This window comes from Bos mutus, chromosome 27 (genome assembly GCF_027580195.1).
Source record: "Bos mutus isolate GX-2022 chromosome 27, NWIPB_WYAK_1.1, whole genome shotgun sequence".
Lineage (NCBI taxonomy): Eukaryota > Metazoa > Chordata > Mammalia > Artiodactyla > Bovidae > Bos > Bos mutus.
Genome location: NC_091643.1, coordinates 38365428 through 38509606, shown reverse-complemented (window position 1 = coordinate 38509606; position 144179 = coordinate 38365428). Strand labels below are relative to the sequence as shown.

The following is a 144179-nucleotide window of genomic DNA, read 5'->3' as shown; positions in this document are numbered from 1 at the left end:
TTTGTTCCTAGCTTTCTAAGGAATCTCCATACCATCTTCCATAGTGGCTGTATCAATTTACATTCCCACCAGCAGTGCAAGAGCGTTCCCTTTTCTCCACACCCTCTCCAGCATTTATTGTTTGCAGACTTTTTGATGATGGCCATTCTGACTGGTGTGAGGTGATATCTCACTGTAGATTTGATTTGCATTTCTCTAATAATGAGTGATGTTGAGCATCTTTTCATGTGTTTGTTAGCCATCTGTATGTCTTCTTTGGAGAAATGTCTGTTTAAGTGTTTTTCCCACTTTTTGATTGGGTTGTTTGTTTTTCTGCATTGAGTTGTATGAACTGCTCGTATATTTTGGAAATTAATCCTTTGTCAGTTGTTGCATTTGCTATTGTTTTCTCCCATTCTGAGGGTTGTCTTCTCACCTTGCTTATAGTTTCCTTTGCTGTGCAAAAACTTTTAAGTTTAGTTAGGTCCCACTTGTTTACTTTTGTTTTTATTTCCGTTACTTTAGGAGGTGGGTCATAGAGGATTTTGCTTTGATTTATGTCATTGAGTGTTCTGCCTATGTTTTCCTCTAAGAGTTTTATAGTTTCTGGTTTTAGCTTTGGCTCTTTAATCCATTTTGAGTTTATATTTGTGTATGGGGTTAGGAAGTGTTCTAATTTCATTCTTTTACATGTAGCTGTCCAGTTTTCCCAGCACTATTTATTGACGAGGTCATCTTTGCCCCATTGTATATTCTTGCCTCCTTTGTCAAAAATAACGTACCCATAGGTGCATGGGTTTATTTCTGGGCTTTCTATCTTGTTCCATTGGTCTATATTTCTGTTTTTGTGCCAGTACCATACTGTCTTGATGACTGTAGCTTTGTAGTATAACCTTAAGTCAAGAAGGTTGATTCCTCCAGCTCCATTCTTTCGCAGGACTACTTTGGCTATTCGGGGTCTTTTATGTTTCCATATGAATTGTGAAATTTTTTTTCTAGTTCTGTGAAAAATGCCATTGGTAATTTGATAGGGATCGCATTGAATCTGTAGATTGCATTTGGTAGTATTTTCACAATATTGATTCTTTCTACCCAGGAACATGGAATATCTCTCCATCTGTTTATGTCATCTTTGATTTCTTTCATTAGTGTCTTATAATTTTCTGCGTACAGTTCTTTTGTCTCCTTAGGTAAGTTTATTCCTAGATATTTAATTCTTTTTGTTGCAATGGTGAATAGAATTGATTCATTAATTTCTCTGATTTTTCATTGTTTATGTATAAAAATGCAAGTGATTTCTGTGTATTTATTTTGTATCCTGCAACTTTGCTAAATTCACAGATTAGCTCTAGTAATTTTCTGATACTATCTTTAGGGTTTTCTATGTACAGTAGCATGTCATCTGCAAACAGTGAGAGCTTTACTTCTTTTCCAGTCTGGATTCCTTTTATTTCCTTTTCTTCTGATTGCCACAGCTAGGACTTCCAGAACTATGTTGAATAATAGTGGTGAAACACCCTTGTCTTGTTCCTGATCTTAGGGGTAATGCTTTCAGTTTTTCACCATTGAGAATAATGTTTGCTGTAGGATTATCATGTATGACCTTTACTATGTTGAGGTAGGTTCCTTCTATACTCATTTTTTAAAGCGTTTTAATCATCAATGGGTGCTGAACTTTGTCAAAGGCTTTTTCTGCATCTATTGAGATGATCATATGGTTTTTATCTTTCAATTTGTTAATATAGTGTGTCATATTGATTGATTTATGTATATTGAAGAATCCTTGCATTCCTGGAATAAACCCAACTTGATCATGGTGTATGAGCTTTTTGATGTGTTGCTGAATTCTGTTTGCTAAAATTTTGTTGAGGATTTTTGCATCTATGTTCATCAGTGACATTGGCATGTAGTTTTCTTTTTTGTGTTGTCTTTGTCTGGTTTTGGTATCAGGGTGATGGTGGCCTTGTAGGATGAGTTTGGAAGTGTTCCTTCCGCTGCAATTTTTTGAAAGAGTTTTAGAAGGATGGCTAGGCATTAGCTCTTCTCTAAATGTTTGATAGAATTCTCCTGGGAAGCCATCTGGTCCTTGGCTTTTGTTTTTTGGGGGATTTTTTATCACAGCTTCAATTTCAGTGCTTGTAATTTGGTTGTTCATAATTTCTATTTCTTCCTGGTTCAGTCTTGGAAGATTGAACTTTTCTAAGAATCTGTCCATTTCTTCCAGGTTATCCGTTTTATTGCCATATGCTTTTTCATAGTAGTCTCTTATAATCCTTTGTATTTCTGCCTCCACAGGCATTTCCCATCACAGTCTCCTCCCTCACGTCCCCTCGATCCGTCTCTCCACAGCCCTCACCCTGGGATCATGCCACGCTCCCCAAACTCCAGCTCCCAGCTGCTGCACCTTCCAGGCGACCCTTGTCCCCGTCCAGGGTATGTATGGCTGTGGCAAGGACTGTCTGATTCTCATCCCATTTAGGCTGCCACAGATCAGCTGCTTCACTCTCAGCCTTAAATGTTTCTCCTCTGACCCGATGTGGGGATGGGACCCCTGCTTCAGTTCCCCCACCCGCCGAGGGCAGGTCCAGGCCTGCTGACACTCCTGTTTTCCCCCATAGTTCCTTCGTCCTACCAAGTTTTACGTGGGTCTATATATTCTTTTCCTCTGGTCAGGTACTCCTGTCCACTCTCAGCTGGTGTTCTGCCTGCACTTCTGTGTCTGAAGGTGTATTCCTGATGTATCCATGGAGAAAGATGTACTCCACGTCCACCTACTCCTCCACCATCTTGTTCTTTATACTTTTTAATTAAACATAAAAATTAATAGACAATTTTTAGTTTTAGATTTACAAAAAATAGTGAGCGAAAAGTAGAGTGTCCCTCAGAAACCAGCCATTCCCCTCTGCTTCTAACATCTTAGCTAGTGGTGTGCCCTTGCTACCACTATTGATGAACCAACCTGAACAGTAACTAAAGACCATAGTTTACATGAGAGTTCACTTTTTGTGTTGTATGTTTTATGGGTTTTGACAAATGCATAGACATGTACCCATCATTATACTATCATACAGAATAATAATTTTACTCTCCTACAAGTTCCTGGTTCTGTATGTATTCATCCCTTCCTCCCTCCAACCGTGCGCAAGCACTGATTTTTTTTTTTATCATCTCCATAGTTTCACCTTTTCCAAAATGTCATATAGTTGGAATCATACAGTATGTAACCTTTTTCAGATTAGTTTCTTTTACTTTATAATATGCATTTAAGGTTCTTTTTATAGACTGATGGCTCATTTCTTTTTACAACTGAATAATATTCTGTTGCCTGCATGTAGCATAGTGTATTTATCCTTTTTCTAACCGAAGTACATCTTGGTAGCTTGCAGATTTTGCAATTATAAAACAAAACTGCTGTAAACATCCATGTGCAGGTTCCTCTGTGGACTTAAGTTTTCAGCTCCTTTGGGTAAATATCAAGGAGCGTCATTGCTGGATCACGTGGTAAGAGTATGCTTAGTGCAGTACGAAACTGCCATTGTCTTCTCAAGTGACTACCATTTTGTATTCTCACCAGCAGTGAATGAGAGTCCCGACTGCCCCCAACCTCCCCAGCGTTTGGTGTTGTCAGCGTTCCAGATGCTGGCCCTCCTAATAGGCGTGCGGTGGCACCTCCTTGTTGGAACTTGCATTTCCCCGCTGACATGTGATGTGGTACATCTTTTCTCAGGCTTGTCATCTGTACATCTCCTTTGGCAAAGCGTCTATTAAGGTCTTTGGTCCATTTCTTTAAATGGGTTATTTGTTTTCTCACCTTTGGGATTTAAGAGTTCTTTGTATATTTTGGCTAACCATTCTTTATCAGATGTGTCTTTTGCAAATATTTTCTCTTGGTCTGTTTCCGATCTTCTGATTTTCTTGATAGTAGCTTTCACAGAGCAGAAGGTTTAAATTTTCATGAAGGCAGTTTGTCTGTCATGCCTTTCATGGATTGTGTCTTCAGTGTTCTATCCAAAAAGGCATCACCGCACCCCAGGTCTTAAGCAAGATTTGGTAGCTGTGTCTTTCAAATAACTGGCCCATTTAATCTAAACTGTTGGATTTATGAGGCTAGAGTTCTTCATGGTGTTCCTCTGCTCTTTCAGTGTTTATGGGATCAGTACTGGATCTCATCTTCCATTCCTTGATATGGTAAGCTGCATAGTCTCTCATGTTTTTCTTGGTCAGCCTAGTTGGTAGTTTATTAATTTTACTGATCTTTTCAAAGAACTAGTTTGGGGTCAAATTTCTCCATTTCTGTTTTGAACTTTATTTATTTCTGCTATTTTTGTGATTTTAAACTTTCTTCCCTCTGGGTTTAATTTAATCTTTTTTTTTCCTTTCTTTTATATTCCGCAAATACGCTATATTGAACTTTCATTTTTATGCAGTTCAAACATTGTAATTACCCTAGAAACTTCCTCTTTGCCTCATTGGCTATTTAGAAGTAATTTTTTTTTGCACTTTAAATTCTTATTTTGTATTGGAATATGGCCCATTAACAATGTTGTGATGGTTTCAGGTGTACAGCAGGGGCTCTGCCATACATATATACACATATCCATTCTCCTCTAAACTCCCCTCCCATCCAGGCTGCCACAAAACATTGAGCAGAATTCCATGCGATATATAATAAGTCCCTGTTGGTTATCCATTTTAAATATAACAGTGTGTAAAGTACACCATCTAATTTACAAATATTTGGGGATTTTTCACTTACTGATTTCTAATTTAATTAAATCAGACTTAAATTGAAGAAAGTAGGGATAACCACTAGACCATTCATGTATGACCTAAATCAAATCCCTTAGGATTATACAGTGGAAGTGAGAAATAGATTCAAGGGATTAGATCTGATAGAGTTCCTGAAGAACTATGGATGGAAGTCCATGACATTGTAAAGGAGGTAGTTATCAAAACCATCCCCAAGAAAAAGAAATGCAAAATGGCAAAATGGTTGTCTGAGGAGGCCTTACAAATAGCTGAGAAAAGAAAAATGAAAAGCAAAGAAGAAAAGGAAAGATATACCCATCTGAATGCAGAGTTCCAAAGAATAGGAAGGAGAGATAAGAAAGCTTTCCTCAGTGATCAGTGCAAAGAAATAGAGGAAAACAATAGAATGGGAAAGACTAGAGATCTCTTCAAGAAAATTAGAGACACCAAGGGAACATTTCATGCAAACATGGGCACAGTAAAGGACAGAAATAATATGGACCTAACAGAAGCAGAAGATATTAAGAAGAGGTGGCAAGAATACATAGAAGAACTATACAAAAAATATCTTAACAACCCAAATAAACAGAATGGTGTGATCACTCACCTAGAGCCCGACATCTTGGAGTGTGAAGTTAAGTGGGCCTTAGGAAGCATCACTATGAACAAAGCTAGTGGAGGTGATGGAATTCCAGTCGAGCTATTTCAAATCATAAAAAATGATGCTATTAAAGTGTTGCACTCAATATGCCAGCAAATTTGGAAAACTCAGCAGTGGCCACAGGTCTAGAAAAGGTCAGTTTTCATTCCAATCTCAAGGAAGGGCAGTGCCAAAGAATGTTCAAACTACCATACAATTGCACTAATTTCACATGCTAGCAAAGTAATGCTCAAAATTCTCCAAGCCAGGCTTCAACAGTACATGAACTGTGAACTTTCAGATGTTCAAGCTGGATTTAGAAAAGGCAGAACCAGAGATCAAATTGCCAACATCCGTTGGATCATAGAAAAAGCAAGAGAATTCCAATAAAACATCTACTTCTGCTTCATTTACTATGCTAAAGCCTTTGACTGTGTGGATCACAGCAAACTGTGCAAAATTCTTAAATTTTGTGAGAATTCCAGACCACCTTGCCTGCCTCCTGAGAAGCCTGTATGCAGGTCAAGAAGCAACAGTTAGAATTGGACATGGAACAACGGACTGGTTCCAAATTGGGAAAGGAGTATGTCAAGGCTGCATATTGTCACTCTGCCTTTTAACTTATATGCAGAGTACATCATGTGAAATACAGGCTGGATGAAGCACAAGCTGGAATCAAGATTACTGGGAGAAATGTCAGTTACCTCAGATATACAGATGACACCGCCCTTATGGCAGAAAGCAAAGAGGAACTAAAGAGTCTCTTGATGAAGTTGAAAGAGGAGAGTGAAAAAGCTGGCTTAAAATTCAGCATTCAAAAAATAAAGATCATGGCATCTGGTCCCATCACTTCATGGCAAATAGATGGGGAAATAATGGAAACAGCAACAGAGTATATTTTCTTGGCCTTCAAAATCACTTCAGATGGTGACTTCAGCCATGAAATCAAAAGACATTCGCTTCTTGGAGGGCTTCCCTGGTAGCTCAGATGGTAAAAGAGTCTGCCTGCAGCGCAGGACACCTGGCTTCCATCCCTGGGTTGGGAAGATCCCCTGGAGGAGGGCATGGCAACCCACTCCAGTAGTCTTCCTTGGAGTATCCCCATGGACAGAGGAACCTGGCAGACTACAGTCCATGAGGTCACAAAGAGTCAGATATGACTGAGCAACTAAGCACATTTGCTCCTTGGAAGAAAAGCTATGACAAACCTGGACAATGTATTGAAAAGAAGAGACATTACTTTGCCAACAAAGGTCCATCCAGTCACAGCTATGGTTTTTCCAGTAGTCAGTATGGATGTGTGAGTTGGACCATGGGAGATGGTGAAGGACAGGGAAGCCTGGCATGCTGCAGTCCATGGGATTGCCAAGAGTTGGACACAACTGAGCGACTGAACAACAACAAAATTTAATTTCAGTATGGTCAGAGAAAACAATTGGAATAATTTCCATTTATGCTTTTAAATTTGTTATGGATATTTTATGGCCCAGAATATGGTTTATCTTGGTAAATGTTTCCTATGCACTTGAAAAGAATATGTATCCTATTTTTGAAGTGTTTGAAAAATACTAATTTCATCAAATTGTCTGGTAATGTTTCTCAGGTCTTCTACATCCTTGCTGACTTTTGGTTTGTTTGTTCTATTAGCTACCAGGAGAGATGTCTTCAGGTCTCTGCAAAGAATGCAGATTTATCTCTTTTAAATTCTCTCATATTGAAGTGGCTAAGACTCCACGGTCCTGATGCAGGGGGCCTGGGTTCGATCCCTGGTCAGGGAACTAGATCCAAATGCTGCAACTAAAGATCCCAAGTGTCACAACTAAAACCCAGCACAGCCAAATAAAGAAATTGGTTGAAAGTTTTAAATGGTTTAATGTGGTAACAATACAGATCATAAAGTCTCTGATTTTAATTACTTGTAGGTGTACAATTTAGAAGCATTAAAACCATTCACAACATTATCCAAATGTCACGACCATCCATTTCCAGAACTCTCTCATCACTGCAACAGAAACCCTTAACCCACTAAACACTAAATCCCCAGAGCCCCCTCCCCATCGTCCCTGGTAACCTCTGTTCTACTTTCTGTCTCTAGGGAATTGCTTGTTCTGCATACTTCATAGTAATGGAATTATACAATATTTGTCATTTTGTGTCTGGCTTATTTCACTTAGCCTGATGTTTCCAAGTTTATCTATGTTGCAGCATATATCAAAACTTCATTCCTTTTTAAGGATGAGTAATAGTCTAGTGTATGTATGTGGTCCATTTTAAAAAAATCTCTTCACCCATTGATGGACATCTGGGTTGCTTCTACCTTCTGGCTATTGTGCATAACGCTGCTGTGAACACTGGTGTACAGAATGTGAGTCCCTGCTTTCAATTCCTTTGAATATACGCCTAGCAGTAGAATTGCTGGATCATGTGGTAATTCTGTTTAAGTTTTTGAGGAAGCAAACAGTTTCTCCACAGTGGTTGCTGCACATTTCATATTTCCACTGGTAATACCCAGTGGAATACTGTGGGGTTTGATACACACAGTGCTGTGATTTCTCACCAATACTTTTTTTTTCTTTTTTTAAAATAGCCATCCTCTTACGGGTGAGTTGGTACCTCATTGTGGTTCTGATTTGCATTTTCATAATGATTGTGATGCTGGGCACCTTTTCACATGTTTTTTAGCCATTTGTATGTGTTCTTCCAAGAAATGTCTTTTTAAGTCTTTCACCTATTTCTGAATTGTGTTGATTTTTGCTGCTGAGTTGTGGGGAGTTCTTTATATATTCTAAATTAATTTTTTAATCAAATATATAATTTGAAAATATTTTCTCCCATTCTGTGTCCATCTTTTCACTTTCTTGATAGTGTCCTTTGGTGAATAAAAGTTTAGGTTTTGATAAATTTCTATTTATCTATTTTATGTATTTTTTTTTCTATTCCCAGATTTTGAGAGGGATTTCATCAGACCTGTAAATCATTTTGGGCAATTTGTCATGTTAGCAATATTAAATCTTCCAATCTATGAACATGGGCTATCTCTTCATTTATTTATGTCTTTCAGCAATTTTTTTGTCTCCTTGGTTAAATTCATCCCTAAGTATTTTGCTCTGATTGTATCATAAATGAACTTTTTTCTCTTAATTTCCTTTTTGGATTGTCTAGTGTATAAAAATGAAACCCATTTTGTGTTAATTTTTTTATCCTGGAACTTTGCTGAATTATTAGCTCTAAAATGTCTGTTGGTTTTGAAACTTTAATTCTATCAGAATTTGCTCCATATCTTTGGATATCCTGTAGTCAAGGGCATTCGTGTTTAAGGCTGTTGTATCTTCTTAATGAACTGATCCCTTTTTCATTATATATTTTGTTTTTATTTGTGGTAATTTTCTCTGAAATCTACTCTTTTCTCATATTAATATGTCTACCTCAGCTTTCTTTGGATTAGTAATTAGATATTACATCTCCCATAGCTTTACTTCTAACCTGTCACTAGATATAAAGTGGGCTTCTTGTAATAATGAGTCTTATTTTTATCTAATATGAAAACCTGTCGTATACTGGCTATTTACACTATTTACATTTAATGTTATTAATGTGTCTGAATTTAGGCTAATACTTTGTTTTCTGTTTGTCTTGGTTTTTCTTGTTCATCCTATCCTTTTTCTTGCCCTTTTGGAATGTATTGTTTGAATATTTATTACTTTTCCATTTAAATTTATCTCTTAAAAAAAAACTTTCATTGCATTTTTTTTTAACTGGTAGCTCTATTAAAACATGCATACTTTATAGTCCTCCTCCAATGCATGAAAGTGAAAAGTGAAAGTGAATTCGCTCAGTCCTGTCCGACTCTTAGCGACCCCATGGACTGCAGCCTACCAGGCTCCTCCGTCCTTGGAATTTTCCCCGAAAGAGTACTGGAGTGGGTTGCCATTGCCTTCTCCACCTTATAGTACAGTTACAGTTAATTTCTCATTTTTAGCAAGATAGAGAAGCCTTATAAGCCTCTCAGTCCCTTTTCCCTTATTCCTTTTATATGATTGTCACATGTATTTGGGATGGCCAAAAAGTTCGTTCAGGTTTCCAACCAACCTTTCTGGCCAACCCAATGTTACAACTACGTACAGTGACCATCTCACTATGCAATGCTAGATTCTTTCCTTCCAATCACACACATTCTAAGCAGCTAAAAGAAAGAAAATACTGTATTGTGTTAACCAGGTATTTATCATTTCTCTTGCTACTCCTTCTTTCTTGAGTTTCAAGTTTCTCTTCACCAGGACAGTTTCCTTTAGCACCTCTTTCACAGCAGAAGGGCTGGCGTCAAGTTCTCTGGCTTTCTTCATTGAAGTGTATTTTGTATTTCCCAAGGACATTTTTAGGACTTATGGAATTCTGTGTTGATATTTTTTTGTTGTTTTCCTTTAGCACTCTAAACATGTTTGACCATCTTCCTGCCATAATGGTTTCAGGTGAGAAATCTTCCGTCATTCATAATTTCCGTCTATATGCAGTGTGCTGTCTTTCTACTATCTACAGCTTTCATCAGTTTTTAACTTATTCTTCCTCTCTCTCCTTCTGCCTCTTTCTGTCCCTCCTCCTCTTTCTGCTCCTTTTCCCCTTCCTCTTCTCTCTTATCTTCCAACTCTATCCCTCCTTCCTTTAGCACTTCGATTAGGATGTGCCTTGGCATGGCTTCCTTCAAGTCTTCCCTGATCGGGTTTCACTGAGGTTTATGTTTTCCCTTCAAATTTGTTAAGTTTTAAGCATGCCAACTTTTTTCTAAACCTCTTTTCCATGCCAATCGTTTTCTCCTGAGACCCCAGTCAATGTTGAACTTTTGATGCTGTCCCACAGGCCCCTGACACTCTGTTAATTTTATTTTAAATCTGTGTTCATTCTATATTTCAGGCTGGATAATTTCAATTAATTGTTTTTTAGTGTGGCTTTTCCTGATGTGTCAGTTCTATTGAGCCTATCCAGTAAAATTTTTAAAATGTGTATTATATTGTATTTTCCAGTCCTAAAACATTCACTTAAAAAAAAAAAGTTTCTATCTCTCTGTTGGGAACTTATTTGTACCTTTTGTTTATCTCAAGCATGATTATAATAACTGCTTAAAGACACTGTCCACTGGTTCCAACATCTGACTCATCTCACTGTTGGCATTTGATTGCCATTTCCCTTGAGAAATGGTCATATTTTCCTAGTTTGTTTTGTATTAAGTAATTCTGCATTATAACTTAGACATGACTGAATATTGTGTTATGAGATTTTGGGTCCTATTTAAGTCCTTTGAGAATGCTGGTTTTGTGCTGTTTGTTTTAGGAGGCAACTGCCTGGTTAGATTGAGATGGAAAGTTCCTTTTTCCCTTCGGTGGGTAGTACTTTCTATCTCAGTTCAGCCTTCCAAGCCTTCCTCTTCTCCGTTGGGTCTGTTCTGTGCATTCATAGCTCTGGATGAGCAGAGGGCTTGTGCAGATTCCTACAGACTCAGGAGATGACCTTCTCAAACTCACCCCTCTCTGGACTTCCCTGACACTGTCTAACTCTTCAGGGCCTCTTCTCTCAGGTCCTCTGACCATAAAGATAGTTTTCTCTTGGGGTTTTAGGTGCCTAACGTGAACAGTTGACTCAATGGAAAAGACCCTGATGCTAGCAAAGATTGAGGGCAGGAAGAGAAGGGAGTGACAGGATGAGATGGTTGGATGGCATCACCGACTCAATGGACATAAGTCTGAACAAACTCCAGGAGATAGTGAAGGACAGGGGAGCCTGGCGTGCTGCAGTCCATGGGGTTGCAAAGAGTCAGACACGACTGAGTGACTGAACAACAATTGCAAAGAAAGTTAGCCTTATGGCTAGGCCGAGAGAGAGAGAAAAAAGAAAGAAAACATCTTTCCCATTCTCTACTCTCTTCAGCACACAGGGCCTCCTTTCCTTAGTTCTCTGGCCAGAAAAGTGGATTTTCTCTTAGAGGTTTTGCTCTCTGCACCCACTATATAAGTTTTGCAATGCAGACTGCCAGGTGCCCTCAGGTGAAAGTCAGGAGATAAAAGGAAAAAACTCCTGGACATTCACTGGTGTTGATCATTTTTCAAGTTTTTACTCCTCCCTCAATCTGCCTGCATGTGATTGTTTACTCTTCAGTCCTCAGGGAGTTGCCATTTGCATTCTTGCTGGAGATGTTATCTACAATCGAGAGAGTTAAGGACTAACAAATGTTTGTTAAATGAAAAAAGTCAGTCTGCTCCATCTCTCTTACTGGGTGGTCAGCTTCATGAAGATGGGCAGTATCTGTCTTCTCCAATGTAATGTTACTGGTGCCTGATCCAATGTGGTACATGATGAGATCAAAGTAGTTTTTGAGTTAAATAACATTTTGCAAAGAAGAATGAATAAGAAAATATTGAAGTGATTAAGAAAAAACAGTTACCCAAGAATATGTATAGAATGTCTAAATGTGAGCTAATGATGTAGGCATGATGGATTTTTTGCTTGAGACATGAGATTGATGATAGAAACTCTGTTGACACACCAGGGTTTTATAAGATGTAAGTAGAGGAGTTTTGCTGTTGTAATATTAAATAATACATAAAGCTCTTGGCACTGAGTCAGATCTGAGAGTAATACATGGTTCAGTAAACAATAGAAATTGGTATGGATTTCCAAAAGAGGAAAAACAGTCATTTAAAACTCTAGGCTTTAGCTTTTGATAAGAAAAACGGTACTAGAGTGTGGTATAGAAAATAAAGGAAGGGAGGAAGCTTTATTGTCCACTCTGAACAATGCATAATGAAAGGGTTGAAAGCCAGAGACAATGAGAGGTGCCCTTTCTAAATGGCCTATGAAATGTCAGTCCTCGTCCAAATTAAGCTTCAGAAAGACACTCAGATCCCGGATAATAAAATGGTCACAGGTCAAGGCAAGTGACCCATATCGAGGGTCATCAGTACAGAAGGAGTAACATTATTTAGGATGGCTGTTGACATCCCCTGGCAGATGACAAGGGGAATTATCACGGGGATTCTTCAGTAGAACACAAGAGTGATGGATGTTTAGTCACAAATAGCTACAGGTCACACAAATGGTCTGCCTCCAGTGGTAGTGTTTCCATTACAGAAATGAAAGGGCAAAAGGAAACATTTCCAAAATGTATCTTTCAACATAGAACAATATGTTTAAATCATGTAAATTATTAGAAGAGTACCATCTTGAGAAATGGTGTGAATTTCTGAAAGTCTTATTTCAGAAATTTTGAAACTATAAGAAAAAACTTTTGAAACATAGTTTAAATGGTTTTCAACCTTAAAGCATGAGGTCTGAAACCCTGAATATACCAGGATGATCGCCATTTCTAGCCAGTGTGAGGAGCTATTATTGGATTATAGACATACAGAAAGAGATGTGTGGGGGAGGTGCGGAGGGAGAAATAGCACTGTGACCCCAGTAATAAACTGAACGATTTCCAGCAATTCATAAGGAAAGCTGGGGAAAAACCTTCCACGCTCTAGTAAACTCTAACCAATGGAGCAATCTTGAAATTTATACTTATTTCTTTGCAAATTAATAATAACCTGTAATCAATCTCTTGATTGGGATTTTTGTCCCATTGAATGTGCTATAATACAATGGAAGCTAAGCTGCAGAGAAAGAAATCAGAGTGGCCACTATAAAGTCCAATTTTATCTGCCAAGATAAACAGAAGCCAAATTTAAATGTGCATGAAGATTCTTGTTGATTTATCGTGTACATAAACACACAAGCCAAGTGCAAATAAAGTACAAGAGTGAGGAGGCACATAGAGCACGGGTGGTGTCGGATAAGCTTAGTCTCACGTCGCTGTGAACTAGCCATGTGACTCGGGCAGGATTTCTCAGGCTCGATTCCCTCACCTTTAAGATAACAGACAAGCTCAACATCCCAGGAGTTCTTCCTGGCTTCTCTCTTTATTGTAAACTTGGATGACTGGGGTGTTTCTCCGTCTTCCATATAAAATAGGAGGATGCATATTCCTGGCCATGTAGATGACACAGCTTAAATCATACTCTTGTTTACTCGCTAAGTCTTGGCCAACTCTTTGTGACCCAATGAACTGTAGCCCTCCAGGCTCCTCTGTCAATGGGATTTCCCAGGCAACGATACTGGAATGGGTTGCCATTTCCTTCTCCAAGGGATCTTCCCTACCCAGGGATCACCCCACTTCTCCTGCATTGGCAGGGGCATTCTTTACCACTGAGCTGTGAGGGAAGCCCATGTCATACACTGCTGCTGCTGCTGCTGCTAAGTTGCTTCAGTCATGTCCGACTCTGTGCGACCCCATAGACGGCAGCCCACCAGGCTCCCCGTCCCTGGGATTCTCCAGGCAAGAACACTGGAGTGGGTTGCCATCTCCTTCTCCAATGCATGAAAGGGAAAAGTGAAAGTGAAGTCACTCAGTCATGTCTGACTCTTTAGCGACCCCATGAACTGCAGCACGCCAGGCTCCTCCGTCCATGGGATTTTCCAGGCAAGAGTACTGGAGTGGGGTGCCATTGCTGTCATACACATAATTGATACCTGGTTTATTTCTAATGGTTGCAGGGCCAGTTATCTATTTGGAATGTCATACACTATGAGATTCCAAATAGATAACCGGCCCTGCAACCATTAGAAATAAAGCCAGGTATCAATTATCCTAAAACAAAGGCTGTCATGTTTAGTAGATACCTCCCAACTTGTAACTGGTATTTAACTAACAATAACATAAAATAAAGCAACTTAATTTGTTATCCAAGGATAAAGAACTAGCACATTCCAGAAAGTATAAGTTACTTTGTTCAAAGATAAACATTCAAAAATGATTATGAAACTGTGTAATTAAAAGCTAATAGAGAAAAATTAGGAAAAATTTGTTAATTAAGAGCAAAACCAAAAAAGAACAGGCAAATCCAATGTGACTCTGGATTGGATTGAGGAGCAGATAAAGAACAATACTGGAAAAATACTGGTGAAATTCAAATAAAGCAACAAGAAAAAAACAACTTGTTACGTACAAAGAAATCCCCACAAGACTATATTTTTAAACAGAAACTGCAGAACAGAAAGAAACAGCACAAGGTCTGTCTAGTCAAAGCTCTGATTTTTTCCAGTAGTCGTGTATGGATGTGAGAGTTGGAACATAAAGAAAGCTGAGCACCAAAGAATTGATGCTTTTGAACTGTGGTGCTGGAGAAGACTCTTGAGAGTCCCTTGGACTGCAAGGAGATCCAACCAGTCCATCCTAAAGGAGATCAGTCCTGGGTGTTCATTGGAAGGACTGATGGTGAAGCTGAAGCTCCAGTGCTTTGGCCACCTGACGCAAAGACTCCTCAGAAATGACCCTGATTCTGGGAAAGATTGAGGGCAGGGAGAGAAGGGATAACAAGATGACATGGTCGGGTGGTATCACCGACTTGATGGACATGAGTTTGAGCAAGCTCCAGGAGTTGGGGTTGGACAGGGAGGCCTGGTATACAGCAGTTCATGGGGCTGCAAAGAGTCAGACACAACTGAGCAACTGAACTGAACTGAACTGACTCAAAGTGCTGAAAAGAAAAAAACTCCCAAACCAAGAATACTCTATCTAGCAAAGTTATTATTTAGAATTGAAAGTGAGAGAGAGTTTTCTTGACAAGCAAAAGTTAAGAGTCATCACCACTAGAATGCCCTTGCAAGAAATGTTAAAGGGAATTCTTTAAAGGAAAAAGTAAAGGCACTAATGAGTAACAAGAAGACATATGGAAGTATAAATCTCACTTGTAAAAGTAAATATATAGTAAATGTAGTGAGTTAATCACCTGTGAAGCTAAAGGCAAAACTCATAAAAATAACTATAACAACAATAATTAGTTAAGGGATACACCAGATAAAAAGATGTACCTTTAATCAGCACTCACAGACTACATACTGTGCTGGTTGGGGCCAAAGGTCAGTGTTACTACACAGTTATTGGAGGGAAGAGCGTGCTGGCCAGTCCATCCCAGTATTGCAAGGAGCCCCTCGGAAGGTTCTCAATACAAAAAGACAGGCTTTGGTACTGAAACTGAAGAACTTGTGTACTCAAGAATCTTCACAGCTTCTATTGGACATGTTTTCTCTTTAGGAATGAAGGAAAATTCTCCCATTTTTGAGTCATTCTTTTATGACTATTCTACAAAATTGCATGTAACTTTATAAATATTTTTAAAAGATACAGTTTTATAAATATATAATATTATGCTTATTTGATTTTGAATTGTAAATGTCAAATATTCTGGTTTTAGGTTTTATATACTTGGTTAAAAAGTAAAAATTGTGCATTTCTAGAATGTTTCTATGAGTAAATTTAATTTACTGAAAATAAAAATTTTTTTAAAAAGATGTAAACTGTGAATCAGAACGTAAAACATTGGAGAAGAAGAGTAAAAATGTGGGCTTTTAAGAGTGCAAACTTAAGTTGTTAGCAACCAAAAAACAGACATACACAAATACATACACACACACACACACACACACACACACATATAGGTTGTTATATGGAAGCCTAATGGTAATCATGAAGCAAAAACCTATAGTAGACATACAGAAGATAATGAGAAAGTAATATAAGAATATCAATAAAGTTTTCAAGCCACAAAAAGAGAGAGCAAGAAAAGAAGGGACAGAGAAAAAACTACAGAAACACCCAAAGATAATAAAATAGCAATAATCATATACCTATCAAAACTTGCTATATAGTATAAGTGGGCTAAATGCTCCAATCAAAGGACAGGTGGCTGAATGGATAAGATACAAAACCTATCTTTGTGCTGCTGACAAGATGCTCAGTGTACACCTGTGGCAGATGCATGTTGATGTATGGTAAAACCAATACAATGTTGTAAAGTATAAAAAATAAATAAATAAATAAAAGAATGCTTCCAAAAAAAAAAAAAAAAAAGGATACACACAGACTGAAAGTGAAGGGATGGAAAAAGGCACTCCACCCATGCAAGGAAATTAAAAAATATCTTGAGACAAATGGAAATGGTAACAAACATTCTGGAATGCAAAAGTAGGAACTCAAGAAACACCTAGAGTAACAGGCAAATTTGGCCTTGGAGTACAAAATGAAGCAGGGCAAGGCTAACAGAGTTCTGCCAAGAGAACGCACTGGTCATAGCAAACACCCTCTTCCAACAACACAAGAGAAGACTCTACACATGGACATCACCAGATGGTCAACACTGAAATCAGATTGGTTATATCCTTTGCAGCCAAAAATGGAGAAGTTCTATACAGTCAGCAAAAACAAGACCAGGAGCGGACTGTGGCCCAGATCATGAACTCCTTATTGGCAAATTCAGACTTAAAATGAAGAAAGTAGGGAAAACCACTAGACCATTCAGGTATGACCTAAATCAAATCTTTTATGACTATACAATCGAAGTAAGAAATAGATTTAAGGGACTAGATCTGATAGACAGAGTGCCTGATGAACTATGGACATTGTACAGGAGACAGGGAGCAAGAGCATCCCCAAGAAAAAAAAATGCAAAATAGCTGTCTGAGGAGGCCTTACAAATAGCTGTGAAAAGAAGAGAAGTAAAAGGCAAAGGAGAAAAGGAAAGATACAAGCATCTGAATGCAGAGTTCCAAAGAATAGTAAGGAGAGATAAGAAAGCCTTCCTCAGAGATCAATGCAAAGAAATAGAGGAAAACAACAGAATGGGAAAGACTAGAGATCTCTTCAAGAAAATTCGAGATACCAAGGGAACATTTCATGCAAAGATGGGCTCAATAAAGGACAGAAATGGCATAGATCTAATAGAAGCAGAAGATATTAAGAAGAGATGGCAAGAATACACAGAAGAACTGTACAAAAAATATCTTCATGTCCCAGATAATCATGATGGTGTGATCACTCCCACTCACCTAGAGATGGACATCCTGGAATGTGAAGTCAGGTGGGCCTTAGAAAACATCACTACGAACAAAGCTAGTGGAGGTGATGCAATTCCAGTTGAGCTATTTCAAATCCTGAAAGATGATGCTGTGAAAATGCTGCACTCAAAATGCCAGCAAATTTGGAAAACTCAGCAATGGCCACAGGACTGGAAAAGGTCAGTTTTCATTCCAATCCCAAAGAAAGGCAATGCCAAAGAATGCTCAAACTACCGCACAATTGCCCTCATCTCACACGCTAGTAAAGTAATGCTCAAAATTCTCCAAGCCAGGCTTCAGCAATATGTGAACCATAAACGTCCAGATGTTCAAGCTGGTTTTAGAAAAGGCAGAGGAACCATAAATCAAATTGCCAACATCCGCTGGATCATCAAAAAAGCAAGAGAGTTCCAGAAAAACATCTATTTCTGCTTTATTGACTATGCCAAAGCCTTTGACTATGTGGATCACAATAAACTGTGGAAGATTCTGAAGAGATGGGAATACCAGACCACCTGACCTGCCTCTTGAGAAACCTATATGCAGGTCAGGAAGCAACAGTTAGAACTGGACATGGAACAACACACTGGTTCCAAATAGGAAAAGGAGTACATCAAGGCTGTATATTGTCACCCTGCTTATTTAACTTATATGTGGAGTACATCATGAGAAATGCTGGGCTGGAGGAAGCACAAGTTGGAATCAAGATTGCCAGGAGAAATATCAATAACCTCAGATATGCAGATGATACCTCCCTTATGGCAGAAAGTGAAGAGGAACTAAAAAGCCTCTTGATGAAGGTGAAAGAGGAGAGTGAAAACATTGGCTTAAAGCTCAACATTCAGAAAACTAAGATCATGGATGGCATCTGGTCCCATCACTTCATGGCAAATAGATGAGGAAACAGTGGAAACAGTGGCTGACTTTATTTTTCTGGGCTCCAAAATCACTGTGGATGGTGATTGCAGTCATGAAATTAAAACATGCTTGCTCTTTGGAAGGAAAGTTATGACCAACCTAGACAGCATATTAAAAAGCAGAGACATTACTTTGTCAGCAAAGGTCCGTCTAGTCAAGGCTATGGTTTTTCCAGTAGTCATGTATGGTTGTGACAGTTGGGCTATAAAGAAAGCTGGGCACAGAAGAATTGATGCTTTTGAACTGTGGTGTTGGAGAAGACTCTTGAGAGTCCCTCGGACTGCAAGGAGATCCAACCAGTCCATTCTAAAGAAGACCAGTTCTGGGTGTTCATTGGAAGGACTGATGTTGAAACTCCAATACTTTGGCCACCTGATGTGGAGAGCTGACTCATTTGAAAAGACCCTGATGCTGGGAAAGATTGAGGGCAGGAGGAGAAGGGGACGACAGAGGATGAGATGGTTGGATGGCATCACCGACACAATGGACATGGGTCTGGGTGGACTCCGGGAGTTGGCGATGGACAGGGAGGCCTGACGTACTGCGGTTCATGGGGTCACAAAGAGTCAGACACGACTGAGCGACTGAATTGAACTGAACTGAACAAACATTCTAAAATGTATGGGATGCAGCAAAAGCCGGGAAGAGGGAAGTTAACCGCAATACAGGTCCGCCTCAAGAAACAACAAAAAAATCTCAAATTATTCTAACTTTACATGTAAAGGAACTGGACAGTGAAGAACAAAGACCAAAATTAGTAGAAGGAAATAATAAAGACCAAAGCAAAAATAAATAAAATAGTGATTAAAAATCAGTAGAAAAGATCAATGAGATTAAGAGCTGGTTCTCTGAAAAGATAAACAAAATAAAATTGACAGACCTTTAAGCCAGACACATCAAGAAAATAAAAGGGCATAAATGAATAAAATCAGAAATAGAAATTACAAGTAATACAGAGATACACAGATCCTAAGAGAATACTGTGAACAACTATATGCCAACAAGTTAGACAACCTGGAACAAGCGGATAATGTCCTATGGCATACAGACTGCAAAGAGTATATCATGAAATGAAATAGAAAATCTGAACAAATCAATTACTAATAAGGAGAGTTAATCAGTAATCAAAAACTTCCCAATAGTCAAAAGTTCAAAACCAGACAGCTTCAATAGTGAATTCTACCAAACATTCAAAAACATCAATCTTTCTCAAACTCTTGCCAAAAAGCAAAAGAGGTGGGAACGGTCCCAGATTAATTTTATGGAGTGAGCATTACCCTGATATGAAAATCATATGCCACAAGAAAAGAAAATTACAAGCCAATATCCCTGGTGAACACAGATGCAAAAATCCTGAACTAAGTTCAAAAATACATTAAAATCATGCACGATTATCAAGTGGGATTTATTCCAGAGATGCAAGGATGGTATAAAATTCACAAACAATCCAATTTGATACACCACATTAAGAAAATTAATGGGGGAAAAACATACGATCATTTCAAAAGATGCATAAAAAGCATTTGAAAAAATACAAAGTCAGTTCATGATAAAAATCCTCGACAAAGTGAGTATAGAGAGAACATACCTTAATACAAGGAAAGCGATTTATGACAAGCTTACAGCTAATATCTTACTCAATGGTGAAAAATATTTTACAGCTTTTCCTGTAAAATGTTCCTTTTCAGGAACAAAACAAGAATACCCAATCCTGCCTCTTATGCAACATGGTATTGGAAGTCCCAATTAGGTAAAGAAAATATGAAAGGAATCCAAATTGGAAAGAAAAAACTAAACTTCATTATTTGCAGATGGCATTATACATTAAAAAGCCAAAGACTCCATCAAAAATTATTAGACCTAACAAATTCAGTAAAGCTGTAAGTTAAAAAATGCACAAGAATCTGTCATTTTTTCTACATACTAATAACAAATATCAGAAATGGAAATTAAGAAAAAAAATCCCATTTATAACTGCCAAAAAGAATAAAATACTTAGAAATAAATTTAACCAAGGAAGTGAATGATCTGTATATCGAAAACTACACAGCATTACTGAAAGAATTCGAAGATGACACAATTATATGTAGACACCCATGTTCATGGAATGGAAGAACCAATATTGTTATAGAATGTCCATACTCCCCAAAGCAATCTACAGATTCAGTGCAGTTCCCATCAAAATTCCAAAGGCATATTTTGCAGAAATAGAGACCTAAAATTTGTATGGAACCACTAAAGCTCCTGAATAGCCAAAGCAATCTTGAGAAAGATGAACAAAACTTGAGCCAACATGCTCCCTGATTTCAAAGTACATTACAAGGCTGTAGTAGGTAAAAGATTTGGTATTGACATAAAACAGACACAGACCAATAAAGAGCTCGGAAATCAATTCACACAAACATGGTCTGGTCAATTCATTTATGACAAAGGAGGCAGAAATACACAACAGGGAGAGAAGAATCTCGTCAGTAAATGATGTTGAGAACATTGGTCAACCACATGAAAAAGAATGAACCTTGACTACCATCTTACACTAGACACAAAAATGAACTCAAAATTGATAAAAGACATAATATAAGACCTGACATCATAAAACTCCTAGAGGAAAACATGGGTGATAAGCTCTTTGGCATACATCTTGGTGATGATTTTCCAAATCTGGCACCCAAAGCAAAAGCAACAAAAGCAAAATAAACAAGCGATAATTCATCTAAACTAAAATAATTCATTCAAACTAAAAAGCTTCTGCACAGCAAGGAAAATCGTCAAGGAGATGCAGTGGCAACCTACCTAACAGGGTAAAATATTTGCAAGTCACATATCTGATTAAGGGCTAATATCCAAAATATATAAAGAACTGATAGAACTTAACAGCAAAAAAATGATCTAAAAATTGGCAGTGGATCTGGACATTTTTTCTAAAGAAGATATAAAGATGGCCAACAGGGACATGAAAAGATGCTCAGTATCACTAATCATCAAGGAAACACAAATCAAAACCACCATGAGATATCGTTTCACATGTCACAATGCTCATTATGAAAAAGACAAAAATGTCACATTTCACATTGTCACAATTCTCATTATGAAAAAGGCAAAACTAGCAAGTGTTGGTGAGGATGTTTAGAAAAGGGAACACTTGTGCTCTATTGGTGGGCATGTATATTGGTACAGCCACTATGGAAAACAGTATGGAAGGCTCTCAAAAAATTAAAGTTAAAACTACCACATGATCCAGTAATTTACGAAGCACAAGCTGGAATCAAGATTGCCAGGAGAAATATCAATAACCTCAGATATGCAAATGACACCACCCTTATGGCAGAAAGTGAAGAGGAACTCAAAAGCCTCTTGATGAAAGTGAAAGTGGAGAGTGAAAAAGTTGGCTTAAAGCTCCACATTCAGAAAACGAAGATCATGGCATCCGGTCCCACCACTTCATGGGAAATAGATGGGGAAACAGTGGAAACAGTGGCAGACTTTATTTTTCTGGGCTCCAAAATCACTGCAGATGGTGACTGCAGCCATGAAATTAAAAGACACTTACTCCTTGGAAGGAAAGTTATGACCAACCTAGATAGCATATTCAAAAGCAGAGACGTTACTTTGCCAACAAAGGTTCGTCTAGTCAAGGCTATGGTTTTTCCTGTGGTCATGCGTGGATGTGAGAATTGGACTGTGAAGAAGGCTGAGCGCCGAAGAATTGATGCTTTTGAACTGTGGTGTTAGAGAAGACTCTTGAGGGTCCCTTGGACTGCAAGGAGATCCAACCAGTCCATTCTGAAGGAGATCAGCCCTGGGATTTCTTTGGAAGGAATGATGCTAAAGCTGAAACTCCAGTACTTTGGCCACCTCATGCGAAGAGTTGACTCATTGGAAAAGACTCTGATGCTGGGAGGGATTGGGGATAGGAGGAGAAGGGGACGACAGAGGGTGAGATGGCTGGATGGCATCACTGACCCGATGGACGTTGAGTCTGGGTGAACTCCGGGAGTTGGTGATGGACAGGGAGGCCTGGCATGCTGCGATTCATGGGGTCACAAAGAGTCAGACACGACTGAGCAACTGAACTGAACTTATCCAAAGAAAATGAAAATACTAACTTTATATATATGCCCCTCCATGTTCACTGCAGTAGTATTTACAGTAGCCAGATATAGAAACAAACTGAGTGTCCATCAATGGATAAAGGAGATGTGGAATATATATGCACACACAGTGGAATATTGTACAGCCATAAAAAGAATAAAATCTTGCCATTTGCAACAATATGGATAGATCTTGAGGACATTATGCTAAGTGAAATAAAGTTAGAGCAAGACAAATATAAAAACTTCTCTTTTACATGTGAAATCTTAAATTTTAAAAAAAATAATTTTTTTTTAACTCATGGATACAGAGAACAGATTGGTTAGTTGCTAGAGGTGGGGATAGGATAATTTTTTTTTTTAGTTTAAATAAATTGGAAAAAATTTAAAAAGCTAATCTATAATGTTAAAAGTTAGGAGATTGGTTATTGGGCGGAGGCAGTAAATGAAAGGGATCGAGTCCTAGTAATTCTGTCTTGTTATTTGGATGTTGATAACTTGGAACTGGCTAGGCTATAGAAACTTACCAGCTGTATGTTTAGGATATGTATACTTTTCTGAATGTGTATTAGAACTCAACAGGATTTTTTTAATGCTGAAAAAATAGCAAGATCTTCTGGTTGGTGAACCTGTGGAAGTGGTGGAGAGGATGGTGGCCCTAGAAATGAAAAAGTTATTCTGACTCCACAGGACTTCCCTGATAACTCAGCTGGTAAAGAGTCCTCTTGCCATGCAGGAGACCTAGGTTTGATCCCTGGGTTGGGAAGATCCCCTGGAGAAGGAAAAGGCTACCCACTCCAGTATTCTGACATGGAGAATTCCATGGACTGTGTAGTCCATGGGGTCACAACAAGTCGGACATGACTGAGCAACTTTCACTTTCTTTTGTCCTGGCTCCACTCTCCTTCCTCCATGGTTTTATGCATCGCTTCCTTATGGCTGCCCCTGAGTCGTATCCTTTGCATTAAGGTGGTCATCCAGGCCAACCAGAGATACAGGAAGTTCAAGATGTCAGAGGCCAGGCCTCCTCCCCTGCCAGGGCAGCCTGGATGCTCAGATACCACGCCCGGGGCCATCAGGGACCTCCTCAGCACTGGAGCACGAATCCAAGAGGAAGCAGAGGGACAAGGGGAAAAAATGCTCTTTCTCAACAGCACAGTTTAAATGCTCTTTGCTGGCAAAGGCAATACTCTTTTTAGAACTTCCTCTCCAATTCTGGTGCCACTGCAAAGGAAAGCTAAAGAACTTCAGAGTCACCTGGTAGAAGTTTGATGATCCACACGTTTACAGGAGAGAAAAAAAAAAAAAAGACTGGTTATGGAGTTGGAAGACAGACCCAACATTGCGTCTACATCCTCACATGGGTGACCACGGGGTACCACTTTCAGATATAATCTTGGACCTGAATAGCATCATCCGGTATCCAAGGAAACAGTTTTAGTTCAAGATGGCAACATAGGACTTCTTGGGTGGTGCAGTGGATAAGAATCGACCTGCCAATGTAGGGCGCACGACTTCAGTCCCTGGTCTGGGGAGCTTCCACATGCTGTGGAGCATCCAGGCCTGTGTGCCACAACTACCCGGGCCCTGCGCCGCGACTGCTGCAGCCACTCACCCAAGAGCCTGTGCCCCGCAATGAGAAGCCATCTCCGTGAGACGCCCTCACACTGCAGCTGGAGAGCAGCCCCTGCTCTCCGCAACTAGAGAAAGCCTTCGTGCAGCAGCAAAGTCCCAGCACAGCCAAAAATAAAGCTGTGTGTACATGTCAAAAAAAAATTTTTTTTTTAAAGTTGGCAATATAGAGGGATAATGAACCCCCTCCTCCCACAGACACTGAATCTATGGCTACATATGAAGAATTTCATATTTTCATAAAAGAAAAGCCTCAAAAGCAGCTGAGTGATGGTTACACATGGAGCAAATGAGAACACAGTCACAATGCATCCAGTAGGAGAGACCAACACAGTGTTGCCACAAACCCACACCTGGGAGGGAACTCACAATCCCAATTTGTGAAGCAAAGGGTTTGGTCTGCACATCAGGCACCCCAACCTTTAAGACTTCTTCCAGAGAAGGAAGCCCCGAGACAGCTAGCTTTGAAAACCAAAGGGACTGCTGTGCTTGAGGCTCACAGGCTGTCTGAGGAATGGCCCTCAAAGGGCTCACCCACTGGGACTCACCTGCCGAAGGGCCCAGCAGGGGAACTGCTCATCACACCAGGACTGCACGTACAAGAGCCTCACGGGCTGAACTTAGAGCACCGGCATCTCACTTGTGGGCTTCCTGGTGGCTCAGTGGTAAAGAATCCGCCTGCAATGCGGGAGACCTGGGTTCCATCCCTGCATTGGGACGATGCCCTGGAGAAGGGAAGGGCTACCCACTCCAGTATTCTGGCCTGGAGAATTCCACACCCTGTGTAGTCCATGGGGCTGCAAAGAGTTGGACACAACTGAGCGACTTTCACTTTCAGATGCCTGCAGGGGTACTCACCTGGGCTGGTGGGGACCACCCACCGCTGCCATCTTTTTTTCCCCAAAACCCAAGTCTTGCCCCCAGCCTACCCCATCTGATGTCCCCCTCTGCCATGCTCCAGCATGCTGTATTTTCTTTGAACTCCAGGTCCTTGTTTTCGCTCCCCCTCACCTTGCCTCAGGCATCAGGCATGTCCGCTCCCTCTTCCCCTGCAGCTCCAGAGAGCAGGGACTTCCCCAGAGGTGGGGGCAGGGGGTGGGGGATACTTTCATGCACATCTGTGGCCCGGTTTTCATGTTGGGTGGGGGTGGTGGTGGTGGCTACAGCTTTTGTGGCTGCCCCTAAGGAGAAACCCCTTGATTGCTGGGGAAGTCAGGGTGCTTTGCATTCCTGGGATCCGCTGGACTGTGATGATCTGAGAGTCCCTGGTGGGCCCCCTGCCCTCAAGGGGCACAGGCAGCAATGGAAACATACCCCTCATCTTTCTGAAAAAGAGGCCCGCTAGTTTGTCCATGAGGTTGTGACCTGGGGTGGATTCTCGGTAGGCACACGTGCAGGGGCCCATGGAGTGGCTCTTGGGAATTGGGGCAAAGGATGCAATCCTCACGCCCTCTCCCTGCCTCGCTGCACCTTCTGGTACTTTCCCAGCACGATTCCTGTGGCTGCCACCAGGGGACACCTGGACATCACCTGCCTCTTGTTTGGGCAAGGTGCGCAGGGCTCACAGGACTGTAAGTGATGGAGAGACTCTTCCCCAGGCACCAGACTCAGGCACGGCAAGAGGAAACAGACCCCGGAGAGCTATCTTGCAGTGGATGAGACAGACCAGTTCATCATTACAGCTGCCACCCGAGGGGTGGCTTCTAACTAAATGCACACCCATGCTGCTGGTGACCCTATGGCAAGATCCCAGGGGTGGCCCTGTCTCTGCACCCTCCCTCTACCAGGCTTCAGAGCACTGCTGTCTCTCAAACGGGAGCTTTAGGGGTGCCGTGCCCCAGTTTCTGCAGCCACCCCTGCCCCCAGGCAACGTCTCTCGATCGCCCGGATCTGGTGGCCCAGGGGGCCTGCTCCTGGGTCCCACGAGGCTATGACAATTGGAGGACAGTTCTTGGCAGGTTCCCACGCTGAGGACGGCACACAGACAGCAGCAGCCTGAACGCTGCCAGGCTCTCTGTGGAAGAGGCCTGCTTGCTGACCAGGACCTTCAGCCTGGAGAGCAGGCTTCAGCTCTGACCCATATGCAGGGCCCAGGAGGAAACCTCAGAGATGCCATCTCTGAGCTCCTCCTCCGCTTTGCCGCAGCCTGCTTGCTGTGTCCTAGGCTGGAGCTCACACCCCTCTGGAGCCCCGAGTTTTGTGACTGCTGCCCGAGGGACACCTCCAGATGGCCAGGGTCTGATGACCAATAGCACTAACATCGGCAGTCCCCCAGGACAGTGTGCATTTGTGGTGTGTGCTTAGTTGCTCAGTCGTGTCCAACTCTTTTGAGACCCTATGGGCTGTAGCCCCCCAGGCTCCTCTGTCCATGGATTTCCCAGGCACAGATACTGGAGTGGGTCACTCTTTCCTTCTCCAGGGGATCTTCTCAACCCAGAGATCAAACCTTTGTCTCCTATGTCTCCTGCTTTGCAAGTGGATTTTTAACCCACTGAGCCATTATGAGTTCTAAGCCACTTTAGTTGTATAAGACTGTTTGCAACCCCATGGACTATAGCCTGCCAGGCTCTTCTGTCCATGGGATTCTCCAGGCAAGAATACTGGAGTGGGTTGCCATTCCCTTCTCCAGGGGATCTTCTGGATCCAGAGACTGAACCCACATCTCTTGTGTCTCCTGCACTGGCAAGCAGGTTATTTACCACTAGTGCCACCTGGGAAAACTGGATTTGCTTACTTTATTTTTTTTAAATTTTTAAACAAAATTTTAGATGTCTGTGGCAGATGTATACAGATTGCTTTTAGTAGACTGATATTCTATTTAGCAACTTTGATAAACTCTTAGTTTCTTTTAATATCTACTTATTTATTTGGCTGGGCTGGGCTTTAGTTGCAGCATATGGGATCTTCAGTCTTCAATGCTACATGCAGGGTCTTCAGTTGTGGCATGCAAACCCTTTGTAGCCTGTGGGATCTACTTTGCTGACCGGGGATTGAACTCAGGCCCTCTGCATTGGGAGCATGGAGTCTCGGCCATTGGCCACCTGGGAAGTCCCTGTAATTTCTTACTCCAAAAGCTGCTGTCTGTGGATCTGTTATCCAATTAGCCCAGATCTAGGTGTGGACTGAGATTCTCCACTCTGGGAACCTGACAAACCTTGGCACACCCTCAACAAGTGGGAGTTATTACAAATAAAAGAAGCTGCTCCCACCATAGATAAGGCTTGAGAGATAGCCAGGAGGAATAACACTTTTGAAACAGGGTTCAGCTCCTACATGAGGAAACGCCTTCAAAAGTGGGAGTGGCTTCTGTTCTATTTAATGCATAGAAACCAGCACAGTGTCAGGCACAGCGAAGAAACAGAAGAGTATGTTCCAACCAAAAGAGCAAAAGAAAACCATGAAAAAAAAACTTCATGAAATGGAGATGAGTAAATTCCTTGATAAAGTGCTGAATGTCATGGTCGGAAAGATGCTCAGTAGACTTGGGAAAACACTGGATGAATAGAGTCAGAACTTCAGCAAAGGGAAAATGCAAGACTGTACCAAACAGAAATCATGGAGCTTCAGAACAGAATAAGCAAACTAAAAAATACCCTAGAGGGGTTTAACAGCAAACTAGATGAAGCAGGGTGAAAAAAAAAAAAAAAATCAGTCAACTTGAAGTAGAGCAGTGGAGCTTACCCAATCAGAGCAGGAAAGAAAATGAAAAAGAGTGAGACCAAGGGACAGCATCAAGCTGATTCATCCCCATCCAGACATCCCAGTAGAAGAGAGAAAAGGGACAGAAATCTTACGTGAAGAGATAATGGCTAGAAACTTGTCTAACCTGGGGAAAGGAATAGACATCCATAACCAGGAAGTCCAGAAAGTTGCAAATGAGAGGAACTTGAGCAGACCCACACAAAAATACACCATAATTAAACTGCCAAAAGTTAAAGGCAAAGAACATTAAAAGCAGTAAGAGAAGAGCTTGTTATACACAAGGAAATGCCCAAAGGTCTATAAGCAGATTTTTTTAACAGAAACTTTTAATATATTTACTCCCTTATGGCCTGCAAAGTGCTGAAACAAACAAACAAACAAAAAAACCCTTCCAACTAATTTCATTCTATCCAGGAAAGATATCACACCAAATTGAAGGTGAAATCAAGGACTTTCCACACAAGCAAAAGTTAAACATGCAAGACCCTGGATCAGCCTTATAAGAAATCTTAAAGGGATTTCTTCAAGCTAAAAAGAAAAACACTACAGAGTAACAAGAAATCACATGTCTAAATCTCACTGGTAACTGTAAATACGTTAAGAAGGAGTGGGTTAATCACTCGTAACTCTAGTTCAAAGAGTAAAAGACAGAAGAAGAAGGAGAATTTGTTACAGGGTACCCAGATAAAACCCCCTTCATGGATCACTGCCTTGTCATGGCAAAGGGGCTTGCGAAACTCAATGAAGCTATGAGCCTTGGCATGTAGGGCCGCTCAAGATGGACGGGTCAGAGGGGAGGGTTCTGACAAAATGTGATCCACTGCAAGAAGGAATGGCAAATCACTCCAATATTCTTGCCATAAGAACAACATGAACTGTATAAAAAGGCAAAGAGATATGATACCAAAAGATGAGCCCTCCAGGTCAGAAGGTGTCGAATATGCTCCTGGGGAAGAGTGGAGGCCAACTACTACAGCTCCAGAAAGAATGAAGCCGCTGGGCCAGAACAGAGATGGCACTTGGTTGTGGATGTGTTGGGTGACAGAAAAGTATTGCATAGGAACCTGAAATGTTAAGTCCATGAATCAAGGTAAAATGGATGTGGTCAACAGCAGGAGATGGCAAGAGTAAACATCAACATCTTAGGAATCAGTGAACTAAAATGGACAGGAATGGGTGAATTTAATTCAGATGACATTATATCTACTACTGTGGGCAAGAATCCCATAGAAGAAATGGAGTGGCCCTCATAATCAATGAAAGAGTCCAAAATGCAGTGCTTGGGTGCAATCTGAAAAATGACAGAATGATCTCAGTTCATTTCCAAGGCAAACCATTCAACATCACAGTACTCCAGGTCTGTGCCCCAACCACCGATGCCAAACAAGCTGAAGTTGGCCATATTCTATGAAGACCTAGGAGACCTCCTAGGACTAACACCAAAAAAAGATGTCCTAGTCATCACAGGGGACTGGAATGCAAAAGTAGGAAGTCAAAAGATACCTGGAGTAATAGGCAAATTTGGCCTTGGAGTACAAAATGAAGTAGGGCAAAGGCTAATAGAATTCTGCCAAGAGAATGCACTGGTCATAGCAAACTCTCTTTTCCAACAACACAAGAGACAACTCTACACATGGACATCACCAGATGGTCAATACCGAAATCACACTGATTACATTCTTTGTAGCCAAAGATGGAGAAACTCTATACAGTCAGCAAAAACAAACATCTGACTGTGACTCAGATCATCAGCTCCTTATTGCAAAATACAGGCTTAAACTAAAAAAAGTGGGGGAAACCACTAGGCCAGTCAAGTACGACCTAAATCAAATTCCCTATGATTCTACAGTGGAAGTGATGAATAGATTCAAGGGATTTGATCTGGTAGAGTACCTGAAGAACTATGGACAGGGGTTCACAATATTGTACAAGAAGCAGTGATCAAAACTATCCCAAAGAAAAAGAAATGCAAGAAGGCAGAGTGGTTGTCCGAGGAAGCTTTACAAATAACTGAAAAAAGAAGAGAAGCAGAAGGCAAAGGAAAAAAGGAAGGCTATACTTAACTGAAGGTAGAGTTTCAGAGAATAGCAAGGAGAGTTAAGAAGGTCTTCTCAAATGAATAAAGCAAGAAAATAGAGGAAACAATAGAATGGGAAAGACTAGAGATCTCTTCAAGAAAATTAGAGATACCAAGGGAACATTTCATGCAAAGATGGGCTCAATAAAGGACAGAAGTGGTATGAACCTAACAGAAGCAGAAGATATTAAGATGAGGTGGCAAGAATACACAGAAGAACTGTACAAAAACGTTCTTAATGGCCCAGATGACCATGATGGTGTGGTCACTCACCTAGAGCCAGACATTTTGGAGTCTGAAGTCAAGTGGGCCTTAGGAAGCATCACTACGAACAAAGCTAGTGGAGGTGATGGAATTCCAGCTGGGCTATTTCAAATCCTAAAAGATGATGCCGTTAAAGTGCTGCTCTCAAGGTCAGCAAATTTGGAAAACTCAGCCGTGGCCACAGGACTGGAAAAGGTCAGTTTTCATTCCAACCCCAAAGAAGGGCAATGCCAAAGAATGTTCAGACTACCATACAGTTGTGCTCATTTCACATGCTAGTAAGGGTATGCTCAAAATTCTTTTAGTAATACATGAACCGAGAACTTCGAGATGTACAGCCTGGGTTTAGAAAAGGCAGAGGAACCACAGATCAAATTGCCAACATTCACTGGATCATAGAGAAAGCAAAGGAATTCCAGAAAAACATCTACTTCTGTTTCATTGACTACACTAAAGCCTTTGACTGTGTAGATCATAACAAACTGTGGAAAACTCTTAAAAAGATGGGAACACCATAGTGAGTCAATTCCTAGGCAGGTTGATAAGAAGTCCGGGTCCCCGAAGAGGAGAGGAGGGTCTGGGATTCTCAAGGAGGAGGAAAGGACAAATGTCTTTTTTCCTCTACATTCCTTAGTCACGTAAAACATTTTTTCCTTTAAGCACAACAAACAATTCAGTTTAAACTCTGTACTAAGGATTGTCTAACAACAATGTATCCTGCTTGAAGACAGTTTCTCCTTCCTGAAAACCTTCTGGCTAATCTTGTTATCTTAAAATGTAAGTTATGGGAGTGGGTCTAGTAAGATCTTTACAACCTTGAGACAATAAATCTTTTGATTTATTGTAATAACTGATTTTAAAAGTATATAGCTCCCTTGCTCACACTAGCAAGGGGGCACTCTCTGCCCCCTTCTGATGTCTATGTCAGAAGCTTCCTCTGTCCCTTTCTCACTTTAGTAAAACTCGACTACACAAAAGCTCTTGCGCAATCAAGCCTGCTCCCTGGTCTCTGATCCCAAAGATCCAGGGATTCTTGGAGATCATGAATCCAACACTATTCACCATAAGCTATCAATACCATCTTAGCTATCTCCTGAGAAAACTGTATGCGGGTCAAGAAGCAACAGTTAGAACCTTATATGGAAAAACTGACTGGTCAAAAATTGAGAAAGGAGTACAACAAGGCTGTATACTGTCACCCTGCTTATTTAATTTGTGTGCAGCGTACATCAGGCGAAATGCTGGGCTGGATGAGTTACAAGCTGGAATCAAGATTGCTGGGAGAATATCAACAACCACAGATACGCGGATAATACCACTCTAATGGCAGAAAGCAAGAAAGAACTAAAGAGCCTCTGATAAAAGTGAAAGAGGAGAGTGAAAAAGCTTGCTTAAAAGTCAATATTAAAAAAGCTAACATCATGGCATCCAGTCCCATCATTTCATGGCAAATAGAAGCAGAAAAGATGGAAGCAGTGACAGATTTCCTCTTCTTGGGCTCTAAAATCACTGCAGATGGTGACTGCAGCCATGAAATTAGATGATTGCTTCTTGGAAAGAAAGCTATGACAAACCTAGACAGTGTGTTAAAAAGCAGAGACATCACTTTGCCAACAAAGGTCCGTACAGTCAAAGCTACGAGTAGTCATGTACGGATGTGAGAGTCGGACCATAAAGAAAACAGAGTGGTGAAGAATTGATGCTTTCAAATTGTGGTGCTGAGGAGAATCCCTTGGACAGCAAGGAGATCAAACCAGTCAATCCTAAAGGAAGTCAATCCTGAATATTCATTGGAAGGACTAATGTTGAAACTGAAGCTCCAATCCCTGATACTGGGAAAGACTGAAGGCAGAAGGAGAAGAAGGTGACAGAGGATAAGGTGATTGGATTGCATCACCGAGTCAATGGACATGAATTTGGGCAATCTTCCGGAGACGGTAAGAGACAGCAGGGCCTGGCATGCTGCAGTCCATGGGATCGCAGAGTCAGACACGATTGGGAGACTGAACAGCAACAAGGAGCCTCGTTGTGCATGCATGTTCAGTCAGTCAGTCGTGTCTGACTCTTTGCGACCCCATGTACTGTAGCCCACCAGGCTCCTCTGTCCTTGGGATTCCCCAAGTAAAAATACTAAAGTGGGTTGCCAGTTCCTACTCCAGGGGATCTTCCCAACCCAGGGATCAAAGCTACATCTCTTGCATCTCCTGATTTACAAAAGGATTATTTACCACTGAGCCATCTAGGAGCTCTAAGCCTCCTTATAACCATAAGGAGAAGACATACAGGATGCAGAAAAAATTACCAATGCATACACACCACTAAAAAAAGTCATCAAACCCCAAAGAAAGAAAGCAAAAGGGAGGAATGACAATACAGTCTGGTGGCTCAGTGGTAAAGAATCCACCTTCAGTGCCAGAGACACAGTAGATACAGGTGCCTGTATGATCTCTGGGCTGGGAAGATCCCCTGGAGAAGGAAATGGCAACCCATTTCAATATTCTTGCCAGAGAATGTTGGGGGTGGGGGTGGGGTGTGGGTAGGGGCGGGTGGGGAGAGCCACAGAGGGGGTGTGAAGAAGTGGAGACTGACATTTCAACTGGAAACCATGAGCAAGCTGAGTAGCTTTAACTTATCAGACAAAATAGGCTTTAAAACAGAGAGTGATGAGACAGAGAAGGAAGGGCATTACACAATGATAAATCAGTCAACCCAACAAGGGGATATAACATTTTACAAATTAAGGCAATTACCAAAGGAGCACCTAATTATATACAGCAGATATTAACAGAAATAAGGAGAGAAATAGCAATCCAATAATAGGAACTTAAATATCCCACACACATTAATGTATAGAATTTCCAGACAGAAAGTCAATAAGAAAACACTGGCCTTAAATGGTATGTTAGATCAGATAGTGAAACAAAAATATACAGAATATTTCATCCAAAATCAATACACATTCTCCAGAATAGATTACATGGTAAGCCACAAAACAAGTCTTAATGAATTTAAGAAAATTTAAATCCTAGCAAGAATTTTTCTGAGTACAACAGTATAAAACTAGAAATTACAATAGGAAAAACTGGAAAATTCACAAATATGTGAAGATTGCGCAACATGTTATGAACAACCAATGGGTCAACCAAGAAACAAAGGGGAAGTGAAAACACACTTTGAGACAAATGAAAATGGAAATAAATCATATTGAAACTGATGGGATGAACCTAAAACTGATGGGATGAAGTCTATAGGAGTAAAGGCTTACATCTAAAAAACAAGAACTCTCAAATAAGCAACCTAACTACCCAAAGAACTCAACAAGAATAACAAAGAAGGTCCAAAATTAGGAGAAGGAAGGAGACAAAGATAAGAATGTAAATAAATTTTTAAAAGACTAAAAAGAATATACAAAAGATCAATGAAACTAGGAACTTATTCTTTGAAAAGGTAAACAAAATTGACACATATTTAGCAAGACACCAAGAAAAGAGAAGGGACTGAATGAAGATCAGACACGAAAGTGGAAACATTGTAATTAACACCAAAAAATATGTATAAGATTGTAAGAGACTACTGTAAATAATTAAACTGATAAATTGGACAGCCTAGAATAAATGCATAAATTCCTAAAAACATGAAGAAATTATATAAATTTGAAGAAAATATAAACTTATGAATTATGAAGAAATAGAAAATCTGAACAGACTAATTACTAGGTAGGAGATTCAATTAGTAATGGAAAACTTCCAACAAACAAAAGTCAAGGCTCAAATGGCTTCACTGGGGAATTCTAACATTTAAAGACAAATTAATACCAATCCTTCCCAGTCTCTTCTGAAATATTTAAGAGGAAGGAATGTTTCCAAGCCTTCCCTGGTGGCACTAGTAAAGAACCTGACTGCCAATGTAGGAGACGTAAGTTTCATTCCCTGGGTCAGGAAGGTTCCATGGAGGAGGGCATGGCAGTCCACTCCAGTATTCTTGCCTGGAGAATCCCATGGACAGAGGAGCCTGGTGGGCTGCAATCCATAGGTTCACACAGAGTCGGACACGACTGAAGCAACTGAGCACACATCACACACGTTGCTTCCAAACTCATTTTATGAGGTTAGTAAGTAAAGTAAAGTTGCTCGACCCCATGGACTGTAGCCTACCAGGCTCCTCCATCTATGGGATTTTCCAGGTAGGAATACTGGAGTGGGTTGCCATTTCCTTCTCCGGGAGATCTTCCCAACCCAGGGATTGAACCTGGGTCTCCCTCATTGTAGGCAGATGCTCTTACCATCTGAGCCACCAGGGAAGTCCCTGGTGGGAGGTTAGTACTACCCTGATATCAAAATCAGACAAGACATGACTAGAAAAGAAAATTACAGGCCAGTATTCCTGATGAACATAGATGCAAAAATCAGCAAAATATTAGCAAACTGAATAAGCATCAAAAGAGTCATACACAGTGATCGAGTAGGATTTCTTCCAGGGATTCCAAAATGGTTCAACATCTGCAAAATCAATGTGAGATGCCACATTAACAAAACCAAGGAAAAATCTTATGATCATCTCAATAGCTGCATAAAAAAAGAATCTGACAAAATTCAAGATTCATCCATGATAAAAACTCTCAGCAAAGTGAGTATAGAGGGAATGCACTCTCAGCAAATAAAGATTATAAAATATTTGACAAAGCCACGTATCTCACTGAACAGTAGAAAGTGGAAGGCCTTCCCTCTAAGATCAGAAGTAAGTTAAGACGTTCATCCTTACCACTTTGATTCAACACAGTTGGAAGTCCTAGCAAGAAAAAATAGGTAAGAAAAGGAAATACAGTCATTCAAGTTGGAAATGAAGTAAAATTGTTACTATTTGCAAGTGACATTATATATATAAAACTTTGAAGACTCTGCCAAATAACTCTTAGAATAAACAAATCCAGTACAATTGCAGGATACAAAATCAACATACAAATCTCTTGCATTTCAGTATGCTAATAATGAGCTATCAGAAAGAGGAATGAAGAACACAATTCTATTTATAATTGCATCAAATCAAATGCCTATGAATAAATTTAACTAAGGATGTGAAAGACCTGTACACTGATAGATAAGATACAAATGAAAGAAATTAATGAAGATACAAATCAGTGTAAAGATATTCCTCACCCAGAAATTGGAAGAATATTGTTAGAATGTCCATACTACTCAAAAGAATAAACAGATAAAACGCTATCTCTATCAAAATTACAACAGCATTTTTCACAGAAATGAAACAAACAATTCTAAAATGTATATAGAACCACAAAAGAGCCAAAGCAATCTTGAGAAAGGAGAAAAAAGATGGAGGAATCACACTTACTGATTTCAGGCTATGAATCAAAGCTAGGGTGTTGGCATAAAAATAGACTTGTAAATCAATGCAACAGAATATAGACCCCAGAAAGAAATCCACGCATTTATGATCAATTAATTTAAGACAAAGGAGCCAAAAATATACAATGGGGAAATGACAGTCTGTTCAGTAAATAGTAGTGGGGAAACTAGACAGCTACAAGCAAAAGGATGAAACACGACAATAATTTAAACTTTAAACACAAAAACAAAACACTTGAAACCATAAAACTCCTAAAAGGAAACATACGGGATCAAATTCTTGGCATTGGTCTTGCTGATAACTTTAATTGACACCAAAGGTGAAGGCAACGAAAGCAAAAACACACAAGAGGGACTGCATCAAACGAAAAAGCTTATTCACAGCAAAGGAAGACATAAAGAAAGCAAGCATAAAAAGAATAGCCACTCCAAGGAACGGGAGAAAGGATTTTCAAATTATACATCTAAGAGGATGCATTACTATCTGAGGTATATGAAGAACTCATACACCTCAATAGCAAATGAACACCCTATTACTAGTTTTTATTAAAAATGGGCAGACTCTAAACATTTTTCTTAAAGAGGTACAGGTGGCCAACAAGTAAGTGAAAACATCATAAACATTTCTAATTCTAAACATCATAATCATCAGGGAAATACAAAGCAAGACCACCCTAAGACATCCTCTCACATCTGTTAGAATGTCTGTTGTTCAAACACAGGAGGTAGCAAGTGTCGGTGAGGACGTAGGGAAAAGGGAAGCCTTGTGTACTGTTGACGGGAATGTAAATTGCTGTAGCCTCTATAGAAAATCTGCATGGAAGAGCCTCAAAAAATTTAAATTGAACCACCATATGATCCAGCTACTCTGGGTATTTATCTGAAGAAAATATCACTAACTATAAAAGATATATGTGCCCTCAGGTTCATTGTAGTAGTATTATAGTGAAGATACGGAAACAACCCAAGTGTCCACTCATGGATAAATGAATAAAGAAAATGTCATACACACAAACGGAGAAGGAAATGGCAAGCCACTCCAGTGTTCTTGCCTGGAGAATCCCAGGGACGGGGAGCCTGGTGGGCTGCCGTCTATGGGGTCGCACAGAGTCAGACACGACTTAAGTGACTTAGCAGCAGCAGCAGCTGTTTTTCTGGAGAAGGCAATGGCACCCCACTCCAGTACTCTTGCCTGCAAAATCCCATGGACAGAGGAGCCTGGTAGGCTGCAGTCCATGGGGTCGCTAAGAGTCAGATATGACTGAGCGACTTCACTTTCACTTTTCACTTTCATGCATTGGAGAAGGAAATGGCAACCCATTCCAGTGTTCTTGCCTGGAGAATCCCAGGGACGGGGGAGCCTGGTGGGCTGCCGTCTATGGGGTCGCACAGAGTTGGACACGACTGAAGCAACTTAGCAGTAGCAGCAGCATACACACAAACACGCACACATACACATACAACGGAGTATTATTCAGCTATAAAAATGAATGAAATCATGCCATTTGCAACAATATGGATGGACTTTGAAGGCATTATGCTAAGTGAAAAAATTCAGACAGTGAAAGGTAAGTACCATATGATCTCAGTTAATGTGGGAAAAAACAAATGAACTCATTGAGACAGTATAGACTGGTGGTTGCCGGAGGTGGAGGTGGGGTGGGAGTTGGGAGAAATGGGTGAAGGTGGTCATTCATAGGGATGTAATACACAGCAAGGTGACAACAGTTACTGATACTGTATTGCCTATTTGAAAGCTGCTAAGAAGGAATGACGCTAAAGCTGAAACTCCAGTACTTTGGCCACCTCATGCGAAGAGTTGACTCACTGGAAAAGACTCTGATGCTGGGAGGGATTGGGGGCAGGAGGAGAAGGGGACGACAGAGGATGAGATGGCTGGATGGCATCACTGACTCGATGGACGTGAGTCTGAGTGAACTCCGGGAGTTGGTGATGGACAGGGAGGCCTGGTGTGCTGCGATTCTTGGGGTCACAAGGAGTCGGACACGACTGAGCGACTGAACTGAATTGAACTGAAGAATGGGTCTAGTTCTCATCAGAAGGAAAAAAATCTGTAACTGTATGGTGACAAGTGTTAACTAGACTTATTGTGGTGATAATATATATATACTACATATAATATATATACTATTATATATACTATTATATTAATATATAATACATATAATATGTAGTATTATATGTAGTATATATATTATCATATAATATATACGAATATCAAGTCATTATATTAATAACCTGAAACTAATACTATATAAGGTTATATGTCAATTATATCTGAGTAAAAAATAAAAGGATGACTCCAGAACAGCTCTGGGACCGATTAATCTAGTGCCTTTCACAAGTGCCCCACCTTTATTCCCTGCTATTTTTTCCCAGGTAACATTTTAATTGTGGATTGGTGACTATTTTGTTGTTGTTATATGCCATTAAAGATTTTTTTCCCTTGAAAAATACATTCCTCATTCTAATTACATAAATGTACATGCTCAGTCACTTCCAGTCATGTCTGACTCTTTGTGACCCCATGGACTATAGCCCATCAGGCTCCACTGTCCATGGAATTCTCCAGGCAAGAATACTGGAGTGAGTTGCCATGCCCTCCTCCAGGGGATCTTCCCAACCCAGGGATCAAACCCACATCTCTTGCATCTCCTGCACTGGCAAGTGGCTTCTTTACAATAGCTTGCACATATTAATATAACCCTCTGCCCAGCCCACACAGATCTGAAGACATTCTCCACCTGCACATAAAGTCTTACTTTAAACATCTGTTAGGAAATCAAAACAATAAGTAGAATGACAGTGTCTGTAATTGATTTTAAGCAGAAGGATTTAATTTGGAGCTTTATTAACCTATAATGAACATTTCATTGACCTATAATCTAAACCATGAACTTTGCTGATGTCCACTTTATAACTGAGCATCACTCTCCCCTGTAGGGGTAAATGTTTGCTTTATGTTGTGTTTTTCTGGTGATTTTATGGTATGTGGCAGAAAATCAATTTTCACCAGTGTACTTTGGGGCAAAGGTATCTATCTGCATTAGGGAGGGACAGGAGACAAGGAATGATTGCTCAATCATCTTTATTTTGAGGCAAATGCAAAAGGTTTTAAATGAATGTCAGATGACTGTCCAGGTAGTAAATAATATATAAATACTGATAAATAAGAGAATGAAAGAAAAAGGTTTCTGTGCAATCTGAGCATCAACTGCAGAAGAATGTATCATGCCTTAGTATCAAGTACTTTGCCAGTGAAATTATGGAAAACATCTTCTGTCCAGAAAGTGTGACTAATTTGTATAAATGTTATACAATACATTGTTACTTAGACTGCCAATCACGAAGCCCAATTACAGACCAGAGAATCAGAGAATCTCATTGTCAGGATTAATAAAACATCAACTCATGGCTGTTGGGCACACATATTTTAAAGCTATCTCATTACATATTAAGTGGTAATTGAAAGTTAAAATCGTAGATGTTTATTCTCTAGCTGTGATTTAGAGCTGGTCTGTGCATGTGTTGGTTGAAATTACTTGAGACTTTTATCCATGCTATAAAGTCCAATTTGTTTCTAGAATCAAGGATTCCAAATAAATGGGAAATTTGTCTTCTTATAAAAACCCAGCAAGGCGGTAGACTAAACATTCCAATTGAAATGCAACCATTGGAGTTTTTATTAAAAGCTCAATTATACTGTTTTTGTTGTTGTTTAGTTGTTAGTCATGTCCGACTCTTTGTGGATTGTTTACGAAAGACACACTGTAAATATAAGGACACGTTGAAAAGATCTAAGAAGATGGGCTTCCATGGTGGCTCAGTGGTAAAGAATCTGCCTGATGCAGGAGACACAGGTTAATCTCTGGTTGGGGAAGATCCCACGTGCCGCGGAACAACTAAGTCCATGTGCCACAACTGTTGAGCCTGTGCTCAAATAGTGAGCCCGTGTGCCTAGAGCCCGAGCTCCACAGAAGCCCCTGCAGGGAGAAGCCCGTGTCCCACAACCAGGGGAACCCCCACTCATGGCAACTAGAGAAAAGCCCATGCAGCAACAGAGATCCACACAGTCAAAAATAAATAAAATTATTTTTAAAATAATAATAAAATGCATCCGAATTTGAAACAAATAATTTAAATTTTCTCTATTTGATGATAGAATATATATATATATGTATATATATTCAAATTCTTTCCTAATTTGGAACCAGTCCGTTGTTCCATGTCCAATTCTTTCCTAATTTGGAACCAGTCCGTTGTTCCATGTCCAGTTCTAACTGTTGCTTCTTGACCTGGATACAGATTTCTCAGGAGACGGGTAAGTTGGTGTGGTATTCCCATCTCTTGAAGAATTTTCTACAGTTTGTTGTGATCCACACACTCAAAAGCTTTAGTGTAGTCAATGAAGCAGAAGTAGATGTTTTTTCTGGAATTCTCTTGCTTTTTCTATGGTCCAACAAATGTTGCAATTTGATCTCCTGGTTCCTCTGCCTTAAAAAAGCTCCTTCATCTTCCACTGCAAAGAGTATAATCAATCTGATTTCAGTATTCACAGTCTGGTGATGTCCATGTGTAGAGTCATCTTTTGTGGTGTTGTATGTTGTCACCCTGCTTATTTAACTTATATGCAGAGTACATCATGTGAAATGCTGGACTGGATGAAGCACAAGCTGGAATCAAGACAGATGGGAGAAATATCAATAACCTCAGATATGCAGATGACATCACCCTTATAGCAGAAAGCAAAGAGGAACTAAAGAGCCTCTTGATGAAAGAGAAAGAAGAGAGTGAAAAAGCTGGCTTAAAACTCAACATTCAAAAAATGAAGATCATGGCATCCAGTCCCATCATTTCATGGCAAATAGGTGGGGAAACCATGGAAACAGTGAGAAACTTTATTTTCTTGGCCTCTGAAATCACTGCATATGGCAACTGCAGCCATGAAATTAAAAGACACTTGCTCCTTTTAAGAAAAACTATGACTAACCTAGACAGCATATTAAAAAGCTGAGATATTACTTTACCAACAAAGTCTGCCTAGTCAAAGCTATGGTTTTTCCAGTAGTCATTATGGATGTGAGAGTTGGACCATAAAGAAAGCCGAGTGCTATAGAATTGATACTTTTGAACTGTGGTGTTGGAGAAGACTCTTGAAAGTCCCTTGGTCTGCAAGGAGATGCAACCAATCCATCCTAAAGGAAATCAGTCCTGAATAATCATTGGAAGGACTGATGTTGAAGCTGAAGCTCCAATCCTTTGGCCACCTGATGTGAAGAACTGACTCATTGGAAAAGACCCTGCTGCTGGGAAAGATTGAGGACAGGAGGAGAAGGGAACAAGAGAGGATGAGATGGTTGGATGGCATCACCAGCTCATTGGACATGAGTTTGAGCAAGCTCCAGGAGTTGGTGATGGACAGGGAAGCCTGGCATGCTGCAGTCTATGGGGTTGCAAAGAGTTGGACACAACTGAGCGACTGGACTGAACTGATTCAAATTCCTAAAGGCTCCAAATCAAAACCAGAATTAGATGTCACCTTAGATCTGTTGAATGACTATTTTTTAAAACTTTTTATTTTATATTGTAGTATAGCCAATCAACAATGTTGTGATTTCAGGTGGAAAGTGAAGGAACTCAGCAATGCATATACATGTATTCATTCTCCACCACCTGTCCAGGCTGCCACATAACATTTAGCAGGCTATCTTTAAATAGATAAGACACAATATACTAGCAAGGATGTGTAGAAAAAGGAAAGCCTTGTGCACTGTTTTGGGGAGTGTAAGTTGGTACAGCCATGATGAAAGACAATATGCAGTTTTCTTGAAAAATTAAACCAGGTGGATTCTGCAATCAGAATCCACCTGAACTCCTGAACTCACCTCTTCCCATGGACACATTGAATCTACAGTGACAAATAAGAAAAATGTCGTCCAAAAGTAATCCAGAGACTAGTTGAGCAACTCCTATGCATTGAGCAAATGAGAAAAGAAACCCACATTGTGTCTTAGCCACTCCTGCCCGTTTCAGTCTCAACATCAACCGCACCACTGGCACAGTGACACACATTGAGGAGGGACTTGTAACTCCCAGCCTCCTCCTGAAGACTGAAGGGTTTCTATAGGGACAGGGTAAAGGGACAGAGTAGGTGATGAAATAGTTAATCCCACTAGGGCAGCATAGGTAGAGAGAGTCCTTTGGGAGAACCCAGTAAGTTAGTGATCGCTCCAGAAAGCAGGCTTTTTCTCTTTCCGACTTACTGCACTCTGTAGGACAGTCTCTAGGTCCATCCACATCTCTGCTGTTAACACATACAAGTGGAAAATGGTACTGACGAACCTAGTCACAGGGCAGGAAAAGAAAGAGATGCAGACGTAGGGAACTGAAGTGTGAACACTGGGAGGACGTGGGTGTGGGGTGAACTGGGAGCTGGAGGCTGACCTGTGTGCACCACCATGTGTGAAATAGATGGCTAGTGGCATGCTGCTGTACAGCCCAGGGAGCTCAACTCCGTGCTCTGTGATGACCTAGATGGGCGGGTGAGGGGAGTGGGAGGGAGGTTCAGGAGGGAGGGGGTATATGTGCACATCTGGCTGATTCACTTTGCTGTACAGCAGAAACTAATGCAACATTGTAAAATGTTGTAAAATATACAAAAAAAAATGTGTATACCCCAATTTTAAAAAAAGAGAGAGAGAAGAAAGCAGGCTTGCTTAACTCACGAAACAAAGGAGGCTTGCTTAACAGCAAAGCAATAAATCATCAGTTATACTTGCACCCTGCTGGTTGATGTCACTAAGTTAATGGTCCCTAGGACATGCACCTCTGTGCACACTAAAAATAAAAATACAGTGGAAAGGGGACATTACACTGAAACCTGAGATGATTTAGCACATTTTAGTATCTTCAACCACCTTTTCATTTCCATAGCACCGTGACAGTCCCAGCTGGGTCAAAAACTCCCCTGCCCAACACATAGGAGGAGTTAATGAGGAAACAGTCAACCTTCTCCAAGGTGCCAGGTGGCAAACATGTGAAATCATCACCTCTATCTACCTTAATCTTTCACAGGACTCCAGCTTCCAGGTGCCATCCTCTTCTTCTCAGTTAGGATCAGCTTTAACTACAGTTTTCACACACACACACACACACACACACACACACTCAGCAATGACCCTAGAAGCTTCGAGATCCCAATTCTTTCCATCTTATGCCTCTGCCATGTGGCCCAAAGTAGCTGTTCAAGCTCCGGCCATCACTCTTTCATTCCACCACCCAGAAAAGATAAGTGGGAAAGAAGGGAAGCACTCCTTTTTCCCAAGGCATTTGCCAGAGGTCTCACAACACCTACACTTGCATTTCATTGACCAAAATGTAGTCAATGTGGCCACACTTGGCTACAAGGGGGAGTTAGGAAAGGCAGTCATCTGGCTGCACACCAGTCTTCCCAGTCTGACTCTAGATTCTTTCCACAGAGGGGAAAACTGATATTGGGAATCTCTGCTACCAACGCAAAATAATTTTTCCAGGCCTCTCAGTAGATGCTTGCAATGGTTACTGCAGTTGCTTATGTGTGTGTGTGCACGCACACACATGCACGAGTGCATGTTCCCTCTTCTAGGGTGTGGAAAAGAGACATGGTTGTCTATCTTATCGATGTATAAATCACAGTTCAGCTGACTCCGATCCCCAGTTACACCTGGACTTGGCAAGACCATTAAAGAGCCTTCTATCAGTCTATCAGAGGCAATTGTTGCCAATGTTACTTATTACATATTTATTATTGATATTCTCTAGTGTCAAACGTCGGAGAAGGCAATGGCACCCCACTCCAGTACTCTTGCCTGGAAAATCCTATGGACAGAGGAGCCTGGTAGGCTGCAGTCCATGGGGTCACTAAGAGTCAGATATGACTGAGCGTCTTCACTTTCACTTTTCACTTTCATGCATTGGAGAAGGAAATGGCAACCCACTCCAGTGTTCTTGCCTGGAGAATCCCAGGGATGGAGGAGCCTGGTGGGCTGCCATCTATGGGGTCACACAGAGTCGGACATGACTGAAGTGACTTAGCAGTAGCAGTGTCAAACGTAAAGACGACTTGTACTTCTTTGTACACCGGGCTCCAAAAGCCTGCCTCAGGATAAAGCTGTGGTCTCACCACGGAAAGGTCTACGTGCCAGTGATCTCATCTTGCCGTCTCCTCAATGTTCTCATCTTACTACTTGTTCTGTTCTGCAGACATCATTGTCAGTTTTTCTATTAAGTTACACGTAGTTTATCTGTGACAAATCGAAATGTACACACAAGTTCTCACTGTATGCCAGGCTTAAATGTGTCACAGAGCCCGAATTAGAAAGGAGGTGTCACAGCAGAAGCTCCCTGCCAGAGCATGAGTCATGTCTGAGGCAGGATCCAGGACAAGCAGGTGACCAGAGGGTTTGAGGCTCGAAGGTGGCTGGAGGTCAAGCCCGAGTCTGGGTACAGAGCCAGGGACCTAAACGGTGCCTGGCTCAGCTGCAGAGCAAGCAGGACCAGACCGCGAAAGGTCCTGGAGGCCACGAAAAGTGTGACTTTAACCTAGAAAAGGGGAGTCCCTGCAGGCTTCTCGGAGGGGCAGAGTGAGATGAGGCTTGTTGCAGTGACGGGGCGCTGGCAGCAGGGTGGGAAGGGTTTGAAGCTGGGCGGCAGAACAGCAGACCAGGCGAGTGGAGACCAGATCAGGACTCAGCCAAGTCCCTGGTAGCAATGGAGAAGACGGAAGTCAATAGGCATCTCTTAAGAAAGGAATCAGAATAAAGAAAGGCTGCCAGCCACGTGGATGATATGCAGGGTGGGGTGTGCAGGTATGAAGCTAAAGGAAGACTGAAGGCAATTCTACGTTTCTTAGCACTAAACTGAGACACTTCCAGGAAAAGAGCAGGGTGGTGGTGTTGGAGATAGTTCCTGCTAAGAAAATTTAAGGTTCTTGTCGAATTTCCAGGCTCAGATGTCAAGAGGGCAGTTTGTCTGTTGTTCGTAGGTCAGAAGATGTCTGTGGATTTGGGGGTCATTAGCAAACGATGGGGAGAAGGCAATGGCAACCCACTCCAATACTCTTGCCTGGAAAATCCCACGGATGGAGGAGCCTGATAGGCTGCAGTCCATGGGGTCGCTGAGGGTCAGACAAGACTGAGCGACTTCACTTTCACTTTTCACTTTCATGCATTGGAGAAGGAAATGGCAACTCACTCCAGTGTTCTTGCCTAGAGAATCCCAGGGACGGGGGAGCCTGGTGGGCTGCCGTCTATGGGGTCGCACAGAGTCGGACACGACTGAAGGGACTTAGCAGCAGCACAGCAGTGAAGGGGGAGGGGACAAGGACTGGGGGCACTTTCAGCATGAAGAAAGTTTGAGCCAGGTCCAGATGGTTGAATGAGAGGAAGAATATTCCAGCAGAAATGGTGGTGCTTACAAAATGCTAAGGTACTGAACACCATGGCTGTCTTAGACAATGTAAGGGGCTTGTGTGAGTGCAGCTTGGTTTAGAAGGCAGCGAGCAATGGAATATGGTGATAGAAAGGCAGGTCTGGACCAGACTGGGAAGAGCTTTACAGCTGTCCTTAGGAGCATATACCCTAAAAAGTTTTAACAAGTCTTAGCAGGACTGTTCCTATATAAGCAATGCAAACCTACTGAGAGTGGATTGGGTAAGGGAATTTATCATGAAGATCTAAGGGACTTGCATGAACCTGCTGCTGGGAATTACAGCAGAGAATGGGCATGCCTTCCTCTCCCTCTTTCTTTCGGGGCACATGGGCTGCTTTCAATGTGCCTTTGTCTCTCTCAAAGGTCATTTGTTCTTCTCCCAAAGTATCAGCATGTCTGGTTGGGGTTTCCAAGGCACCAATTGTGAGTGCAATTCCACATGACTTCTGTGCTCCAGTGTTTAGTCCAGTTTGGCTCATAATCTGTACCTGATGGTCTGTGACTTCATTATCTTGGATCCAACACTGGAGGCTGGAGAGAGGGATTCCCTTGTACGAACCCGGGTCTATAGATCTGTCTCAGTGCCTCTGAGGAGCAGTGCCAGAGACAGGGGCATGGATTAGGAAAGCATGCTCTGTGTTTCTACATAGTGGCAGTGTGTTGGGGTATCAGTAAATCCTAGAGAAGAAACATGGCACATCTTCCTGGAGTGCAAATTTTCTCTTTAATTCAGTCAACTTTTAATTGTTTCTACAGCCTGGATCAATGCCTAGAAAATAAAGTAAAAACACAAAGTCTTATCCCTTTAGGAGCCTACCTTATTTCAAGGGAGAAGCAGTGCTTACTATGTCACATAGAAGTAAATGTAATATAAGGCAGAGAAAGGGAGATTAGCATCAGGTTTGGCTACAAATAACAAAATCCTAAAACAAGCTTGAACAAGTTAAGAAGGCTTTTTTTGTTTTTGCTTATAAGAACTCTGGAGGTAATAAGTACAGTGCTGGTATGGTGCTCCACAGTATCAGGAATTCAAGTTATTTTCATATGATTGTTCTGCTCTGTGTGCCTGCCAACATGGCTGCTGATGCTCCAGCCATTACATATGATTTCACCCAATAATAGGCACACACAATGCATCTTATACCCCACATACACCACTTTCTTTTATATTTCATTGGCTAGGCAAATTATCCAGGTGCAGAAAAACTGGGAAACAGCCTTTTATATTAGGTAGTCATGTTGGGTAAAAATCAGGAATCTATTATAAACAGGGAGTGTGGATATTGGGGAAAACTAGCAGTGTCTGTTGCAATATGAGCAAATACTGACAAAGTGGCACACATGTTACTCAAGACGGTTAAGAGACAGTTTCTGTGAGGACAGGTAACAGAGACTGGGAAAGAGAGAGAGGACAAGCACGTCCTTCTATGGGGAGGAAAATTCCAGGTGCTGGGAAGGCCTGTGCTGCAAGAGATCAGGACAGCTGGCTCTTCAAAATGACCACCAGAGGAACTCAGGGACCCAGTGAGACCCGTTCTTCACTGCAATAAAGAATATCCTCATGTAGATGGGAGAAGAGAGGATATTCATGGGTTTGGAGGTGTGGGTTTGAGTGGTTTATGGAGGCCGTTCAACGTGGACACCTAACTGGAGTTGGGCAGTCAGTGATAGGAGTTCCCATCTGGCGGACATGGCAGGTAAGGACCCTCGAACTGGGCTGAGGCCCAAGCCGCTGTCTGCTCAGCACCCTGTGGAGGGACCGTCCACCAGGGAGGGGCTCCCCCGCAGGAGCCATCTGCTGTCCGGAGGAGAGGCTGCCAAGCTGCCCTTCAATGGAATTTTGAGAGATTTCCAAAGAAAACAGCAGAGTTACTGGTTGACAACACTATCTTCCCAGGACAAAGAATAAAGTCAAGGTGAGGAGGGCTCAGTCCTGACACTTAGTACACTTACTATGCAGCTGCAGCTGGGAGCCTGCAGCTGCACGAAGGGTACTTGCCCACCCCTCGGAGGGGGTTCCTGGTGAGGCCTGGGGTGAGGGGGTGAGGGGCACAGGTGGGACTTAACTTGGGTTTTACTTTCAGATGGGAGGACAGTTGACCCTTGAACAACACAAGTTTGAACTGCAAGGGTCCAGTTATTTCTGGACTTTTTTCAAAGGTAAATACTATAGTACCCGAGGAAGCACCTTTAAATACTCCAGTTTTCAATGACGTGGCACCCCCGTGCCCCTAACTCCTGGAGTTGTTCAAATGTCAACCACCTCGAGCAGAGAGCTGACGGAAGGATCGCCTTGGCTGCTGTATTCATTCACTCCAGCTGCTGCAACACAGCTCCACAGACAGGACTTATTATTGTTGTTCAGTTGCTCAGTCGTGTCTGACTCTTTGTGACCTCATGGACTACAGCACACCAGGCTTCCCTGTCCTTCACCATCTCCTGGAATTTCTTCAGACTCATGACCATTGAGTCGGTGATGCCATCCAACCATCTCATCCTCTGTCGTCCCCTCCTCCTGCCCTCGATCTCTCCCAGTGTCAGGGTCTTTTCCAATGAGTTGGCTCTTTGCATCATTGTAACAAAGCTCCACAGACCAAGGTCTTAAAGAATAGACAATTTGCCACAGTTCTGAGCGCTAGAAAATCAAAGCCAAGGTGCTGGTGGAGATGGTTCCTCCCAAGGGCCATGAGAAAGGCCCTGTCCCAGCCCTCTCTCCTTGGCTTGGAGATGGCCGTCGCCTCCCTGTGTTTCTGTCCATCATCACCTCTTTCTGGTGTGTCTGTGTTGCAATTTCCTTCTTATAAGGACGCTAGTCCTTTTGCATTTAAGCCCACCCTCAGGACCTCATTTTACCCCACCCACCACTTCTAACACCTGTTTGCAAATACAGTCACGTCCTGAGATGCTGGGGGTAGGACTCCACCATGTGGAGTTTGAAGGAGATGGAGCTGACCTGTGGCGGCTGCCATGCAGGAGATGCAGTGACTAGGGAGAGGGAGGGGCTGGCGGGTGGAAATATGGGGGCTGCGACACTAACCCGGGTGAGCCAGGACCACACGTGGATGAGGTGGGGAGAGGAGGCTGGGTTCTGGGGGCACCGAGATGGTGAAATGATAGTTTACTCAGGGGTTGGATGTGGGGCAGGCTGGAGCAGAGTCAAGAATGACTCTCACACTGTTGGTGGGAATGCAAACTGATACAACCACTGCAGAGAACAGTACAGAGATTCTTTGAAAAACTAGGAATAAAACTACCATACAACCCAGAAATCCCACTACTGGGCATATATCCTGAGGAAACCATAAGTGAAAAAGACACAGGTACCCCAATGTTCATTGTAGAGCTATTTGCAATAACTAGGATGACAGAGGATGAGATGGTTGGATGGCATCACCGACTCAATGGACATGAGTTTGAGCAAGCTCCAGGAGTTGGTGATGGACAGGGAGGCCTGGCATGCCGCGATCCATGGGGTCACAAAGAGTCGGACACGACTAAGCGACTGAACTGAGGACATGGAAGCAACCTAGATGTCCATCGTCAGACGAATAGACAAGGAAGTTGTCATACATATACACGATGGAATTTTACTCAGCTATATAAAGGAATGCATTTGAGTCAGTTCTAATGAAGTGGATGAACCTAGAGCCTACTATACAGTGAAGTAAGTCTGAAAGACATATATCATTTACTAATGCATATAAATAGAATCTAGAAAGATAGACTTGATGATTTTATGTGCAGGGCAGCAAAGGAAATATAGACATAAAGAACAGACTTTTGGACACAGTGAGAGAAGGAGAGAGTGGGATGATTTGAGAGAATAGCATTGAATTACCATGAATAAAATAGGCAACCAGTGGGGTTTGCTATATGACGAGGGCACCCAAAGTTGCTGCTCTCTGACAACCTGGAGGGGTGAGGTGTTGGGAGGTGGGAGGACAGCTTGGGAGGGAGGAGACACACGTAGCCTATGGCTGATTTATGTTGACAGATTTGCCGTCTGTCAGTAAACGAATTACCCTCCAACTAAAATAAAAAAATTTGAAAAAAACAACAAAGTGTAAAAAAAAAGAATGACTATGAGGGGTTTAGCCACTGGCCAATTAGAGATGCTGCTCACTGACCTCCTTCCTTCCATCCAACCTCAGGACCTTGGTACTAGTTTTCTCAGCTTGAAATGCTTTCCTTTTCCTTTTGCTCCTCGTTCCATTTTTAATGTCAGTGTCCCCGCACAAGAGAGGCAGTTCCTGACCTTGTGATTTAAAGGAGCAGCTGCCCAACCCTCTATCCCGTCACCCTGTCTGAAGTCACTGCGTGTCCTGGTAACTCGATCCGTCTCTCACTACTGACATGGCAGAGACGCAGCACAGGGGCCTGCCTGTATCAGTAGATCCTAGATCAGGGCACTCAAAAATGTGACTGAATGAGTGAGTGAGCAAGTGAATGAATGCCCTAGTGCCAGTGGACGTAGCGGGTGAGGAGCAGGATACAGAAGAGGTTTCCAGCATGGAGGACTGGGGAGATGAGAAAAACCCAGCTCAACGTGGCTTTAATAGAAGCTTGTTTGCTCATTAACAAGAAGGTTGAGAAATGATCTGCTGAATCAAACCAGCTGTGAAATACACCCTGAGGATTACATCAAAGGCTTCTTGTCCTATTTCGACTCTGCCTTCAGGTTGAAGCAGACTTTCTACAGAGTTCCAAGTTTCACCCCAATATTAATTCATCAGCCCAAAGACAGGAAGGAGCATTTCTGGTAGCATCATTGGCAGAGTCAACTAGTTTCATTTCCAGAACCCCCAATAACCTCCACTTGAGTCTTGGGAGCCCCAAGGCGGCTAGTGCATCCCTAAACCAAATTATGGTTCGGTTTGTCCTATAGCCTCTTTGTCCTAGAGCAGGCATCCCCAGCCTCTGGGATCTATGCTTGATGTAATAATAAGAAATAAAGTCCACAATAAATGTAATGCACTTGAATCATCCCCAAACCACCCCTCACTCCATCCCCCTGGTCTGTGGAAAAATTTCTTCCATGAAACCAGTCCCTGCTGCCAAAAGTTGGGGACCGCTATCCTAGACGAGTGGTGGTTCAGGAGCCCTTTACACAAGGAGTCTTTTTTTTAAAACCCAAGTTATACCGATTGCTATTTACTATATTGGAAATTAAAATGAGGAGTTTAAAATATTTAGTAACACTTTTTAGGAAACAGTAATACATCCATTATATGTTAATATATTTTATAGGGAAAATTTTCAAAAATGAATTTAGAGTGGCACATTTACATTTTTAAGTCTCTTTAATGTCCGGCTTGATTGAATACAGCTGGATTCACCACATTCAATCTGTTGTCATAGTTTTTTCTTTCTTTTGGCTGAGGCATCTGAAGAAAATCCAGGCTTAGTTAGATGTGATTGGAAAAGGGAAGGAGTTAATAGCCTTCAGATAATATGAATATTATTTCATATTATACTAAAACACAGAAACTGGTCATTTCTTAAATGTTGTTAGCAATGTAGTTTGACATGTCAAATTTTTGAACGCTGTTATATTGAAATCCACTGGTCTGCCTTGCACTTTGAAATGTACCCATGCAAGATTTTTAGACCCCAAGCACTGATGTATAAAAAAATGCTTCACTGAGTTATGCTGGCCGTCTAAATGTTGATATGATACTGAAAACACAAGAATTATCGCCACAGAAGTAAAAATCAGTCCAATTATTGGGAACATATCAAGTTCACGAGAGCAAAAGTAGGTTTTTCAAGATTCTAATTTTCATTTAAAAGCTCAAGTTTTATTATTATCAGCAATACAGTCAGTTCTTCCTTGAAGTGACAGCACCATTTTGTTCACTTTTGATTAAAAAAAAAAAAAAAAACCTATGGTTATTCTGGCAGGTGTACCTGTTACTCGAGTAAAAATTCTGTTCTATGAAAATACTAGCTAGTTGAGCTCACAAATCAAACTTTTTTCTCCGAAGAACTATGGTACATCAGACGGGGTACATCAAACGGGCTTCACACAAATGTATCATTTACTCACACAATGTTATTAATAAAAGGAAGTGTACTCAAGGTCATAATTTAATATAATTAATGTTTGTTGTTTCATCGAGGGTATTCTTAGGTGAAATGAATGGTTTTTCACTGAGAGTCCATGGTGATGGACACATGGCCACTATGCACTCTGCTATTGATGCCAACTTGGCCTTGATGCCACGGTGCTAGTGGGTTTATCCATGAACATTACTCCAAGTTCAACACAAATAATGTTTCAATGTCATTAGGAATATATTTTTGACTTTGGACCATCTGTAAAGGTCTTGAGGAGCTTCAAGGGTTCAACGTCCAAAGAAACAAAAGCAAGGAAACCCACGAGAAATCACTGCCTGTCCTGGGAGAGGGGATGGAGTCGACTTCCCCCAAAGCACGTGAGCTGTATTGGGGAGCAGCAGACATCCGATCTAAATGGGAATCTGAGGGCTCTCAAGAGGAAATAGGACAGGCGGCTCACACTCCTCCACTAACAGAAGCAGGAGACAATAACTGGAGTTGTTAATTACAACCATGAGCAGGTCGGATTCGAGACAGCTGTGAGGACAACATTTCATTCAAAACTCCAAACAGTGTTTAAGCCTTTTAGAACCACAGTGCCCTCTCGTTTCAGTTTTACAGGTAAAAATAAATGAAAACTTGAGTGGAGGCAGAGTCCTGGACCCCGTTCTAAGTTACTAGTGAGGAGATGTCATTCTTTCTCCTCATCTTAAGGGAAGTGAAGACAAGCTTCCCTTTGCTTCTATGGGTGCTACTGTTCAGATCACACCCTTCTGTTACCACTAAGCTATAGTCAATTTACAGTACAACTGATCAGCTTACAGCTTTCTTTAATTACATTCCACACCTGAGTTCAGGTGGTATCAGCCAGGGTGGCCCAGGGCCCTCAGACACACAGACCTCATAGCATTCAGCGTGTCCGTTCTGTGGCTTGTCACACAGACACAACCAGGTTTATTCAACTCTGCTCTCTGATTGCTCCGTGGAGACGCCAAGACCTTTGAAGAATTAATACTTTGTCTTAGTATCACGCCAAGTAAAGTCTCCTCCATGTGAAGATTGCAGAATGATTACCCTGTATTTTTTCCTAGTATGCTTTTTTACTTTTTAGTTTAACTGTTATAAGTTCCCCCACTGTCTGGCTTTTATTTTCATGTAGGTTGTCATGTTTATAACATTTTCCCCAAAAACACAGAGGTAGTGATATTTTTTTACTAATCCATTCGTTCCCCTCTGATTTTAAATGCCACTTTCGTGAGACCCGACACAAAAGACACAGACACAGTAGTACCGGAGAAGGACTTGCTTTTGCCCTCCTGAGCCATCTGCCTCCTGGCTCGCCACATAATATCACGGTCACATTACAATACTTGTAGTGCCTACTGGGAAAATTCCTCAGGCTACAAACTGTTGCTACAAAAATCACCACATAGTTAGAAAGTTAAATAAAACTAATTTATCTTTTTTTTCTTTCACTTTTTTTTTTTAATTTTTTTTTTTTTTTTTTTTTCTAATTTTATTTTTAAACTTTACATAATTGTATTAGTTTTGCCAAATATCAAAATGAATCCGCCACAGGTATACATGTGTTCCCCATCCTGAACCCTCCTCCCTCCTCCCTCCCCATACCATCCCTCTGGGTCGTCCCAGTGCACTAGCCCCAAGCATCCAGTATCGTGCATCGAACCTGGACTGGCCACTCGTTTCTTACATGATATATTACATGTTTCAATGCCATTCTCCCAAATCTTCCCACCCTCTCCCTTTCCCACAGAGTCCATAAGACTGTTCTATACATCAGTGTCTCTTTTGCTGTCTCGTACACTGGGTTATTGTTACCATCTTTCTAAATTCCATATATATGCGTTAGTATACTGTATTTATGTTTTTCCTTCTGGCTTACTTCACTCTGTATAATAGGCTCCAGTTTCATCCACCTCATTAGAACTGATTCAAATGTATTTTTTTTAATGGCTGAGTAATACTCCATCGTGTATCTTAAGGTTCTGAGGTCAGACGTTTGGAACGGGCCCCACTGGGGTCGTGAAGGTCCCGAGCAGGGCTGTGTCCTTCTGGGGCTCCAGGGGACGGTCCGAGCCCTCGTCTTGCCTTCTCCCTGGCCCCAGCCCTTCCTCCATCCTGCAAGCTGATCAAGGGGCCAAGGGGCCAAGGGGAGCCCTAACCCCACCCCCCGCATCTCTTCAAGCTCCTTTCCTGGCCCCTCCTTATATGTTAAGGTGCCTCGTGATTCTATGGGGAACACCTGACTAACCAAAGGACTGCCTCCTTCAGGTCTTGGGACTGGCAAACCTGATTCTGTCTGTGCTCTAAATTATTCACCAGCTCTAGAAACTACGGGGATGTCTTCGGATGGCCATCACTGCGCCTGCAAAGCTCGTTATGCCTTTTAAAAAATGTTTGGTTGTTTCCCAACAAGAAGATTATAATGCTTTTTTCTTACTTTTTTTTTTTTGGAGGCACAGGGTGAAATGTGGGGACTGGCAAAGACCCCAGACAAGGGTGGAACCCGCACCACCTGCAGAGGAATTGTGGAGTCCTATCTGCTGGACTCCCAGGGAAGTCCCTACAGCACATTTTTCTTGTTTTTGTTCAGTCGCTTAGATGTGTCCAACTCTTTGAGACCCCATGGACTGCATTATGCCAGGCTTCCCTGTCCTTCACTATCTCCCCAAGTTTGCTCAAACTCATATCCAGTCAATGATGCCATCCAACCATCTCATCCTCTGTTGTTCCCTTCTCCTCCTGCTTTCAATCTTTCCCAGCATCAGGGTCTTTTCCAGTGAGTCAGATCTTCCCATCAGGTGGCCAAAGTATTGCAGCTTCAGCTTCAGTCCTTCCAATGAATATTCAGGGTCGATTTCCTTTAGGATGGACTGGTTTGATCTCCTTGCAGTCCAAAGGACTTCCAAGAGTCTTCTCCAACACCACAGTTCAAAAGCATCAATTCTTCGGTGCTCAGCCTTCTTTATTGTCCAACTCTCACATCCATACATGATCACTGGAAAAACCATAGCCTTGACTAGACAGAGCTTTGTTGGCAAAGTAATGTCTCTGCTTTTTAATATACTGTCTAGGTTGGTCATAACTTTCTTCCAAAGAGCAAGCAAGCGTCTTTTAATTTCATGGCTGCAGTCACCATCTGCAGTGATTTTGGAGCCCCCCCAAAATAAAGTCTGTCACTGTTTCCATTGTTTTCCCATCTATTGGCCATGAAGTGAAGGAACCAGATGCCACGATCTTAGTTTTTCAAATGTTGAGTTTTAAGCCAGTTTTTTTTAACTCTTGTCTTTCACCTTTATCAAGCAGCTATTTAGTTCCTCTTCACTTTCAGCCATAAGGTTGGTGCAACTGCATATCCGAGGTTATTGATATGTCTCCTGGCAATCTCCATTCCAGCTTGTGCTTCATCTAGCCCGGCATTTTGAACGCTGTACTGCTGCTGCTGCTAAGTCACTTCAGTCGTATCCGACTCTTGGCGACTCCACGGACTGCAGCCTACCAGACTCCTCCATCCATGGGATTTTCCAGGCAAGAGTACTGGATTGGGGTGCCATCGCCTTCTCCGGCTGTACTCTACATATAAGTTAAATAAGCAGGGTAACAATATACAGCTTTGGCATATTCCTTTCCCAATTTAGAACCAATCTGTTGTTCCATGTCCAGTTCTAACTGTTGCTTCTTGACCTGCATATAGGTTTCTCAGGAGGCAGGTGAGGTGATCTGGTATTCCCAACTCTTTTTCACAGTTTGCTGTGATCCATACAGTCAAAGGCTTTAGTGTAGTCTATGAAACAGATGTTTTTCTGAAATTCTCTTGCTTTTTCTATGATCCAATGAATGCATGCGTGCTAAGTTGCTTCAGTAATGTCCGACTCTTTGTGACCTTATGTACTGTAGCCCACCAGGCTCCTCTGTCCAAGGGATTCTCCAGGCAAGAATACTGGAGTGGGTTGCCATGCCCTCCTCCAGGGGATCTTCCTGACCCAAGGTTCAAATCCACATCTCTTATATCTTCTGCATTGGCAGGCAGGTTCTTTACCATAGTGCTACCTGGGAAGCCCAAAGGCAGAGGAACCAGAGATCAAATTACTATGATCCAATGAATGTTGGCTATTTGATCTCTGGTTCCTCTGCCTTTTCTAAATCCAGCTTGAACATTTGGGATTTCTCGGTTCATGTACTGTTGAAGCCTAGCTTGGAGAATGTTGAGCCTTACTTTGCTAGCATATGAAATTGTGCAGTAGTTTGAACTTTCTTTGGCACTGCCCTTTTTTGGGATTGGAATGAAAACTGATCTTTTGCAGTCCTGTGGCCACTGCTGAGTTTTCCAAATTTACTGGCATATTGAGTGCAGCACTTTAACAGCATCATTTTTAAGGATTTGAATTAATGCAGCTGGAATTCCGTCACCTCCACTAGCTTTTTGTTCCTAGTGATGTTTCCTAAGGCCCACCTGACTTCACACTCCAAGGTGTCTGGTTCTAGGTGAGTGATCACACCATTGTGGTTATCTGGGTCACTGAGATCTTTTTTGTATAGTTCTTCTGTGTATTCTTGCCTCCTTTTCTTAATGTATTTTGCTTCTGTTAGCTCCATACCATTTCTGTCCTTTATTGTGCCCATTGTTATATGGGCACAATAAAGGACATTTATGCCCTTGGTATCTCTAGTCTTTCCCATTCTGTTGTTCTAAGTCCCACTATGTTCTTTTCCTTTGCATCTCTTGCCCCCACAAAATGAAACCAGTTTGGTGGTCAGCAAGATCAAACCAGTCAATCCTAAAGGAAATTGGTCCTGAATATTCATTGGAAGGACTGATGCTGAGGCTGAACCTCCATTATTTTGGCCACCTGATGCGAAGATCCAACTCATTGGAAAAGAGCCTGATGCTGGGAAAGATTGAGGGCAGCAAAAGAAGGGGGTGACAGAGGATGAGATGGTTGGATGGCATTACCGACTCAATGGACATGAGTTTGAGCAAGCTCTGGGAGTTGGTGATGGATAGGGAGGCCTGGCGTGCTGCAGTCCATGGGGTCACAAAGAGGCGTGGACATGACTGAGCGACTGAACTGAACTGTGAGGCTGAGTATCATGAATCCTAATAATCAAGGATAAAAAACAAGTTTACATTTACCATGCTGGAAAGGTGAGTACTTTCCTGTACATAAAATATAAAATGTTTTTCATAATCAAAAGAAAGTTACACTCTATCACCAATCTGTAATACAGCTGGTCTTCCCAGATGGCACTTCCAATGCAGGAGATGTAAGTACATAGGTTTGATCCCCTGGAGGAGGGCATGGCAACCCATTCCAGTATTCTTGCCTGGAGAGTCCCATGGACAGAGGAGCCTGGTGGGCTACAGGGTCACAAAGAATTGGACACAGCTAAAACACCTTAGCATGCAGGCATACACATGATACAGTTATATAATAAAACATTTTTCTGAGTATTCTACTTTTGTGGAATGTCAGCCTGTAAACATTTATTTTCTCATTCTAAATAAATATCCATATTAAAATCCAATTTTGTATTTGTAGTTATATTCTTTTATTTTTTTTCCCCTCCTGAAACTTATGTTCTTAAAGCACTCTCCATTGTCCCAACTGAGGAAGTTCCATGCCCCACAGAACCTGTTTCCACCCTTCAAGGATGAAACCAAACTCCATCTGGTTTACTCAAGCCTGAAACTGAAGAGGCATCCTTCACTCTTCCCTCCCCCTCCTTATCACTAAGGTCAAGTAACTCCCTCGGATCACACCTTCTGGCTATCTCTTGCCAAAGTCACCTCTTGGCTTGTTTTTCTGCATTATTTTTATTTGCCTCTGTAACAAATTAATCCCATCGTCCACCCCAGGCCAGCAAAGGTCATGGCCTCAGGGTCTTTATCTGTTCTCTCTTTTATCTCTGACACCCAGCAAGAAGTGGGATGTGGAATGCTGGATACTTATTTGCTAAATCAATATTTTTTTGTTAAAACTTGAAATGATACAGGAAGTCCAGCTGGCCTTCATTTAATCTTACTTCCTCTCCCCTGAGAAAACCACTGTCATCAGTAGTTTTTAGACTTTTACATCTAGAAATAGAGATTTTTGTTCTTTTTTTTTTTTTTACAGAAATGGGATAATAGTGCATATATTATCTAGCAGGCTTCCCAGATGGCTCAGTGATAATCTGCTTGACAAGCAGGAGACACAGGAGACTCGGATTCGATCCCTGGGTCCAGAAGATCCCCTGGAGGAGGAAATGGCAACTCATTCCAGTATTCTTGTCTGAAAAACCCCATGGACAGAGGAGCCTGGCAGGCTACAGTCCATAGTGTTGCAAAGAGTCAGACTCTACTGAGCATGCATTATCCAGCAACTTGCTTTTTTCACCTAACCTGCAGATCTATGATGATACATTTGGGTCTACTTTTTTTTTTAACTGCTGTGTACCATTTCATTTCTTGTGTCATCTTGGTGTATTCATGCAACCACTCTGCTACTGACTGTTCATTTAACTAGATTTATTGAGTCAATGGTATCTGTCCATTTGATCTGCCTCAGAAGATTCCGGGAGTCCAGAACACCTTGCATTTCACAATGTCCCATTCACTTGCCCCTTCTCCATCTTCCATACGATTCTGCACTCAGATGGGAAAGGTATAATAACTTTAGCACACAAAGAATAACTTAATTTCTTTTTTACTGAAGGATAATTGCCTTACAGACAGCTTCCTTGAACTGTTGTTGTTCAGTTGCTCAGTAATGTCCAGCTCTTTGCGACCCAATGGACTGTGGCACGCCAGGTTTCCCTGTCCTTCACTATCTCCTGGAGTTTGCTCAAACTCATGTCCATTGAGTTGGTAACTGAGGTATCATTAACACAAACTTTATTTACAGTAATTATCAGATTTTGTGATATACAATGATTAAATTGTACATTGCTAATAGCCATAGCTCAATCCAGAAGAAATTTTAACTCTTAGGACCCTGATAACACAGTCTGATCAATAAAAAAGACTTGGAAGCATAAAATATATTCTGTGAAGATAAAATGATGTGGCAGAAGTGGAATGAAAATGTTTTCAAGGAGATAAAGGATCAACGTAAAATTCTAATTGGGAAAAATCTTGTTGATGTTCAGTCACTAAGTCTTGTCCGACTCTTTGCAACCCCACAGACAGCAGGACTCTAGGCTTCCATATCCATGAGATTTTTCAGACAAGAATACTGAAGTGGACTGCCATTTTCTTCTCCAGGGGGTCTTCTTGACCCCGGGACCAAAACTGAGTGTCCTGTGTCTCCTGCATTGCAAGCAGATTCTTTACCCACTGAGCCAACCCATGGGGTCCACTTAAAAGATTTCTGTAATCACTTAATTTAAAAATTTTATTCACAACTCATGGGAACTTACTTCTTTTTTAACTGATTAAACTTATGATAAAAATAATTGTAGATATTAGCTTAAAAACAAGTGAGGGAAATACACAACATACTTCGAGGGGGCATCTGAATTTAAAAAAATGTAGGACACATTACTTGCTGAACACAGGTTTCCTCCACCTTGAGAACCTGTGAGCTCTTAACTTCAGTCCTTCAGACATGCTGTTCTCACTTGGAAGGTGCTTCCTCTTCCTTCTCATCCCTAGTTTTACCCTAGCAAGCTCACACTCTCTACCTGAGAAGCCTTCTATGTGCCCAGCCTAAATGAGATCTCATTATATGTCCATATGGTACCATGAATTCCCCCTTTAGATAAAACTCACCCCACTGCAAGGGGTTAAAATATGTACAAGGTAAGGAAGTACAGGCAGAAGGTGTGGCCTGAGTACAGCCTAAGAGGTGGACAGGAGAGTAAATTTGTGACTGGGAGTCTGCAGATAAGGAAGCTGCAGGGCACAGGGGATAATCGAGTGGGAAGGGGCTGAGTTTGGATATAAACAGAGGACAAGGGCAGCTCAAGTTCTCAGTGTCTCCACGTCAGAACCTGGCACAAAACTTTACAACCTGCTGACCAAGAGTAATACAGGGATGCTGCTGCTGCTGCTAAGTCACTTCAGTCAGTCCTGTCCGACTCTGCGTGACCCTAGGGACAGCCCACCAGGCTCCTCTGTCCATAGGATCCTCTAGGCAAGAATACTGGAGTGGGTTGCCACTTCCTTCTCCAATAGAGGGATAATCCACAAGAAGTAACATATTTACACATATCACACACATTTACTGACTTCATGTGTACAGATTGTAATGTTAACACTGAACCAGTTTTATCCCTTCATGTCTGCGTGCTTAGTCACTCAGTCCTATCGGACTCTTTGCGACCCCATGGAGTGTAGCCCGCCAGGCTACTCTGTTCATGGGAGTCTCCAGGCAAGAACACTGGAGTGCATTGCCATTTCTTTCTCCAGGCGATCTTCCCAACCCAGGGATTGGGAAGATTTCTTTCTGTTCCTTTCCTTTATTGCAGGTGGGTTCTTTGCCTTCTGAATCACCAGAGAATCTTATCCCTTCATACATTTCCCTAGTTGTACAGATGTCTGGTCTCATTTAATTCAAGGAAGCATGGGGCCACTGATTGTGCACATTATCCATATCCATGACTTTTTCCCTCCAGTATGAATCTAGTTCTCACTGGGCATTGCTTTCCACAGAAAGAGGGGCGTGCTCGCTTTGGCAGCACATATACTAAAATTGGAATGATACAGAAAAGACTAGCATGTCCCTGTGCAAGGATGACATGCAAATTCATGAAGTGTTCCATATTAAAAAAAAAATAAACAACAAAAATCCTGTTGAAAATTTCTCTATTGTGAATGCTTACCTGCTGGCAATATACCTGTGCAAACACTTGTTCCTTGAGCAATTTCCATTCATCTGGCTTTGTCCCTCAGGGTGATCATTTACCAGTCATGTTACATGTCAACTGTGTACAGACGGTCAAATCAGGTAGCCACTGTTCTGGACCTGATTACAATTTTCCACTAAAATGACACTAAATGCATTTGGCTGGGCTTCCTTGGGTTCGATCACTAGGTCAGGAAGATCCCCTGGAGAAGGAAATGGCAACCCACTCCAGTATTCTTGCCTAGAGAATTCCATGGACAGAGGAGCCTGGTGGGCTACAGTCTTTTGGGTTGCAAAGGGTCAGACAGACACTTTCTCAGGCTTGCATCCAGAAAAAAAAGCTTTTTCTTTTTTCACTTAAAGGATTACACAGTAAACCACACTCACGGTAGTCAAAGGATGGTAGAAGAATTCAAAAGGCCTCAGAATCTGTTTTCCTAACAATAAAACAGCTGCCCTGATGTCTTAGATTTTTGTGAAGGTCACAGAAGTATGTCAGTACTTTATTTCACATGTCCATGCGGACATGGCAACCCACTCCAGTACTCTTGTCTGGAGAATCCCGTGTACAGAGGAGCCTGGTGGGCTACAGTCCTCGGGGTCGCCAAGAGTCAGACACGACTGAAGCGACTGAACTACCACGCAAGTACCTTCAAGAACTACACAAAAAATGAGGCTAAGCATAAGCTATCAGGAAGACATTAAACAGCCAGGCCTAGGGAAGTGAAGCAAGAGTGAATCTGATAAGCCTGGAAGGGAAGAGAGTTTGGGTGAGAATGGATCCATGTATATGCATGGCTGAGTCCCTCTGCTGTCCATCTGAAACTATCACAACATTGTTAATCTGCTACGCGCTGTGCTGTGCTTATCAGTCCTGTCCGAGTCTTTGGACCCATGGAATGTAATCCTCCAGGCTCCATGGGGATTCTCCAGGCAGGAATACTGGAGTGGGTTGCCATGCCCTCTTCCAGCGGATCTTCCTAACCCAGGGATCAGAGCCCCGGTTTCCCCGCATTGCAGGCGGATTCTTTACCATCTGAGCCACTAGGGAAGCCAGTTTATCTGCTATACCGCAATATAAAATAAAAAGTTAAAAAAAATAAAATTTGGCATCCAACAATTAAAAAAAATGAGTGAATCTGATAAATTAAAGAAACTTGTAAAAAGGCTGTCCAGCTACGCGTGAACGTACAGTGATGTGAAATGTCATGTATGAAACGAGATGCCAGTCCAGGTTCAATGCACGATGCTGGATGCTTGGGACTGGTGCACTGGGACGACCCAGAGGGATGGTATGGGGAGGGAGGAGGGAGGAGGGTTCAGGATGGATTTTCTTTTAAAAATTTAAAATAAATAAAAAAATAAATAAAAATAAAACCAGCTTAAAAAAAAAAGAAAAAGCAGAGACATTACGTTGCCAACAAAAAAAAAAAAAAGAAAGAAAGGGACCTGATTCGGACACACGCTAGAGGGCGAGTGAAGGGCAGGAAGCGGGGTCCTGGGCACCCGGGGGGAGCAGAGGCAGGAGCCGAGGAGAGCGGGTGGGCGCCGCCGTGAAGAGGAAGGGCAGCCTGACTGTAGAATCCAGGCCGAGAGCCCCTTTGGCTCTTCTGTAACTGCCCCGATTGTCTTCTGCTGGCCTTGACCCAGCCGGCCTGACGAATCTGTCATCTGGGCAGCCAGGGTCTGCAGCACCTTCTAAGTGCCGAGCTTCACCTGTGCGCCCCACGGGAATGGGACCTCTCGGCTCGAGGGCGCATCCCGACGTCCTGAGGCCCTCGGTCGTATGAGCAGGTGGTGGGGCGTCCCCTCAAGCCCACCTGTGCTCAGAGCCCGACCACGGGGTACACTGCCACCCAGATCCACTCGGCGACCCGCACCCACAGCACCGCACGCCTACAGCCAGTCACCGCGTCGCTCCCGCGCGCGCGCCCCCGGAGCGGGGCGGGGCTGAGAGACCTTTGGAACATGCACAGTAGCCTGAACAGGGCAGTCCACGCGGCTGGGCAGCAGATGCGTTTCAACCGTCTACAGCGTTCAACCAATCAGGAGGCGAATTCTTGCCGCGGGACCCCGCCCCCGGCGGGGGACTATAGCAACGGGCGGCCTATCGGGAAGCGTGTTGTTGGCGTGGAGCCCCGCCCCCGGCCGGGGCAGAGGGTCATGGGGTGTGAGCGATCCTGAGCTCCCCAGCCCTTGAGGGCCGCGGCGTCCCTGCCCCCGGGCCGCGATCAGCGCGCCCCGCCCTTCTCTCGCCAGCGCGCCCGCCCTCCGGCGGCGGCCCGGCCCATGAGGCTGGGGGCGGAGGCCCGAGCGGGCGCGGGCCGGGCGTCTCAGGTGCGGCGGGCGGCCGGGCGCGGTGAGGGGGCGGCGGCGGGGCCGGGCGCGGCCAGCTGATTGGCCCGCGAGCGAGGGCCTCGCGGCGGCGGGAGGCGGCGGAGCAGCCTAGGGCCGGCCGAGCGCCGGGCGCGCGGAGACGGGAGGATGCTGCTGTCCCTGGTGCTCCACATGCACTCGGTGCGCTGCGTGCTGCCGGCCGCCGTGCTCCTGGGCACGGCGCCCACCTACGTGCTGGTCTGGGGCGCCTGGCGGCTGCTCTCCGCCCTCCTGCCTTCGCGCTTCTACCAGGCGGTGGACGACCGGCTCTACTGCGTCTATCAGAGCATGGTGCTCTTCTTCTTCGAGAACTACACCGGGGTGCAGGTGAGGCCCCTGCGCGCGGGCCGCCGCCCCTGCCGCTGTCGGGGGGCCGGGCGGCGGGGTGGGGGGTCGCGGGCGCATCTCCTAGCTTCGACCCGCCCCGTGTCCCCCAGCCGGTGCAGGTCCGGCCCTGCGAACACGTGCCGCCACCCCATCCTCTCCCTGTGGGCCACGTTCACGGTCGCGCTCCGGGATTTGGCCCGATGCTTCGGTGCGGGCACCCCGAGTCTCTGGGTATAGCTGCAGGAATGCTGTTCTGCGGCCACAAATGGGATCAACCGCTCCCCTTCCCCGTCTCCCGGCTTCTGTAACTGTCTGTCTCGTGCTTGGCGAAGTCGGTGCAGATGGACATTTAAGTAGGGCAGGCAGTTGACAGTTTCTGGCGCTTGGTCTGAGAGGAGATGGTCATGCTGGAACTCGAAAGTGCGCTCTTAGAAATCGGACACCTTCTCTGCAGACAGATTGGTGTTACTCTTTGGACAGGCAATGCAACTTTGTGTTTCGCGTTCTTCCCCAGGATGATTGAAAGCTGGGCATGAAAAGTAATACATTTGTTACTGTAGAAGCCTTAACGGAGATAACATTTTTGCCAACTTTGACTAGGCTTAAGTGTGTGGCTAATCTTTTTTGTTTTTCCTTCTGTTCCTTTCCTTCTCTGTAGAGAATGGATTATGTGTAGATTAAATTTGTAAAACAAAAGTAGAAGGCCCTCTTTATTTTTTGAAGTCTTACACAAAAATAGCAACTATGGGAAAAAATTGTGAATTTTCCTTTTGTTCTCCAATTTGGGGGGAAAATAGAGCTTAATTCTTGGTTTTCCTTATACCTAGCCCTCTTCTTTTCTTGTTGCGGGTGAATTGGAGTGAATGGGATGGCATTATTTTGTCTTTTTGTCTTTTCTCCCTGCTAGTTCTGTTGCTTACACCCTCTTGTCCACCAGCTATTATTTTGAATTTGCAGTTGCATTGCTGTTAATGCCTGATGACTCTGAACTTGCCCCAGTTGGAGGTTTGAGGGGTGGGAACTAGAAGCCAGGCCCTCTGTTTAAATCAGTATTTGTGTTTCCTAGAAAAGAAAGAAAGACTGCTTTTCCAGATAATGGTTTCCTGATCTTTGACTTTTACAATGGGCTTCATTTAAAATTTTCACTAATTCGGAACAGTCATTTCCCCACTGTGTTCTTACTTCACCACAGTTGTCTAAACGTATGGTTTTGTCATGATACGTATTGAAGTTTACATCATATGTCAGTTGGTTCAGGCTAGGAAACAGACTCAGAACATGTAACACAGTCATTTACCTTTTCGAAAAAGAATTCTACCTACAGTGTTGTTTTTTTTTTTTTTTTTCAATTTTAGTTAAAAGCCTGTAACATATACGGCTGAAATAATTTCTGTAGTAAGTTTCTTATTTTTAAAAGTGGGTCTGAACTTTCCAGTGTTTCTGAATTTGTATATCTCACCTTACATCTGTTCAGTACAGACCTCAGCACATGGTTTTTTAAAAGTTTAGTCTGTTGACTAAACTCCTTTTCCTGTTTGGAACCAGTCTGTTGTTCCATGTCCAGTTCTAACTGTTGCTTCCTGACCTGCATACAAATTTCTCAAGAGGCAGATCAGGTGGTCTGGTATTCCCATCTCTTGAAGAATTTTCCACAGTTTATTGTGATCCACACAGTCAAAGGCTTTGGCATAGTCAATAAAGCAGAAATAGATGTTTTTCTGGAACTCTCTTGCTTTTTCCATGATACAGCGGATGTTGGCAATTTGATCTCTGGTTCCTCTGCCTTTTCTAAAACCAGCTTGAATATCAGGAAGTTCACGGTTCACATATTGCTGAAGCCTGGCTTGGAGAATTTTGAGCATTACTTTACTAGCATGTGAGATGAGTGCAATTGTGTGGTAGTTTGAGCATTCTTTGGCATTGCCTTTCTTTGGGATTGGAATGAAAACTGACCTTTTCCAGTCCTGTGGCCACTGCTGAGTTTTCCAAATTTGCTGGCATCTTGAGTGCAGCATATTCACAGCATCATCTTTCAGGATTTGGAATAGCTCAACTGGAATTCCATCACCTCCACTAGCTTTGTTCGTAGTGATGCTTTCTAAGGCCCACTTGACTTCACATTCCAGGATGTCTGGCTCTAGGTCAGTGATCACACCATCGTGATTATCTGGGTCGTGAAGATCTTTTTTGTACAGTTCTTCTGTGTATTCTTGCCATCTCTTCTTAATATCTTCTGCTTCTGTTAGGTCCATACCATTTCTGTCCTTTATCGAGCTCATCTTTGCATGAAATGTTCCTTTGGTATCTCTGATTTTCTTGAAGAGATAGTCTTTCCCATTCTGTTGTTTTCCTCTATTTCTTTGCATTGATCGCTGAGGAATGCTTTGTTATGTCTTCTTGCTATTCTTTGGAACTCTGCATTCAGATGTTTATATCTTTCATTTTCTCCTTTGTTTTTCACTTCTCTTCTTTTCACAGCTATTTGTAAGGCCTCCCCAGACAGCCATTTTGCTTTTTTGCATTTCTTTTCCATGGGAATGGTCTTGATCCCTGTCTCCTGTACAACCTCACGAACCTCATTCCATAGTTCATCAGGCACTCTATCTATCAGATCTAGGCCCTTATATCTATTTCTCACTGCCACTGTATAATCATAAGGGATTTGATTTAGGTCATACCTGAATGGTCTAGTGGTTTTCCCTACTTTCTTCAATTTAAGTCTGAATTTGGCAATAAGGTGTTCATGGTCTGAGCCACAGTCAGCTCCTGGTCTTGTTTTTGCTGACTGTATAGAACTTCTCCATCTTTGGCTGCAAAGAATATAATCAATCTGATTTCGGTGTTGACCATCTGGTGATGTCCATGTATAGAGTCTTCTCTTGTGTTGTTGGAAGAGGGTGTTTGCTATGACCAGTGCGTTTTCTTGGCAAAACTCTATTAGTCTTTGCCCTGCTTCATTCCGTATTCCAAGGCCAAATTTGCCTGTTACTCCAGGTGTTTCTTGACTTCCTACTTTTGCACTCCAGTCCACTATAATGAAAAGGAGATCTTTTTTGGGACAGACTTCATCAAGGACCCATGCTAAATAAAATTTTAAATTATACTTGAGACCATCAGACATCCTTTTATAAATACATGAAGAACCAGTATCTAGTGATAATCTTCTAAATGTCAGGATTCATTTTTCTTGTGTATTTAAAAAAATGTTGCAACTTTCTCCTCTTTCTACTGGAATATAGGAAAAACTGATCATTGATATTTGCAGACCAAAATATATAGTGATACACAACATGCTTCCTCATTAAAACCTAAGTATTTTAGTTACCATTTTCTTCCTGCTTAAATCAGTTAGTAACAACTGGTTTACTTTAAAATAGATTTTACACTAATGACTGCTAATACCTACCTCCCAAAATGCTAACATGATACATTGTAATAGTCAAATATGAAATTCGGTATGAAATAAATTTAGTTTTTCAATTGACCTGTTTCAAATATAAAATAGTTTAAATACCACTAGAAGTAAGACAGAATTAAGTCTAAGATTTTGATGTTTATATAATGTGTTCAATTAGAATACTCGATTAATTTACACATTTACTTGAAAGATTGTTTCAAGTTCGTGAGAAACCCTCAAGGCCTTCATATCTGGAGGCCATTTATAACTGGTTCTTTATTTTGGTAGCACTGTGTCCTCAAAAGTAGTGCTAAACTCTTAATGAGATAAATTTGTATTCCGTATCCTGTAAAAAGCGGGCTTCCCAGGTGGCGCAGTGGTCGAGTCCTCCTGCCAATACAGGAGACGCGAGAGACTCAGGTTCCATCCCTGGTTCAGGAAGATCTCCTGGAGAAAGAAAATGGCAACCTACTCCAGTATTCTTGCCTGGAATATCCCATGGACAGAGGAGCCTGGCAGGCTACAGTCCATGAAGTCTCAAAGAGTGAGACATGACTGAGCATGCATCTTGTAAAAGCAGCTAAGCTATTAGAATGAAACGCGTGTTTAGAATCAGAGAAGGGACCTCACAAGTCCAAGCCCTTTATCACTTTTGGATTCTTTCTGCATTTCTGCTGAAATGTTGCCCAGATTCTTCCCAAATATTAGTAGTCCTATGTAGAATATAAATATTTCCTTGTCTCCTTTTATTTTCACCTTCCTCTACTTATTTATCATCCTCGTGAAGACTTTTAAAGACCTTAGACTAAGGTCTTTAAAAGCTAAATCTTCAGTTTAGCTAGGAGGCACAGAACCCAGAAGATGCTTAAGCAGAACACAACCTTTGAAAGAGGAAATTAAACATTTCTCAATCAAATACGATTCCAATCTAACACAGTTTAAGTCCGGCCAGGGAACAGACTTATAAGAAAATCTTAGAGAAATGTAATCAGAACCTTGTTTTTATACTGTCTAGAAATATCAATCCTGGACTGTAAGCAACACAGTTATTTTGGGTTGTATCCATATAAAAAATTTTTAATTACCTTATTTTTCTAAGTTACAGGTGCAATAAAATATTCAAACACTGCAAAAAGATTTTGAGACAGTTAAAGTTCCCTTATCTACACACCTCCTCCCAGCCTGCAACAGTTTGGTGTGTAACTTTGGATTTCTACCAGGAGCTTTTAAATAAATGTATGAATTGTGGAGAGTCTCCTTCTCCATTTTAAATTAAGTTCTTGGATGGGTTTTATGGGTTTTATAGTAGCACTAAATGTAATCTAACCTATGGGGACACTTCTGTGCCATTATGATGGAAAACAAAAGAAAAGAGGGCTTTCTGTATATACAGTTTACTTTCCCTTTTTCCTAAATGGGTCTAGTTTTATAGACTTTATAGAGTCTTTTATAGACTTTTATAGAGTCTTTGTGATTCTGCTAGATTATTCAAGAAGGCTGTATCAATTGTTATGAACCACTCTGAGCTTTTATACTTCAAGCAGGAGTAACATGCTGTGTTTTATTCAGGTGATAACTGAGTAAAAATGAAGACTCCTAAGCATGGCCTTCAAGGCTGTCACAGTTCCGTCCTGGCCAGCTTTTCCATTCACTGATTTCACTTTTGCGCGACTGCTGCTTCCTTCCCAGTACCTGCTCCCCCCAGTGCATTCGCAAGGATGCGCCCTTGCACCGCTCTTCTCGGTTGCTTTCTTCCAGCTCAGGCACTCTTCCTCTTCACCTGTCACGATTTCGCCCCATCTCAATGTCAGGATCATTTATGTGTAACATTAGCATGCGATATTAACAGCAGGAGCATATTTTAATATATATATATAGTCCCTTTACATGATTGTAGGTCCTTGGAGGTGGCAATAGTGATTTGACTCGATGGTTCCCTTGAGTCGGACACGACTGAGTGACTTCACTTTCACTTTCATGCATTGGAGAAGGAAATGGCAACCCACTCCAGTGTTCTTGCCTGGAGAATCCAGGGATGGAGGAGCCTGGTGGGCTGCCGTCTCTGGGGTCGCACAGAGTCGGACACGACTGAAGCGACTTAGCAGCAGCAGCAGCAGGAAAACATTTTATGTCAGTTTTTGAATTTTTACTCAAGGCTTTCTTACCTCCTTGTGGTTAATGTTCAAAGTGAAAAAAAAAATTACATAAGCTTCTAATACATGGGACTCCTTCTCATTTGACAATTTTTATTTGGAATTTTTCCAGGTAATTTGTTATATTCAAAATATTTTTGGATGTTGGGTGAGATTCCTAGTTGTTTGCCATTTTCTGTTAGCTTGAGTAAACCAACTTTTCAACTCAATATTCTCATTCTTAAATGGAATACTTATTTTCCTATTATTTTGAAGACTGAGATAATATGTGAAGCTGTTTAGCTCAATGACAGATCCATCACAGATACTCAGGAAAAACAAAATCTGTAAATGAAGACAGTATCAAGTGATACATATGATGAATATATTGTATAAAGAGAGCTTTGTGATTTATAAGGTTCTACTTAAATGTTGCATAATAATTATTTTTATACTGATTATTAGACAAATGACTATGTTTATATTTTAACTTTGTTTCAGAAGGGCATCATACTTTTCCTGTTCAGGGAAATGTTTCAAACTGGGCAGAAAAAGACCATCATTTCGTGTGTATTACAGTAGAAATCTTGTGTGTGATCTTGAAATAATATATTTCATTGACATAGAAATATATTTAAAAATTCACTTTAAATAATTATAAACAATCACGGTGTGAATTACATATGCAAATACTGAAATTATAGCTGCATTTCTACATAATCAGACCTTTTTTTTTTTTTAAAGGAAGATAAACTAGCTATCTATTTCTCTTATCCATTCATCATTTAACACAGTTTTGAGTGAACAGTTTCACCATATTGGATAATAATAATAACAGCATGAGCTTCCCCTGTGGCTCAAATGGTAAAGAATTTGCTTGCAATGCAGGAGACCCAGGTTTGATCCCTGGGTCTGGAAAATCCCCTGGAGAAGGGAATGGCAACCCACTCCAGTATTCTTGCCATGGACAGAGGAGCCTGGAGAGCTATAGTGCATGGGGTCTCAGATTCAGACAGGACTGAGCGACTAACACTACTACTAATAGCAACAGTTAACGTTTTGGGGGGATCGTTACTAGGAATCATGTGAAGTAGTTTGCTGCTGCTGCTGCTAAGTCGCTTCAGTCGTGTCCGACTCTGTGTGACCCCATAAACGGCAGCCCACCGGGCTCCCCCATCCCTGGGATTCTCCAGGCAAGAACACTGGAGTGGGTTGCCATTTCCTTCTCCAATGCATGAAAGTGAAAAGTGAAAGGGAAGTCACTCAGTTGTGTCCGACCCTCTACGACCCCATGGACTGCAGCCCACCAGGCTCCTCTGTCCATGGTATTTTCCAGGCAAGAATACTGGAGTGGGGTGCCATCACCTTCTCCGGTGAAGTAGTTTACACGGTCTCAATTATTTCAGACAACCTGTGGGGAGTATTACATTCATTTTACAGGTTACCAAAAAAAAAAAAGACACGGAGAGGTTAGGTACTAGTGCTGAAGTTCATAAAGTTGGTAAGGTGATGGACTAGGATTCACATCTACGTCTTCATTTGAATTGAACATTTCTGCCTGTGTCTTAATGATGATTATATTGGAGCATAGAGGAGGCAAAATATTCTGTAGCTGGGCCTGCAAATTAAATCGACAGAAGTCAGAACAGAAGAAAAGGCATACAAATTCCATTGATATTAGTATTTAAAAAAATTTTTAGTATCTTACACGTTAAATAAGTGTGTTTTTATTGGAGCATCACAGAAAAGAAGTGAAAACCAAAAGAAGTGGTTAGACTTAGCCCAGGGATGTGTATGTGTTAGGCGCCGAGTCCAACTCTTTGTGACCCCATGGACTGTAGCCTGCAGGCTTCTCTGTCCATGGAATTCTTCAGCCCAGGGGTGTATATATCATTGTATTAATAACAAAGGACAGTAGACTGTGGAAACACAGCTAGATAGAGGAGAGTTGTGTTGGGTTCTTGGGGCTGGTAAATGGTGGGACGGTCCCTGGGATAAGACTGTTTAGTAAGGTTTGCTGACTCATTGATGAGTAGAGTATAATGTCACCTTTACAAAGGGACATCACCGACTCGATGGACATGAGTTTGAGTGAACTCTGGGAGTTGGTGATGGACAGGGAGGCCTGGCATGCTGCAATTCATGGGGTTGCAAAGAGTCGGACACAACTGAGCGACTGAACTGAACTTAACAAAGGGAAGTTTAGGGGGAGGACAGCTGTGTGTGCTGTTTCTCAGTTGCCTTCAGCTCAAAATAATCCTCATGTCAAAGTGGCATATTTTGGGGTGGATATTCTGAGCCCTTTCTACAGCATCATATATATTGAAGGACAGCGAAGGAAGGTTTTTACAAAATTCATATTTCAGTTTGCATACTGAAAGAAAATAGATATTACTGAGATCAGTCGTTCAGTCGTGTCCAACTCTTTGCAGTCCCATGCACTGCAGCACACCAGGTCTCCCTGTCCATCACCAACTCCCGAAGCTTGCTCAAACTCATGTCTGTTGAGTCGGTGATGCCATCCAACCATCTCATCCTCTGTTGCCCTCTTCTCCTCCTGCCTTCAGTCTTTCCCAGCATCAGGGTTTTTTCCAGTGAGTCGGTTCTTCCCATCAGGTGGCCAAAGTTTGGAGCTTCAGCTTCAGCATCAGTCCTTCCAATGAACACCCAGGACTGATCTCCTTTAGAATGGACAGGTTGGACCTCCTTGCAGTCCAAGGGACTCTCAAGAGTCTTCTCCAACACCACGGTTCAAAAGCATCAATTCTTCGGTGCTCAGCTTTCTTTATAGTCAAACTCTCACATCCATACGTGACTACTGGAAAAACCATAGCTTTGACTAGATGGACCTTTGTTGGTAAAGTAGTGTCTCTGCTTTTTAATATTGAGATAAATGAAGACTTGTTTTTTGAAGAGAAAGTATGCTGTGTTTTATGTCCCCAAGGCATTGTTGAGTGGATATTCCACTGGGTGAGATATGTGATTACTTTAGATTCCGTTCTGCCATCCCTTTTCAGGATACAAAAGAGGGAGTCTTCAAGTAGTTTACAGATTATGAGAACAAACCAAAAGAAAGGTTACGGTGAGACCCCGGTGAGCCGACAGTGTCGCACCTAAACCCAGGGCTGCTGAAAGCTTTCTTTGTGCAACCTAAACAAGCTTGTTTGGGGCAGGGCTGTAACCAGCGTGTTTCAGTCACGATGAAGGTAATCAAAGAGCATTTTTATTGTCTGTTAAGTTAATAAAATTAAAAGAGAACATTGTTATTTTTCTCCAGAGGGATTTTACATGAGTTTTTAAAAAATGGATGAACCCCAAATTGAACAATTGTGATGAACCTAAAATTACTCAGAAACTTAGGAAGAACCAAAAAAGCCACGTTTTTCACATGCCTTGTGTGAAGGAACAAATTACCTGCTAGTGAAGTGATTGTAATTTGAAATACACGTACTAGAAGACTCACAGAATGATGCCTTAAAGAAGTCACTGGTGCATTTAAAGTATTTGTTTATACCCCAACTCTTTACTGTTGAAAGTGAGGTGTAGCTTTATCCGCTTGTGAGAAATACAGGTGCAGTGTGTTGATTCAGTGAACATCTGTTGAAAAGCATCTGGGTGCTGGGCTCTGGGCAGAGGGATGAGGCTCTGAACAGGGATGAGGTCCCTGCCCCTGAGGAGCTTGTGGGCCTCAAGGGGAATGTGATGTGAGCTGGAAATAGGGGTACACAGGGAGGCAGGGTTTACTGTGATGCAAAAATGGGAGTGATGAATCTTGGGGTCCAGCTCATTAGGCAGGAGGGCTTCCGTGAGGAGGTGAATAAATGGTGTGAAAAAGCTGATCTAAGATGACTGCAATGAGAGAGCTCAGGTGGCTTTTAGGTAAGGCGATGGCACCCCACTCCAGTACTCTTGCCTGGAAAATCCCGTGGATGAAGGAGCCTGGTGGGCTGCAGTCTATGGGGTTGCTAGGAGTCGGACACAACTGAGCAACTTCACTTTCACTTTTCACTTTCATGCACTGGAGAAGGAAATGGCAACCCACTCCAGTGTTCTTGCCTGGAGAATCCCAGGGACTGGGGAGCCTCATGGGCTGCCGTCTATGGGATCATACAGAGTCGGACACGACTGAAGCAGCTTAGCAGCAGAGTAATTTAACAATGTATATGTATGGGTATTTTGTAAGTTATTATGAATTTTTTAAATTTGGGAAACCCTTTTTGTTGTTTTAGTCGCTAAGTTGTGTCTGACTCTCTGTGACCCCATGGGCTGCAGCATGCCAGGCTTCCCTGTCCTTCACTATCTTCCAGAGTTTGCTCAGATTCGTGTTCATTGAGTTGGTGATGCTGTCTATCCATCTCATCCTCTGCTGCCCCCTTCTCCTCTTGCCTTCAATCTTTCCCAGCATCAGGGTGTTTTCAAATGTCAGCTCCCATCACTTCAGGTGGCCAAAGATTTGGAGCTTCAGCATCAGTCCTTGTAATGAATATTCAATATTGATTTCCTTTAGGATTGACTGGTTTGATCTCCTTGCAAGCAAAGGGACTCTCAAGAGCCTTTAGTACACACACACATATGTGGTACATAAACTTTACAATCACATATTCCTTTCTTTGGCTAATCAATGTTTACTTGAAGTGCTTAGTATTCGGCATCTATTGCAGTAAGGTTTGCAGTTCATCATTTCACTTACTTTGCTTTTAGAGCTTTTAAATTTTCAAATATTAAGGGCAATTCTTTGTAACTTTCATTTCTGTTGAATTCCAAACAAGTTATAGTGACAAAAAAAAAAAAAAAACAAAACTTAAAGGCAATGAATCTAAATACCTACTTTGAGATCCTAACTTATGTCAGAGGCTTACCATCTTCTTTTGCATCTCAATTGGAAATAGCTTTTATTTCAGTGAGATGAATATTGAAGAAGAATCTTTAAAAGTATGAACTATGCATTTACTTTCCTTTTAGTGGCTATGAATTAAGATTTTGTTCATTTCACATTTTGCCCATCTGTTTTGCCCACCAGAATTCGTATACTTATCTTACTTTTTCTAGATACCACTGAAGATCTGTTTTTAAACACTGGGCCTGTTGAACTTTAACAAACTACATTTTGAAAATGTCAGTTGTTTGGAAGCTATTTAAGGATGGGGGAAATTAGTGAGCCTCAGGGAAAGCAGAGGTGGCTTTCCTGCAAAGCTTTTTGGTTAATCAGATCAGATCAGTCACTCAGTCGTGTCCGACTCTTTGCGACCCCATGAATTGCAGCACGCCAGGCCTCCCTGTCCATCACCAACTCCCAGAGTTCACTCAGACTCACGTCCATTGAGTCAGTGATGCCATCTAGCCATCTCATCCTCTGTCGTCCTCTTCTCCTCCTGCCCCCCCTCCCTCCCAGCATCAGAGTCTTTTCCAATGAGTCAACTCTTCGCATGAGGTGGCCAAAGTACTGGAGTTTCAGCTTTAGCATCATTCCTTCCAAAGAAATCCCAGGGCTGATCTCCTTCAGAATGGACTGGTTGCATCTCCTTGCAGTCCAAGGGACTCTCAAGAGTCGTCTCCAACACCACACTTCAAAAGCATCAATTCTTCAGCGCTCAGCCTTCTTCACAGTCCAACTCTCACATCCATACATGACTACAGGAAAAACCATAGCCTTGACTAGACGAACCTTTGTTGGCAAAGTAATGTCTCTGCTTTTGAATATGCTATCTAGGTTGGTCATAACTTTCCTTCCAAGGAGTAATCGTCTTTTAATTTCATGGCTGCAGTCACCATCTGCAGTGATTTTGGAGCCCCCCAAAATAAAGTCTGACACTGTTTCCACTGTTTGCCCATGTATTTCCCATGAAGTGATGGGACCGGATGCCACGATCTTCGTTTTCTGAATGTTGAGCTTTAAGCCAACTTTTTCACTCTCCACTTCCACTTTCATCAAGAGGCTTTTTAGTTCCTCTTCACTTTCTGCCATAAGGGTGGTGTCATCTGCATATCTGAGGTTATTGATATTTCTCCCGGCGATCTTGATTACAGCTTGTGCTTCTTCCAGCCCAGGGTTTCTCATGATGTACTCTGCATATAAGTTAAATAAACAGGGTGATAATACACAGCCTTGACGTACTCCTTTTCCTAGTTGGAACCAGTCTGTTCCATGTCCAGTTCTAACTGTTGCTTCCTGACCTGCATATAGGTTTCTCAAGAGGCAGATCAGGTGGTCTGGTATTCCCATCTCTTTCAGAATTTTCCACAGTTTATTGTGATCCACACAGTCAAAGGCTTTGGCATAGTCAGTAAAGCAGAAATAGATGTTTTTCTGGAACTCTCTTGCTTTTTCGATGATCCAGCGGATGTTGGCAATTTGATCTCTGGTTCCTCTGCCTTTTCCAAAACCAGCTTGAACATCAGGAAGTTCACGGTTCGTATATTGCTGAAGCCTGGCTTGGAGAATATTGAGCATTACTTCACTAGCGTGTGAGATGAGTGCAATTGTGTGGTAGTTTGAGCATTCTTTGGCATTGCCTTTCTTTGGGATTGGAATGAAAACTGTCCTTTTCCAGTCCTGTGGCCACTGCTGAGTTTTCCAAATTTGCTGGCATCTTGAGTGCAGCACTTTCACAGCATCATCTTTCAGGATTTGAAATAGCTCAACTGGAATTCCATCACCTCCACTAGCTTTGTTCGTAGTGATGCTTTCTAAGGCTCACTTGACTTCACATTCCAGGATGTCTGGCTCTAGGTCAGTGATCATACCATCATGATTATCTGGGTCATGAAGATCTTTTTTGTACAGTTCTTCTGTGTATTCTTGCCACCTCTTCTAAATATCTTCTGCTTCTGTTAGGTCCATACCATTTCTGTCCTTTATCGAGCCTATTTTTGCATGAAATATTCCTTTGGTATCTCTGATTTTCTTGAAGAGATCTCTAGTCTTTCCCATTCTGTTGTTTTCCTCTATTTCTTTTCTCTATTTCTCTATTTCTTTCCTCTATTTCTTTTGGTTAACGGTTGTGTCTATAAACAAAAGTAGGAAACTGATGTTTTAAGGCCAGTGTGGTATATAGAATGTGGACTAAGCGCAAGTACTGAAGGTGTGGGGTCTTCTTAAGTGGTACTGTTGACCTATCACTGGTCCGAGCAAGGCAGCGTGGTTGGCCTGTGCTCGGCCTGCTGCCGTGGGAGGCTGTGGTCCTGGACCAGATGATGGCCAGACGCTACTCTGCTGCCGTTGCGTGTAGTGGCCGTTTTCCCTGCTGGAGATTGTTTGTCATGAGATTAGATGACTGTGGTTATGTTTGTGGTTTTCTTTTCACCCTCACCATGCTTGTTTTATTTTAAAGTGGAATATATTTAGTTTTATAGGAAATAAAGTTTGCAGTGCTATGTTTTCTATATGATTGATAACTATCATCCTGTGAATACCCATTATTTAAATTTTTAAGGTTATTTTTGACACATAAAAATTTTACCTATTCATGTTATTATGATGTTTTGGTATAGGTATGCATTATGAAATGACTACCACAATCAAACTAAAAAAAAAGAAATCCTTTTAATAACTTGTTTGTCAGCTGCCTTCAAAGGCTGTAGTCTCTTAATGAAGTGAAAGGGAAGGAGAGTCCCCCTGGGTGGCTCAAGTACTGCCTTCAGCCTGAGGGCAGGCAGGTCTCCAAAGAGTGGTTTTCAGATTGAATCAATTAAACCGCAGCCTGTCATTGTCAGTATCCCGTCCAAGGAAGTCAAGCCAGAGTTCTCTGTCGCAGTGCTTTGAACCCAGTGAGTCCTGCCTAGAGGTCCCAGAGCAACTCTGGCTCATTGCTGAGAGGGTGGATCGCTCACAGACTAGGACTCCACTTTTTAACCTTGCGTGGATCAAGTCATTGATCTTGGTTTTTTGTTTTGGTGTTGATAAACTTTATTAATAAAAAATTATTGAGCAAGCAACTTGGTGCTCTGGGATGACCTAGAGGGCTCGGATGGTGGGGGTGGGGGCAGTGAGGCTCAATTTATATTAAAAGATTACTAAGCAAATATTTAAACACATATTACCTACATAGACTGAAGGCAGGAGGAGAAGGGGACAACAGAGGATGAGATGGGTGGATGGCATCACCGACTCAATGGACATGAGTTCGAGTAAACTCCGGGAGTTGGTGATGGACAGGGAGGCCTGGCGGGCTGCAGTCCATGGGGTCACAAAGAGTCGGACACGACTGAGCGACTGAACTGACTGACTGACTGACTGACCCACATAGCGCTGTATAGTTTTCTGAGGAAGATAATAGAAATCTCATTCCGAGTCCCTGGTCTCCAGAACTTTGACATCTAGTTACATTTATCTACAGAGGTAAGAGTCCTTTGTTCTGTTGTTAAGATATTAATGAGTAGTGTTATATTCAAAAGACAATCTCTGTGACTATCTAAAAAGATAGTTGTTGTTCAGTTGTGTTGTTTTAAGTCGTGTTGTAAGTCGTGTCTGACTCTTTGTGGACTGCAAAGAGAGTCCATGAGTCTCCTGTGGACTGCAGCACACCAGGCTCCCCTGTCCTCCGAGTTCTCCCGGAGTTTGCCCAAATTTTTTGTCCACTGGGTGGCTGATGCTATCTAACCATCTCGTCCTCTGCCACCCTGTTCTCCTTTTTACTTCAGTCTTCCCCAGCATCAGGAAAAAGATAGATCTGTAGCTAATTCATAATCTTGAATAATCCATGATGACAAGATATGGAAACAGAAATGCCCTGAATAAAAAAATTACACTGTTAGGAGTCATTTCCTTTGAAGCCTTTAAAAATATACTGGCAGTTTCTTGAAATGATTGATTATGAAGTATTTCAGACATGCAAAACTACAGAAAGACTCCTGTAAGGAGCACCTGCGTACCCACCCCCAGTTAAAGACGTGAAACATGAGTGCTGGAGTTGCAGCCTACTGTGTACCCCTCCTCTCCTGCAGCCCACCTTCCTAGGGACCACTTGAACTCCATCTGGGGAGCTCTGTATGGAGTCATAATAGAGTCCCAATCAGGATCCAGGTTTCCCCATTACTTCCCAGGTAAAGTTTTCGTCTTTAGCTTGGCTTTCAGCAGACACTGCGTTCTGGCTCAGCTCTCCCTCCGGTCCTCTCCCTGACTGCGTGCAGCCCCGGTTTGACCCAGACCCTGCCAGGCGCACCCGTGCTGGCCCCAGACGCTGCCACTCCATCCCTTCGTTCCCCCTTCCTGATGTCCCTTCATCATCTCCCGTGCTGTTACCACACCTAACAAATGCTACTGCAGTTCTGCGGTTGAGAGTTCTTTAAAATAGACTGTATTTTCATAATATTTGCATTATGTTTCATCACAGTGCTGTGTGCACACCTGTGTCTCCCCCGTAGGCTCTTTGAAGAACGATATACCTTATGAACAGGGTTTCAGGTATTGTGAGAAATCAGGAAAAATTCCGGAGGATGACTGATCATTGTTTCTCTTAATGACCGTTAACCCGCCCTGTGCTCAACTTCTTTCTAGTCATATGCTGTTGTTGATGGTCTCTAAGGCTCCTAAGAGAAGTCTAATAGTTGTTAATCATGGATGGCATATTCATGACGTCATGTTTTTGTCAGTGTTTTGACATTGTCATATTTTGTATGTTACCGTAGTACATGTTTTAAAATATCAAAATAATGTTTCTCTTTTTATTTTATCTTTTAGATATTGCTATATGGAGATTTGCCAAAAAATAAAGAAAATATAATATATTTAGCAAATCATCAAAGCACAGGTTTGTATTTCATTTGCATGAAACTTGGGTCTCTCCACACACAGTAGAGAAGTAATTCAAAGTAATGTTCTGATTTTAAAAAATTAAATGGATTTTTTGTTGTTGTTAAAACTTGAATTTTCAATGCAGATATTATATGTAACCTTGTATTTTTGTAATTTTACTGTTTTGGAAAAATAGGACTGTGAAAGCTATGAATTTTCCTTGTCCCTCTGCTGGGTGTATATAAGCTATTTTCTTTCCTTTTTTCTCTTTCTTTGACTATCTCTTTAAAGACTCATGTATTCTCCCTTTTTAAGTTTTGTTTTTGGAAGTGAAATTTGTGGATCATAATGTATGAACATTTTAGATTTTTTATTGTTAGGCTACAGAAAGGTTGTACCAATTTGTATTTATTCCTAAACACAGTATTATTTTCTGATGTCTGCAGTTCCTTTTGCTTCTTCAGATGTTTTGGTTTAGTTATAGCTTCCTTTTCTATCAGAAGAATCACAGAAGACTCTGGTCTCCAATATAGCAGTGTGTACTTTAAATTAGGTCAAGGTGCTTTAAAAAAAAAAAAATTAAAAAGCTTTTTATATTGAAATAATTGTAGATTTCTAAGGATTTGCAAAAATAGTACATAGACTCCCATGACTCCGTCACCAAGTTTCTCCCAAGGGTGGCATCTTATATAACTATGCTACAGAATCCAAACTAAGAAATTCAGGTACTTTTTAGTTCTCCAAATACTTCAGTCAAAAAGACATCCAACTTCATTATTTTTTCAAAGCTGTAACTGCTCTTGATGCACACTTCCTAAATTCCATTTTTGTTACTTTTAAAAATGTAGTAAGCAGAAGTTCAAGACTAAAAACAGACCGAAGAATGATTAACACCTGACTGGGAAATCACTGATGCCTGTGGCTGTCCTTTCTCTTCACCCTGTCAGCTGTGTTTCTTCACAGTTCCTTTCATCACTACCTATACCTTCGGAAAGGTTATGAAGGAGAGATGCCTCTTTCTCAACTTAGCTTATTAATAGTTACACTCAGTTTTCTAGGTCAAGAGTTGATGTTACAAAGTGAATAGGAATTTGATGTATTTGTATTTCCCTAATTTTATTAGCCTAACTGCTAAGACTATTTGACTTAATTACATTTGACTTTAGGAAAGCAACCAGCCCTGTGGTCAGAGTCTGTTTCTAACTCTGGTCTATAAAGCAGCCTGACTTCCTCCTTTATTTTCACGCTTTCTCCAGTCATATCGAGCTTTTTATTAGTGACACAGTCTTGCTATTCCGGTCCTGCTACTGATGGCCAATCTTTACCAAGGTTCCAACATCCAGATGAAAAGGATTTCTGGTTCTAGGACAGGGAGTGGCTCATTTAGCCCATTTTTCTTTATATTGAACCCCTGGTTAATTTCACTTAGAGCTAGCTTTCTATTTAAAAGGTCTCTCTTAAAATTCCTTAGGTTCCCTGCCAACTTGCCTTTTTCCAGGCTTCAATGGAAAGAGTGTTGTAGGGACAGAGCCGTGGGCCCAGCTCAAACCTGTAGAGTGAGGACTCTGAACATTTCCCGAGGCCGCTGCTGTCCTCCGTGTGCTCCCCACGCGCTGGCCTTTATGTCCCTCACTCCCGAGTGCGGACTTTGGGGACTGGAAGGGTATTGCGGGAAGTGTGAGGGCGGCAGTCAGCGCCGGCTGACGGGGAAAGCTGCGCGCCTCATGGCAAGAACCTGGGCCGTCCATGCCCTCCCCTGACCTGGATGCAGGCCCCGCTCCAGTCAGCCGTTAGGAGGGTTGCTTTTTGAGTCCTTTAAAAAATCCAGGGAATCTCCTGACAGTCCCATGGTTACGACGCTGTGCTTTTCACAGCTAGAGCTGGGGTTCAAGCCTTGGTTGGAGAGCTAAGATCCTATAAACCGGTGGTATGACCATAAATGAAAAACCTGTAGCTTAAGAACATAACTAGACAGAGATTTTAAATTACTTTAGAATTGCAGGCTTCAGTTAGAATACAGGCACGTAAAATTCTGCCTATATCTGAGGTTCTGCAGGCCCCTTGTTTATCCGGGGATGTGGGCCCTGGGCCTGCTATGTCTGGGTGCCCTTTATGAAACCCTTTTGAGACCCTGAAAACCACCATCAAGTAAACTGAAAATGTCAGAAGCAGAAAGAACATTTCAAAGACTGCTGTTGAGCTCAGACTTCACAGCTCATGCTCTCCAAGGCCTGCCGGAGTGCAGGAGGCTTTTCTTGGCCGGGCTGGGCGCTGAGCTGGCGTCTCAATCTGTCCCTCTGCTCCTTTGGTTTCACTTGCAGTGAGCCCTCGCCATCTCTGTCTTCTCTGTCACTGTTGACTGACTTTTCTCCAGAGTCAGCAGGACTGCGGTGGCCACTGTTCCTTTCCCTTCGCCTTCCTTAACTCTCTGCTTTGAACACTCTGGACCTTTTTAATCTTATGAAACATTCCCTTTCCTTGATCTGGGTGACATTTTCCTTAACTAACAGCATGAATGGTGAGTAGACTTTCATCGAAAGGCCTGGGCTGTGGAGTCAGACCCCAGTTCATATGCTGTTCTACAGCATGCTGTGTGTCTGGGGCCGATGACTTAGCCTTTCTGAGCCTTGTTGGTCAGGTGTGAGTCATGTCTACTGGTCAGGGCTTTTAGGCAGTTTCCATAACCTGGCTCTAATCTCGCAGAGAGCCTGGCTCAAGGGCAGCCAAGAGTAGGCGTGATGGTGTTGATGACGGCTAATCCCTAGGTCACGTTGCATCCGTGATAGGCGAGTACTTCATGTGCAGGGTCCCTTTCAGCCAACACTGTGCCCTCAAGAATTGGAAACTCTTGTTCCATAGTAGCACAGTTGAGAAGCGCCTCGCTTCTCTTGCTGCCTCTCCTCTGCCCTTCCCTCCTCTCTTCCAAGTTAATAATATAAACTGAGGCACTGCCTCAGCTGGATCACCATGGAAGAATTCTTACACAGCTGCATTTCTTGATCTCTTAATTAAGTTATTCATGCTGGAACACAAAATATTGAATAGTTATTAAGGTAATATCCCAGCCATCAGTAACTCAGCTGTAGTCTGCTGTCTTCTATCTGAAACCTAGTTGAGAATTTTTAAAAATTTAAAAAAAGATAATTGAGTTGAAAAAATTGGAGGCACCAAGCTTATGTGTTTTGACTACTTAAATGAAAGTCACACAGCCGTGTCTGACTCTTTGCGACCGCATGGTATGTATAGTCCATGAAATTCTCCAGTCCAGAATACTGGAGTGGGTAGCCTTTCCCTTCTCCAGGGGATCTTCCTGACCCAGGGTCTCCTGCATTGCAGGCGATTCTTTACCAACTGAGCTATCAGGGAAGCCCTTTGACTACTTATGTTAGTTCTTAAAATTTTTCACTAAATATTTCAAAAGTGTAAGGGCATAGCCCAGGAAAGTTCATTACAAACATAACATTTTGTAAACTTGAAACTTTCTCCTTCGAGTTATTGGAAGGTGTATCTAGGCCATAGTATAGCCATGTGTGTTTAATATAAAAATGCATTTTCAAATTCCTCCAAATTTAAAAAAATGGAAAAGATACCAAATGTTGTTTTTAGCCTGTACCAAAATTTGTTCCACAGTGTTCTGTAGCCTGGAAACAATACACTGAGTTCTCCATTTATTCTGAGTCTCTACTTTTACATTAGGTCTAGTTTTAACAAACTTGATTATTTAGTTTCTACGACATGGTTAGGAAGAAATGTGTTTATCAGTGCCTGTTTAATTGATTTGAATTAGAGGGGAGGTGGGTAAGGAGACGAGAAAAGTGATAATTGATGTTCAGTAGAGTAGGTGTTGCTGCCTGACAGACACACACGCTGGGGATCATTCGTTTACTGTAGGGGACGTCTTTGCTTCTCTCTAAAAGGGAGCTGTGACAAATTAGAGATGTTTTAGTTGTACCTCTGAAAGCATCAAGAAAGAGTTAAATGATGAATGATTTAAAAAAGGGAGATTTATACTAATTGACAAAACATTTTTCCAGAAGAATAATTTTTAATGTTTGAATCGGCTAAATCTTCTGTGGCATATTCTGTCCAGCGTGGTGCAGCGCGTAAAGGAGTCCACACAGCTAAGAGCTCATCCTCCTGCATTCCTCGGGAAAACTCCTTTTTGGTTGAAACTTGATCATAAGGATCCCTCTTGGCTTCCCCCTTTTTATACTTAGCATCTCCTCCTATTGGTTGTATCCTGTGCAAAATAGGGCTTTCCTGCCACCCATCAAGAAAGGGAATGCAAATGGGCATACACTCAAGGCCGGTTGACAGTTGCAAGTTACATAACAACAGGCTCTGTTGTGCATGTCTGTCCATAATTCAGTCTGTTACAATCAGATGTATTTGCTGCTGCTAAGTCGCTTCAGTCGTGTCCGACTCTGTACGACCCCATAGATGACAGCCCACTAGGCTCCTCCGTCCCTGGGATTCTCCAGGCAAGAACACTGGATGTATTTATGTATAAAATATTTATGAGCCCTTAATGGGCCCCTAGCTTTCTAAGGTTGCCTGAGGAAGCCCCTGCAGTTAGTTTGTATCCCTGTGTGCCCAGGGCGCATGTGCAGGAGTTGGAAAGGTCTCTCTGTGAGCTCTCTTGGTTGTGTCTGGGGTGGGCTTTAGTGATCAGCTTGCATCTTTTTTGGCTAGGCCACCCCTCATGGCTCATGTGTACCTTCCTGCCTGACAAAAACATGTTCCTCCAAGAATCTGTTCCTTTTGTTCTCATTCACCTGAGCCTGAATACACCTGTAATCCTGTGACTGAATCCTTTCATAGATTCTTTTTTTTTTTTTTTTGAGTTTTTGTCTTGGTCATTTATTAGAATGTACATAGATATCTAGATTGAACGGACTTAAACATGAATATGGTATCATCACTTAAACATGAATATTGTTATTTTGAGGTAGAGGAAATATCACTGACCTAGGAGTTAGCCTGTCTGTTATCTGACCCAGCTCTGGCACATGACAATGAGTATTTCAGTTTTGCTAAAGTATAAGGTGGATTGGGAGGTAAGACAAGAGGTAAATGAAGTAAGAAGCAAAAGAATAGGAAGCATCTGGCCTAGTGACGGCCACACATTCAGTGCACAGAAAATACCACTCAGTGAATAAAGCTAAGAAAAAATGCTTTATTTTATAAGCAGCAAACATTTATTTTTCACAGTCCTATAAGCAGGTTTATCCAAGATCAAGGCACCAGCAGATTTGGTGTCTCCTGAAGTCCACTTCCTGGATCTTAAATGCCAACTTTTCACTATGTCCTCACTTGGCAGAAGGGGCAGAGTATCTCTCTGGACCCTCTTACTGCTGCTGCTGCTGCTAAGTCGCTTCAGTTGTGTCCGACTCTGTGCAACCCCATAGACGGCAGCCCACCAGGCTCCCCCGTCCCTGGGATTCTCCAGGCAAGAACACTGGAGTGGGTTGCCATTTCCTTCTCCAACCTTTCATAGATTCTTATCGATGTTTTTTCAAGTATGCCTATCTTCCAACTCATCTGTAGGTCCTAGAACAGTCTCCCTCACATTTCATTTTTATCATTTTTATTCTTATGAAGAAATAGAGTAGTTTGCAGACATTTATTTTCAAATCAGCTTTCTCTGGTCTTCAAGACTCTACTGTTTGCTGTCTTAACTTCATTTTCTCGTAATCTCTTTAAACCATCTCCTCTGTTTGGCATCTTCTGTACCCTTTGCTGGTCCCTGTTTCTTTGCTTTGGGAAGGAAGGGCTAGTTCCTCTGTTCAGAATTTGTTCTGCTGGAAAGATCAATTAACAGCGTATCTCTTCCTACAAGTTTTTTGGGTTTGGTGTTATCAGCTCACTGGTGGTTTTCTTTTTTTTTAACTGGTGCTTTCTTTTTGTTGTTTTTTTGACCTTTTAGTAATAACATATCTACATAATTAGAGTTTTTAGCAGCTTGGCTACATGTCCTTTGATATGTAAAGAATACACATTTGCCCAACATAGTTGTAAACTTTGAGACATCTTTGTTTGAATTCTGTTATAGCCTATGATTGTGTCCTGAAAGTCATTGGTAAAGATAAAATGTCCTTGCCTTTTGTTGAGCATATTAGTATGTATGGAATATTTTCTTGAACGTGACAGTTTGATTTAGCCAATCTCTGCCTATCATTTCATGTTTTCTAGACTTTTAAGAATTAGAGAAGCTTGTTGTATTCTTTGTTCCCGCATCATTTGTACTACTTTGATGGTTTATGGCTTTTGCATTATATCCCTGGAATAAGAAGCTTTTAAGAAATGTAAAAACAAACCTGAAAAAATCCACAGAATTTGTATTTTTCAAATGTCTGGGATTGATTTAAAGAAATTAAAAAATTCTACTAGTAATATTTTCAAAGCACGTCTTCGCAACAGTCTTGTGAAGAGGCTCTGTTTCTGTGGCGGGGATCATTAGGACTGACGGGTTCTGTCTTTGCAGTTGACTGGATCATCGCCGACATTCTGGCCGTCAGGCAGAGTGCCCTCGGACATGTGCGCTATGTGCTGAAAGATGGGCTCAAGTGGCTCCCGCTGTATGGCTGTTATTTTTCTCAGGTAACTTTTTTCCATGCTTCTTTCTTTCTATATGTATGAATGTTTAAGTTTTTTGGGTTTATTTTTAATGGGTTTACCAGTTCATTCTAAATTAATGTGGTTTTATTTGGCATTTTTAATGGTGTGATGGTGTGTATATATATATATATGTCTGATTACCCAAATTGTTAAATAAACAATGCAAATGTACAAAAATCATATAAAAATTTTTAAGATAAAAAATGTGATGGACCCTTAATAAATTAAAAAGTAATTATCTGTAGGATATAAAAAAATAGTGAGCTATATATGTAAAGTACCTAGCATGAATGTCAGGTACATAATAAATATTCAGTATATGTTATTTTATAAAAGCCCTTTAAAATCACATCATACTCATCAGGTCACGAAACTATACAACAGGTTCTTTAATATTCAGAAGGGGATTACTAGCATTTTTCTATGCCTTTTCTGAATAAATTATGGTTATGCAATTTTCTGGGGGCTTCTCCAGTGGCTCAGCAGTGGAGAATTCGCCTGCAGTGCAGGAGACACAGGAGACATGAGTTCGATCCCTGGGTCGGGAAGATCCCCTGGAGGAGGCTCTGGAAACCCACCCCAGTTTTTCTTGTCTGGAGAGTCCCATGGACAGCGGAGCCTGGCGGGCTACAGTCCATGGGTGGCAAAGAGTCAGACATGACTGAGTGACTAATACAGATACACTTGGAATTCTCTAAATATTAAGAATGAAATTTGTATAGAAGACATGCTTGATAATAAGACTTATAATAATACTCGATTAAAGAAGAGAGGCTAAAGTTATGCTAAGCCCTGAAAAGACAGATATCTGGAGGTCACCCCTTGGACAGTCCATGCTGCCCACAAGTCCCGTGATCAGAGTTCCTGTGGTGTTGGAGGTTAGTCTTGACTGTCCATTTCCTCTTTCTTTTTCTTATTTCCTTCTAAAGGAAAATAAAATCCAAATATATTTTAATGAAAAGTATTTTAAACTATTTTGTTCATGTATAAAGGGGAATAAATTAAAAAGTAGTGCACTTTGTGTTACCACTCAGTTGTGTCCGACTCTGCAACCCCATGGACTGTAGCCTACCAGGCTCCTCTGTCCGTGGGATTCTCCAGGCAAGAATACTGGAGTAGGTTGCATAACTTTATGCCAGGAAGTAAGATTTTCTTTTAAGTGGACTTGTTTTTTACAGTCTGTATGAAGCAGAAATAATGCTGTTCAAAAATAGTTACTTACAAGCAAAATGTGAGGAAACAGTCAAGTTTTTTATGTATTTTATATGTGGTGATGTTGTATTTTAAATGTTTTGTTGTTGTTCAGTCTCTCAGTCATGTCTGACTCTTTGCAGCCCCATGGACTGCAGTACACCAGGCTTCCCCCCCTCACAATCTCCTAGAGTTTGCCAAGTTCATGTCCATTGAATCGGTGATGCCATCCAACCATTTCATCCTCTGTCACCCTCTTTAGTTTTAATATATAGATATTCAGAAAATTAAATGTTTCTAAACCACCAGCTTGTGAACATTGACAGGTGTAGTTTACCTTGGAAATTCAGAACAGAATCCTCTCTGCTCCCTTGTCCCAACAAACGCAGATGTTTTGGGAACCTTACTGTTGTGTTTGAAAAAAAAAAAAATCGAAAAGGCACTAGAGAGCTTTTGCTCATTTAAGCCTTGTGAGTGTAACTAGAATATGTGTGGCAGCTGTGACTGACCTGAGCTCTCTACACTTTCTTCTACTCTGCTTTCAATTCTGGCCATCTTTATTGTAATACGTATCCATTCTCTTATATTACACTCGTATACGTATTTTGCTTCATCACTAATCAGGGAGTTCCTAAGGGAAAGATAGCTGGTCTTCACTTCTGTAGCTTCCATATACCTGGGAAAGAACTCAGATTTTTTTTTTTTAAATGAAAATTGAGTTTAATAAGCACATTAAGTGATTAGTAGGAAATAGTGTGTGAAGAAGAGACATAATGTCATTGAAAGCTTGGGGAAGTTTCACATTGCAGTATATGTTTCCTGTGGCTCTAATTCTAAAGAATTTGTGAAGAATGACTTTATCCTCATGGGTCCTCTCAGTTTGGGTAAGTAGTACCCAAACTACTACTTACTTACTTGGGTAAGTACCTGCACTCTTAGAGCACTTGGAGTTTCTTTTCTGTACTCAGGCAAGTCAGCCGATGTGTGAAGGAACCACATCCAGAATCTAAGGCCACCCTTCCCCTCCTCTATATCCTGTCCCCTCCTTGCTTCTCTTTATTTCCTTTTACTCATATTCTTAAGACAAAATCAAATTCAGCCAGTCTGTTAATTTTACAGATGAGTTCGAGTTAGCATAGAGGAAGACAAAAAAAAGACCGACCTAATGCAAAGTTTCAGTGACGTGCACATGTGAGGTTTAATTGAGGTTATCTTAAATTTTATGAGGACCTCCCTGGTGGCTCAGCGGTAAAGGATCCGCCTGTCAGTTTAGGAGACTTGGGTTCTATCCCTGGGTCGAGAAGATCCTTTGGAGAAGGAAATGGCAATCCACACCAGTATTCTTGCCTGAGAAGCTCTATGAACAGAGGAGCCTGACAGGTTACAGTCCATGGGGGTCACAAAGAGCTGGACACAACTGAGTGACTGAACAACAATTTTTATGATGGTGTTTGTATTAGCCTGCCTGGGCTCCCATAATAAAATACCACACTATGACTTAAACTACAACAGAGGTTTATTTGCTGCCAGTCTGGAGGCTGGAAGTTCAAGATTAAAGTGTCAACAGAGTTGGTTTCTCTTGAGGCTTTGGTTTGCGGGTGACTGTCTTTTCCCTGTGTCTGTCCTTTACTTAACTTTGTGTCCTAATCTCTTCTTACAAGGCACCATTCCTATTGGATCAGGCCCCACTCTTATGACCTCATTTAACCTTAATTATTTTCCTAAAAACCCCATTTCCAAATATAGTCACATTTAGGGGTTAGGGCTTCAACATAAGAAGCAGTGGAGTAACTGAAAGCTAAGATCCATCTGATTGAATTTTTGATTTGGAAAAAGAAAAAAGTAAGAGAGCATTCTTAATTGCCAGCAGAAGTAAATGTTTGTGTAGTTTCCTATGATAAGCCACACCCGGTTTTATTTGAATTGTATTAGATTCAGCTAATGTTATTTAAAGGCTAACATTTAAATGTATTAAATATAACTTAATTCCTAAAATGTGATTTTATTCTTCATCCTTTGGAAATAAAGTTAACCCTTTTGATGACTGGTCATTGGACATTTTAGTAGTAAATATGTCTTTCCCCTCATTTTTTTTTTTTCTTAACATGGCAGCATGGCGGAATCTATGTTAAAAGAAGTGCCAAATTCAATGAAAATCAGATGAGGAAAAAGCTGCAGCGCTACATCAACGCAGGAACTCCGGTAAGATTATGCTCATTTTTATTTTTTTTCTTATCAACTCTCAATTTGTAATTTAAGGATTAAATTAGCATTTAAGAATTGTTTTGAAAATATATTATCCCATGTGTAATAAATAATTCAGAGTTTTTGAAGCAAAAAACCTTCTAAATATGGGTAAGCAGTTATTTTTGGCCGTCAGAAAGGTTGCTGCAGGTGATTTGATCCTTTCCGAGTGGTTGTCAATCTTGACCTTAAAGAGGACTAAGGAGAACATTTGGTGTCTTCAGTCTATAAATAGAAGCAGAACTGCCCTTGTAACCTTACACTTGAGCTACTTAGGAACTCCTCTGACTCCTCTTCTTCAGCCTCAGGTGGAGTTTTAGAAGGACTGTTTTCTGTCAGTATGAATTTGGATTTCTTGTATCTACTGAGTTATTTGAAAAGTCAGAAAAAGTATGAATATCTGCAAATGAAGAATCACTGCATGTAAACATTATTTTATGAAACCTTGTTGCCCACAGAAGAAGCCTCAGCATTCTCCTTGCAGAATGCTCATTGCTCCCCTGTGGCTCTCCACTCCCTCCGAGGACAGGGCTGCAGGGGAGCCATGCCTCCCTGAGCCTCGTTCCCCGGGGCCCTGCTTGGTTGTCTGTCCTGGTGCTCGGAAACGGAGGTTCAAGTTTTCCCCTTTTTTCCTTCCTCATCGCCTCTCCCCTCCTCCCCCCAGCTGCCCTCCCTTTCCACTTCCCTCTCTCTTCTCTCTGGCTCATGGTGCCTCCTTTCCCTGTGTGCTAGGTGATCTTTGTTTGCTCTTAATTGTATTTGGAAAAATTATTTGCAGAAATCAGCTCGAGCATAAGATGAAAGAGAACACTGGCGTTTGTTCTAGCCCGTCCCTGGAGGCGCCTCTCCCCTGGGCCCACCCGAGCCTAGTTCTGAGCTTGAGGCTACCTGGACCACCCAGGCCATGCAGTGAGACAAGACCTTCTGAGACCTGCGTGCCTACCTGGCTTGCTTTTACCCCAGGAGTGTGGCTCTTTTGGTGTTCCCTTCACTTCTGTTTCACTCTTACTGTTTCTAACAGAAGATCTGTGGCCTTAGATTTTTGTTCCCTCACTTTTTATATCTCTTAAATTCTTCTCTGGGCTTACTTCTGCTTTTCTGTGTTTGCTTTAGTTTTGGTCTTACATCTTGTCAGCTCTTAGATGCTCTTAGGATGATGTTACATCCAGCTTTCTAAATTGTTTTCAATAGGAAAGTCAGTGCAAAGAACCTACTGTGTGCTGTGCTTAGTCGCTCAGTTGTATCCGACTGTTTGCAACCCCATGGACTTCAACCTGCCAGGCTCCTCTGTCCTTGGGGATTCTTTAGGCAAGAATACTGGAGTGGGTTGCCATGCCCTCCTCCAGGGAATCTTCCCAACCCAGGGATTGAACCCAGGTTTCCTGCATTGCATGCAAACTCTTTACCAAGAGCCACCAGGAAAGCCCAAGAATACTGGAATGGTTAGCCTATCCCTTCTCCAGGGAATCTTCTCAACCCAGGAATTGAACCAGGGTCTCCTGCATTGCAGGTGGATTCTTTACCAGTTGAGCTATGAGGGGAGCCCTCAAATAATCTAGTCTTTCACTTTGGGCTCCCAGAGAGCATTTCTGTTTTTCAGGGGCAAGAGTCTAGTGTTTTGGTGGTCGTCGCAATGATACTGAGTGACGGGCTGCCAGGCTCATGAGGCAGCACTACAAGTGGCTATCACTTCAGGTCACTGCGGGGATGAGGCCACTTTCATGAAATCTGGGTGGTCGCTTCACTGTTTAATATTTAAGTGCTGTGAAACAGATACGTATTTCTCAGACTCTTTAGTAGGCTCTTTTGTTTCTGAAAGTTAATCACATAATTGGCAAGGTAGAATATATTTATAAAGTTAACTTCCATGTGACTTAATATTCCTCACTGAAATCAATGATTAATTGATTCAGCTCTTATTCACCAGTAGTAGTATCTGAGAAAGCTTTCCAGGCGGTGCTAGTGGTAAAGAACCTGCTTGCCAGTGCAGAAGACAGAAAAGACATGAGTTCAATCCCTGGGTCGATAAGACTCCCTGGAGTAGGAAATGGCAACCCACTCCAGTGTTCTTGCCTGGAGAATCCCATGGACAAAGGAGCCTGGAGGGCTATAATCCATGGGGTCACAAAGACTCAGACACAGCTTAGCATGCATGCACATTATTTGAGAGACTGTAGGATTTTTTCCCCCCAAATTACTAAGAAATATATCTTCTGAATAAACATTGCTATGGGAATCTTTTGAAATATGAATATCTATTACCTTTTATATTATGGAGATTTATATATTTATATATGGTTTCCATCAGATGAGGTGTACTTAGGGACCCTGATGTCTAAAATTTACACCTTTTCCAAAGTGATTTTGGAGAATCTTAGTTGGGGGAACCTCTTTCAATAATGAATTGAGGCTTTGTATGAGTCAGCATTTCATGGCAAGCTTTTAAATTAGTGAATATTAGCATGTAATTAGAAATGTTGTTAGATTATTAATGACATCTGAATAAATGTAGGACTGCATTTTTAATATATTCTATGCTATGTCATGACTTAATTGAATTTGTGCATTTTGGTTGTTCTGCTTGAAATAAAGGTCATAGGTAATAGAATTTTTTTTCACCACCATGGGAAATACTCTTAGGATTAACAGGGTTATCATTGGTAAGTTAACAGCAACAACAAAAACACTCACATAAAACAAACCAAATCTTTATGTTTTCACAGATGTATCTTGTGATTTTTCCAGAGGGAACAAGATATAATCCAGAACTAACAAAAGTAATTTCAGCTAGTCAAGCATTTGCTGCTCAAGAAGGTAAGTAAAAAATTAACTACATTTGAAACTATTATTTTTAAATGTGTCTAAGAGTAAATTTAAGTGCTTGCTGTATATGTATTCTGGTACCATAGATTCAGGTAGAATCTATCCAGGGACATGATTATTTAGATGGAACCTTTGTTTGCAGTGTGGCTTCTCTGTGGTGGACAGAGTTTCTGTTCTGTAGGTTGACAGACCTAGAATGGAATCCAGATTCTGACATCTGTTAGCCGTATGGGCACAAGCTGCCTGATGCTACTGAGCATCAATTGGCCTACCTCTTAAAAAACATATAGTCAGCCTGCCAGATCTGTGGATTCTGCATCTATGGATTCAGTCAACCACAGGCAGAAAATATTTTTAAAAATTTTTTTCAGAAAGTTCCAAAAAGCAAAACTTGAAATTGCCATGCGGGCAGCTATTTACGTAGCATTTGCATTGTATCAGTTATTATAAGTGGTCTAGAATTGATTTAAAGCATATGGAAGTTGTACATAGGTTATATGCAAGCACTCGGCCATATTTACATAAGGGCCTTGAGCATCTGGGGATTTTGGTATCCAGGGAGTAGATGGGGGTGGGGTGGTCTTAGAAGCAGTCCCCTGGGGATACCGGGGTGAGGGGGGGGTATGCTTGTTCCCATAAGTTCAGTTCAGTCGCTCAGTCGTGTCTGACTCCTTGCGACCCCATGAACTACAGCATGCCAGGCCTCCCTGTCCATCACGAGCTCCTGGAATTCACCCAAACTCATGTCCATCGAGTCAGTGATGCCATCCAGCCATCTCATCCTCTGTCGTCCCCTTCTCCTCCTGCCCCCAATCCCTCCCAGCATCAGAGTCTTTCCCAATGAGTCAACTCTTCGCATGAGGTGGGCCAAAGTACTGGAGTTTCAGCTTTAGCATCAGTCCTTCCAAAGAACACCCAAGACTGATCTCCTTTAGAATGGACTGGTTGGATCTCCTTGCAGTCCAAGGGACTCTCAAGAGTCTTCTCCAACACCACAGTTCAAAAGCATCAATTCTTCGGCCCTCAGCTTTCTTCACAGTCCAACTTTCACATCCATACATGACCACTGGAAAAACCATAGCCTTGACTAGACGGACCTTTGTTAACAAAGTAACGTCTCTGCTTTTGAATATGCTATCTAGGTTGGTCATAACTTTCCTCCCAAGGAGTAAGTGTCTTTTAATTTCATGGCTGCAATCACCATCTGCAGTGATTTTGGAGCCCCCCAAAATAAAGTCTGACACTGTTTCCCCATCTATTTCCCATGAAGTGATGGGACCAGATGCCATGATCTTAGTTTTCTGAATGTTGGGTATACCTAAATCTGTGTAAGGATTAAAGATATGTGAAGCTCCTAATGGAGAATATTACACAAAGTTAGTCTACAGTACTTAAAGCTATTGATGTCCCCAGTAACGAGGATGTTCTTAGCATCCATCTTTTAGAGATCTGGATAGCTGATACACTGGTAGGTGTACAGTTTAGCCAGGCGGGCTGTGTTCCCAGAGGTGTCTGGGAGGCTGGCTGGATCACGTGCGTTCTGTCTGAGCAGGTGCGTTGTTGCAGCACTGGCCGGGGCCTCTGCGGTGCTTCTGAGGATCTGCTGTGTGTCTCTGCTCTGACCCCTATACAGTGAGCAGTTGAAATGAGCTGGTGCATCAGAGAAACAGAGTGTCTGCTTCTAGTTAATTCTGGTTAATCAATCATGCTTGGAGGTGGAATCCTTGTGGTGTTACTGAAGTTCTCTCCCGAGATTTCTGTCACACTCGTCTCCTTTCCTCCTGCCTTTCTGGCACTTCCCACTTAATCTCCTCTCTGTCCTCTTCTGCTTCATCCTTTCCTGTTTCCTGTCGAGTCTTTTTCATTTATTTTGCTTTCTGTGTTTTTCACAGTGGCCTTCCTCTAAATCCATAGCTGTCACCACCATTTATTTGACTGCTGATGCCTCACAAAAAACTCTCTCTCACCCACACGTCTCTGCCTGACTCTTGACTTTCCTGTACAGCTGCCCAGTAGAGAGTTTAACTTGCCTGGCTCAAAGGCATGACCCATACTGGCTGTGTCAAATGCAGTGCTTCTCTTCCCACACGCACCCTGTCAGCTGGGCCTCTCTCTGCAAGGTTCTCTCAGCTTTTCTTTATGTTGTATATCAAGTATCCTTCTTGAACCAGTGTTTAGTCTTAGATGAACATTAGCTTTGGGCTACATTCTCAGGCGTATATTATTCATATAACCTTCGACAAGTTGCTTTATTTTTTGGTCTGTTTTCTTATTTGTATCAGCAATTATCTTCATAGGGCTTTTGTGAGGTTCAGTGACATAATGTTTATAGAAAGTCTGATATCAGATCAGATCAGATCAGATCAGTCGCTCAGTCGTGTCCGACTCTTTGCGACCCCATGAACTGCAGCACGCCAGGCCTCCCTGTCCATCACCAACTCCTGGAGTTCACCCAGACTCACGTCCATCGAGTCAGTGATGCCATCCAGCCATCTCATCCTCTGTCATCCCCTTCTCCTCCTGCCCCCAATCCCTCCCAGCATCAGAGTCTTTTCCAACGAGTCAACTCTTCGCAGAGGTGGCCAACGTACCGGAGTTTCAGCTTTAGCATCATTCCTTCCAAAGAAATGCCAGGGCTGATCTCCTTCAGAATGGACTGGTTGGATCTCCTTGCAGTCCAAGGGACTCTCAAGAGTCTTCTCCAACACCACAGTTCAAAAGCACCAATTCTTCGGCGCTCAACCTTCTTCACAGTCCAACTCTCACATCCATACGTGACCACAGGAAAAACCATAGCCTTGACTAGACAAACCTTTGTTGGCAAAGTAATGTCTCTGCTTTTGAATATGCTATCTAGGTTGGTCATAACTTTCCTTCCAAGGAGTAAGCGTCTTTTAATTTCATGGCTGCAGTCACCATCTGTAGTGATTTTGGAGCCCAGAAAAATAAAGTCTGCCACTGTTTCCACTGTTTGCCCATCTATTTCCCATGAAGTGATGGGACCAGATGCCATGATCTTTGTTTTCTGAATGTTGAGCTTTAAGCCAACTTTTTCACTCTCCTCTTTCACTTTCATCAAGAGGCTTTTGAGTTTCTCTTCACTTTCTGCCATAAGGGTGGTATCATCTGCATATCTGAGGTTATTGATATTTGTCCTGGCAATCTTGATTCCAGTTTGTGTTTCTTCCAGTCCAGCGTTTCTCATGTTGTACTCTGCATATAAGTTAAATAAACAGGGTGACCATATACAGCCTTGACGAACTTCTTTTCCTATTTGGAACCAGTCTGTTGTTCCATGTCCAGTTCTAACTGTTGCTTCCTGACCTGCATACAGATTTCTCAAGAGGCAGATCAGGTGGTCTGGTATTCCCATCTCTTTCAGAATTTTCCACAGTTTATTGTGATCCACACAGTCAAAGGCTTTGGCATAGTCAATAAAGCAGAAATAGATGTTTTTCTGGAACTCTCTTGCTTTTTCTATGATCCAGTGGATGTTGGCAGTTTGATCTCTGGTTCCTCTGCCTTTTCTAAAACCATCTTGAACATCAGGAAGTTCACGGTTCATGTATTGCTGAAGCCTGGCTTGGAGAATTTTGAGCATTACTTTACTAGCGTATGTATAGTACATATACATACATTTACTGGGTCATTACTTCTAATTTAGAATGTGGAGATTTGCCACAGGTAAATCTGTTAATAATGGCAAAAAGCTATAGCTGATCCTAAGGGATAAAATAGAAAGACTAATTCCTTTAAGAAATACTTATTTTACAAAGCAGAGGAGTCCTTATACAGATAGTGGTAAGGACACATGTTTGTGATATATAAAGAGATGAGATGGGAGAAGCACAGACAGCAGTCCGTGGGAGTTGAAGGGAAAGAGAACCAGCTAACAGAGGGTGTCCATCGGAAAGGTAGAATTAAGACCGACACGTGTGGTGAAAGGAAGAGATTCTAGGTGTAAGAAATAATAATAGCAAAGACGTGGAGTTATGAGCAAAAAGTTTGATGTCTTCAAGCCCTTGGATGAGTGAGGAAGAGCTGTGTGAGTCCAGCCACCACAGAAGACTCTGAGTTCTGTCTGCGCGTGGTGGTCTGGACTTCACTCCAGAGTTGAAGGGAAGCCACTGAGCAGTAAGTATTCTTTTTAATTAGTTCATTGTGTTTTATCTAAGAAGTCACCGTCTTAATTCCCTTGTTCTAAAAGCATGTAGTAACTGAGACTACAAAAGTTTGCAGGGGATGGGGGAAAAGGGTTCCATGTGCAAGTGGGTTTAGAGATTGTTGCATTTATATCCTTTCCTTGGAGAGTTATTCACATTCGTATGTATTAGTCTCAGAAAAATTCTATTGTAAAAATGTCTTCTTTTGTTTAAGGAGCTGTTTACTAAATTTATATAAGAAAGAAAACAATGACCTAGAATTGTTACACAAAAGTTGGGGGTTTTATGGAGTACCTTCTTAGGATTTCAGAATATTGCAGCTCTCCTAAATTATTCCTTCTGTAACGATTCTACATTGCTGAGCCCTGACTGTAACAAAATATATATTTTACTCTTTGAAGCTTAAAAGAGTTTATAGGTGAACTTGTTTGAGACTCTTCATAAAGTCTCGAGTTATGAAGGCTAATAAACTATATAAATTTTCAGAAACTCTTATGTGTCATCTCATATCCACTTTAATTCTCTTTGGGAATTAGAATTTTATGTTAGATGAGATGAAAGAGAACAATAAACTTACTATTTGGGAATTTTTTTATTGTTCCTTTTCATGTGTCTTGTAAAATCTGGTGTATTTTATTGTGATTAAGGAATCAACTACGTCTTGGAACATGTGTTTTTAATGAGTTGATTTGAGTTGAACTTGGGAGAAGTTAACCTAGAGCGCTTTAAGTCCTCATAGACTACTGATTTCATTTTTTATTTCTAAATATGTCACACAGTCTGCTAAGGTGGTACAACTGGCTGTATAATGTCTTTCAGGAGTTTATGATTTAATAGGAGAGAAAACATGATTGTGTTTGTTATTCACTGATGTATAACACATTATCCCAAGCTGCAGCGACTTAAAACCACAAACGTTATTATTTACGTTATAAACTTAGTAGCTTATATATAACTACTAAGAGTTACTTATGTTTAAAAATCCAAGCTAATTTTATAATGCTAAGGCAAGTACTTGTAACTAATTCTTAAAATAGCATAATAATGATATATACTTGCATTTTAAATCTAATAATACCTTAGTCACCAGTAACTGACCATTACTGGTCTGTCATCTTTCTGTGAGTTACAGATCTTTCTCAGAAAAATGGATAATTTTTCTCATGGATACAGTTTTTAACTGCTGACTATTCTTTAAATCCTGTAACTGGGAAAATTCACTGTTTATTAAAAATATATTTTCTTATAACTCTAATGGTAATTGTTTTCCACCGCCCACAAAGGAAGTTGATTTGTGAACAGTATAGCTAGAAAGAGTGTTTCCTGTTTTCTTTCCTCTTAGCTCACAACTAAATGAGATTGCTTGAAAATAAAAACAAACGAACTCATTTTTCCAGCTGTTAAGCTAATTTTTCTTCCGGAAAATTGAAACTTAATAGCACTTCTTGTTAGTTTGTTTTATGTTTTGCTTCAAAACATTAATTTTACTCCTAAAGTACACCTTCATTTGAATCTGACTTAGTAAACAAATAGAAAAACAAACCCAAACCAGCCTTTTTCAATTTAGATTTTTAACATTTGACGCTTGTTTACATGTTGAGGTCATTACACCATATACCACTGATGTGGTGATGTCTGGTTAAGAGGTAGGGGTGGTGGGTGTGGGTGTGTCTGTCTGTTTAATAAATCCTAAATATTTCAAGGCCCTGGCTATTACTCTTTCCTAGAAGTATTTTCCTTCAAAAATGTATTAGTCACAAAATATATTTATTGATAATTAGAGTTGTTATTTAAGGTATGTCTGTATTAGAGTGTCATGAATTCTTATGTTGTTTTATTGGATTATAATTGCTTTACAAAGTTGCATTCGTTTCTGCTGTATAACAGTGTGAGCCATCCATCCCCTTCCTCTTGAGCCTCCCTGGACCCCTCAGCCCATTTGCCTGGGTCATCGCAGAGCCCTGAGCTAAGCTCCGTGTGCTTTGAGCAGATTCCCGCTAGCTATCTGTTTTGGACACGGCCGTGTGTGTACGTCAGTGCTTCTCTCTCAACTCATCCTGCCCTCTTCTTCCCCCTCTGTGTCTACAAGTTCCTTCTCTACGTCTGCATCTCTATTTCTGCCCTGCACATAGGTTCATCTGAACCATTTTCCTAGAATCCATGTATATGTGTTAATATACGATATTTGCTTTTCTCTTTCTGACTGACTTCACTCTGCATGACAATGAAGACTCTAGGTTCACATCTATATCTCTATAGATGACCCAGTGTTACTGTCTACTTCATGGATTGTTAGATTAATGATCTCTAAATTTGCTTTTTACCTGAAACTAAGTGTTAGTCATTCCTTTAAAAAAAGACTTATTCATATTTCCGAATAAATTAGTTCACCTTTGGTCATCTGTCCAAAGTGGACTTTCCCCCACTTTCTACCCTACAGGCCTCTATCTTGGCCTTTCTCCAGCATGCTCTTTTTCCTCAAGCTTTTACCAGTTCGTATGAGAAGGCAATGGCACCCCACTCCAGTACTCTTGCCTGGAAAATCCCATGGACGGAGGAGCCTGGTAGGCTGAAGTCCATGGGGTCGCTAAGAGTCGGACACGACTGAGCAACTTCACTTTCACTTTTCACTTTCATGCATTGGAGAAGGAAATGGCACCCTACTCCAGTACTCTTGCCTGGAGAATCCCATGGATGGAGGAGCCTGGTAGGCTGCAGTCCATGGGGTCGCACAGAGTCAGACACGACTGAAGTGACTTAGCAGTAGCAGTAGCACCATAAGTAAGTGAAAAAAATCTTTAAGTGTGAGTAATCTTTTTATGTTGGGCTGCCCAGTTGGCACAGTGATAAAGAATCCATCTGCCTATGCAGGAGATGCAGGTTCAATCCCTGGGTCAGGAAGATGCCTGGGGAAAGAAATGGCAACATGACCTAGTGACTACACACACACACACACACACACACACACACTCATCTCACTTGACTCCCACAAATTAAGTACAAATCCTCAGAATGCGTGTGTGTGTGCTCAGTCACTCACTCAGTCATGTCCAACTCTTTGCAACCCTGTGGAATGTAGCCTGCCGGGCTCCTCTGTCCATGGGATTTCCCAGGCTGGAGTGGGTAGCCATTTTCTTCTCCAAGGAATCTTCCCAACCCAGGGATCGAACTTCTGTGTCCTACTTGACAGGAAGATTCCTTACCACTCAGCCTGGGAAGCCCTGTGTATGTCTGTATGTATATATGGCAATATATACACATACATATATATTGTAAAATTTCCTACTTGGATCAATAAAGATTTTCCATTCAGTGGTATTTATTTAACAACAAAATTTCAGTTATATGAAGCATCACCATGTTGGCCCTCAGGGAGAAGTTTGGTCTAGGGTAAGCTAGAATATTGTTAGTGCCAGCTAGAAGTCAGGAGGTCTGGAGGTGGAAGCAAGGCAAAGCAGATACTAAAACAGATTAGATGTTGACCAGGAAGAATTAATTTAATTAGCTAACATTTTTCTGTTCCAGGCTCAGGGGTTTTCTGAGTTCCCTAGAGGCAGTGTGGTGGGCTCAAGCTCAAGTAGTTAATTACGAATGCCTATTGTTTGACTCTGTACTGAAATTCTAACTGGTCTCTATAGTGTTATTATGAAGTTAGTTTTATAATAATGATCCGAGATTTGGGGATAGTGGAGTGGCCCTATACCTTCCACAGTGAGAACATTCTGTCTTCACTTTCTTCACTTACTAGTGATGGGTGTTTCTTATTCATCTGCCAGTCAATTTTCCCAAACTTTTATTATAACTCATTTTTAGGGAAGTATTACTTTTCTGTCTTCTTACCTTCTTACTGACTTACTTAGATTCTAATAATTAATTGCCCCAGGGTGATACTGTGGAACTGTGGACTTCATAAAGTTGGGTGAATTCCAAGAGCAGAGAAGGAAGTATTAACTAATTTAATTGACAAATGTTTCCCAGCCTGGTATACTGTTCAGGTTTTTGTTATAAGTTTGTGAATAAATTAAACTTTCTGCCCCAGGGACTCAAGTCAGATATGTGGTTGTGGGAATCTTTTTCTTTCCCACACCACTCTGCATTTTAAAAATTCTTCTGCAGGAAGATCCCAACATGCTATAGCTGTTCTTTCTTATGTAGCTAATTTTCCCTGGAGAGAAGCAGTAGAAAATCCAAATTGAGTTTTTTTTTTTAATGGTTTGTTTTCCTGTCACTTTTTCAGAGAGCTACACTTTTCTGTTAAATTGTCAATAAATATTCTAAACCAGGAAGTGAGGGGGTGGCGGCAGTGGCGGGGAGTAGGAAATAGGAAGTTCAGTTTAGTTCAGTTGCTCAGTTGTGTCCGACTCTTCGAGCCGCCATGGACCGCAGCACACCAGCCTTCCCTGTCATTCACCAACTCCTAGGAAATAGGAAGGGAAAGGAGCAAATTCTTAACACTCACGGGAGCACTAATGAGCATGTTGCATTAGTCTACCATTTATATGATAGTATTTTCTCACTTGAGGCTTTTAAAAGTGTGTGTGTGTGTGTGTAAATAATTGTACTTTCATACCAAGACTTGTGTGCATTATTCATATGCAATTTACATGGGTGTCCACAGCTGCATTACTCATAATAGCCAAAGGGTGAAAACAACTCAGACATACGTCAGTGGATTAGCACAGTCTGGTATATCCATGCAATAGAACATTATTCAGCCATAACAAGTAATAAAGTACTGATGTACACGCCAGACACAACAATCCACATGCTTTGATCTCGTTTATATGATTTGTCCATAATTGGGAAATTCATAGAGACTGAAAGTAGCTTTGTGGTAATGGGGAGTGGAGTGGAAGAAGAGGGTGTCTTCCTGGCCGTGTCTGCCAGGGTGAAAGGTCTTTGGAGTAATGAAAATGGTCTGGAGTTTGATAGTGGTGATGGTTGTATAGTCCTTTGAATAAACTAAAATCAACAGAGTTGTGTACTTTACAGTGGTGAATTTTATGGTCTGTGGAGTAGATTTCAGATTTTTTTAAAAAGTTTACTGAGAAACTAGATTCTTTAGTTACCCTAAAATATCAAGTCAGTATTTCACATTTTGTATGGATCACAGCAGCTCTCAGTTCAAGTGTTGCACGCAGTGGGGGTTGTTTGGGGAGTTGCACTTCATCTCTATTTGAGTAGACATAGAACTAGGAATCCTGGACTTGGAGTCAGGAATTAGGAATTTTACCCCTGAATCTTGAGTGACCACGGGCAAGGTGCTGCCACTTTCATTCTGTCCTCAGAAAGGAGGATTGTATGTTTGCTCTTGTCTGAGTTTTCCAAATTGGAGGGTTTCTGAGAGGCATAAGCCTTTTGAGGGCAGGTTTTCCAACAGTGTCCTGCACGGTCTTGTACATGTGGGTGTGTGGTAAGTGCATTAAATGAATGTTGGTTTAAGCTGAGAAAGGCACATGAAAGTGCGGTCTCAACTTTCCTATAAAATCAGTTTAGAAGTTACAGTCTGTTGCCAAGGGGTTTTGTAACTAATACACGGTCATGGTGACTCAACGTCTCTTCTAGGCCTTCCAGTATTAAAACATGTGCTGACACCAAGAATAAAGGCAACTCACGTTGCTTTTGATTCTATGAAGGATTATTTGGATGCCGTTTATGATGTTACAGTGGCTTTTGAAGGGTCTGTGGATGATAAAGGGCAGCGGAAGGAAGCACCATCCATGGCTGGTAAGTTTGTTTTCCAGTAAGTCATATATGTTAATGAATGTGGGGTATATTTTTTTAAAGGGTAAGTGTGTTCTATTATGTTACATTGATATATTTCAAAATGTGTACCCTTGATGTATTTTTTATTAATCTGTAATGGCAGTAATTTCGTTAGCTCTGCTTGGTTGTCCAATTAGCCCTTTGGATTTTCCCGGTATCATTAACTCGGCCTCTTTCTGCCTAAGGTTCACACATAGAAATGGAAAAGCTCCATAAAGCAGAGGAAGGAGAGACCAGGGAAAATGCTAAGCTAGCAACACTGAGTTGTGCCCTTGGTCAATATTCTCTTTATGTGTGTTTTTCATGCAACATTTGTGAACTCTAGTATCACAGATAAGAAGAAGGACCATCACGCATGACTTTTTCTTTTTTCAACCATGGACTCAAGTATTAAGAACTTCTGGGCCATGATTTTAAGTGGGCAGCATGTTTTAGTTCAATATAAGCGCACTTTTGACTGTTGGAGACCTCTGGATGTGGGGCTGGGCAGCAGGAAGCATGTGGAGTTTTTCATCCACTTTTCAAGGTATATTGGCCTAGTATTTCCCCTCGGCAGCTCTGGATATGGAACCGGCTTGTCTAGCGCGTCTCAGCAGGATCTCTTGAAGGCGAATGTTCGGAAGGGAGAGTGACTCCCAGAGGAAGGAGGGGAAAGAGGACAGGGGGGTGAGCAGAATGAGGCTGAATGGTGGAAAGCGGCTGGCGGAGGAGGAAGAGCACCCGGAGGGGCCCCATCTACAGACTGACCGCTCTCCTGATTCACTGTCACCGCAGAGCAAAGTGGGAGCTGCAGAGAAAGTGTGCGGGCTTGTCTCTACCAAAACCCGTCCACCTGCTCTCCCCCCCACCGGTACCCCTTATCTTCTATTGCTTGTCTATTGTAGGTACAAATTTAATTTACAAACAAAAGGCAACGTATAATACTTTTTACTCTTTTCGAAGCATTGAAAGAGTCCTTGACCGAGTTTTACATTTGAAGACGGACATACATGTAGTTATTCAACAGTACTGCCATGAGTTTATCAAGCATTCTTTAGAAAACAAGGCTAAACATATTTTTTTGTTTATGGAAACCAGATGTAATTCCCATAATAACCTTTTTAGAAGGCTGCTTTTATTGAGTCAAGGTCCCATGGTAAGAACCCGTGGGCCAGGCAGCGTCCCCAGGGTCCCCAGGGTGCTGCTGACCGGGGCCTCGGTGCCCAGCCCCAAGCTCCTTCACGTCGTCGCCACCTGCTCGGGGCCCTTGGGGCTGCTGGTTTCCTGCCTGTCACAGAGACCCTCCCGCTCCGCCTGTGGTGGCTTCTGAGACGAGGGGCGGTGTGTAGGCCGGGCCACCTTCCTGCCGTCACCCTCATCCGAGCTGTGACCTTGTCCCTGACGAAGGTGCCCCTTTGTAGCTCACAGAGCTTTTGCACTCCCAGGGCACAGCATGTATAGAAGGCAGTGCTTGGTGTTGGTGACTCCGTCTCCTCACAGTTAGGCCAGAAGTGCCTTTTGGGGGCACACATCTTAGGGCTGGGTTTCCCAGGCGAGGCCTTTCCTCTTACTGCTCCACTTGTTCAGCACCTTAGCTGGCTTTGGGTCGTCTGGACACAGGGCCTCTAGTTTTGAAAAGGTTGGCTTTTCTCTTACATTCAGAAGCCACATACAAAAAAATTATTTCAGTCAATTAAGAATAAATATTTCTTCAAGCAAAAGCACACCAGAGTAAAACTAGAAGACTGAAGACAAGGGGACTGCAGGAAGAAAAAAGCTAATTTCCTTAATGTACAAAGTAAAGGGTAAGAACAGCCAGTTCACAGAAAAAAATGTTCATAATAAGAAAAAGTCAAAAACCATTTTTTGCTATCAAACTGGCAGAAACCCCAAATAACAGGTTAGATCCCATGCCTGTGGGTGAGTAAAGTGTCCTAGGGACTTTTGCACTTTGTTGGTAGGAGTGCAGCCATTTTTTCCATAAAGTTGCCGGATGGTTTATTGATGTGCCATGGGCCAGTGTGGCTCCCAGCCCTGCAGGGGAATGCTTCCATCCGAGTTCCCTGGGGTGCCTCAGCCTGGCTGCTCACAGGCTGTCCTGAGCGGGGGTGGGGCTGTGTGCCCGTGACCCTGGGGGGATGACCCTGCCACGACCCTCCTGGTGACCGGCGTCTGGCAGCCGGGGCCTCCCAGCAGAGTGGCAGGCGGCAGGCAGTGAGCCGTGTCCTCCCCATTTCATGGTCCGTTCCGCTCAGGGCCCATCAGGGGGTCCTCCTGCCCTTCGCCTGCTCTTTCCAACAGTGTCCAAGTGCTTCTGTGGACAGAGTCCATTGGGCAGAGGTGAGACACGGCCATTCGAATGTGATTGATTTATAACTCCCGTTTCTAAAATGAGTGTTACACTTGAAGAAATTGTGAGCTAAAGGACAACAATTGATATTCTGTTTAAGTATTTTATATAATTCTCAGGTAACTTTTTTCTCTTAATATTTTCTTATATGAAAATAAGACATACTTGAAGGGGAAAATTACAGGTAACTCAGAAGAAGGAAAAAAAACTCTACAAACTCACCTATCCAGATACAACCCCAGATAATACCTCAGATATTTTTCTCAAAGTCTTTTGTAATGTCTGTATGTTGGTGTGTATATCTGCCTGTATGTATTTATATAGACATACATATATATGTGTGTATGTGGTTCCTTTTTTTGGCTTAAGAGTGTCATGAACATCTTTACATGTCATTATATACACTTAACATGATTTTTTAAAAGGCTGCGTAGTGTTCATCGGTGTGCGCATATAACCATTTACCTACTCAGTTTTCTGTTGGGCTCAGGTCGCATTGTTCTGCTCTTGTTTTTACCCAGAGGGACGGAAGCGGGTTATGAGCCAGGCCGGGCAGAGCGGGAGGCAGGCTCCCCGGGCCCCTGGGTTGCGCCCCGCCCCTCTCTGGGGCTCCACAGGCACAGAGCAGCGCGACTCGGTTCCTTCGGAGACTCGGCCTTGTGGCCTGTCTAGAGCCCTGGAAGATTTCCCGTGCGGCCCTGGAATACAGCATACTCTAGGGACCTGCTGGGAAAGCTGTAGTCAGAAAAAAATCACACCTTCATTAGAGTAATTTTCCCTACATTCCCTAAATATTATGGGATAAAGTTTGCTCATGCCCTGTGAAATGTGCCCCAACTAAAATAGTTTTTACTAAAGTAGATATCGGAGCTCATGAAATACTGAGGAAAATATTTCCGTCACTCATTTCTCGTCTCTGGTGGGAGTACCTCCTGGATGTCGCTGGCGCTGATCTGAGCTTGTATGGTCTGTATCTGGATTCCTGACCACAGGGACCTGGCTTGACTCGATGCTGAGCCTTGGTTCCTTCACCCCCACAAAGGAATGATAGTCCTTGCCTGCAGATGTGCGTGAAGGTCAAGTGAAGTGACATGCACAAACGTGCGTTGTAAATACCAAAGCACTATGTACCTTCTTAGGTTTTCCTGGTGGCTCAAACGGTAAAGAATCTGCCTGCAACATGGGAGACCTGGGGTCAATCCCTGCGTTGGGAAGATCCCCTGGAGAAGGGAATGGCAACCCACTCCAGTATTCTTGCCTGGAGAATTCCATGGACAGAGGAGCCTGGCGGGCTACGGTCCACAGGGTCAAAGAGTCGGACATGACTGAGCGACTTTCACATGTACCTTCTAGGTGAGAAAAAGCCAAAAGCATCCAGGGGACCTTTTGGGTCCTTTCTCACATGGGCGTCTTTAAGGATGGGTGACACGTTCCAAACACTTGAGTTCACACGCATTCATTTCTGACCCCAGAAGTGCACCTGGTTTCGTGTCCCTGCAGATTCTGTACATCTGTGCCCCGGGACTCGGGGGACATCCAGGGTAAATGCAGTGTCAACCGGATACCCGCTTAATTAAGGGGCAGGAAATGTTAGGGGCAGGTGTAGATGATTAAGTGAAGGCAGGAAAGTTGGTGCCAGCTCCTGCATTTTTACATGTCAGAAATAGAAGTGCGGTGAGGTGAGGAGCCACATGCAGCCAGCAAACTCCAGTGACTGACACTCCACACGCGTGTGTGCTGGGTCCTGTTCTGCCCCATCACCCTCACGACAGCCTCCCGGGCCGGGTCTGCTACTGTCACGTCTTGTGGATGGACACACGTGGAAAGGTGTGCAGAGAGGCTGCACGCTGAGATCTGCCCAGGCTGGTGAGGGGTCAGAGCCCAGGCCACCTGACTCACTGTCTGTGCTCTTCACCTGTGCACAGTTCTGCTCCTGAAAGTACTTCCTACGCTGGTCTTTGATTTAAAGAAAACGGAACTTGAGAAAAAGAGAAAAATATTGTAAAAGTGCAGTCTTCTTATGGCAGTGTTTTGCACATTTATCATCAAAGCTAGTTCACTCCTAAGAGTATATAAACATAAGATAATTTTTGATGACTGAAGTGCGTTACTGAGGCTTGACACCAGAAGTGGAGGAAAGCAGTTGCAGAGAGAATTCACAAGAAGGGCTGTGTGCGGGGTCCAGAGGTGGAGCCTTTAAGGATCAGCTTCCTGTCTTCCTCCAGCTTCACAACACACCAGCCACTGTTTCCTGAACACACCTGTGAGCACATTCCAACTTGAGATAAATGGTCTTATCCCCCTACTTGCATGCCCACCCAGGGAACACAGTTGTCTCTTAAATCTCTTAGCAACATTTCCTTCTTCTCCAGGAATTTAAATATGTTAGCATGGTCATGTCTTCACAGAAAGTCACATCCAAAAAAGGAAATTTCCGGGCTCAAAGTTCTTTCTTATCTTGGAATAAATCCTGACCTCATCCCTTGTGCAACCTGGGCTGAAAAAAAGACTGTCTGCTAATTTTTAGGTTAGCATTTTTTAGTAACTAGCTGTTGAAAGGCCCAGAGCTATTCCACAAAAAGAAATTTGGTTCCCAGAGCAACTAAAATATGTTAAAATATAACAGGGATCAGGGAAGCAAGGCGCACCAGTGAGTAGACACCACTGGCAACTCATGGAGTTGGGGGTGGGCAGAGGCCTGTGGAGCCATGGCAGAGCCACGGGTCAGCGCTGGGGTCTGAGGGGTAGGATGGCTCCATGTGCCCAGCCCAGGCACATCCATCCGGTCCCAGTGACCTGTGACAAGCACTCGGCCCCATGAAGGTGACTGGTGGGCCTGAGGGTGGTTGGCATATGGGAATCTGTTTAGAGGGTGGGTGCATACTTCTGGTAGAGGCTAGCCTCCTGACCTGGGCTGCCTGTTCAACTTGTAACAGTTGTTGCATGAGAAGTACCATTTGGTTGATTTAACTCATGAGGTAGGGAACTATGGGAGACTTGGAAATTATACTGCTTCAGCCTGAAACCCCAGACCACCAGTTTGTAATCTTTATTTTCTTTTTTTTTGTCTTTGCTAAAGAAAGACTCTGAACTTTGTTTTAAAACTTTTTTAAACCTCATTTTGTTGGTATTTTATGTAACTGAATTCTAAACTAATAAAAATGAAATATTTTTGTTTCTTGTTAGAATTTCTCTGCAAAGAATGTCCAAAAATTCATATTCACATTGATCGTATAGACAAAAAAAATATCCCAGAAGAACAAGTATCCATGAAAAGATGGCTTCATGAGCGTTTTGAAATAAAAGATAAGTGAGTAATGACAGTTCTCGCCCTTCAAATACGTTGGCTCAGCTTGGTCACTAAAGTAAACAATGTGAAATGAGTGTAAACAGATTATTGTCTTAAGAGTGCTTTTTACAAACTCAAATCTCATTCCATGTTTCATCTATTCATGTTTTAACCTTGACAGTTACAAGTCACTGTAAAAGATCTTGTTATGGGGGGCTGTCCATCATTATTTACCACATTTCAATAATTTGTGTAAGATGTAGTTTTTTTACAAAAAGACAAACAGAAAGCTTCGCATTGTGGTGCTCCAGGCTTGGGGGAGGGTGTGCGGCCTGAGGGCCAGCAGGGCGTGGGTGGAGGATGGTGCCTCACATGTATGTGGAACTGACCCCAGGGCGTTTGGTGGAAAAACAGGGGCAATTGACATTTTTGTGGCCAAAGTGTTGTTTTGCTGTTAGTGTTTTGGAGCCTAAACAGTTTCTGGGGTTGACCTGGTGTCTCTCCTGCTAATAACATGACTTTGGAGCAAATGCTGAGTGTTACTCTTAAGTACCAGGTGGGGGCCTCTCGGGATCGGGGAGGGGAGTGTGTGAGGCTCCCTGTGATTTACACAAATTCCTAAAAGTAGAAATTTTAGAATTTTGTTTTTAGGAAGATAAAAACGGAGTTCTTAGGTTTAGAGATGATATTTAGACACTGAATTTTCTTGGATAAAAACTTCAGGATATATTATTTACTGTTTGTTTTGCTATCGATGGATATTTTTTCTGTTTTTTTAAAGCTGTGTTTTAAATATTGATACTTTTTCCCTCTTCTTGAAAAAAGTGGATTCATGAGTTATAGGATCCACCATTAAAATGATTTTTTTTTACTGTCTAGAAACTCCAATTAAAGCAACTCTTTGAGTATTTCCTTATAAGGACCTGTAACTTCTCTAACAGGCACCCAATAAATATTTGTTGAATTAAAATATTGAAATGACTAAATCTGAAAGTTAAAGCAATTTTCTTTTTCATTCTGGCCGTAGATTGCTTATAGAATTCTATGATTCACCGGACCCAGAAAGAAGAAACAAATTTCCTGGAGAAAGTGTTAATTCTAAGCTAAGTCTCAAGAAGACCTTACCATCATTCTTGATCTTAAGTGGTTTGACTGCTGGTTTGCTTATGACTGAGGCCGGAAGGAAACTGTATGTGAAAACCTGGATTTATGGAACCTTGATTGGCTGCTTGTGGGTTAGTATTAAAGCATAAACGAGTAGCTGTCTCCAGGCGGTGGGATGCGCTATGCTGTTTATTGTTCGTGGCTCCACGTTACATCCGATTGCTCCTGAATTTAATAAGAAGTGTAAATAAAGCCTTGTTGATTGAACATTGGATAAAATAGAATTTCTGACTAAAGCCAATATTCAGTTGGTCTTGGGCAAACATACACAGTTTTACAACTTTAGTCCAGAAGCTGTTGGAAAGGGAAAAGGTAAATAGAGTTTATATTATTCTTGGCATTTCCTATGAACTAATGTCAACTGCAGAATATTGATAGGATTGTATATTTGTTGTGTTAATCAAATAGTGGCATTCATGAACATTAATTTGCAATGTATTTTACTATATTCATTTTCAATTTTTTTTAAGACTTGACTGGGCCAACTCTTATCACTAAAGTACTTAGTGTTTTGCAACTGTGAAATATTTTGCCTTTTGTTTAATTTCTCCAAGTCAATGAAAGAAATTGTAATTAAGAATCAAGAAGGGCACAAGGAAAGGGCCGGGGAATGTTGATGGGAGAAGCTCTGTGTTAGCGCAGGCTTTTATTGTATTGTGTTGTGTTGTGTTAGCTGATTTCACTTGATATTTGCAAAATAGTATTTCTAATATTTACTGAAACAGCTTCATTTGCACACCCTGTACTCTATACAAAAGAATAATGTAAAAAAAAAAAGTAAAATTGTGATCCAGATTCATTGTAGCAGAACTTTAAATTGCTCAGCTTTTTGAAGATTTAGGCTAAGCTCCTAGAACTTCATGACATTTGTGCCATAAGTACTTGAAAACCTTAAGATTTCCTGTTATTTTTTATGTCGAAATAATCAGTGTGAACCTTTGTTAGACCTGAGTCCACAGTATCTAAGATGGTGGGAGCTCTCAGACACCTGACTAGACTTACTAGCACGTGCCTTTTGCCTGTTACCCTTGGGTTCAGTGAAATGTCTAATCCAAAAATCATGTTTTTGTGTCATCATGGTCGGTTTCCGTTCTACTCGAGTTCCTTTCCTCCAGATCATCAGCAGAGGTGCTGCCCACAGCGGACACGGGGCCTCACCGGAAGCACTGTGTCCTGACGCAGGTCTCACCCGGAAGTGCTGTGTCCTGACGCAGGCTTCAACCGTTTAAGCTCTTGTGAGCCAGCCCACTGTCCGCGGCAAAGGCATTTTGTGTTGTTTTACGTCAAGAAGTTGCCTTCCTCAAGCCGGTAAATACAGACTTAATCCATCAGGACAGAGTGAATTTGTTTAGTTCCCATTAGTGTTAATGGGGCCGCGTAATTCATCAGAGTCACCTGAAAAGAGTGGTGTTTCAGGATCCACGTCACACAATTTTCAGTCCTGGAACAACTAACCCTCAAGAAGAGGACCTTTTAAAGTGTGGAACTTTTATGTTACAGTTCAAGCTCAATGGCCTATTAGTCCCTTAAGATACCCATTTCTGCTTCCGAGTAATGGGTTTTTGCTGTAAAATTGTATCAGTGCCCCAGATGAAAACACCTCTTAAATCATGATAAACAAAATAGAAATAATAAGAGAAATTTTGTCTGGTTTTCCAGAACCAGAGTAAGTTATTTCAAGAAACCCCTCTTAAGAGTTGGGTAGTATGAACTGGTTTGTGCATAGTTTAGTATGTGTATGTATATACACACATTAGTATGTAATGTGTGTGTGTACACACAGTCCCACAGGATACCATCGGCCTCACTATAAATGAAGGTGCAGGTAAAACTTTTGTTCTTACACCACATTGCAGTTTTCTCTTACCCTCTAAAGCGCAATTGTGTCAATGCCATGTCTTTGTTAAATACTCTTTTTAACAGTCCTAAAGTTAGGAACTATTTCTAATTAGATCACAATAAATTAAGTTGTGTAACTTATTTTGAATGTCATGGATATGCTCTAAATTTTAAGAAGCAATACCACTGGAATTATGTTGACTATAACTGATTTGAAGAAGGCCAAGTGAGCTGCACAAGATCACTTGGACAGCATGTTTCTTATAACTACCATTATATTCTTCTCACAAAAGGTCTATAAAATGTTTAAAATTTTTTTGTATCAAAATATTTTGAAAATTAGAAGCTTCTTTCTAACATGTATTGATATGACTTGAATTATTATTTTCTGAAATTAAGAACTCTATATACCAGTAAATAATTTCACATAATATCATTTAAGGTTTTGTTTATATTATTGTTGACTTATGGCTTAGACTTGTTTTTTCTTTAAAAGACTGCAGTCAATGTGCATGCTTTTATCTTTTTCACAAAAGGGTGTGTTTGGATGAAAGTAAAAGAGATAATAAAATCTTTCACTGTCTGTGATGTCTGTGCTATTTAACATTTTGTGACCCAAAAATTCACCAACAGTCTCTCTCTACATAAAATAGGCCCCATGGCTGGCCCTGCATTAAGGACATTAAAATCTTCAAAATTGTGACACAGTGTGTTAATTTGGTTATATAAGGTCATCCATATATTTTATAAGATTTATGAATGAATGTTAGTAGCTCAGTTGTGTCTGACTCTTTTCGGCCCCATGGACTGTAGCCCGCCAGGCTGCTCTGTCCTTGGGATTCTTCAGGCAAGAATAGTGGAGTAGGTTGCCATTCCCTTCTCCAAGGGATGTTCCGGACGCAGGCAGATTCTTTCCTGTCTGAACCACCAAGATGTATGGAGATTCTTAATTGCTTGACAATTTTGTAATTACTAAGATACCACACTGAAAAGTGTCAGATGCTTAAAATTAGCCAGGTTGGTGAGTCAAGAACGAATCCGACTGATCCTTACATCACACATACTGGTGACTTCTTTCATCTGTATCATTTCCATGTAATTTTTTTTTTCCATTTAGAGTGGTACAATTCTTCTTTATATCCAGATTCAGTTCAGTTCAATTGCTCAGTCGTGTCCAACTCTTTTCAACCCCATGGACTGCAGTACACCAGGCCTCCCTGTCCCATCACCAGGACATACTCAAACTCATGTCCATCGAGTTGGTGATGCCATCCAACTGTCTCATCCTCTGTCGTCCCCTTCTCCTCCCTCCTTCAATCTTTCCCAGCATCAGGGTCTTTTCAAATGAGTCAGCTCTTCGCATCAGGTGGCCAAAATATTGGAGTTTCAGCTTCAACATCAGTCCTTCCAATGAACACCTAGGACTGATCTCCTTTAGGGTGGACTGGTTGGATCTCCTTGCAGTGCTTAGCTTTCTTTATAGTCCAACTCTCACATCCATGCATGACCACTGGAAAGACCATAGCCTTGATTAGACGGACCTTTGATTTCAAAGAAATATCCAGTTACATAAATTTTATTGTTTCTTTCATAATGTTATATGGTTTATACTTACCTTCACTGAATAAGTCCATATCAGTAAAATGATCTGAATAAATTGACCACTAAAACTAAGAAATGTATAACCTTTGCCCATGAAGCATAGGTGCAAAGTAACTGCCAGATGTATAGCAGACTCACATTTGAGAAAATGGAGAAATGTCTATCCTGGGATTTCATGTGTACAATTGCAAATGTATACAGTAAAAAATAAGATTTGTTCTTCAAGTGTTGACTTGAGGAAGAGGTTTTCTTGGCACGTATTCCAGATACCACCTTGTAGTAACTTACATATCTTTGCTTATAAGTAGGAATTTGAAGGAGGGACAATCTCTGTTATGAGTTACACCTACTTTTAAACTAAAGATTGGCTAACTTGGAATGTTGTGTTACGATTTAGTATAACTGTCTTTATAAACACAGTAACTGAACCTAACACCTTACATAGGTAAAATCTCCATTGACTGAATCTAAAACTTTTTATTCAGATGTTTTGGTGTGCCATTTGGCAATCACTTATCTGTGTCAGTTTAGAGTAGTTACAATGTCACATTAGCCCCAAGATTTCACTGATGTGTTTTCAAATTTATGGATAATTAAGTAAATTCATTGCTTCTACTAACTGGGGAGACATTCTGGGACTATTTATACCTGAGGTCAAAGAGTCAGTTCAGTGACTCAGTCATGTCCGACTCTGTGACCCCATGAATGGCAGCACACCAGGCTTCCCTGTCCATCACCAACTCCCGGAGCTTGCTCAAACTCATGTCCATTGAATCGGTGATGCCATCCAACCATCTCATCCTTTGTCATCCTCTTTTCCTTCTGCCTTCAAAGTCTTCCTCAGCATTGAGGTATTTTTCAATGAGTCAGTTCTTCCCATCAGATGGCCAACATATTGGAGCTTCAGTTTCAGCATCACTCCTTCCAATGAATATTCAGGACTGATTTCCTTTAGGATGGACTGGTTGCGTCTCCTTGCAGTCCAAGAGACTCTTAAGGGTCTTCTCCAACACCACAATCAAAAGCATCAATTCTTCATAGCTCAGCTTTCTTTATGGTCCAACTCACATCCATACATGACCATTGGAAAAACCACAGCTTTGACTAGACAGACCTTTGTAGGCAAAGTAGTGTCTGCTTTTTTAATACACTGTCTAGGTTGGTCATAGCTTTTCGTCCAAGGAGCAAGTGTCTTTTAATTTCATGGCTGCAGTCACCATCTGCAGTGATTTTGGAGCCCAAGAAAATAAAGTCTGACACTGTTTCCACTATTTCCCATGATGTGTTGGGACTGGATGCCATGATCTTAGTTTTCTGAATATTGAGTTTTAAGCCAGCTTTTTTCACTCTCCTGTTTCACTTTTATCAAGAGGTTCTTCAGTTCCTCTTTGCTTTCTGCCATAAGGATGGTGTTATCTGCATATCTGAGGTTATTGGTATTTCTCCCAGCAATCTTGATTCCAGCTTGTGCTTCATCCAGCCCAGCATTTTGCATGACGTACTCTGCATATAGCTCAAATAAGCAGGGTGGCAATACACAGCCTTGATGTACTCCTTTCCCAATTTGGAACCAGTTTGCTTTTCCATGTCTGGTTCTAACTTGCTTCTTGACCTGCATACAGATTTCTCAGGAAGCAGGTAAGGTGGTATGGTATTCCCATTTCTTGAAGAATTTTCCACAATTTGTTGTGATCCACACAGTCAAAGGCTTTGGTGTAGTCAATAAACCAGAAGTAGATGTCTTTCAGGAACTCTCTTGCTTTTTCTGTGATCCAGTGGATGTTGGCAATTTGATCTCTGGTTCCTCTGCCTTTTCTAAATCCACCTTGAACATCTGGAAGTTCTCGGTTTGTGTATTATTGAAACCTAGCTTGGAGAATTTTGAGCATTACTTTGCTAGCATGTGAGATGAGTGCAATTGTGCGGTAGTTTGAGCATTCTTTGACATTGCCTTTGGGACTGGAATGAAAACAGAGATTCTTGGTTATTATCCTGAGTGGGGGGCGGGGGAGGGGGAGGGGAAGGGAGGAGCCTGTTTTTCAAAAAGTCACCCTAAATAGAAAGCTCAATAACTTTCTACTGTGTTGAAGAAAATCTGATTTGTGCAGCAAACTCTCAATAAATGTTTACTGATGGTGGGGAGACAGCTCAGTTATTCATCCATATTAATGATGATTCATGATTTTATCTGTGACTATGTAAGAAACACATGTTCTGCAACTTTATTTTTATAAATCTTTATATCTGAAAAAAGAATGCTTATTTACTAAGAGTCTTGTCTCCTTATAGTATGTTCAGAATAAATTCTGACTTACATTCTTGGGTTTATTGATGCTTCATTAGTTCAACCAAAAAAGGGAAACTATAAATCTCAAAAATTAGTTACCTGGCAATATGCATGGGTGCATGCTAAGTAGCTTTAGTTGTGTCTGGCTGTGTGACCCTGTGGACTGTGACCCGCCATGTTCCTCTGTCCATGGGATACTCCAGTCAAGAATACTGGAGCGGTTGCCATGCCCTCCTCTAGGGGAGCTTCCCAACCCAGGGACCGAGCTAGTGTCTCTTTTGTCTCCTCCGTTGGCAGATGGGTTCTTTACCACTAGCACCACCTGCGAAGCCCCTCCTGGCAATATATGTGATGACAAAGGCTGTGTTTGCAGATAGTTATTTCATACATATGTGATAGGTAGGTATGTTGCATTGACAGATATAATGATAGAGTATTATATGTTACTTTTGAAGCTCATTTTCCTTTGGTTCTTCTCGAGACGTGCTTACTGTCTGGTGGGGCAGTGTGCTACTCCAGGGGCATGATCTCTCATCTGATCCCCATAGCAGGTCCCATATGGCGGGAAACTAACTGTTCGCTGTCGAGAGTAAGCAGGCAGCAAGTGGACTGCCAGCTTTTGGCTCGCAGTTTCTCCACTTGACATTTGACCTTGAGCAAGTAAAAATGGTCATGTCATTTTTCCAGTGGTCATGAATGGATGTGAGTTGGACTGTGAAGAAAGCTGAGCACTGAAGAATTGATGCTTTTGAATTGTAGTGTTGGAGAAGACTCTTGAGAGTCCCTTGGATTCCAAGGAGAGCCAACCAGTTCATTCTGAAGGAGATCAGTCCTGAGTGTTCATTGGAAGGACTGATGCTGAGGCTGAAACTCCAATACTTTGGCCACCTGATGCAAAGAGTTGACTCATTGGAAAAGACTCTGATGCTGGGAGGGATTGGGGGCAGGAGGAGAAGGGGATGACAGAGGGTGAGATGGTTGGATGGAATCACCAACTCGATGGACATGAGTTTGGGTGAACTCCGGGAGTTGGTGATGGACAGGGAGGTCTGGCGTGCTGCGATTCATGGGGTCGGACTCTTCGCAAAGAGTCTGACACGACTGAGCAGCTGAACTGAACTGAAGTTAAAATGTAAAGTTTCTGTGACCCAATTTTTTTTAATCTGTTAAACAGTCATAATAATCGTGTTTACCTCAAAGGCTGGCTGAGGTCTCAGTAAGTCAGTGCATCTGAAATATTGTATGCAGCACATGGAATGTAGCAGTACTAAATACGTCTGGTTCTTCAAATCCTCCTCCTACCCCTGGTTCTACAGGTGAGGAGATTCAGAGTTCAAATAAAGTAAACGAAAGTCACTTAACTAATACTTCTGACAGAGAAAAGCACTCCTGCTTAATGAGGATGTAACACAGTATTTCAGACTTTGTAAGTGCCTTTAAAAAGTGGATGATCATTACTCTGACCATAGTTATTTAAAGATTACAGTGGTTTTTTAAATCTAGATAAAAGAATGTAGAGATTACAAAAGGGAAGATTCTCCATCTTTCATAAAAATCTGATCTTTCCAAACTGACCCCACATTCGTCCTAAAGGCTGAGGAGTGTCTGTCCCCTCAGACTTGCAGCACAGACTCCTTCTGAGGTCGGCGAAGGTGGTGTGTAACAGCAACCTCAAAGGGCTTTCTGTGCAGTGCCATGTACGCTGCGCACGTGTGTGTGTGTGTGTGTGTGCTCGGTTACTCAGGCATGCCCGCCTCTGCACATTGACTGACTGTAGCCGGCCAGGCTCCTCTGTCTGTGGTATTCTCCAGGCAGGAATCCTGCAGTGGGTTGTCATTTCCTCCCCCAGAGGATCTTCCCCACCCAGGGATCGAGCCTGGGTCTCCTGCATTGGCAGGTGGCTTGTTAACCGTCTGAGCCACCGCCACGGGAGCCCCAAACTACCCTGTATACTGTATCTATGTATATGTCCATAAGTGGTTCTGCTTTACACTAGAACTAGCAACTTTCTTGTTTGAAGTTTTTTGGTATGCTGTTCTAATTTGGCATGTGACAAGGATAAACTTGATATTGTGAAATGAAATAAAGTATATTTTAAAGGATCAAGGCAACAATTTATTCCTTTCTTCTGCTGCTGCTGCTAAGTCGCCCCAGTCGTGTCTGACTCTGTGCGACCCCATAGAGGGCAGCCCACCAGGCTCCCCCGTCCCTGGGATTCTCCAGGCAAGAACATTGGAGTGGGTTGCCATTTCCTTCTCCAATGCATGAAAGTGAAAAGTGAAAGTGAAGTCGCTCAGTCGTGCCCGGCTCTAGGCGACCCCATGGACTGGAGCCTACCAGGCTCCTCCATCCATGGGATTTTCCAGGCAAGAGTACTGGAGTGGGGTGCCATTGCCTTCTCCGATTCCTTTCTTCATGTGTGCTAATACCTTTATCCTTTTTTTTTTTTTTTTTTTTTTTGCCTCTGTATTCCTTCCCCATCTGTTTTTAGAAGTTGAATAAAGGTCAGAAGTAAACCATACAGAGCACCCTCCCCTGGCCCTTTTCTCGGGGACCTCCAGGCCGAGCTTGTCTGACACTCTTACTCCCACACCCACGCTGGTGTCTGCTGGCTCTGGTGTCAAGTCTGTCGCTTTGTTCCCTGACACATTTTATTTCTAACTGCTGGCCCGGCTCTAACATGCATGTGTGTCTGGCATTGGCTTCTGGTGGGCAGACTGGTCTACAGGATGACAGGTCGGTTGGGGCTTGTGGGTCCTGAGATTCCATCCCAGTTCCCGGCATACTAGGCACCCAGCATGTTTATTTACCTCATTCGATAGAGACAGTGAAACTGAAAGGAGCTCAGTCGTGTCTGGCTCTTTGCGACCCCATGGAATTCTGCCAGGCTCCTCAGTCCATGGAGTTCTCCAGGCAAGAATACTGGAGTGGGTAGCTATTCCATTCCATGCAATTCTCCAGGCAAGAATACTGGAGTGGGTAGCTATTCCCTTCTCCAGGGGATCTTCCCAACCCCAGGGACTGAACCCAGGTCTCACACATTGCAGGTGGATTCTTTACCATCAGAGCCACCTGAGAAGCCCAAGAAAACTAGAGTGGAGTTTTCCAAGGGAAACTGAGTTCCTTCTCAGGGGAACTTCCCGACCCAGGGATCGAATCAGAGTCTCCTGCATTGCAGGTGGATTCTTTACCAACTGAGCTACCAGAGAAGCCGATTTAATTCAGATGACCATTATATCTACTACTGTGGTCAAGAATCCCTTATAAGAAGTGGACTAGTGCTCACAGTCCACAAAAGAGTCTGAAATGCAGTACTTGGGTGTAATCTCCAAAATGATAGAATAATCTCTGTTCGTTTCCAAGGCAAAGCATTCAATATCACAGTAATCCAAGTCTATGCCCCAGCCACTAATTCCAAAGAAGCTAAAGTTGAATGGTTCTATGAGGACCTACAAGACCTTCTAGAATTAACACTAAAAAACGATGTCCTTTTCATCACTGGGGACTGGAATGCAAAAGTAGGAACTTAGATACCTGGGGTAACAACAGGCAAGTTTGGCCTTGGAGTACAAAAGGAAGCAGAGCAAAGGCTAACAGTTTTGTCAAGAGAACACACTGGTCATAGCAAACACCCTCTTCCAACAACGCAAAAGAAGACTCTACACTTGGAAATCACCAGATGGTCAATATCAAAATCACGTTAATTATTTTGTTTGCAGTCAAAGATGGAGAAGCTCTCTAAAGTCTGCAAAAACAAGACCGGGAGCAGACTGTGTCTCAGGTCATGAACTCCTTATTGCCAAATTCAGAATTAAATTGAAGAAAATAGGGAAAATCACTAGACCATTCAGGTATAGCCTAAATCAAATCCCTTATGACTATACAGTGGAGGTGACAGATAGATTCAAAGGATTAGATCTGATAGAGTGCCTGAAGAACTAAGGATGGAGGTTCATGACATTGTACAGGAGGCAGTGATTAAGACCATCCCCAACAAAAAGAAATGCAAAAAGGCGAAATGGTTGTCTGAGGAGGACTTACAAATAGCTGAGAAAATAAGAGAAGTGAAAAGGAAAGGAGAAAAGGAAAGATATACCTATTTGAATACAGAGTTCCAGAGAAGAGCAAGGAGAGATAAGAAAGCCTTCCTCAGTGATCAGTGCAAAGAAATAGAGGAAAACAATAGAATGGGAAAGACTAGAGATCTCTTCAAGAAAATTAGAGATACCAAGGGAACATTTCATGCAAAGATGGGCACAATAAAGGACAGAAATGGTATGGACCGAACAGAAGCAGAAGATATTAAGAAGAGGTGGCAAGAATACACAGAAGAACTATACAAAAAAGATCTTGACCCAGATAACCATGATGGTGTGATGACTCACCAGGAGTCAGACATCCTAGAGTGCAAAGTCAAGTGGCCCTTAGGAAGCATCACTACAAACAAACCTAGTGGAGGTGATGGAATCCCAGCTCAGTTATTTCAAGTCCTAAAGATGATGCTGTGAAAGTGCTGCACTCAATATGCCAGCAAATTTGGAAAACTCAGCAGTGGCCACAAGACTGGAAAAGGTCTGTTTTCATTCCAATCCCAAAGAAATGCCAAAGAATGTTCAAACTACCGCATAATTGCACTCATCTCACATGCTAGCAAAGTAATGCTCAAAATTCTCCAAGCCAAGCTTCAATAGTACGTGAACCAAGAACTTTTAGATGTTCAAGCTGGATTCAAAAAAGGCCACAGGAAACAGATCAAATTGTCAACATCCGGTGGATCACAGAAAAAGCAAGAGAGTTCCAGAGAAACATCTGCTTTATTGGCTACACCAAAGCCTTTGATTGCATGGATCATAACAAACTGTGGAAAATTCTTAAAGAGATGGGAATACCAAACCACCTTACCTGCCTCCTGAGAAATCTATATGCAGATCAAGAAGCAACAGTTAGAACCGGACATGGAACAACGGACTGGTTGCAAATTGGGAAAGGAGTACATCAAGGCTGTATATTGCCACACTGCTTATTTAACTTCTATGCAGAGTACCTCATGCAAAATGCTAGGCTGGGTGAAGCACAACCTGGAATCAAGATTGCTGAGAGAAATATCAATAACCTCAGATATGCAGATGACACCATCCTTATGGCAGAAAGCAAAGAGGAACTGAAAAACCTCTTGATGAAAGAGGAGAGTGAAAAAAAGCTGGCCTGAAACTCAATATTCAAAAAACTAAGATCATGGCATTCAGTCCCATGACTCCATGGCAAATAGATGGGGAAACAATGGAAACAGTGACAGACTTTATTTTCTTGGGCTCCAAAATCACTGCAGATGGTGACTGCAGCCATGAAATTAAAAGATGTTTGCTCCTTGGAAGAAAAGCTATGACCAACCTAGACAGTGTATTAAAAAGCAGAGACACTACTTTGCCTACAAAGGTCCGTCTAGTCAAAGCTGTGGTTTTTCCAATGGTCATGTATGGATGTGAGAGTTGGACTGTGAAGAAAGCTGAGCACTGAAGAATTGATGCTTTTGACTGTGGTGTTGGAGAAGACCCTTGAGAGTCTCTTGGACTGCAAGGAGATGCAACCAGTCCATCCTAAAGGAAATAAGTCTTGAATGTGCATTGGAAGGACTGATGTTGAAGCTGAAACTCCAATACTTTGGCCACCTGATGGGAAGAACAGACTCATTGGACAACCCCCTGATGCTGGGAAAGATTGAAAGCAGAAGAAGGGGAGGACGTAGGATGAGATAGTTGGATGGCATCACCGACTCAATGGACGTGAGTTTGAGCAAGCTCCGGGAGGTGATGATGGACAGGGAAGCCTGGTGTGCTGCAGTCCATGGGATCACAGAGTCAGACGTACTGAGGGACTGAACTGAACTGAACCACAGATACACACCCGAGGCTCAATGTTTCACAGTTAATCACTGGGCCAACAGATCAAATATCAGTTGAAGTCTTTCTAAAGCTACTATGTCTCACTTTTATAGTCTGAAGTCAACAAATTCTTTTTAAAAGTCAATAAAAGTCAATATTTAGCAAGTGTTATGGAAGCTATGGTTTGGGAAGGTCATCAAGGAACTGATGGTGATGAAGACAGAAAAGCACAACCAAGGAAGACAATGTGAGGCAGATATGATGCTATCAAAAGGTTTTCATTCTGGATTGGGCTTTGAGTGGTTATATCTTGTCAGTTTCTGTGTGGAGGAAGAGGGGTAGGGTGGGGGTGGGGTGGGATTTTTTGTATATCTTCAAGTTTTTCCAAATTAAAAAATGTTAAATTTACTAGGCACATAGGTTATTTTGTTCAGCACTATTATCAGAACATAATTCCATATGGTATCATGATGGCTAGTAGTAATTCAGTAAAGTCCTAAAATCTGCAGTATTTGAAAAATCCTCTTTCTGGTTGTCTCTAAATGAATTCAATCAGTTAATGTTATGTGGTAGAGTGACTGCAAATAATTATTGGAAAATATCTGTGTGCTGTCGCATCTGCTTCTAATGAAAAGAGAAGCTCTTGTTACTTCTGTCTGTTCCTTTCATTCTTTCCAAAGGGAATTACTTGGGATGAATTGTGTTGAAAGGCAGTATGTTTATAGCAGCCTCAGAAGACACATTAAAAATGCTGACAGCAAAAGAATGAGACTTCTTATTTTTAACAAGGCTGCAGTTGATTTTGAGAAGTGCATAGGAAACAAGATAATTCCCCTAAGTTGTTAGAAGAACAATCTTGTAATCTTGTGAATAATGTCGTGTTGTGTATGCGTGCTCAGTTGCTCAGTCGTGTCCAGCTCTTTGCGACCCCATGGACTGCAGCACGCCAGACTTCCCTGTCCTTCACTATCTCCCGGAGTTTGCTGAAACCCATGTCCATTGAGTCAGTGATGACATCCAACCATCTCATTCTCTGTTGTCCCCTTCTCCTCCCACCTTCAATCTTTCCCAGAATCAGGGTCTTTTCCAATGAGTCAGTTCTTTGCATCAGGTGGCCAAAGTTTTGGAGTTTCAGCTTCAGCATCAGTCCTTCCAATGAATATTCAGGACTGATTTCCTTTAGGATGGACTGGTTGAATCTCCTTGCAGTCCAAGGGACTCTCAAGGAGAAATAGATAGGGGTCCCCAAATGTCCTGTTCACAACAGTGAACATTTATTACCTTTTTTTTTTCTTTTAAATCTCATCCAAAAACAGAACTGGGCCCTAAGAGATGTGTGACATTTGCTTTAATGTCCATAGACGATGAAACAGGTCCATGGAGACAAGGCCAGTCGGAAAAACACATCCCCTGTCCAGGGAGTCCAGGGATTTACAGAATAAAAGCCATTGGTCATTTCTTTTGAAACTCTAAATGTGTATGAGCAGAAGAGCACTAGTTCGTTGATAATATTGCATAATACTTAGATTTTCACATTAAAAGTTACTTTGAAGCCTACGTCCAGATACCCCGTGGGGATCGGTGGTGATCATGGACTTTGGGGTGAAAGGCAGGTGTCAAGTGTAGACAGAATAAGCTGGAGCCCCCGCCCAGGCGAGGAGAGCAGGAGGAGCAGCCTGGGTCTGGGGGCGGGAGAAGCATGTTTGATGGAAGCACGGGGCAGTGGGTGGCGGGGGCGGGAAGACGCCGAGAGGAACCAGCAGGTCTCACCGGGTCGTGGTGCGGGACTGGGGACCTGAGCTGCCTCACCCCTCCCATCCCGTCCAAGACTCCGAGGACAGGCAAGTCCATCCTGCGTCACGGCTGAGGCCCATGAAGCCCACCCAGACTAAATAACTTAGGCAGAGTTCCTGAAGAGCCAGGGGCTGAGCCAGGTCCGAATCCGTGCATGTGAGCCCAGCACCAGGGACCGCTCACCCCAGCGCCTCCGAGGAGGCCTCTAGACACCCCCCGCCGGCTGGGACGAGGGGCAGCCCCGGCCCGGCCTCTGCCAGCGTGGCGGGGCCCCCGTCTCCTTGGGGAAGTCAGCAGCCCTCGGTCACCGGCAGGGCTCTCTCATCTAGAAAGGTCATCGCGACCAGCGCCTACGTGGGAAGCTCTCTGGCTGCACACCGCCCGCCCAGCAGGCCTGGGAGAGCTGGCGGGCACAGCCCCGTGTGGTCGCAGAGAAACACAGGGTTTCCTCTCCAGGACAGAACGGCCCGGCAGGACTGAAGTTGGCCTAGACGTGCGTCTGATTCTCCCTGGGGTCAGACTTCCTGCTTTCTTGCTGTTCTTCCATTGATGAAGTTTCTGCCTGCAGGAGAGCCGTGCCTTTGACAACGTGACCTCCTTGAACCGACCCAATCAGGAATCAGAAAGGACAGGCTGTCATGCGCCTCCTCCTCCGCCAGGGTTTCTCAGCTTCTCTGTGCTCTGGTTTGGCTCCTTCAGACACGTTCATGACGTCTGTGTGTCGGGGGAGGAGGCTGGGGAGGGGAGGTTCGGGTATACAAAGTGAGGCCGGCAGGTCGGCTCTGTCTGTAAATGCAGCGGGCGACTCTGGGACAAGGAGTGGATTTGGGGAGAGTGAACGCACGCGCGCTGCGGTTGGGTGTCTGTCTGCGGGGTGCCCCCTCTCCGTGTGGACTGTCAGGGAGAAGCCTGGAGGGACGCAGCTGATGGACACTGGGCAGGTGTTGCCCCAGGAAGGAGTGTCTGCCCTCTTGCCCCCCAGCCCTGTCCGAATTCCCAGCCTGGCCAGCCCAACCCACGAATCTTCCTGCTCCCAAAATGCCGCTCATATCTAATCTGGGCAAATCCACGGTTGACCTGTCAGCTGTCTTTCCCAGGGCCCAGCAGTGTCCAGGGGAAGCAAAATGACCGATTGGGTTTGTGAATGAATACGTGTCAACCTGCCCCCGCCTCCAGGTGTGACAGCAGTGTGGGCTTGATTCTGGAATCACGGGATTGTTATCCAGGACTTCAAAATGTGACTGGTGTTAGAGAAGGTCTTAAATGGTGATTACGGTAAAGTGAGGTCATGGGTTGGGACCCTGATCCCAGAGGACAGGTGTTCTTTACTGCTGTTATTCTTTCATTGCTAAGTAGTATTTGACTCTTTGCGACCCAATGGACTATAGCCCACCAGGCTCCTCTGTCCATGGGATTCTCCAGGCAAGAATACTGGAGTGGGTTGCCACGCCCATCTCCAGGGGATCCTCCCGACCCAGGGATGGAACCCGGGTCTCCTGCATTGCAGGCAGATTCTTTACCACTGAGACTCCTGGGAAGCCCGTCTTAGAGAAAGAGACACCAGGGATGTGTGTGCAAAGGAAAGTCCAGAAGACGGAGTGGGAAGGCGGGCCTGGAGCAATCTAGGAGGTCACGTGGTTTAAAATTAGGGCTTTATTATTTCAACTCATTTTACTTCAGAGGCAGAAGCCAACAAAGGTCCTATTTGAGGAAGCCAGAAAAAGCCGCCATCCCGTGTGTCCTCATAAAACTCTTCTCAAAGGTGATCGTTGTGAAGTTCAGGAGAGTCCAGAGCATGGACTTGCTCCTCCCTCTCTGCAGGCCTTCCTGTTTGTCCTGGGACCGCAGCATTGGAGGGCGGGGACGGCAGAGGTTGTCGGAGTCACAGACCCCCTAAACCAGCACCTCCAACAGGCCCGAGGCTCCCTACGTACCCAGTCAAGGTCACAGCCGCAGGCCTGGGAAGACAAGTCTCCTCGGGACAAGCCACGAAGGAGGCAGCTTTCTGCGGGAGGGACCAGCCTGCCCGAGGTACTGAGGGACTCACAGTCAGCCATGTGAACACAGCGAGGCCCAGCCCAGCCGGTCCTGTGGACCCCAGGGCCCAAACAGCTCGGGTTTCCCCGCAAAGGATGGAGCGGCCGGAAGGGCCAGGCTGATGGGAAAACCAAACCAACAGCCGGCTTTTCCCGCCGCATACCGAGGAGACCCCGCCTGCGGATGGAGACCGGGAGTCAGGGGGGCCTGTTGGCGGCCCCGTGGCCCGAGCGAGGCTTCCTAAACGGCGGGGTCGCCGGTTCCGTGTAAGACGGAACCTCCGAGGACCTGAGATGAGGATTCCTAGGTAGCGCATCTCAGCTTCCGTGACCCGGGAAATATTTTGGCTCCAGGCTTTTTTCTCCCAGACGGGCTTCCAGATTTAGTACATTTGTGTTTGGCTCTTTTTTGTTGTTGTTTTTGAAATCCCCGCCTAGATCAGACTTCTGTTGAGCGTTTCTCTACGCAAAGCCGGCGCCCAGAGGAGCGGGAGCTGGGCCGGGCTCTCAGCGGACGCGGGTCGCAGAAAGGGGTGGCGCGCCATCTCGTGGCCAGCAGAGGGACGACACTTTGGCCACTGGCTTCAGCCCAAGTCCTTCAAAGATGAGTTTGAGAACCAAGACGCAGAAAGCAAGACAGCGGCTTCAAGGCCGAGTCATCCTGTTAACACGGAGGGACGCTACGTAGCTGCCCCGCGGCCAGGCCTCGGTTCTTTCCCGGGCTCTCGCTTGCTCCCAGGTAATTTGCTCCAGGCACCCCGAGTCCCTCCTGCGTCCTGAGTGCCGGGAGAAGGTGCCCAGGGGCTCTGTCTTCCGTGGGGAGGACACCCCGCCTGCTCAGGCGCCCAGAGCCCTCATCAGTCACCCCTGCCTCGCCGTGCGGGGACAGAAGGTCCCTCCTGTCCTGTCGGCCTCATGCGTCCAGCTGGACCCTCCCCCTTTCACACCAGTCTCGCACGTGAGGCAAGTGGGTCAGCTCCCAGGTTAGGACACAGCCCTGCCTTTGGGGGCTTCCTTCTCCCAGGGGGGAGACCTGCTGTTGCTGGCGTCACTGGTGGAGACCCGGCTGCCATGTGCTGGAGAGACTGGTTTTCCCTCCGTGCGAAACACCTAGAGACAGCGAGGTCAGCTTTCTCTTTGGACACCAGGAAAGATCTTTGCTGCACTCCTAGAAGCAAGGGGACAGTTTCCAAGAGCTGCAGGGTGGGGTTCACAGAGAGCCTGGCCTCAGAGGCCTGGGGTGCTCTCTGGGATGTCTGAAGTCAGGAGATACGAAGGAAACAGCCCTCTGTAATTCCCTTTCCATCGCTGTTGTTCAGTCACTAAGTTGTGTCTGACTCTTTGCAACCCCTTGGACTGCAGCACGCCAGGCTTCCCTGTCCTTCACTATCTACTGGAGTTTGCTCAAACTCATGTGCATTGAGTCGGTGATGCCATCCAACCCTCTCATCCTCTGTCGCCCCCTTCTCCTCCTGCCCTCAGTCTTTCCCAGCACCAGGGCCTCAACTAGTGGAAAACTGTGCCCCTAAATGCACGTGGAGAGGTCTGAAGAAGGTTGGGAAGACATGCCTTGTGGAATGTTACTAAATGGTAAGGGGCCCATGTATAACCTGCAACAGGTCATAATTTTTCTCACTATTAAAATGTGTTCATTTCCAGACTGAACACAGCTGGCACAGACAGGGGGTCGTGCAGTGTGGGTTTTGCTCCAGTGTCCATTGGTCATGGTAGCCTGGAACTCCTGCCCCTACTGAGTGTCTCTGAGGAAGTCTCCTTGAGTCTTGGTTTCCTCATTTGCAATCTGGGAACAGGTAAGAGTTCCTTCCATCTTGGGTTGTTGGTAGGACCAGGTGAATCAGTGCATCAGGGCTGGCATATAGGTGTGAGATAAATGTTTGCTATCATAATCTGAATTGCTGTTGACTCATTCAAATAAATCCAAGGGAATAAACATTAATTTTAAACTGGTGTATTTTTCTGTTACTAGAAAAATTGGCTAAAAAATTGTTGTTTAGTCACTAATTGTGTCTGACTCTTTTGCAATCCCATAGACTGCAGCCTGCCAGGCTCCTCTGGCCATGGGATTTTCCAGGCAAGAATACTGGAGTGGGTTGCCATTTTCCACTCCAGGGGATCTTCCCAACCCATGGATCGAACCCATGTCTCCTGCATTAGCAGGAAGATTCTTACCACTGAGACACGAGGGAAGCTCCTGGCTAAAAAATAGAACCATATTATTTTTCTTTCTTTGGTTTGGTTTTTCATGAAAAAAAAAAAAAAAACAACCAAAAACAAAAAACCTCTCTGCAAACTTAAATGAGCAAATGACCTAAAGGAAATTTACCGCCATGGGGAGTCATTAAATTTGAAGGCCTCCCTGGGGGCCTCGGAGAAGCCATCACTCCATGACTCCAGCCCATGGAATCATTTGAGAATGCCCTTCCCGGGACTGGATAAAATGATGCAGGCTGATTTTCCATCTGCAGGGCTGTGAGGATGGTTCCCACTGGCCCCTGACCCATCTGAGGCCTATGACTAGGTGACTGCTTTCTTTCCACATGGAAAAACTGCCTTTAATGGGAGATCATGATCATGGAACCCTTTGCATCTCACGATGGACAGCGTTTCCTAGTTCATTTCATTTCCCTTGACCACTAGAAGGTGCTGACTCTGTTGAAAACATGAAAGTCCATCTGCTTTAACTAGCCCATCTCCAAACCACAGCCATTAGCCTCGAGTTGGAAAGCATCTTTCCTCCTGGGGTTGCTGCCTAGGTTTGAACAGGAATGGACTTCAAACAGGCAGCTCGTTGAAAGAGGGCTGGATCTAGACAACCTGGTCTTACATCCTAGCATTCCTTGCTGTGTGATCTTGAGGAATCCTTCTTTCTCAGTTCCTGCGTATTCATCAGTAAGGAAGGACGGATGCTGAAGCCGAAGCTCCAATACATTGGCTACCTGATGCGAAGAGCCGACTCACTGGCAAAGGACTTGATGCTGGGAAAGACTGAGGGCAGGAGAAGAAGGTGGCAGAGGATGAGGTGGTTGGATGGCATCACTGACTCAGTGGACACGAATTTGAGTGAACTTTAGCAGATAGTGAAGGACAGAAGAGACTAGTATAATGCAGTCCATGGGGTCACAAAGAGTCAGACTCAACTTAGTGACTCAGTTCAGTTCAGTCGCTCAGTCGTGTCCGACTCCTTGCCACCCCATGGACTGCAGCACTCCAGGCCTCCCTGTCCATCACCAACTCCTGGAGTTTACTCAAATTCATGTCCACTGAGTTGGTGTTGCCATCCAACCATCTCATCCTCTGTCATCCCCTTCTCCTCCAGCCTTCAGTCTTTCCCAGCATCAGGGTCTTTTCAAATGAGTCAGTTCTTCACATCACGTGGCCAAAGGATTGGCGTTTCAGCTTCACCATCAGTCCTTCCAATGAATATTCAGGACTGATTTCCTTTAGGATGGACTGGTTGGATTTCCTTGCAGTCCAAGGGACTCTCAAGAGTCTTCTCCAACACCACAGTTCAAAAGCATCAGTTATTTGGCACTCAGCTTTCTTTATAGTCCAACTCTCACATCCATACATGACTACTGGAAAAACCGTAGCTTTGACTAGATGGACCTTTGTTGGCAAAGTAATGTCTCTGCTTTTTAATATTCTGTCTAGATTAGTCATAACTTTTCTTCCAAGGAGGAAGCGTCTTTTAATTTCATGACTGCAGTCACCATCTGTAGTGATTTGGGAGCCCCAAAAAATAAAGTCTGACACTGTTTCCACTGTTTCCCCATCTATTTCCCATGAAGTGATGGGACTAGATGCCATGATCTTTGTTTTCTGAATGTTGAGCTTTAAGCCAAGTTTTTCACTCTCCTCTTTCACTTTCATCAAGAGGCTTTTGAGTTCCTCTTCACTTTTTGCCATAAGAGTGGTGTCATCTGCATATCTGAGATTATTGGTATTTCTCCCAGCAATCTTGATTCCAGCTTATGCTTCATCCAAGCCCAGCGCTTCTCATGATGTACTCTGCATGTAAGTTAAATAAGCAGGGTGACAATATACAGCCTTGACGTACTCCTTTTCCTATTTGGACCCAGTCTATTGTTACATGTCCAGTTCTAACTGTTGCTTTCTGACCTGCATATAGGTTTCTCAAATGGCAAGTCAAGTGGTCTGGTATTCCCATCTCTTTCAGAATTTTCCAGAGTTTGTTGTGATCCACACAGTCAAAGGCTTTGGCATAGTCAATAAAGCAGAAATAGATGTTTTTCTGGAACTCTCTTGCTTTTTTGATGATCCAGTGGATGTTGGCAATTTGATCTCTGGTTCCTCTGCCTTTTCTAAAACCAGCTTGAACATCTGGAAGTTCACGATTCATGTACTGTTGAAGCCTGGCTTGGAGAATTTTGAGCATTACTTTACTAGCGTGTGAGATGAGTGCAATTGTGCAGTAATTTGAGCATTCTTTGGCATTGCCTTTCTTTCTTTTCCAGTCCTGTGGCCACTGCTGAGTTTTCCACATTTGCTTAGTGACTGAATAACAACAAAAAAAGAAAACCGAGGAGTGTGGCGTTTTGTTATACGATGCTCAGATGAGGCATAGATAGTGGCTGAGTATGAGGACGTGGGTGGGAAAGGCTGGCGGGTTGGTGAGGATCAGGTACCAGAGGGACTGTGGAAACCCTAAGAACGAGCTTGAGGAACATTGGTTACCATATGTCAAAGGCAGATAATTATTTATTTGCTAGGACAGGTCAGCACCAGGTAACACAGCCAGTGTGTGTTCAGGAGGAAAAAGTCTGTTTCCTGGAGACTTCCAGAAAAGTCTCTGAAACAGTAGGTGCATGTGATATATTAAAAATATATAAGTCCTAGCTGTATTTCACGAACACAGTGATAAGCACACACGCAGTGGGAGGACAGTGTGAACACGGGAGACACACAGTCCTCCACGTGAAGCCAGTGGGTTGGAGACAGGCCCCCGCAAGCCCAGGAACAGCAGCAAACCACCAGGGGTGAGAGGATCCCCGAGGGCTTTAAGGGGGTGGGGCCCTGCTGACACCCAGAGTTTGGACATCCGGCCTCCAGAACCGAGATAATACGTTTCTGTTCTGTCCCTGTGAGGGCATCAAAGCCCACAGCTTTGTTTTGAGGCAGCTCAGGAGGAGACACAACTGTTACAGAAAGACGATCCGAGAAACGGTGCCCTCCTGGAGGGGGCGGAAATGCAGCTCCAGGCAGGAAACTTTCCCAGAGAGAGCGGCTGATGGAAGTTGAGGCAAGGCTGGGGTAAGCCGGCTTGGAAACAGGCCTCCTGGCGTCTTGAGTGCCGTGGGACGCTGCCATGTCGCTTCCAGGAGCATTTTCATGTACCTTTTGATGCTGCAAAGGATATAATATTTTTAATGATTAAAAGCCAGTCTGCAAACGATCGACTAGACTTCACACAACAGCAGCAACGGTTAAATGGCTTATTTCTCCCCACAAGGGGTAATTGACTATCTCATGTGGTTATCTTATTTGTTGTTACCCTTTCCTCCACTGTTTTTATTTTATGACTTAATTTTTAAACTTTATTGACATGTCATTGATGTGTCAAATTTGGGTGTATTTAAGGTGTACAACTGGATGTTTTGATAAATGTATGCATTATGAAAACATCACTGCAGTCAAGCTAAATAACTTATCCATCACCTCTGCACAGTTACCCTGTGTGTGTGTGTGTGTGTGTGTGTGGATGGGTGGGTGGGTGGGGGGGGCGATCACTGTTATGTACACACCCTTTTTATATATAAAACACAAAAGCAGTAATGTGGGGAAAATTTCTCCAGCCTAGTAGTTTTCCACACTGGCTCGGAGGTGAGCTGCAAATGGTACAAATTACTGGAGGACTTGGCTGATGTTCCCCTGGTTTTGTTTCAGGAAGTGACTACCCTGAGCTCGGTGGGGGGCAGGTGGGGCAGAGAGGGCTGTGGGGTCTCCTCCTCTGAGCCCTCTGTCCCCTGGAGACCACTGGGCCCCCAGGAGCCATGCAGTTCAGGTTCTGCCAGGGGCTGGAGTCCTTCCAGGGAGGCAGCTCCAATCTCTGTCCACTCTGGAGGGCGCCATTGGGGCTCACCGTAGCTGCGTGTGTGCCAGGTTGCTTCAGTTGGGTCCGACTCTTTGTGACCCCATGGACTGTAGCCCGATAGGCTCCTCTGTCCATGGGATTCTCTAGGCAAGAATACTGGAGTGGGGTGCCATTTCCTCCTCCAGAAATCTTCCTGACCCAGGGACTGAACTCACATTTCTTATGTCTCCTGCATTGGCAGGCGGGTTCTTTACCACTAGTGGGAGCTGGGAAGTCCCATCACATGTATTTATATCTACAAAGAGACAGATAGATAGATGGATAATTTTCTTTATCCACTCATCCACTGATGGATTCTTAGGTTGCTTCTGTGTCTTGGCTGTTGTAAGAACGCTGCCATGAACATGGGGGTGCAGACACCTTTTCGAGTTAGTTGTCTCTTTTCCTTCAGATAAATAAACAGAATTGAAATTGCTGGATCATATGGTATTGTATTTAGTCTTTCAAGGAAACTTTGTATTGTTTTTTGCAGTAGCTGCACCAGTGTACATTCCCACCAACAGTGTACAAGGCTGCCTTTTCCCCACGTCCACCCAACACTTGTTATTTGTGGTCTTTTTGCTGACAGCCATTCTGACAGGTGTGAGGTGCTGTCTCTTTGTGGATTTGATTTGCATTTCCCTGATGACTAGTGACATTGAACCTCTTTTCATGTACCTGTGGGACATCTGTATGTCTTCATTGGAAAAATGTCCACTCGGGTCCTCTGCCCATGAGAGGAAATGAAAAATGAGATTTTTTTTTTCTTTTTGGCTATTGAATTATGTGAAAGTAAAAAGTCAAAGTGAAAGTCACTCAGTTGTGTCTGACTCTTTGTGACCCCTGGATTACACAGTCCATGGACTTCTCCAGGCCAGAATACTGGAGTGGGTAGCCTTTCCCTTCTCTAGGGGATCTTCCCAACCCAGGGATCGAACCCAGGTCTCCAGCATTGCAGGTGGATTCTTTACCAGCTGAGCCACCAAGGAAGCCCATTGAGTTACGTGAGTTCCCTTTTAACCATTTTAAGGGTACAGTTCAGTGGCATTATATGCGTCCACACTGTTCTATATCAGTTATTCCCATCTCCAGGGCTTCCCAGGTTGCGCTAGTGGCAGAGAACCCGCCTGCCAATTCAGGAGACATAAGAGATGTGGTTCGATCCCTGGGTCAGGAAGAGCCCCTGGAGGAGGGCATAGCAGTCCACTCCAGTATCCTTGCCTGGAGAATCCCATGGATAGAGGAGCCTGGCGGGCTACACACTGAAGTGACTTAGCATGCACACATCCACCCGTGGATCTTACCCCTTTTAAACAGACTTTATATTGTTAAGGCCGCTTTCGGTTCAGAGTGAAATTGAGGGGAAGGCACACAGAGTCCCCACAGCCCTGGGCTCCGTGAGCTCTGCGGGGCGGCTCCCTCACTGCCCAGCAGCCCCTCCAGCCGACGCCCTTCCTCTTGGGAGCTGCCGGGGTCCCAGCGCAGAGGGCTGTGCTCTGGCAGACACGAAGACCCCACCAGGGGATTCGGGTTAGATTTCAGGAGAGGAATTCAAAGGCCTCTGCAGGTTTATCTGGCAAAGATCCCAGGCCTTGTGGAGGCCTTACTGGGATCCTGGTGAAGAATGAAGCCCCAAAGGCAATTACCTACCTGCAGAGGTGAGGCTAACTGATCAGACAGCCCGACACACAAATCCGTTTATGCCTGGCATTTTTTGTTGGTTTGTTTATTTTTAATTTCTAGTTGGGAGAAATAACATCAAGTTTGTATGCAGATGGGAATAACCCAGTGGAGACTTTAACAATTCGTATATTACCTAATGTATTGACCATACATATTTGCCCTCCGTCTAACAATCTGAATTTACAAATGCATTTCCCCTAGAAACTGGTTATGTATTTCTGACTCTAATCTCTCAGTGTCAATACTTCCACTGGAAACTTATCATCCTAGCAATTTGATTGATGATTAAACTCTTTCCTGGTATTTTCTAGAGCCTGTAGCAATCATGCTTTTTCAATAGAAATTTGATTTCCTTTAAAGAGCTTTACAAATAGATGTTAAACAGAAATTAGCTACCATTATGTTTTAGTGGTAAGAAAAATCACTACTGATATCAAAAATCAAAAGGAAACTCATGTCCAGGACAGACTGAGTCCTCTCCCGATGCTTCAGCTACTACTGATTCAAATCTGATTGAACTCTGTGTAATTATTTGAAGTTCCAGTGATTGAGGCCTGGGCTTGATGCTGACCAGGTGGGACATCACTGTGGAAGCTGTGTTTTGTAGCAGGCATCTGGCTGGGGGAAAGACAAGCTAAAACCCACCCAGAGTGGGCAGATTCTCCTGCCAGTAGGAGTGGGTGACGGGAACTGGTGGTGGCTCAAATGTGAGTGCCTGCCAAATCCACCTGCCAACACAGGAGACGTGGGTTCGATCCCTGGGTCAGGAAGATCCCCTGGAGGGGGATTGCTATCGCAACCCACTCCAGTATTCTTGCCTGGAGAATCCCATGAACAGAGGAGCCCGGTGGGTCACAAAGAGTTGGACACGACTGAGCACACACACACACCACCCCCCCCACAGTGAGGGCAGGGGACATGAAGCAATGTTGAGGGCTGACAGTCTACAGGGGAAAGAAACCAACAGTGTGGAGCTGTACTACAGCAGGATTTCAACTTAATTCCTCTCTTTCTTCCCTTTTTTGGTAGCTTAATATTTATCTTGAGTCTCACATGCCAAACACCGTGGTAAGCAGGATCCTTGTGTGACCTCAAGAGCACTGGTGAGCTCTGTGCAAGACAGGCGCTAGCATCCGGCCCATTTCCTGGATGAGGAGACTGAGGCGTGAGGCAGGACCCCTGCCAAGGTCACGGCAGGCCCGCTTGATGCAAAGCCAAGCCCTGCCCTTTGCCTTTGGCTGCTCCTCATGGAGATCCAGGCCCTGATGCTCAACGATGCATTTATTTTTCACCCCAAGTTTATAGAGGTTGTGTACATGTTCAGATAAAAATAGGCTCTTTCTGGGAGGCAGCCAAAGCCTGATGAGAAAGTATCTTGAAAATTGCCAAGTGTTACAAAGAAGGTTTTTTAAACAACCTCATTATACATTATTGCATAAAGTGTTACTGTTTCTATTATTAGTGGACATGTCCTAGAATTGCTTTTTTGTTTTTCTGCAGAAGAACTGACTTGGGGATATGTTGGAAGGGAAAGAAAAAAAAAAAGATTTCTCTGACCAGCATTCCAGACAGAGGATATCTGAGTCTTATGCAGCAGGTACCTGTATTGCAGATGACACCCCCGTATGGCAGAAAGCAAAGAGAAACTGAAGAGCCTCTTGATGAAAGTGAAAGAGGAGAGTGAAAAAGCTGGCTTAAAACTCACCATTCAGAAAACTAAGATCATGGCATCCGGTCCCATCACTTCACAGCAAATAGATGGGGAAACAATGGAAACAGTGACAGACTTTAGTTTCTTGGGCTCCAAAATCACTGCAGATGGGTGATTGCAGCCATGAAATTAAAAGATACTTGCTCTTTGGAAGAAAAGCTATGACCAACCTAGACAACATATTAAAAAGCAGAGACATTACTTTGCCAACAAAGGTCCATCTAGTCAAAGCTGTGGTTTTTCCAGTGGTCATGTATGGATGTGAGAGTTGGACCATAAAGAAAGTTGAGTGCCGAAGAACTGATGCTTTTGAACTGGTATTGGAGAAGACTCTTGAGAGTCCCTTGGACTGCAAGGAGATCCAACCAGTCCATCCTAAAGGAGATCAGTCCTAAAGATGCATTGGAAGGACTGATGGTGAAGCTGAAACTCCAATACTTTGGCCACCTGATGTGAAGAACTGACTCATTGGAAAAGACCCTGATGCTGGGAAAGACTGAAGGCGGGAGGAGAAGGGGATGTGGTTAGGATTAGCCTCCAAGAGAGCCTGGAGGATGGAGGTGATGTCAGTTGAAGGAGCTGGAGTTGGCAAGGTGACAGGGAAGGGGGAGGGTGGTCCGAGGAGGCAGTGGGACTGGGGAATGTTTTGAAGCAACATTTGTTTGACGTGCAGGTGGGTGTGGAATCTTAGCAGAAGCACCTGGAGAGAGAGGTGGTGGGGATAACTCACCCAGGAAGGTCAGGAGGGAACAGGAAGGGGCGGAGGGGCCGGGGTGGGAGATGGGATTTTGTAAGGACGAGGACCGGAGATAGAGAGGCTGAGCAAAGATCCCAACCCCTTTCAGCAAGAGGACATGGGAAGCCGAGGGGCTTGCTTCCCTTCTGATGGGGTCTATCTTCCCAGTTCAGCTAACGCAGAGAGGAGACCCTTGGGATCAATGCCGTGGGTGCCATCGCAGGGAGGAAGGGGAGGCGGGGAAAGCGATTCTAGACACACAAAGAGCCCGGATGAGAGCAAAGAGGGTGCATCCATGGGGAGGCTGTATCCTGCTTCACATCCATGGGGAGGCTGTCTCCTGCTTTGTGGGTTTTCTCCCAGAGCCTGGATAATGGTTATCCCTGTTGAGTGTGAGCTGAAGTTGTCATCAAACCTCTCGAACTTCTGAGTCATGCGCTGGCCTGTGGGGGCCTGGGGGAGGTGGGGGGAGCTGGGGGACTGCGGTCCCTCAGCAGCTGCACACACCCCCTCTGGGAGTGGGTCAGGGGGCACGTCCAGGGCCCTCTCCTCAGGCTCTGTAGATGCTCCTCACTGGGGGCTCAGGGTGACCAAAGGACCAGCTGGAACCTCCTTGCTGTGCCACTGCCAAAACAAAGACACTGAAAATTCTTTATTCCATAAACGTGTCTTGAGCACTCAGAGTGTTAGAACCAGGCAGCGTCCTAGGTTCCAGGGTGCAGTGGGGAGCGAGGCTGCCTGGCCGCCGCAGGGGGCTCACGTTCCATTCAGTTCAGTTCAGTTCAGTCGCTCAGTCGTGTCCGACTCTTTGAGACCTCATGAACTGCAGCACGCCAGGCCTCCCTGTCCATCACCAACTCCTGGAGTTTACCCAAACTCATGTCCATTGAGTCGGTGATGCCATCCAGCCATCTCATCCTCTGTTGTCCCCTTCTCCTCCTGCCCCCAATCCCTCCCAGCATCAGGGTCTTTTCCAATGAGTCAACTCTTCACATGAGGTGGCCAAAGTATAGTTTCAGCATCAGTCCTTCCAATGAACACCCAGGACTGATCTCCTTTAGGATGGACTGGTTGGATCTCCTTGGAGTCCAAGGGACTCTCAAGAGTCTTCTCCAACACCACAGTTCAAAAGCATTAATTCTTCGGTGCTCAGCTTTTTTCACAGTCCAACTCACATTCATACATGACCACTGGAAAAACCATAGCCTTGACTAGATGGACCTTTGTTGGCAAAGTAATGTCTCTGCTTTTTAATATGGCGTCTAGGTTCGTCATAACTTTCCTTCCAAGAAGTAAGCCTCTTTTAATTTTATGGCTGCAGTCACCATCTGTAGTGATTTGGGAGCCCCCAAAAATAAAGTCTGACACTGTTTCCACTGTTTCCCCATCTATCTGCCATGAAGTGATGGGACCAGATGCCATGATCTTCGTTTTCTGAATGTTGAGCTTTAAGCCAACTTTTTCACTCTCTTTCACTTTCATCAAGAGGCTTTTGAGTTCCTTTTCACTGTCTGCCATAAGGGTGGTGTCATCTGCATATCTGAGGTTATTGATATTTCTCCCGGCAATCTTGATTCCAGCTTGTGCTTCTTCCAGCCCAGCGTTTCTCATGATGTACTCTGCATATAAGTTAAATAAGCAGGGTGACAATATACAGCCTTGACGTACTCCTTTTCCTATTTGGAATCAGTCTGTTGTTCCATGTCCTGCTGCTGCTACTGCTGCTGCTGCTGCTAAGTCGCTTCAGTCCGGTCCAACTCTGTGCGACCCTATAGATAGCAGCCCGCCAGGCTCTCCCGTCCCTGGGATTCTCCAGGCAAGAACACTGGAGTGGGTCGCCATTTCCCTCTCCAATGAATAAAAGTGAAAAGTGAAAGTGAAGGCGCTCAGTAGCGACCCCATGGACTGCAGCCTACCAGGCTCCTCCGTCCATGGTATTTTCCAGGCAAGAGTACTGGAGTGGGTCGCCAGTGCCTCCAGGAGACCACAAATGCCAGGTCATCCCCTGTGCGGAGAAGCAGCACCCGGGAACGAGAACCTTCCGCCGATCTCAGCCCTGCGGTGCCGAGAGCCCGGTGCTGCTTAGAGCAGACTCGCAGAGGCCTGAGGACTCCACTCACACCCGCAGGGCCTGGGCCAGGCCGCTGGGGTCCGGATGGAGCCGCTCTCTGACGGCGGGGCCCCGGCGTCCAGGTGCCGCAGCTCAGCCTCCGCGGTGAGGGGCGCAGGCGGGTGGGCGCGCTGCCGCTGTCGGCACACATGGCGCCCAGGCTCAGACAGCACCTGCCGGTGGAGTTGGATGGGTGACCCGACACCCAGGGCGGCTGCTCTGCGGCAACCTGGAGCGATGGGGGGCGGGCAGGAGGGAGGGGACACGTGTGTGCCTGTGGCCGACTCACACTGACACCTGGCAGGGGCCATCACAATATTGTAATTACGGGCTTTCCTTGTGGCTCAGACGGTAAAGCGTCTGTCTACAATGCGGGAGACCTAGGTTCGATCCCTGGGTCGGGAAGATTCTCTGAAGAAGGAAATGGCAACCCACTCCAGTACTTGAAAAGAGTCGGGCAATATTGTAATTATCCTCCCATTAAAATAAATATATATTAAAACAAACAAACAAACAAACTTCCCTTGAAGAAAGGGGATCGCTGCTCCGCCCAGAGCCTTTCCGAATGTTGGGAAGGCTCCAGAGGGGCAAAGCCAGGAAGGCACCAGGAGCCCCCATCACCTTAACCCTGGACTTGACGGCTGGTGAAAAGCCGAACATGGGGGAGAAGCCATCACTTCCCAGCCCAGATGGTAACCAGCCTCGGGACCGGCCGCAGCGAGGGCACCCGGGGGAGCCGGGTTGAATTCCAGCTGTGTTGCCCTTGACGCCCCTGTCTGGGCAGGAGCAGAGAGCTCTGGGATGCGGGGTGCGGGGGGCGGCGGAGGGTGGGGGGTGGTGGGGGTGGGGGGGGTGGAGGGGGCGGTGGAGAGGCTGGAATTCAGCCCAGGCCCTGGGACTTAGCGTGTCTTCCCCTGACCCTGCTGTGGCCCCCACCCCCGGACGCCTCTAATCTGCAGGCTGTGTTCTCTGGGATGGCCCCTGGGGGACTGAGCTTTCTCCCAGGGCTGGAGGACCTTCCTCTGCGTGTGCTCTGGGAACATCCCAGCTCGGAGGGCGGGGGGATCCCAGGGCCCTCCTGTCTTTCCCCGCAGGCCTGGGGAGGTGTGGTCCCTGCAAACCTGCGGCTGGGGCCTCGAGGAAGCAGAGAGGAGAGGCCGCCTTCAGCGCTCGCTCGCGGAGGACAGAGTGTTTCCTGTGCACTTCGCTGGGCATGTTCTGGGAGCCTGGTTTGTATTCAGTGGATATTTTCCTTGGCTCGTCACCAAAGCACAGCTTGCCTGGAGGTGGAAGAAACCAATTTGTTAACAATCCTCAGAAAAAGAAGAGGCCGGACGGGTAGCAGGAGAATAGAATCCAGAGGCAAAACCCAGCCAGCCAAGAGAGAGGCCTGGGTCCAGACTCTGCTTTTGCCTCCTCCTCCGCCCGGACCCCTCACCCCTGCAAGTCCTCCTCCTTCAGGAAGCCTTCCAGCCCTTCTCCTCCTGGTGATGTGATCAGCTCTCTTTGCTTCTTTGCAGGAGGTGTCCTCCACAGCCATGAGCTGGATGCGTCGCTTTGGTTTGCTTTTATGCTTGTTAAGATGGTGCAACCCTGCTTGAAGTTGTCTGCTCTCAGGCCACTGGGGTCCATGTTTCCTAAGTCCAGGACACCTGTGACTGTTTTGTTGCTCTTAATAGTCTTCATTTTTTTTTTTTTTAAAGCAGTTTAGGTTCACAGCAAAATTGAATGGAAGGTACAGAGACTCCCCATGACCCCTTTGTACCATGGCCTCTCCCAGGAACCACATCCTGAACCAGATGCCACATTCGTTTCAATCAGTAAACCTCCACTGACAAATCTTAGGGCTCACTCTTGGTGGTGTGCATCCTATGGGTTTGGACAAGTGTATAAGGGTGTGTATCCACCACCATAGCCTCATTCAGAGTCTTCTCATTGCCCTAAAAATCCTCTATGTTTCACTTCTTCATCCCACCACCCCTCAATCTCTGAAAACCACTTATCTTTACAGTCTCTACAGTTTTGCCTTTTCCAGAATGTTACAGAGTTGGAATTACACAGCATGGAGACTTTTCAGATTGGCTTCTTTCACTTTGTCCTATGCGTTTAAGGTTCCCCCATGCCTGTTCATGGCTTGATTTTATCACTGAATAATATCCCATTGTCTGGAGAGACCACAGTTTATTTAGCCATTCACATTCTGAGAGACACCTTGATTGCTTCCAAGTTTTGGCAAGTATGAATAGAGTTGATAAAAATATCTATGTGCAGAGTTTTGTGTGCACCTAAGTTTTCAACTCCTTTGGGGAAATGCCAAGGTGTATGATTGCTGGATCGTGATTGCCGGTAAGAGTATGTTTAATTTCTAAGAAAGCGCCAAAGTGGCTGTACCATTTTGCATTCCCACCAACAATGAATGAGACTTTCCTGCTGTTCTACATCCTCACCAGCCTTTGGAGATGTCGGTGTCCAGGTCCGGTCATTTTCCTAGGGGTGTGGGGCATCTCCCTACTGCTTAAATTTGCATTTCCCTGATGACATCTGACGCGAGGAGCATCCTTCCATGTGCTTGTTTGCCATCAGAGCATCTCTTTTCCCACACAGTGACAGGGTCGTGCTGGGCAGTCATTGGGTTCTGAGCACTGGACTTGCTCTCTCATTCCTTATTCTTGAAATTAGGAAGAGAGCTTGCTGAGGGCAGGGTGTGTCTCCCAGGTCAGACCTTGACCCTGGAGAGTCTGGGCACCGTGTGGTAAGAGCACATCTGCTTGTGTGATCACAGAGAGGCTACATCACCCACCTGAGCCTCAAGCTCATCACCTGTGAAGTGGGGAGACCTTCTTTAGAGAGTTGTTTCCAGTAGTAAACCTGCTGCTGTATATAGAATAGCTCTGAGCCTGGCACACGGGCAACCCCAGGAAAGATTAGAGAATGGTGACCGAGACTGTTCCGTTTGCATCTTGGAGGAAGGACCAGCTTCCATTAGCCCAGATAACAGCTGAGCTGGGACGGGGGATCTGGAATCATTCTCAGAAGAAATGCCAAGAAATCTGAAGCAGCTGCCAGGCTCCCTCCTTGTGTTGTCTCATTACGAAGATTTTTTTTTTTTTTTTTTCTAAAATAGGTGCCTAGGAGTTTGGGGTGATGAGTAGGCAGAAAAGGTTAAGACAAAGCCACTATGCCATGGTTGCAGCTCGATAAACTTCAACTCCCAGAGCAAGTATTTGGCTGGAAACACACAGTTTTTGAGAATTAAATGTAAAGATTAAGAGACATTACCTAATATGGGGATTCACCCAGGAGTCAGGCTCAGTTATCAGCAAAGGGGTGAGCTGTTAACAGAAGACTAGTTCCTGGGGTTCCTCACTCACTTTCTTGGCTCCAGCCAAGGCCAGTCCTGGCCTGCCCTCTTTCCTCACACCATCAACACACAATTAATGAAATGTTGGAATGGGCCCAGACGAAAAACTTGTTTAGAACACTTCCTCCCCACTTCACCAGCACACAAACATCTATTCTGGGTTTGGGCTATTTTCCAAGTTGTGTTACATGATAATAAACAAGCTTGTTTTTTTTTTTTTTTTATGAGTGAAATTTTAACTGGGTACTTTGCAAAACACAATTAAAAACATTATTTGGAGAAACTATTAAGTGGAAAAGTTCAAGACATAAAGAATTGCATGTGGGTTATAAAAATGTTTTTCTCTAAGCTCTGTTTATTCCTTGGCATTTGGAAAGACCTGCTTGGACACATTTCTGCCCAGGAATATGTGCTTCCCATAGATGTTTGGACTTTCTTATATAGGCTATCAATAATTAGCTATCTTATTTTAAGGATAAAAAATGGGAGAAGTTCAAGATATTGATGAGCAGGCTTAAATTTGCTGAGAAGCTTAGAATTCATGACTGAAATTTACAAAGTAAATCAACACACTACGAAGAAGTAAATTAACCCAGAATGACAAAATGAAGGGATGGTTCCCATGTAACCTCATAAATTTCCTGCTTGATGCATTTCAAGTCTCTGATTTCTAATAAAATTCTCATGAGAACATACTATTGCTCCATAAAAACTCCTGAACTCTCCCCATGAGAACCAACTGGTTTATAAGGGCACAAGGGTTCAAGGCTGTGGTTTATTTATTAAAAAATTCTCAGTAAATAGATCATGGTCCACTGGAGAAGGCCCCACAATTATGGGGCGGCCGCGTGTCATTCCTCCTGTCCCCAAGCATGAAGAAAAACAAGAAGAAACACGTCAAAAACTCTGAACCAGGAAAAAAAATTGTACCCTTTTTTTTTTTTTCCCTTAAAGAAAGTTCTATGTGAGTTGCTCCGGGCCTTTTTCCTAGGTGCCAAGGATAGGGAAACTCTCACGGGAGTTTCACCTTTGCCTTAGGGGAGTCTGGTTGACAGCGAGCCCGCAGGCGCAGAGTGGAGTCTTGGTGTCCTTTCCCTTTCGGGAGCACCCCCTGGGGCACCCCTCCTGGGACCACACGGCAGACAAAGGCTGCCAAGTAGGTCTGCACAACCTGAGAGATTTCAAACGTCTCAGAGAAGAGAGGTTTTAATGTATTTAAATGTAGTCATGAAGATAAGGAGTTTGTGGCATACTCAGCTCCACCCCACATTCCTACCACCTGGGAAAGTAATCTCTACTAACCTTGTGTTTTCATCTGTGCCAAATACTTGGCGAAAAGCTGTATGGGGGACCTCCCTGATGGTCCTGTGGTTAAGACTCCATGCTTCCAATGCAGGGGCATCGGTTTGATCCCTGGTTGGGGAACTAGGATCCCATGCATTGCATGGTGCAGTCAAAAAAAAAAGAAAGCTTTATATTAGACCACACTCGATTGTACACACAATCCTGTAACACAGGCTGTTTCTGTCATGTTCATTTCAGAGCCCTGAGGGAAACTCTGCGCAGAAAGGTTAACTCAGCTCACAAGGGATGGAGCAGGGACCCAAACCCAGCCAGGCAGACTGAAGTGCTGACTGCTAACCACCCGACTGGACTTGGAGGAAATGCCCACCAAGGAGGTGCCATGACTCCTGGGCCTTTCCAGGTCTCAACAAGCTCGCCCAAGATGCTCTTTAAACAGACTCAAAGGTTCAGGTCTAACAGCTGCAAAGCACCTTATCGGGTTGAAAACTGTGCTGAACTCCTCACAGGTGGGCTGCATCTGACACCTGCAGCCCGCGAGGGATACAAGCCCTCTGCCTTTTGTGCTGCTGTCTCTTCACTGGACTCCACACTCCAGAGCTGGACCTTGTGTTTCCAGCGCTTGGCGAGGGGCCTGGCATGTATAGGTGCTTGATGAAACGTTCCGAGAGATAAAATTAAGTTTTGGCTCATGGCTGAGAAGAAAGGATAATTAAGATTTAAAACAATGGACTGCTTTTAAATAGCAACCTTGGATTCACAGCAAAATTGAGAGGAAGGTACAGATTCCCAGATATCCCCTGTCCGACCAAGGTGTCACCTCCCCCATCGTGAACATCCCCACCAGAAGACACATTTGCTGCGACTGATGAACCGACATGGATGCACCATCACCACCCAGGGTCCACAGCTTCCGTCAGGGCTCACTCCTGGTGCTGTGTCTTCCATGGGTTGGGACAAGCGTATAACTGTGTGTATCCATCATTGTAGCATCATATAGAGTAGTTTCACTGCCCGAAACATCCTCTGGGCTCCACCTGTTCATCCCCCTGCCTTCTGCCCCCAAGCCTCGGCAGCCACTGACCTTTTTACTGTGTCCATATTTGCCTTTCGAGAACGTCACAGAGTTGGGATCACAGAGAACATAGTCTTTTCAGATTGGCTTCTTTCTCTTGTGTGTGCTGTTACTTCACTCGTGTCCGACTCTGAGCGACCCCATGGACTGTAGCCCGCCAGGCTCCTCTGTCCATGGGATTCTCCAGGCAAGAACACTGGAGTGGGTTGCCATGCCCTCCTCCAGAGGATCTTCCTAACCCAGGGATCAAGCCTGAGTTTCATGTCTCTTGCATTGGCGGGCAGGTTCTTTACCATTATTGCCACCTGGGAAGCCCGGCTCTGCTCTTAACAATTATCTCAACAAACCCTTAAGCCTACAACTGATAAGGGCAGGGCCTCAGCTGGCTGGGAGATGGAAAGGCCACGTGTCGCTTTTCAGAGCTCGTGCTGCTGCCCATGCAGGGTGTTTGTGTGCATGACTGAAAGCAACGGATTAAAAATCAACCAACTAAACTTGTACATAAATGGATGAAGGATGGAGGGGCAAGAGCGCCACCTACTGAGCCCACGCCACCCTGCAGGTGCGGGGAGCCAGCCTGCGGCTTTAGTGAAATCCCCTATCCGCTGCCCCTGCTACCCAGGGTTGGGGATTATGTGATGCTAGCGCTTGCTCTTAAAACACGGATGTATAGTATGCTTAACTCCATAACACACATCTAGTAACAGCCCCACACAGCACGTCTTCATTACAAAAGTCAGCAAGATCTATGGCCATTTAATGCATTAACATGTCAGGGGATGCTCATCTCTGCACAGAACGGGCTTTTTGCAACTTAGAATTATGGCTAAACCTTGTCATGAACTAAGTGAGAGGAGAAAGCAGTTGGCCATTTATTTCAAACCCAAGTCAAAACGAAGCCAGATTAAGCTTTTTAGCTGATAGTTATTTAAAATAAATGACTTGAAATCCTAAAAGTTTGTATAACCTTACAAAATGCGACTTGGACCTTTGTCCACCTAACTCCATTACTCAGATTAATCACATTGCTTCCTGACCGCTGAGAAAAAAAATCTTGACCTCCAAATTCTTCAGACGTTTGAGAAGGGAAAGTGGGGTCTGAGTATCTAAGGAAATATTTATCTCTTGATTTGCAATGGCTGTGATTTAAAGCAAACACGGGACCTGCCACCAGAACCAATCTCGTTTCCTCTGGTGTTCCTAGAAGTCCGGGGGCTTTCAGAGGGGCAGGCTGGGACCGAACATTTCGGGAATTCCTGTTTTGTTTGTCAGTCGTTTATAAGGGTCAGTTGATCATTTCTAATGATCACCCTATGAGCCTACAAAGCCTGAGAAGGGTCTCTGCCCTCACCCCACAGGACTCTTGCAGGAGGCTGACCTTGTGACCCCACGAGGTCATAAGACTGTGGCGAGATGCCCTGAAGTGAGTTTATGGCTTTGGAGCAATTACTGTAAAACGTTTTAAGTCAAAACAAGCTTAAGACTCCATGAGGACCCAGGATGCACTGTCTCTGGGGTATGTCAGCGCCCTGCAGGTGGTGGCGTATCCTTTCCTCCATGGTCTGGGGAAGAAAGTACCCCCAACCCCACCAAGTGACTCGGGCTCCACCCTCTCTGGAGGGCAGCTGGGACACTGGGCTTGGGAGAGGGGGCCCACGAACTGAAGGGGCCTGCCCCAGGGGTGGGGCAGGCCATCTCCGCTGGCCGTGAGGCCACGCACAGGGACTCTGTGAGGCAGCCAGGCTAGCTCAGTGTCTGATTCACAGAGGAGGAACCTGAGGCTCAGAACCCTGAACTGACTTCTGTCCAGTCAGACGTTAGCTGGAGAAAGAGCAGAAGAGAGCCCAGGTCTCATCTGCTGCAGGGATCTCCCACCTCAGAGCTTCCCTCAGAGGTGCAGTGCGCCAAAGCTCATCTTTTTCAGGCATTAAAAAAAAAAAAAAGTGAATCTCCATTCTCTTACCAAATATTCCATCTCTTAAAGTAAATTAAAGGCCCGTATAGTCAAAGCTATGATGTTTCCAATAGTCATGTCCGGATATGAGAGTTGGACCATAAAAAAGGCTGAGCGTCAAAGAATTGATGCTTTCAAATTGCAGTGCTGGAGAAGACTCTTGAGAGTCCCTTGGACTGCAAGGAGATCAAACCAGTCAGTCCTAAAGGAACTAAATCCTGAATACTCATTGGAAGAACTAATGCTGAAGCTGAAACTCCAATACTTTGGCCACCTGATGTGAAGAGCCGACTCATTGGAAAAGACCCTGATGCTGGGAAAGATTGAGGGTAGGACAAAAAGGGGGTGACAGAGGATAAGATGATCGGATGGCATCACTGACTCAATTGACATGAATTTGAGAAAACTCTAGGAGATGGTGAAGGACAGGGAAGCTCGGCATGCTGCAGTCCATGGGGTCACAAGGAGTCAGACACAACTCAGCGACTGAACAGCAACAACGAAAAGACAAAATGTCGCCTTGAAATCCAAAATTCTCAGGTCTGGATGTCATTCTCAATAACACTGGTTATTTTTTGGTTGGTCTGTGTTCTTAGTTTCGGCTTGAAGGATACACTAAGAACAAAAATCCATATTGTTTATGCTGTTCCCCTCTTCCCATCCCCCTACCCCCAGCCTTGCCAATTTGTAAACAAATCAGAAAAAAAAAAAAAAAATCCCCAGTGGGCTGGAAACCTGTCCATGGTTTGCGCCAGCTGGAAAGAATTGCGTTCCACCAAGATTTAGACCCCATTTATAATGGAAACCCTGACGGGCAGTGTTGTAATTATAGTCTTGCCGTAATGAATGTATCTCTGTGGTCAGTCGTGGATTTTTCCATGGTATTTTTCCATGGGAGATTTCCTCCCTGGGAGATGTTAACTTAAACTCTGGACTATAGCTTTGACTTCAGAGCAGGCTTCTCCTGGCATCGGCAGAGCTTAAAGTCGACCATCATATTGGCTTTGGTAGACAGCGTTAGCAAGGGGGACATTAGTCAAGTTGAGTTTTGCAAGATTGATGGGGCTGGGGGATAAGAGTTTGGTGCTGGAGGACTGTATTTTGGGAACCTTGCATTGTTGCCCAGATTTTTAAACCAGAGACTGTTTTCTCTGCTGAGTGGCTACATGAAGTAGGAAAAAGTGTCTAGAGTGGAGAGGTATCAAGGTGACCAGTCATCCTGATCGGCCCGGGAGACTATCTGGTTTAACTCTAAAATCTCACATCTCAGGAAACCCCCAGTCTTAGGGAAACCAGGATGGTCGGTCATCTTAAAAAGTGGGTGAAATTGAATCAAAGTCTACAACGGAGCTGAGTTTTAAAGTAAAATCCTTTCTGTGTGTTTAAAAAAAGTCAAGTGTCATCAGCCCTTAGCTTG

General features: G+C 43.2%; 1 protein-coding gene, 1 long non-coding RNA gene and 1 other non-coding gene across 3 annotated transcripts; all 3 read left to right on the top strand.

Annotated features, from left to right (window-relative positions):
• Nucleotides 1-59543: 59543 nt before the first annotated feature.
• Nucleotides 59544-59649, top strand: LOC138985991 (U6 spliceosomal RNA). The gene has a single exon (XR_011462944.1). It is a non-coding gene; the product is annotated as a U6 spliceosomal RNA (small nuclear RNA).
• Nucleotides 59650-61864: 2215 nt separating this feature from the next.
• AGPAT5 (1-acylglycerol-3-phosphate O-acyltransferase 5) lies at nt 61865-109700 on the top strand. The gene is made up of 8 exons (XM_070364380.1): nt 61865-62429; nt 77638-77707; nt 84176-84291; nt 87613-87702; nt 90468-90558; nt 100296-100457; nt 106012-106135; nt 107142-109700. Exons 1-8 carry the CDS (start codon nt 62211-62213, stop codon nt 107365-107367), a joined length of 1098 nt encoding a protein of 365 aa, XP_070220481.1. The 5' UTR covers nt 61865-62210; the 3' UTR covers nt 107368-109700.
• Nucleotides 109701-122971: 13271 nt separating this feature from the next.
• On the top strand, nt 122972-132821 carry LOC138985958 (uncharacterized). Its single transcript, XR_011462882.1, has 3 exons — nt 122972-123457; nt 124378-124529; nt 132014-132821. It is a non-coding gene; the product is annotated as an uncharacterized lncRNA (long non-coding RNA).
• The last annotated feature ends 11358 nt before the right edge of the window (nt 132822-144179 follow it).

Excerpts from the sequence above, each read along its gene's own strand:
- AGPAT5 (XM_070364380.1), top strand. The coding sequence starts at position 62,211 with ATGCTGCTGTCCCTGGTGCTCCACATGCACTCGGTGCGCTGCGTGCTG. Across the intron at positions 62,430-77,637 it reads AGAACTACACCGGGGTGCAG|ATATTGCTATATGGAGATTT; the intron begins GTGAGGCCCCTG and ends TTTATCTTTTAG. Across the intron at positions 106,136-107,141 it reads CGTTTTGAAATAAAAGATAA|ATTGCTTATAGAATTCTATG; the intron begins GTGAGTAATGAC and ends TTCTGGCCGTAG.